At 33.9% G+C, this 140,325-nt stretch overlaps 2 protein-coding genes across 2 annotated transcripts; both read left to right on the top strand.

The window, feature by feature from the left end:
- The first annotated feature begins 32,793 nt into the window (after positions 1–32,793).
- LOC124368019 (xanthine dehydrogenase-like) lies at positions 32,794–105,705 on the top strand. Its single transcript, XM_046825291.1, is given in 26 exon segments — positions 32,794–32,814; positions 37,275–37,330; positions 59,697–59,866; positions 61,398–61,558; positions 67,398–67,557; positions 67,691–67,928; positions 69,827–70,056; positions 72,095–72,197; positions 72,431–72,561; positions 75,387–75,515; positions 76,194–76,373; positions 76,462–76,576; positions 76,716–76,897; positions 77,644–77,809; positions 78,673–78,788; positions 78,983–79,084; positions 81,625–81,835; positions 85,781–85,961; positions 86,548–86,731; positions 92,683–92,883; positions 92,885–93,032; positions 97,850–98,040; positions 100,886–101,044; positions 102,918–103,046; positions 104,222–104,352; positions 105,582–105,705. Coding segments are annotated over 26 exon segments (3,885 nt in total). The 5' UTR covers positions 32,794–32,812; the 3' UTR covers positions 105,691–105,705.
- A 1,623-nt stretch (positions 105,706–107,328) lies between these two features.
- Positions 107,329–131,198, top strand: LOC124367302 (FACT complex subunit spt16-like). Its single transcript, XM_046824025.1, is given in 17 exon segments — positions 107,329–107,382; positions 107,384–107,509; positions 108,500–108,667; positions 109,658–109,856; positions 111,976–112,174; positions 113,215–113,453; positions 113,903–114,045; positions 114,254–114,436; positions 115,221–115,352; positions 116,660–116,797; positions 116,799–116,830; positions 117,072–117,252; positions 118,579–118,660; positions 119,835–120,006; positions 122,238–122,327; positions 123,212–123,493; positions 129,896–131,198. Coding segments are annotated over 17 exon segments (2,427 nt in total). The 3' UTR covers positions 129,903–131,198.
- Positions 131,199–140,325: the final 9,127 nt, after the last annotated feature.

The raw sequence follows: 140,325 nt of genomic DNA, 5'->3' as shown, positions 1-140,325 counted from the left end.
TATTTTTAAAGTCCTATTTCAAACGTTTTGGTACACCCTGTACATACGGTTTAAAGATAATTAACTTTTGTTTGCGCCAAAATGTTCGGTGTAATGAGACCTTTAAATTGATGTATCACAGGACCCATGTTTATATTTGAAAATTCCCCAAAAAAGTACCCCTACCCCCCAAATTGGGCCCTTTAGGGGCATTTTTCAAAATTGAAAAATAATTTTAACGGATTTCGGAGAGGCCAAAATTATGGAGAAAAGAGATAGAAAAAGTGTGGAAGTCAGTTATTAAGACAGCTGTAAATACTGCACGGGTGGTCAGACTCACCCTGTATATATATTGTATATCGTCAGGTGTATTTACGTCAATTGAGCATCTGTTGTCATTAAATAAATAGGAAACATTTAGTATGTAATGGATTTTTATTTTGACTTATTAATATGTGATCTATACAAGTGCTAAGTAAACAATAAAAAACAAAAATTTGAAATTTTTACTAAAAATGGTCAATACACAGATTTTAAATAAAGGTAATTGATTTAATTGATTTTTATATTATCATCCTAAATTTCCTAAAAAGATGTATAATAGTAAGGTCCTAATTGAAAAATAAATAGTATATCAAATCAAATCGGCAAGTTCGCACAGGGTAGTAAAAATTGATCAGCACTTGGAAAATATAAATCAACACTTGAGGGTTAAGGGCTCATTTAAATCAATCAAAAAATATTTTGAAACTGCACCTAAGTCTTCCTTATTGGTGCTTGTATGATATCAGTGTTTAGTTCTGTTGTATTATACAAATACGTACATTGCTGTTATTTTGTTACTGTACGGCTTAAGTTATTACATAATATTATATAATGTTTATGAATTAGTGAAGTTGATGAAAAGTGCATTTATAATCGTTATCGTTCATATATTTAACTAGTTTTGTCCTTTCTATGTATTTTTTTTTTTCAGATGCATAAAATAGTGAGGAAAAATGTTAGCTGTATAAAACCAATTTGTTATTAACACAACACATTGTTTTATAAAAGACTGACGTCATTGTATTTTTTAGATAACGTTACAGTGTTACACGTACTAATGCCAATGTCAGAATTATTATAAAGTGTGTGTTCAACTACAGTTTTGTTAATAAAAATAAAACAATTAATATTTTGTTAAATGTTGTTTCTGATTATTAATTAAGATCCCAGTATTTGATAATAATTATTACGATCGTTTCAACAGATTTCATCAAATTAATTTTGCCACAGCATTTTCTTTTTTTTTTTTGTGGCGTGAGTTGTGGGGTTAGCAATGCCTTAAGGCAATCAGCTGACTCAGTGCTTTGAGGCAAGTTGCATATGTCTGTGGCAGTAATAAAGTTAAACGAGGATTTTTTAAAGGAAAAACTCTCATATTATCATTGCCCGAGTTATACAAGGAAAAAGAAAGAAAGAAATTTATCTCTTAAAGACAGTAATACATGTGTGTAATATATATGAGATTATTGTAATAAGTAATACATTTTTTTTTCTTAAAACAATCCTGTGTTTAGGTTATGTGGCTCTCTAAATTTGATTTGTAGGGTAACTCCCATCTCCTCCATTCAGATTGGTCTCATGTGGATGACTTACCTGCCTGCCGTCAGAGGTAGATTTCACTTTCTTGAGCCCCTAAGTCTGGACAAATTTGCATTCCTCCCCCCCCCCCCCAAATTGGGATTTTTGTGAAAATCTTTCTGAAAAGTAACAAAAAAACTCTAATTCTTATGCATTTTATTAAATTTTAAGCCACTTTTATTTATTTATTTTTTTTTTAAAGGAAAGGCTGGAATAATGAAATTACGCACGCAGGTGGCCAGCCTGTAGTGTGGGACTCCCCTAAAAACGGGTTTACCCACTAAAAAGCCTCCTCTACTCTTTAGGATTCTAACCTGGGATTGTTTATCACATTACTTCAGGCTAGGCCTAAATTTGGCTTAAGCCCGTGGGGCTCGCTCCTTATCCAGCCGCTCGGTCAAGGGATCTGGGCCACTTCACGGTCCAGATCGGGTTTCTTTTCCAGGAGGATGCCCCGGACGAACTGTGACAAACAATCTCAGTGTTCCCCTCATCCTCCATCATCTTTTCGCAGACTGTATCCACCGAAAAAACCTCGAGTTTTCTTGTGGCCTCCAGGCGGGGCCTTTCCCAACGCAGACAGCGGAAGAAGGTATATTTGCCACTGCTACCAATTGGTGCACAGTTAATACTTGAAGAGAAATTCATTCATTCTTAACTGACTCATCAGTCTTCAAATTTAAGTTTATTACTACTTTTCTTTGTAAAAATTAGAAGGTTGTTACAGTTTTGTTACGTTTTGTAATGTTGCGGTAGGGGTGCATCTGTAAACATAAATACCATATGCAATATGTGATTCTACATGAGCATAAAATTTGAATTTTAAAACTGAATTGGTACATGTCTTTGTAGAGAATAGACAATATTTTTTCTTACAATTTCATAAAAAATGTTATGTTGTCAAATTTGTTACATTGATATCAAAAATACGTAATGAATTAGAAATAAGACCTTCATTGTTCAGTATGGTCTCTCCAGGAGAAGAATTCACTTAGGTGAGAAATTCGCAAACTGAAATCTCCGCAACATCTTCTTCATCAGCAAAGGGTCACCAGCTTTCAAGTGGTCCACCAGCTTGATAAGCATCTTTACTCATGCATTACAATGGTTTTATTTCATACATGGCTGTTCCGTGACCTGCATGTCTGGTATTATACTCATGCACAACACTGTTTAGGGACATCTTCTGTCACTCATTACAGTACCGTATTCAAGATGTAGATTGAAGTAACCGTCAGAATGTTCAGATTTTTGCAGACATCTCTACAGCTCTGTCTTGAGCTTAAGCCTGCTATTATTCTAGGTAAATAAGGCATTATGTTAAAGAACTCAAAATTAACTGTGTTAATCACATGGTCTAATCTGGTAATTCAGCTTAGTAATTGATAGCTTAGAACTGGGTTTGATTTGTAAAATTTCTTCGATGTAATTACTAAATTTAAAAAGGGTATATGATTTTGGACATTGATTTTGTGACACTATTGTTTCTATGTTACACAAATAGGACACTGTTTCAAGGATTGAAATCCACCCCCTTCCTCAAGTGTCAAAGTGCCTTAGGACATAAGGCATAATACAAACTTAAAACTAAAATGTGTGGCATAAACTAACTATTGGTACAGCAACTTCATAAAGTCCAGACTGGTAATAATGAACCCAAACGATGCCAATGCACAGAACTAAGCAAGACCACTACACAACACTTGTCACACACACCAGGGAAGATGGAAGATTGGGGAGAAAATCAATCTTAGGACATCCTGGGGGTTATTATGACCCCTTATCTGAAACAAGGACAACAAAGCTCGAAAGGGGAAGGATAAAGGAAAGATGCTTCTGCCTTATGTTTGGTTCTGGAACTCAATGTCATATTGTCTGTACAAATTTTATTGGCTAAAGTTTATTTGATTGTTACAGCTTTCCTAAAGTTAATTCTTTTTTTAACGTTGGAGCTGCTGGAAGGTACCATTGACTCTGTCCTTTCAAAAATGCCATCAATACTGTATGGTAACGAGTCACGTTTTTGTTATTTATACAAACTTAAGTTGGAATTTTTATGTGAAATTTTGTAGTAATTCTCAGACACATACTTTACAGTCTATTAGTATTCAAGGTTTTATTCCACTGTTTATGATATTAGTTTGTGTTTATAAGTTCCATATTTGATGAGCTTTGACGCCATGTAGCCTGAGACGTGCTTTGAGGTATTAAGTGCTGAAATAAGCCAAATATTATTTACAATGTCCCCTACCCTACAATATACAAACAGACAATCAGTTTATAGTTATAGATAACAAATTTCTATAAGTTAAAAATTGACTGTAAACTTTTGTAATTATTAATATTTAACAAAATGTGTCAAATACTTTATAGTTATAGATAATAAATTTATATAACTATGAGTTGGGAAGATCTCTTAAAATAAAACATTTATATAACAGCCATTCAGCTTGTTTGAAATACGTAGTTAAATTTTAAAATTTATTTCACACCTTCCGTGCTGTGTACTCTTCAATCATATTAATATCCATCCCCCCTCTGCAAAGCCAAGTTCTAGATACGCTGCTGCCTGTTGTAGTAGTAAATAACTTTCTGTCTCCTATATCTCCTGATTTCCTTCAATGCATCTGCTAAAATTCCTAGCACAGTTTTGCTCGTTTTTGAGATTTCAGTAAAAATATTATTTTGATACTATTTCTCAAACACTGCTCAAAGAAACGCTTGGAGGCCAGTTTGAATTTGTGCTCGATTCAAATCAAAATCTTTCTTATTGCCATGATTTCTGTTTTAAAAGACTACCTAACAACTTTAAATAGAATTAATTCTGGCAAGTAAAAATTCAGGTTCCAAAGTAATAGATTTCAATAAAACTGATATTCATTGGGTAGAATTTTATGATCTCAGAATTTTGGTCAATAAGATTTAGAGTTAATAGGTTTTGTGCAGAATAATTATTCCAGTAAATAAAAATGGTTGTCTTTACCATATGGTCATATTTTTAACATGATTAGAGATTATAATATATTTCTAAAGAAATTATGGAGTGACTATTTTATGTTTTGGTCAGTCTGTTACTTACTGCCGTGGCTCCCTGGTACCCAAGGTGGTACTTTGCCTCGCCAACACACTGCCTCCAGATCTCTCTATCCATTGCCTCTTCTTCCCTTCTTCCCAGTTTTCTTATGTCTCTTCTGATCTGGTCTCGCCATCTCAACTTGGGCCTTCCTGGTGGTCTTCTGCCCTCCGGATTGTTTACAAGGACGTTCTTGACTAAGGAGTTGTCCTCCTTCCTTGGTCAGTCTGTTAAGATTTATTAATTCCAAACTCATGCTTTTGTGTTGGATGAGTGATCATGCTGTGGGGTTTTAATATTTCAGAGTTTTGAACATTATATTTCATGAAATCAAAAACATACTGATTTATGACAGTTTGAACTTTTTAAAATGTTAAAAAGTGTATCACAATGTTCTAAACTACATAAATTTGTAATTATTCGTATGTCCTTTTTTGGAGAACAAGTATATTATAATTTTTGGATGAGTTGATACAGTAAATTGGGTAAGAGAATTTCCAAGGAGGTTTTACTATGATGAAATAATTAAAGCTCTCAATCCGATGAAAAAATGTATTTCAATATTGGGAAAATATGTATAAAAATAATATATATTTATAATTTAAGCAAATAAAAAAAACAGTACTGTTTGTATTTTATATACTTGTATATACTTTTTGTAACATATTTCAAAATTAAAACTATTAACTCCTAGAAACTAATGTAATTTATTGTAATTAAACATATGATATCTTAAAACATGCATATTATAAAATGAATCACTCACGGGTAATATTTTATTTTAAAATGTAATATTGCGTGCTTTGTTGGAAATAATTAATCTGAGTAAGATGATACAATTATTTTGGGTGGGAAATTTTTTTACTTTTAAATTCATAGCCCTTAACATACTAACCCTAAAGATAGAAAAGATGGAATTTTTTATCACTCCACTAGAAATTACAGATAATAAATTTGGAAATGTATGCAATTTTGTAATGAGACCCAAGTAAAACAGCAGAAGATAAAAATGTGAAATTTTTACAGAATATATGTGAGTTATAGCTATTACAAAAATATATTATGGAAATAATTAATTTTTTAATTATATGATAATTGGAGGGATCGAGTATCTTTAATGTACATACTGAACAAAATAATATCCGTATCTTGTACTGTTTTTCCTTAGGGTTCATAACAAGTGTCCCAAAATCCTGCTTTAAATCCGTACCACCTGTAATAATAAAAAAAAAAGTTTTGAAAACAGCATTTTAAAGTCCTATGTAAGGTATTCCTCTAATCTTGTCCTGATCTAACTTTCCATTCTCACTAATTGTGGAAAGACATCTAACTTTAGTCCTTCCTAGAACACTCTCAAGGAACCTATTATTTTCATCATGGACTTCCCATAGTAATTAAACATCTTTGACTTTGAACTCTCAAGTTTTGCATACTTTTCTTCTCACTTAAATTAACCTCAATTGAATGGTCCTTACAAAGCATTGTAAAATTATTGGAATTTACCAACCTTTTCTACTTCAAGGCAATCTTATTATCAACCAGCCAAATTGATGAGTTTTGTCTATGACCAATAACTGTAGATTGGTTGTAGTGGTATAGATACAACCAAAGAGTCTACCACAGGATGCTGGATGATGGAAAGTTATAGAATCTACTAGGATTACTTGTAAGTGTGTGGGTGCGCTTACTTGGGCATGATAACCCAACCGAAACGGTTTGATGTGATTTAGGAGTGCAAAATTTAGGATATCAATCATCTTCAAATTATGTAAGCTCAATTAGTAGTAATTCAAAAACTAAGTATTGGATTGAATTGAAAATCTCTTCATTCATTGAATATACATTTTGTGTACATTGAATAGTCTTACAAAAATTACTTAACTTGTAAACTAAGAGGATATAATGTGACAGAATACCCTAATATTATAGTCAATCTAATCACAAATTCCCCAATAATAGCAGCTTTAGCCATAATAAAGATAAAATTAAACGATATTATAAATAATTAAAAAGAAACATGTTTAAACTATGGAACGATAACAATAGTAATTATATATTTCAGTAATAAACAATACATTAGCAACATTAATTGAAATAAATACACAAAACAATCGAAATAAATACATAAACACAAATTGATTTGTTGCAGTTATTTAAAAATCTCAGCTCAACCTAGAATTATAAAACTTGCCAAATGTATGTAAAGAAAGAAATTAAGTATGACTTCAATTTTTTTCTTAAATATTGTACTATTTTTCTCTGCAGTTATTGTTAGCGGTATTTTAGTTAAAACTTTTTTAGTGTTTTCCTTCATAAAACTACAGTCTATATATGTCCAGTATGATACAACATCTTGTACTGTACTTTTAACATTGAAGGCTTGTTATTTTTTTACATATTTTATACTTTTATATATGTATAATCCATATACTGTAAAAATCTCGAGCTCTTTAAGAAGTCTTTAACACTATAATTCGTTTTTAATTTTTTCATTATTCTAATACTCATTTTTTGGAGTTTGAGAACAATATCCAAGTTTTCCCTGGTGGTTATCATTCATATTAGTTTGTTCAAATTAGTTCATAATTGTACTATCTTTTGCTTAAAATTATGTGATTAGCAATTCTCTGCAGATTCTTATTTTCTTCAAATCAAGGTAAACAGCTTAGAATTCAATATATAGTTAGCTAAATATTAATAGATTATTAAAATGTGATATATCAATTAATTAATGATTTTAAATAATGATTAGTCTAACTAAAATTATTCAAAGACTGCTTTGTCAAAGAAGTTCTCCAATTAAACACTAGTTTTGAATGTTGTCAAATTAAATAGTATTTTTTGTCGTCTTAATAACGGTGAGATGAATTTTTTGTAAGCATTAATTCAGTAAGCAACATTTTTATATACTGTTAAAATATTATACACATTATAATTATTGTGGCTTTTCTTATTATTGCTTTTTATTAAACCGTACAGTAGAGTCCCGTTAATCCGACCTAATTGGGACCGAGCCCTATTCGGATTATGTGATTGTTCGGATTTAGCCAGAATTACAAAAAAAATACGGTTTTAAACTTGAGATGGGTTATTTTGTTATAGAATTATCAACATTGTTTATTAAAAACACGTTTTTCTGACTGTTTGCATTGCATTTCTTGACAAATAAACGTGTTTGCGAATACTAAGCACCTTTACCGTATTTAGTGTGAGAGTTCTATTGTTAAGCAATGTGAGCGTACTGGATATTGTACGGATCCACGCGTTCAATAGTTGCACGAAACTACGCGTCATCCAATAGACTCTTCAATGCGACAGAAGACAATAACTGAATTTATGTCTTTTAACAATTAATATTGTACTCAATAATAATATCAGTACTGTACGTCCAATTTTTGTTTGATTTCACTTCTTAATACAGTAATTTAACGCAAACTTAACCTATAATTTTCAATTTGGTACTGTATTTAACTTCATTATTTATGTACTGTACCGTACACAATTTGTCTTAATAAAATACTGTATGTCTATTTAATTAAAGTTTTCTTTATTTATGTACGAAATGATGCACCCATTTTCATTTTTTATGTAATTAGTTCCTATAACTGTTCATTATCGTTATAAATAATTAATTCCTCCTGGACCTGTTCGGATTAACCGACGTTCGGATTACACGTGTTCGGATTAGCGGGACTCCACTGTATTTACAAGTTGTTCATTTTGTAAAAAGGCCAGAAATAAATTGTATTCAAATTATCTGAAGATTAATTCAGTAATAGTGTTGCAATTAAACTTAAGTAAAAGAAAATTGTTTATTAGTAGAGAATAATATTACAAACCGCTTACAATTATGGCCAAACATTTCTTTAAAAATATTAAAACCGTTATTACTACCAATTGCACCACCTTCAAAGATTGTTCAAAAGGAAAATAAATGAGGAAGCGACTTGTCAATAAACATGACTCGGCAGATATATCTTCACAGCTATAAGAAAGGCGGGGGGAGGGGGGAGTGAAGTAGTGTATAAAAGGCACTGAAGGTCAATTAGACAGCTGATTGTGAACTGCTACACAGTTCACTTACTTGACTTGACACCTTGGGCATATCTATTACAAGTTTCTTGGATATTGTCATAACATAAAGGTGAGTAAGATTGACTAATACAAGTTGTCTTGAGTAATAAACTGAAATCCTTTATCTACTGGTTCTTAAAATGAGGAAATATTCTATTTTTAAATCAGTACTCTGTCTTAATTCTTGTTTTTATTTCCTTTGGATAGAAATTTAAATATTAAAATTTAACTTATGAAATTGTTGTTTTATTTAGAGCTGATGTTATTTGAGAAATAATGAAAGCAAACTATCTTATACTGCAAACAGTATGTTGTGTTTATTTGCAGATAATACAAATCTAAAGGTTTCTGGAATTTCTAAAGAAGAAGTTGAATTCATCTCAGCAATCGAATTGGCTAATCTGCAACAATTTTTTAACAGTAAAAAACTTAATTTAAATTATGACTTTGATATTCTTATAGACGATTCAGAGCTTGAAAATGCATCAAAAATTAAATTTCTCGGATTGATCATTGATTGTCACTTGAGCTGGGATGAGCACATTAAATTTGTGCTTGGTAAAATTAGTTCTGGCTTATATGCAATTAGGAAAATATCTTGATTATGTACTACTGAAGTGCTAAAACAGATTTATTATGCTCATATACATTCACTTATTGCTTATGGCATAGCCATATTTGGTGCCACAACTAAGAAAAACCTAAACTGACATTTTAAAGGTGCAAAAACAATCCATTACAAGTATACTTAAGCTTAAATTCTCAGAATCTGGTAGAAATTGCTTTAAGGAATTAAAAATAATAACAGTTTTTGGACTTTATATATATGAAACCATTCTATATTTTAAAAACAACAATGGCCAACAAATTTAATTTAGAAGATTTGCACAAATATAACACACGCCATAAGAATGAAATCATCAGTGATCATCATAGACTTGAAATATACACAAAAAACTAAGTATATCGGTAAAATATTTCTCAAAAATATTCCTTAAAGCATAAAGATGGAAAATAATATTACCAAATTTAAAATAAAACTAAAAAACTAATTGACTGATTTAGTTTTGTATTCAATAGAGGAACTTGAATATGTTTAGTAATTTCATGTACCTCATTGTACAACTAATGAATAAAGGAATTATTGATTGATTGAGAAGAACTTAAGCATTTACAACTGATGTTGCTGAATTATTCATATGGTTGTTATGGTATTACAACACCATACATATGAATACATACAATGTATATGGTGAATTTAGCAAATGTACATAGAATATCCACAGTAGAGATAGAGGATATACATGGTGGATATACACGGGAAATTCAGAATCAGGACATTTGTATATCCTGTGGATACCACTGTACATCCATTGTATATCGTGGATATCCATGGTAGACATACAGTGTATAACACTGGATAGGTTTGTGCTGTATGGAATCATTTGTTTTTTAAATAATCAATCTGATTTGCTCTGATTAAAAAATGTCAAGGAAAGAAAGTTTTATATTGATTAATCTCATTTTCAATATAGAATAGTATTAATATGTATTAAAAATTAACTTAGAATGTTAATTTTACTTTCCCTGTACACAAAAGTGCTTGCTCTGCCACTTCCAATATAATGGCAAAAATAAATTCAATGTGAAGCAAGCACATACAGTGGGCCCATAATAGAGTAACCCAGAACTGGTTGTGTCATACTTAAATTATTAAGGATCTGAAAGTTCGGTGTTGTTGTTTATCTACCCATCAGAGTAAAAAACTATTGATAGAAAAATCCTAGGGACTTGAAACGTGGTACATAGGTTTTCTTGGTCCAAAGAAGAACTCTATTTCTTTTTAAAAGTCTAAAGTGCAGCCTACCCATCTGTCTGTGCGATAACTTTCAATTTTATCTGTTGGATCCTTTGACGCTCCATTTTATTGTTTCTATTATTTTCTGGAAACTAAAACCAAAAGCCAAGAAAATAAGAAACTACACTTATTCCCAGATTTGATATAATTTTCACATACAAAATAAAACGCAACTTTGATTATTACAAGTTTTTGTTATTTTTTACTTTATCTCCACATACTGTTTCATATATCTCTTGTAAATACTATAAAAGTGAGAGGCTAATTAGGCTTAGTCGGCTATCACAATAAAATAAATTATAAAATATAATAAAATCTTTCTACATTGGATTTTAATAATAAAGTACGTTTGTTAGCTCGATATTACTTCTATTCTGTTGAGCATGACTCAAACATTTTTAGCAATAAAACTCAATAGAAAACTATATTTTAAAAATGGAAGCTTAGGAAACAGAATTTATGGACTGATTTATAATGAAAACCAATGTTCCAGCCTTGTTTTACAATTAGTAACAACTGGGGGAATCTGATCAACTAATAGCTCCCACACTTACTTCAAACTTAGTGCTAATTTAATGCATGATATATTTGTATTTTGATTTTGTAGAAAATCAGTGTTTAATGTTGTGGATAAACATATAATGTTAAATCATTCTGAAGTTATTTAGAACCGTGACAGATCCAGGGGGGCCAAGAGAATTAAGATTTAAGATTTTGAAAAAGGACATTTCTATGAGCAACCCTAATTACTCTTGTAATGTAACCATAAAAATAAAAATTAACCTAACTTTATGAACTAATTTTTTATTATGAGTCAATTTCTTTCCAAACATTTAATTTTGTTGTTGTAACGAAATTCAAAATTGCCTGTTAAAGCAATGATAATGATATACTTAAACTCAGGTGGCCCCCTCCTTGGTTTAGGAGGTCTAGTTGACACTTGCCTGTGGCTGTTGTTGAAGTTCAACTAAATAATTAATATTAATTAATTAATAAATATGATAGTCCTGGGTTGAAAGCTATGTATCATTGATTAATTGTTGTAAATAAAAGAATTTGGGCAGTGTTTCAAGTAATGGACTATTTAATTTGACATTATAAGAAACTTATGACTCAATAAATTATCAACATATTACCAAATTCCAGTTTGATTTTAATAAATGATAAATTAAATTGTGTATAATTTCAAATTAATAACTTTTTTGCTGTATAACTTTTTTATGTCTGTTAAAATTCTATAATTAACTATTCTTTGGTCACAATAAATAAAATTCTTCGAAGTTTAAACGGTTCTTGAATTTACTCCTGATGACGGCATCTTTGATGTTGCAAGGTCATGAAAAATAAATTTAAAGGTATTTGATAATTGTGTTATTTGTCTAGTAATACAGTTATTCCCAATATCAAAGAGCTCATGCTCTAATAAAACTAATTATTGAGTAAGTTTAAACTCAAAGTTCCACTAGTGTCAGTCTACCATATTGATGGTTAGCAGAATTGAATGCTATATTACTCCTGTTCTTGAAGGACACAAATTCTAATTTCCTGATACAACTAATACAACTCTTAACATAATGTAGCTATGGTGGGAAGAGTTGAATCAATGTGAATTTTGAGTGTTAGCTTCAGGTCAAGACGTGTACCTCTATAAATAATCATAACCATAATCCTTCAAGGTTTACAGCTCTTCAATAAAGCATGATAGTAGATAATAACATTGTAGAAATAGCTGTATTGTGTATTACGTGACTTAAATTTTACAAAACTGTCTGTCAAATTATAACTTTCAATTAATCGGGCATATACAGGGTGTTCACAAAAGAGTGTCACAAACTTTTGTGGCTGATAGTACTCATGTTTCCAAACAGAAAATGTTCAATAAACATAGGCTGAGAATGTGTTGCTTACCCACTAGCCGTCATTTTATAGTAAAAAGATTATTATTTCTAGAACTAGTACAGCTAGAGTTACCAACTTCGCAAATAGGTTATGAAAAAATAAGAGGAAAACTCAACAAAAAAATTGTGATTTGCTTTAATATTAACGAAATGGCGTCTGTTTTTTAAGTCAAATAACAAAATATCCAGTAAAGTTATACAAAATTTACAAGATACCAACTATTTTTTATCAAAATTCCAACAATACTTTTCACAACTAAATCCGTCAACGCATAATGGAGCACCGCTACAACTCAAGAGCAACAAATTTGTCATAACTTACGTTTGAGAAGCAACAGCTGTTTGTTTATCCTGGCTTGTGCCGTCGCGTCGGTCAGCAAGAGTGGAGGGTTAACTACACGTTTAATTGTTACTCAATAATATCCTTCACTATAAGAATAATTAATAATCAAGTATTCCTACTATTGTAAAATAAAACTTCAAATCTGCTTTAGCTGACCTAAATATAGTTCAGTAATTATAACAAGTGTTGTACCCAACTTATAACATGTTATTCGGCCCATCTGGACGTTTATTTCATATGTGGGCCGAAATATATTTGTTTGTAAATATTAAAAGTTAATGTACCCAAATAGGCCATAGTCCCCATGGGCCTAATATTCTTACTACGTTATGCATGCACTTTTATTTTATAACGTCAAGTAAAGTCAGACTTTAGACTTCTATTTTATGTTATTTACGATTGAGTAGAGACAGGGAGGCGTTGCGTTGGTTTGTTTTATCAATTATCATTCAAACAGCTGTTGACATTGACAGTGAACTTGAGTTTATTAGCTTCCGCACAGTGGTAGCAATTTCTCGAAATATCGATATATTATAAAACATGAAATCGACACATCACACCAAATTTATCGATTCTCCAAAAATACCGATGTTTCAAAATTGAGTAGAATATAACTATATGTATGCATATATATCCTTATTTTACAAATATAACAAAATACACCATCAAACGAATACAGAATCACAATTAAATTATGAAAATAAATGTGTGGACATAAATTAAGGTTACATTTAATTATATTGCTTTTAATTCTAATATATGAAAAATCATTAATTGTGTTGGATTGAAAGGAGACAAATAAACACAATTCAATGATTGTCAATAATTTTCAGTATAATCATTACTATAACTTTTGAAACTAAATGAATTAATTTTTTAACAGTGGTTTCAATGATTGGAGACGAGTCTCTCGAACGGAGCTGATGTGGTTATTGACACTTTAAATGACGGGTCAATTTTGTACAATATTCCGAGTGCTGAGTAGGCAAGTCCAGTAGCTACAGTGTTGGGGGGAGGTCGGGTGGTTCTTGAGAGTTGATATGGGGAGGTTTGAGAAGGAGAATAGGGTTGAGAGAATTTATAACCATTGTAATTTGTACTTTATGCCCTAATAATAATAATAATACATTTATTTAGTTTAAAAGAAAAAAAATTAAGAGCTCTCGATCTGAATTTCGTTTAGTTAAACGGGTACACAGCACAAGTAATAGGTTATAATTTTAGTAGTTATGGTAAAGTCAATAGTAAGAAATAATTATCTGATAGTACAATTCAATGTTTTTGAACAAATTATTAAAAAATATCGCAACTCAAACCCCGATGTAAAAACATCGATGTTTGAAAAGAGAAGGTCGAATTTTAGGAAGATTCGATTATTACTTCCATTTATTTATACACCATCATTCACATTCGATTTTCGAGGTGAGACTGATCTTTTTCAAATTCATTTTTTAAACAATTCACTAATGATAGAACTGTGGTGGTGATACGTTGTTTCGGTTAGTTGAAGCAGAGAACAGCATTTATATGTAGATAAATTCTTTTATTACTTTATTATTTAGATATATAATACTGGAAGCACAAATTTAAATTATGATTTAGTGTGAATAAAAAGGAATTTGACTAATAGGGAAAGATAAAAATACTTCAGGCCAAGCCTACAAGTTTTATATACGTATTTCCTTTTTAAAATTGATGGGTTCTACAGTTTTATGCTGAATACGAGTAAAATTAACACAAAAAACTATAGATTTCTTTAAAATTGTGGGTGATCCCTAGCTGTGGGTTTCTATTCCTATAAGTGATTGTTTAAAATATCATCATAAGCTGGTTTATAGTATAGTTAATGCCATATAAAGTAGACCTATCCCCCCAATAAATTCCTTTGTGGGAGGGGAGGGACAGCTGTATAGTAAGTGCCCACCACCTCAATTGAATAAGCATATTAATTATCGGTTAGAAATTCCTAATATCTAATACAAAAAACAGTGTAATTATGGTTTATTTACAATAATTATCGCCAGCACTTTAATGTGTTGAATAACAATATTGTTAAAAATTCATTTAAACAAATTGAAATTATTTATATGAGATTTGAGTAATTGCAACAAGTTCAATTTGGCTATGTACAGTACTTGTGTTATTTGTGTCAATATAGTAAAATGTAAGTAAATATTACATGGTTTTGTTTCTTACATTTTTATAAATTCATATAGCCTAGATAGTTTTTATTCATCGTTAAATTATAATGTTTCATTTCAGTCAAGAAAAATTGAAGTGCAATTGAAAATGTATAAATATGTGTGTACATTTATGTACCTCCACCTTATAAAATCAGTGGACCCTAGAAAGGAGTTTTTAAGGACCCTAGAAGGAAACTATAAGTGCCCTAGAAGGGAATTATAAGGACCCCAGTAGGGAATTATAAGGACTCTAGAAGGGAATTATACAGGCCCTAGAAGAGAGTTATAAGGGCCCTAGAAGGGATTTATAAGGACCCTAGAAGGGAGTTTTAAAAGTAACCCTGCTGATTTTTCTATCCATTAGTGATAATCATTGGCTTTCAAACCCAATTAATTGTTTGTTAAATTATTATTGCCATAATGTAAACAATGCCATAACTTACAAAATTAATTTAATTTTTAAATAATTACAATTTAACTTAAAATAAATGCAAAAATAGTAGGAGGAAATTTAAAATAACTCATAGTCTTGGAGTGTAAACAGCTGTCGTCATATTTTCTCTGAGTCACTACCACAACTTTTTTGAAAAATTAAATGGCAAACCATTTTGAAAACGGTACAATAAATTCACTTGAGCATTATTGATCATGATGTTGCAGTATTAAACTATAATCTATTGTGTTCTTAGTTGAAAAAAAGTAATTAAACTTCTATGTAATCACTTTCACTTGATTGATCTGTTTGAATATTGATTTCAAACTCAATAGTATTCTATTAAAGTACCTACGTGCTGCTGTATGTACATACATATACATGTGTACAATATTTTTTATGCCCGAGATTTTTTTATCACATAGATATAGATGCATGTTGCATTCTTTACTCTACATGTAATTCTAAAATAGCGTTAGAAAATCATAGTCGTTTGTGCCTTATAAATAACGTATTGTCTATAACAAATCAAAGGTAATATTAAGATACAATGAAGTAAAGTAGTAGTTTTTATCATAAAAATTGTATTGTTTTATTGTCTGTGTATTTTTTTCTCTTTGGTTTTTTTATAGCGCAGTATGCTGTTGCAGTAGTCTTATATAGTTAAAGTGGCTATAAAATATAAATACAATTTGTTTCCACAAGTTATTATTATATAAAAGTATGGAAGTCTGGTTCCAATCTCGACTTGTCTTGTAATTGACAAAAATCTTTTCGGTGCATTCAGTAATAATTGAAAAATGTTTTAAAGAATTATTTTAAAGGTCAGATTTTTTCATGTAACATTTAATAAAATTGCTAATTTTTTTATCTCAGAAATGGTTACAACAAAACATTTGTTTTTTTTACGGTTTTGAGTTCCAAAATACGAGGGTCGTTCGGAAAGTAAGTTGTCAAGTCATCTGATCACCAAACAGGTGGAGGTGCTTCATACACTGCGCAGCTGTCAGTGTCATTGTCAAGGTCACAACGCTATTCTACACACTCTAAAGTATTGTTCAATATGGCCCCCGCAACCAACTCTTGCGCCGACTGTGAAATACATAGCCTCATTTGATTTCTTTCAGTAAAGAAATGCAATCTGTGGAAATTCATCTGTATTTTTCCGGACATTTACCAATGTTCAGTGATACAAAAAATCAGTAACGCTACATTTCGAGATCTGCAATCTGATCTATTCTTCAACTAAATAACTAACCCAACGCAAAATTACAATCTAGGTTAAAATTAACAAATCATACCAAAGCGTTGTGACACACATAAATCAGGAATCACAACCACCACGTTGTGTGTGTCAACTTCACTAACTCTAAAACATGAACTTAAAAAAAAACACAACACTAAATATTAAAACTGAACTACAGAATATAGGTCACAATAGGTCTGCATTTACCAACCAACCATCCACGACTATTTACTTAGTTGGTAATTAGGTGTTAGGTTATTTATTTACCTGAAGAAGAGATTAGATTGCAGATCTCAAAATGTAGTGTTAATGATTTTTTTATAGCAAACATCTGGAAAAATCCTGTTTCCTTCAGAATCCTTCCATCGTCAAAAACAGACTTCCTACAATATAAAAAAAAGGAGAAAGTCAAACAAAGTCAAAGTCATTGTGGAGAAAAAAGAAGAATGAACATTTTATAGCCATTTTTATGATAGTTTACACCTGCTGTTTTTCATTCAAGGTGTTTGAAAGTGTACAATTTTTTATTGTACAGTTTCCCAACAACGTTAGTTTCTTCCATAGAAAAATATAATGTTCCTGTTGAAATGTTAATACTAATAGATTATAATATATTATCATAATGTAGATACTTGTGTTTCAATTTGTTGTTACTGTGTGTCCTTAATGAAAATATTTTTACAGTTTTTCATGGCACTCCTGTTATATAGTATCCCGTGTAAATTCATTGAAGACACAAACATTGTGATTGTGGCTATCATTGTTTTTATTTCATTATTTGTACGTTGGTTGATCGTTTTAAAATATTTTTGTATATAGTTTATGCAGAATTCTTCTTATTCATATTACATATTCTTTGCAATGAGCACACAACAATATATAACAGTTTGTTGATGCTTAACATTAAATAATAAACTAAAGCAAAAGATTTAAACAAATTAAAATCCTGTAATTGCTTAGTAAATATTAGGTTTTAAAAGTACCCAGTGTATCATGAATGAGTTTTTACCAAAGGCAGTGTTGAATTTTCTTTTTGAGTGTGTTTGTACTTGAAACGCATTGAGTTTTATAGTACGTTCTAAAAGGTTATTCTTGTAAAATTAAATAAAAGGGAACAAAGAATTGTTAATCATGTAATACAGTGTATGGTTTCACTTTTGAAGAGATTAAAAGCAAAAGTAAAAGTAAAAAATTGCTTTATAACGAGATTAACATAGAAATATAACCACAGAAAACTATGATCCAATTACAACACACAACATTGTAATATGAAAAAAGCACAAGATTGTAAACAGTTCTAATTTTGTCCATTTTAAAAAATCTCCCCATAAATAAGCCTCTTGAAGTCTTATAAACCCTAAAGTCATCTTTCTAGTTACATGCTAGCAAATTTTGACCCAAGGCCAAAAAACACCAATAAGTGCAATGTTCTGTTTTTTTTCTGAATTGGCCACATCATCCAGTGTAAGAGAGTAGATGGGTTATTTAGTTTTCAATGTTTCATGACTAATAAAAAAACAACAGTAAAAATGTCAATATATAAAATAATAGTGAATTGAAAAGAGTTGCAATAAAAAATAAAGCTTCCTGTGGTCTATGATAAGTACAAAGTGAAATTGTAATAAGCTGAACTCTAAAAATGGTTTAGATAATATTTCGATGCCGAAATGTTAAATTTCTAATGAGTGTTTATTACATATATTTTAGAATAGTCATATAAAGTGTCTAACCTAAAATGCGTACATGGAATCTAAAGGGCATGTGCTAACTTGATTGTTACGTTCAAGTACGTTCATTTTAGTTCTTACAAATTAAAGTATCTGGGCTTAGTTATAAGGTTTAATTTTTTTTTTAATGCTTAAGGATGATTCTTCATGTTTTATTTTAAAATTAAAAGATTAACCCTCCAATTAATTGTCCGATTGGGATGGTTCAAACATCAACTAATTGTCATTTTGTTAATTCTTGTCATATCAAGATATATTTTATGTAGTATTGCTCAGAAATTGATTCTCTATTAATATGACACAATCAATATATATATATATATATATATATATATATATATATATATATATATATATATATTGTATATCGTCAGGTGTATTTACGTCAATTGAGCATCTGTTGTCATTAAATAAATAGGAAACATTTAGTATATAATGGATTTTTATTTTGTCTTATTAATATGTGATCCTATACAAGTGCTAAGTAAACAATAAAAAACGAAAATTTGAAATTTTTACTAAAAATGGTCAATACACAGATTTTAAATAAAGGTAATTGATTTAATTTATTTTTATATTATCATCCTAAATTTCCTAAAAAGATGTATAATAGTAAGGTCCTAATTGAAAAATAAATAGTATATCAAATCAAATCGGCAAGTTCGCACAGGGTAGTAAAAATTGATCAGCACTTGGAAAATATAAATCAACACTTGAGGGTTAAGGGCTCATTTAAATCAATCAAAAAATATTTTGAAACTGCACCTAAGTCTTCCTTATTGGTGCTTGTATGATATCAGTGTTTAGTTTTGTTGTATTATACAAATGCGTACATTGCTGTTATTTTGTTATTGTACGGCTTAAGTTATTACATATATTATATAATGTTTATGAATTAGTGAAGTTGATGAAAAGTGCATTTATAATCGTTATCGTTCATATATTTAACTAGTTTTGTCCTTTCTATGTATTTTTTTTTTTCAGATGCATAAAATAGTGAGGAAAAAATGTTAGCTGTATAAAACCAATTTGTTATTAACACAACACATTGTTTTATAAAAGACTGACGTCATTGTATTTTTTAGATAACGTTACAGTGTTACACGTACTAATGCCAATGTCAGAATTATTATAAAGTGTGTGTTCAACTACAGTTTTGTTAATAAAAATAAAACAATTAATATTTTGTTAAATGTAGTTTCTGATTTTTAATTAAGATCCCAGTATTTGATAATAATTATTACGATCGTTTACAGATTTCATCAAATTAATTTTGCCACAGCATTTTCTTTTTTTGTGGCGTGAGTTGTGGGGTTAGCAACCTTAAGGCAATCAGCTGACTCAGTGCTTTGAGGCAAGTTGCATATGTCTGTGGCAGTAATAAAGTTAAACGAGGATTTTTTAAAGGAAAAAACTCTCATATTATCATTGCCCGAGTTATACAAGGAAAAAGAAAGAAAGAAATTTATCTCTTAAAGACAGTAATACATGTGTGTAATATATATGAGATTATTGTAATAAGTAATACATTTTTTTTTTCTTAAAACAATCCTGTGTTTAGGTTATGTGGCTCTCTAAATTTGATTTGTAGGGTAACTCCCATCTCCTCCATTCAGATTGGTCTCATGTGGATGACTTACCTGCCTGCCGTCAGAGGTAGATTTCACTTTCTTGAGCCCCTAAGTCTGGACAAATTTGCATTCCTCCCCCCCCCCCCCAAATTGGGATTTTTGTGAAAATCTTTCTGAAAAGTAACAAAAAAACTCTAATTCTTATGCATTTTATTAAATTTTAAGCCACTTTTATTTATTTATTTTTTTTTTAAAGGAAAGGCTGGAATAATGAAATTACGCACGCAGGTGGCCAGCCTGTAGTGTGGGACTCCCCTAAAAACGGGTTTACCCACTAAAAAGCCTCCTCTACTCTTTAGGATTCTAACCTGGGATTGTTTTATCACATTACTTCAGGCTAGGCCTAAATTTGGCTTAAGCCCGTGGGGCTCGCTCCTTATCCAGCCGCTCGGTCAAGGGATCTGGGCCACTTCACGGTCCAGATCGGGTTTCTTTTCCAGGAGGATGCCCCGGACGAACTGTGACAAACAATCTCAGTGTTCCCCTCATCCTCCATCATCTTTTCGCAGACTGTATCCACCGAAAAAACCTCGAGTTTTCTTGTGGCCTCCAGGCGGGGCCTTTCCCAACGCAGACAGCGGAAGAAGGTATATTTGCCACTGCTACCAATTGGTGCACAGTTAATACTTGAAGAGAAATTCATTCATTCTTAACTGACTCATCAGTCTTCAAATTTAAGTTTATTACTACTTTTCTTTGTAAAAATTAGAAGGTTGTTACAGTTTTGTTACGTTTTGTAATGTTGCGGTAGGGGTGCATCTGTAAACATAAATACCATATGCAATATGTGATTCTACATGAGCATAAAATTTGAATTTTAAAAACTGAATTGGTACATGTCTTTGTAGAGAATAGACAATATTTTTTCTTACAATTTCATAAAAAATGTTATGTTGTCAAATTTGTTACATTGATATCAAAAATACGTAATGAATTAGAAATAAGACCTTCATTGTTCAGTATGGTCTCTCCAGGAGAAGAATTCACTTAGGTGAGAAATTCGCAAACTGAAATCTCCGCAACATCTTCTTCATCAGCAAAGGGTCACCAGCTTTCAAGTGGTCCACCAGCTTGATAAGCATCTTTACTCATACAATGGTTTTATTTCATACATGGCTGTTCCGTGACCTGCATGTCTGGTATTATACTCATGCACAACACTGTTTAGGGACATCTTCTGTCACTCATTACAGTACCGTATTCAAGATGTAGATTGAAGTAACCGTCAGAATGTTCAGATTTTTGCAGACATCTCTACAGCTCTGTCTTGAGCTTAAGCCTGCTATTATTCTAGGTAAATAAGGCATTATGTTAAAGAACTCAAAATTAACTGTGTTAATCACATGGTCTAATCTGGTAATTCAGCTTAGTAATTGGGAATTGGGTTTGATTTGTAAAATTTCTTCGATGTAATTACTAAATTTAAAAAGGGTATATGATTTTGGACATTGATTTTGTGACACTATTGTTTCTATGTTACACAAATAGGACACTGTTTCAAGGATTGAAATCCACCCCCTTCCTCAAGTGTCAAAGTGCCTTAGGACATAAGGCATAATACAAACTTAAAACTAAAATGTGTGGCATAAACTAACTATTGGTACAGCAACTTCATAAAGTCCAGACTGGTAATAATGAACCCAAACGATGCCAATGCACAGAACTAAGCAAGACCACTACACAACACTTGTCACACACACACCAGGGAAGATGGAAGATTGGGGAGAAAATCAATCTTAGGACATCCTGGGGGTTATTATGACCCCTTATCTGAAACAAGGACAACAAAGCTCGAAAGGGGAAGGATAAAGGAAAGATGCTTCTGCCTTATGTTTGGTTCTGGAACTCAATGTCATATTGTCTGTACAAATTTTATTGGCTAAAGTTTATTTGATTGTTACAGCTTTCCTAAAGTTAATTCTTTTTTTAACGTTGGAGCTGCTGGAAGGTACCATTGACTCTGTCCTTTCAAAAATGCCATCAATACTGTATGGTAACGAGTCACGTTTTTGTTATTTATACAAACTTAAGTTGGAATTTTTATGTGAAATTTTGTAGTAATTCTCAGACACATACTTTACAGTCTATTAGTATTCAAGGTTTTATTCCACTGTTTATGATATTAGTTTGTGTTTATAAGTTCCATATTTGATGAGCTTTGACGCCATGTAGCCTGAGACGTGCTTTGAGGTATTAAGTGCTGAAATAAGCCAAATATTATTTACAATGTCCCTACCCTACAATATACAAACAGACAATCAGTTTATAGTTATAGATAACAAATTTCTATAAGTTAAAAATTGACTGTAAACTTTTGTAATTATTAATATTTAACAAAATGTGTCAAATACTTTATAGTTATAGATAATAAATTTATATAACTATGAGTTGGGAAGATCTCTTAAAATAAAACATTTATATAACAGCCATTCAGCTTGTTTGAAATACGTAGTTAAATTTTAAAATTTATTTCACACCTTCCGTGCTGTGTACTCTTCAATCATATTAATATCCATCCCCCCTCTGCAAAGCCAAGTTCTAGATACGCTGCTGCCTGTTGTAGTAGTAAATAACTTTCTGTCTCCTATATCTCCTGATTTCCTTCAATGCATCTGCTAAAATTCCTAGCACAGTTTTGCTCGTTTTTGAGATTTCAGTAAAAATATTATTTTGATACTATTTCTCAAACACTGCTCAAAGAAACGCTTGGAGGCCAGTTTGAATTTGTGCTCGATTCAAATCAAAATCTTTCTTATTGCCATGATTTCTGTTTTAAAAAGACTACCTAACAACTTTAAATAGAATTAATTCTGGCAAGTAAAAATTCAGGTTCCAAAGTAATAGATTTCAATAAAACTGATATTCATTGGGTAGAATTTTATGATCTCAGAATTTTGGTCAATAAGATTTAGAGTTAATAGGTTTTGTGCAGAATAATTATTCCAGTAAATAAAAATGGTTGTCTTTACCATATGGTCATATTTTTTAACATGATTAGAGATTATAATATATTTCTAAAGAAATTATGGAGTGACTATTTTATGTTTTGGTCAGTCTGTTACTTACTGCCGTGGCTCCCTGGTACCCAAGGTGGTACTTTGCCTCGCCAACACACTGCCTCCAGATCTCTCTATCCATTGCCTCTTCTTCCCTTCTTCCCAGTTTTCTTATGTCTCTTCTGATCTGGTCTCGCCATCTCAACTTGGGCCTTCCTGGTGGTCTTCTGCCCTCCGGATTGTTTACAAGGACGTTCTTGACTAAGGAGTTGTCCTCCTTCCTTGGTCAGTCCTGTTAAGATTTATTAATTCCAAACTCATGCTTTTGTGTTGGATGAGTGATCATGCTGTGGGGTTTTAATATTTCAGAGTTTTGAACATTATATTTCATGAAATCAAAAACATACTGATTTATGACAGTTTGAACTTTTAAAATGTTAAAAAGTGTATCACAATGTTCTAAACTACATAAATTTGTAATTATTCGTATGTCCTTTTTTGGAGAACAAGTATATTATAATTTTTGGATGAGTTGATACAGTAAATTGGGTAAGAGAATTTCCAAGGAGGTTTTACTATGATGAAATAATTAAAGCTCTCAATCCGATGAAAAAATGTATTTCAATATTGGGAAAATATGTATAAAAATAATATATATTTATAATTTAAGCAAATAAAAAAAACAGTACTGTTTGTATTTTATATATACTTTTTGTAACATATTTCAAAATTAAAACTATTAACTCCTAGAAACTAATGTAATTTATTGTAATTAAACATATGATATCTTAAAACATGCATATTATAAAATGAATCACTCACGGGTAATATTTTATTTTAAAATGTAATATTGCGTGCTTTGTTGGAAATAATTAATCTGAGTAAGATGATACAATTATTTTGGGTGGGAAATTTTTTTACTTTTAAATTCATAGCCCTTAACATACTAACCCTAAAGATAGAAAAGATGGAATTTTTTATCACTCCACTAGAAATTACAGATAATAAATTTGGAAATGTATGCAATTTTGTAATGAGACCCAAGTAAAACAGCAGAAGATAAAAATGTGAAATTTTTACAGAATATATGTGAGTTATAGCTATTACAAAAATATATTATGGAAATAATTAATTTTTAATTATATGATAATTGGAGGGATCGAGTATCTTTAATGTACATACTGAACAAAATAATATCCGTATCTTGTACTGTTTTTCCTTAGGGTTCATAACAAGTGTCCCAAAATCCTGCTTTAATCCGTACCACCTGTAATAATAAAAAAAAAAAACGTTTTGAAAACAGCATTTTAAAGTCCTATGTAAGGTATTCCTCTAATCTTGTCCTAACTTTCCATTCTCACTAATTGTGGAAAGACATCTAACTTTAGTCCTTCCTAGAACACTCTCAAGGAACCTATTATTTTCATCATGGACTTCCCATAGTAATTAAACATCTTTGACTTTGAACTCTCAAGTTTTGCATACTTTTCTTCTCACTTAAATTAACCTCAATTGAATGGTCCTTACAAAGCATTGTAAAATTATTGGAATTTACCAACCTTTTCTACTTCAAGGCAATCTTATTATCAACCAGCCAAATTGATGAGTTTTGTCTATGACCAATAACTGTAGATTGGTTGTAGTGGTATAGATACAACCAAAGAGTCTACCACAGGATGCTGGATGATGGAAAGTTATAGAATCTACTAGGATTACTTGTAAGTGTTGTGGGTGCGCTTACTTGGGCATGATAACCCAACCGAAACGGTTTGATGTGATTTAGGAGTGCAAAATTTAGGATATCAATCATCTTCAAATTATGTAAGCTCAATTAGTAGTAATTCAAAACTAAGTATTGGATTGAATTGAAAATCTCTTCATTCATTGAATATACATTTTGTGTACATTGAATAGTCTTACAAAAATTACTTAACTTGTAAACTAAGAGGATATAATGTGACAGAATACCCTAATATTATAGTCAATCTAATCACAAATTCCCCAATAATAGCAGCTTTAGCCATAATAAAGATAAAATTAAACGATATTATATAAATAATTAAAAAGAAACATGTTTAAAACTATGGAACGATAACAATAGTAATTATATATTTCAGTAATAAACAATACATTAGCAACATTAATTGAAATAAATACACAAAACAATCGAAATAAATACATAAACACAAATTGATTTGTTGCAGTTATTTAAAAATCTCAGCTCAACCTAGAATTATAAAACTTGCCAAATGTATGTAAAGAAAGAAATTAAGTATGACTTCAATTTTTTTCTTAAATATTGTACTATTTTTCTCTGCAGTTATTGTTAGCGGTATTTTAGTTAAAACTTTTTTAGTGTTTTCCTCATAAAACTACAGTCTATATATGTCCAGTATGATACAACATCTTGTACTGTACTTTTAACATTGAAGGCTTGTTATTTTTTTACATATTTTATACTTTTATATATGTATAATCCATATACTGTAAAAATCTCGAGCTCTTTAAGAAGTCTTTAACACTATAATTCGTTTTTAATTTTTTCATTATTCTAATACTCATTTTTTGGAGTTTGAGAACAATATCCAAGTTTTCCCTGGTTGGTTATCATTCATATTAGTTTGTTCAAATTAGTTCATAATTGTACTATCTTTTGCTTAAAATTATGTGATTAGCAATTCTCTGCAGATTCTTATTTTCTTCAAATCAAGGTAAACAGCTTAGAATTCAATATATAGTTTAGCTAAATATTAATAGATTATTAAAATGTGATATATCAATTAATTAATGATTTAAATAATGATTAGTCTAACTAAAATTATTCAAAGACTGCTTTGTCAAAGAAGTTCTCCAATTAAACACTAGTTTTGAATGTTGTCAAATTAAATAGTATTTTTTGTCGTCTTAATAACGGTGAGATGAATTTTTTGTAAGCATTAATTCAGTAAGCAACATTTTTATATACTGTTAAAATATTATACACATTATAATTATTGTGGCTTTTCTTATTATTGCTTTTTATTAAACCGTACAGTAGAGTCCCGTTAATCCGACCTAATTGGGACCCGACTGAGCCCTATTCGGATTATGTGATTGTTCGGATTAGCCAGAATTACAAAAAAATACGGTTTTAAACTTGAGATGGGTTATTTTGTTATAGAATTATCAACATTGTTTATTAAAACACGTTTTTCTGACTGTTGCATTGCATTTCTTGACAAATAAACGTGTTTGCGAATACTAAGCACCTTTACCGTATTTAGTGTGAGAGTTCTATTGTTAAGCAATGTGAGCGTACTGGATATTGTACGGATCCACGCGTTCAATAGTTGCACGAAACTACGCGTCATCCAATAGACTCTTCAATGCGACAGAAGACAATAACTGAATTTATGTCTTTTAACAATTAATATTGTACTCAATAATAATATCAGTACTGTACGTCCAATTTTTGTTTGATTTCACTTCTTAATACAGTAATTTAACGCAAACTTAACCTATAATTTTCAATTTGGTACTGTATTTAACTTCATTATTTATGTACTGTACCGTACACAATTTGTCTTAATAAAATACTGTATGTCTATTTAATTAAAGTTTTCTTTATTTATGTACGAAATGATGCACCCATTTTCATTTTTTATGTAATTAGTTCCTATAACTGTTCATTATCGTTATAAATAATTAATTCCTCCTGGACCTGTTCGGATTAACCGACGTTCGGATTACACGTGTTCGGATTAGCGGGACTCCACTGTATTTACAAGTTGTTCATTTTGTAAAAAGGCCAGAAATAAATTGTATTCAAATTATCTGAAGATTAATTCAGTAATAGTGTTGCAATTAAACTTAAGTAAAAGAAAATTGTTTATTAGTAGAGAATAATATTACAAACCGCTTACAATTATGGCCAAACATTTCTTTAAAAATATTAAAACCGTTATTACTACCAATTGCACCACCTTCAAAGATTGTTCAAAAGGAAAATAAATGAGGAAGCGACTTGTCAATAAACATGACTCGGCAGATATATCTTCACAGCTATAAGAAAGGCGGGGGGAGGGGGAGTGAAGTAGTGTATAAAAGGCACTGAAGGTCAATTAGACAGCTGATTGTGAACTGCTACAGTTCACTTACTTGACTTGACACCTTGGGGCATATCTATTACAAGTTTCTTGGATATTGTCATAACATAAAGGTGAGTAAGATTGACTATACAAGTTGTCTTGAGTAATAACTGAAATCCTTTATCTACTGGTTCTTAAAATGAGGAAATATTCTATTTTTAAATCAGTACTCCTGTCTTAATTCTTGTTTTATTTCCTTTGGATAGAAATTTAAATATTAAAATTTAACTTATGAAATTGTTGTTTTATTTAGAGCTGATGTTATTTGAGAAATAATGAAAGCAAACTATCTTATACTGCAAACAGTATGTTGTGTTTATTTGCAGATAATACAAATCTAAAGGTTTTCTGGAATTTCTAAAGAAGAAGTTGAATTCATCTCAGCAATCGAATTGGCTAATCTGCAACAATTTTTTAACAGTAAAAAACTTAATTTAAATTATGACTTTGATATTCTTATAGACGATTCAGAGCTTGAAAATGCATCAAAAATTAAATTTCTCGGATTGATCATTGATTGTCACTTGAGCTGGGATGAGCACATTAAATTTGTGCTTGGTAAAATTAGTTCTGGCTTATATGCAATTAGGAAAATATCTTGATTATGTACTACTGAAGTGCTAAAACAGATTTATTATGCTCATATACATTCACTTATTGCTTATGGCATAGCCATATTTGGTGCCACAACTAAGAAAAACCTAACTGACATTTTAAAGGTGCAAAAACAATCCATTACAAGTATACTTAAGCTTAAATTCTCAGAATCTGGTAGAAATTGCTTTAAGGAATTAAAAATAATAACAGTTTTTTGGACTTTATATATATGAAACCATTCTATATTTTAAAAACAACAATGGCCAACAAATTAATTTAGAAGATTTGCACAAATATAACACACGCCATAAGAATGAAGAAATCATCAGTGATCATCATAGACTTGAAATATACACAAAAAACTAAGTATATCGGTAAAATATTTCTCAAAAATATTCCTTAAAGCATAAAGATGGAAAATAATATTACCAAATTTAAAATAAAACTAAAAAACTAATTGACTGATTTAGTTTTGTATTCAATAGAGGAACTTGAATATGTTTAGTAATTTCATGTACCTCATTGTACAACTAATGAATAAAGAATTATTGATTGATTGAGAAGAACTTAAGCATTTACAACTGATGTTGCTGAATTATTCATATGTTGTTATGGTATTACAACACCATACATATGAATACATACAATGTATATGGTGAATTTAGCAAATGTACATAGAATATCCACAGTAGAGATAGAGGATATACATGGTGGATATACACGGGAAATTCAGAATCAGGACATTTGTATATCCTGTGGATACCACTGTACATCCATTGTATATCGTGGATATCCATGGTAGACATACAGTGTATAACACTGGATAGGTTTTGTGCTGTATGGAATCATTTGTTTTTTAAATAATCAATCTGATTTGCTCTGATTAAAAAATGTCAAGGAAAGAAAGTTTTATATTTGATTAATCTCATTTTCAATATAGAATAGTATTAATATGTATTAAAAATTAACTTAGAATGTTAATTTTACTTTCCCTGTACACAAAAGTGCTTGCTCTGCCACTTCCAATATAATGGCAAAAATAAATTCAATGTGAAGCAAGCACATACAGTGGGCCCATAATAGAGTAACCCAGAACTGGTTGTGTCATACTTAAATTATTAAGGATCTGAAAGTTCGGTGTTGTTGTTTATCTACCCATCAGAGTAAAAACTATTGATAGAAAAATCCTAGGGACTTGAAACGTGGTACATAGGTTTTCTTGGTCCAAAGAAGAACTCTATTTCTTTTTAAAAGTCTAAAGTGCAGCCTACCCATCTGTCTGTGCGATAACTTTCAATTTATCTGTTGGATCCTTTGACGCTCCCATTTTATTGTTTCTATTATTTTCTGGAAACTAAAACCAAAAGCCAAGAAAATAAGAAACTACACTTATTCCCAGATTTGATATAATTTTCACATACAAAATAAAACGCAACTTTGATTATTACAAGTTTTTGTTATTTTTTACTTTATCTCCACATACTGTTTCATATATCTCTTGTAAATACTATAAAAGTGAGAGGCTAATTAGGCTTAGTCGGCTATCACAATAAAATAAATTATAAAATATAATAAAATCTTTCTACATTGGATTTTAATAATAAAGTACGTTTGTTAGCTCGATATTACTTCTATTCTGTTGAGCATGACTCAAACATTTTTTAGCATAAAACTCAATAGAAAACTATAATTTTAAAAATGGAAGCTTAGGAAACAGAATTTATGGACTGATTTATAATGAAAACCAATGTTCCAGCCTTGTTTTACAATTAGTAACAACTGGGGAATCTGATCAACTAATAGCTCCCACACTTACTTCAAACTTAGTGCTAATTTAATGCATGATATATTTGTATTTTGATTTTGTAGAAAATCAGTGTTTAATGTTGTGGATAAACATATAATGTTAAATCATTCTGAAGTTATTTAGAACCGTGACAGATCCAGGGGGGCCAAGAGAATTAAGATTTAAGATTTTGAAAAAGGACATTTCTATGAGCAACCCTAATTACTCTTGTAATGTAACCATAAAAATAAAATTAACCTAACTTTATGAACTAATTTTTTATTATGAGTCAATTTCTTTCCAAACATTTAATTTTGTGTTGTAACGAAATTCAAAATTGCCTGTTAAAGCAATGATAATGATATACTTAAACTCAGGTGGCCCCCTCCTTGGTTTAGGAGGTCTAGTTGACACTTGCCTGTGGCTGTTGTTGAAGTTCAACTAAATAATTAATATTAATTAATTAATAAATATGATAGTCCTGGGTTGAAAGCTATGTATCATTGATTAATTGTTGTAATAAAAGAATTTGGGCAGTGTTTCAAGTAATGGACTATTTAATTTGACATTATAAGAAACTTATGACTCAATAAATTATCAACATATTACCAAATTCCAGTTTGATTTTAATAAATGATAAATTAAATTGTGTATAATTTCAATTAATAACTTTTTTTGCTGTATAACTTTTTTATGTCTGTTAAAATTCTATAATTAACTATTCTTTGGTCACAATAAATAAAATTCTTCGAAGTTTAAACGGTTCTTGAATTTACTCCTGATGACGGCATCTTTGATGTTGCAAGGTCATGAAAAATAAATTTAAAGGTATTTGATAATTGTGTTATTTGTCTAGTAATACAGTTATTCCCAATATCAAAGAGCTCATGCTCTAATAAAACTAATTATTGAGTAAGTTTAAACTCAAAGTTCCACTAGTGTCAGTCTACCATATTGATGGTTAGCAGAATTGAATGCTATATTACTCCTGTTCTTGAAGGACACAAATTCTAATTTCCTGATACAACTAATACAACTCTTAACATAATGTAGCTATGGTGGGAAGAGTTGAATCAATGTGAATTTTGAGTGTAGCTTCAGGTCAAGACGTGTACCTCTATAAATAATCATAACCATAATCCTTCAAGGTTTACAGCTCTTCAATAAAGCATGATAGTAGATAATAACATTGTAGAAATAGCTGTATTGTGTATTACGTGACTTAAATTTTACAAAACTGTCTGTCAAATTATAACTTTCAATTAATCGGGCATATACAGGGTGTTCACAAAAGAGTGTCACAAACTTTTGTGGCTGATAGTACTCATGTTTCCAAACAGAAAATGTTCAATAAACATAGGCTGAGAATGTGTTGCTTACCCACTAGCCGTCATTTTATAGTAAAAAAGATTATTATTTCTAGAACTAGTACAGCTAGAGTTACCAACTTCGCAAATAGGTTATGAAAAATAAGAGGAAAACTCAACAAAAAAATTGTGATTTGCTTTAATATTAACGAAATGGCGTCTGTTTTTTAAGTCAAATAACAAAATATCCAGTAAAGTTATACAAAATTTACAAGATACCAACTATTTTTATCAAAATTCCAACAATACTTTTCACAACTAAATCCGTCAACGCATAATGGAGCACCGCTACAACTCAAGAGCAACAAATTTGTCATAACTTACGTTTGAGAAGCAACAGCTGTTTGTTTATCCTGGCTTGTGCCGTCGCGTCGGTCAGCAAGAGTGGAGGGTTAACTACACGTTTAATTGTTACTCAATAATATCCTTCACTATAAGAATAATTAATAATCAAGTATTCCTACTATTGTAAAATAAAACTTCAAATCTGCTTTAGCTGACCTAAATATAGTTCAGTAATTATAACAAGTGTGTACCCAACTTATAACATGTTATTCGGCCCATCTGGACGTTTATTTCATATGTGGGCCGAAATATATTTGTTTGTAAATATTAAAAGTTAATGTACCCAAATAGGCCATAGTCCCCATGGGCCTAATATTCTTACTACGTTATGCATGCACTTTTATTTTATAACGTCAAGTAAAGTCAGACTTTAGACTTCTATTTTATGTTATTTACGATTGAGTAGAGACAGGGAGGCGTTTGCGTTGGTTTGTTTTATCAATTATCATTCAAACAGCTGTTGACATTGACAGTGAACTTGAGTTTATTAGCTTCCGCACAGTGGTAGCAATTTCTCGAAATATCGATATATTATAAAACATGAAATCGACACATCACACCAAATTTATCGATTCTCCAAAAATACCGATGTTTCAAAATTGAGTAGAATATAACTATATGTATGCATATATATCCTTATTTTACAAATATAACAAAATACACCATCAAACGAATACAGAATCACAATTAAATTATGAAAATAAATGTGTGGACATAAATTAAGGTTACATTTAATTATATTGCTTTTAATTCTAATATATGAAAAATCATTAATTGTGTTGGATTGAAAGGAGACAAATAAACACAATTCAATGATTGTCAATAATTTTTCAGTATAATCATTACTATAACTTTTGAACTAAATGAATTAATTTTTTAACAGTGGTTCAATGATTGGAGACGAGTCTCTCGAACGGAGCTGATGTGGTTATTGACACTTTAAATGACGGGTCAATTTTGTACAATATTCCGAGTGCTGAGTAGGCAAGTCCAGTAGCTACAGTGTTGGGGGGAGGTCGGGTGGTTCTTGAGAGTTGATATGGGGAGGTTTGAGAAGGAGAATAGGGTTGAGAGAATTTATAACCATTGTAATTTGTACTTTATGCCCTAATAATAATAATAATACATTTATTTAGTTTAAAAGAAAAAAAATTAAGAGCTCTCGATCTGAATTTCGTTTAGTTAAACGGGTACACAGCACAAGTAATAGGTTATAATTTTAGTAGTTATGGTAAAGTCAATAGTAAGAAATAATTATCTGATAGTACAATTCAATGTTTTTGAACAAATTATTAAAAAATATCGCAACTCAAACCCCGATGTAAAAACATCGATGTTTGAAAAGAGAAGGTCGAATTTTAGGAAGATTCGATTATTACTTCCATTTATTTATACACCATCATTCACATTCGATTTTCGAGGTGAGACTGATCTTTTTCAAATTCATTTTTTAAACAATTCACTAATGATAGAACTGTGGTGGTGATACGTTGTTTCGGTTAGTTGAAGCAGAGAACAGCATTTATATGTAGATAAATTCTTTTATTACTTTATTATTTAGATATATAATACTGGAAGCACAAATTTAAATTATGATTTAGTGTGAATAAAAAGGAATTTGACTAATAGGGAAAGATAAAAATACTTCAGGCCAAGCCTACAAGTTTTATATACGTATTTCCTTTTTAAAATTGATGGGTTCTACAGTTTTATGCTGAATACGAGTAAAATTAACACAAAAAACTATAGATTTCTTTAAAATTGTGGGTGATCCCTAGCTGTGGGTTTCTATTCCTATAAGTGATTGTTTAAAATATCATCATAAGCTGGTTTATAGTATAGTTAATGCCATATAAAGTAGACCTATCCCCCCAATAAATTCCTTTGTGGGAGGGAAGGGACAGCTGTATAGTAAGTGCCCACCACCTCAATTGAATAAGCATATTAATTATCGGTTAGAAATTCCTAATATCTAATACAAAAAACAGTGTAATTATGGTTTATTTACAATAATTATCGCCAGCACTTTAATGTGTTGAATAACAATATTGTTTAAAAATTCATTTAAACAAATTGAAATTATTTATATGAGATTTGAGTAATTGCAACAAGTTCAATTTGGCTATGTACAGTACTTGTGTTATTTGTGTCAATATAGTAAAATGTAAGTAAATATTACATGGTTTTGTTTCTTACATTTTATAAATTCATATAGCCTAGATAGTTTTTATTCATCGTTAAATTATAATGTTTTAGATATAAAAACAGTAGTAATTTGACATTTTTACAACGTAATTCAGTTCGAGATTTTGGTTTCGTAAGTTTAGATAATCATGAATATTGATGATTCATATTCACAAACGTTTATTATACTGTGCTCTCGGAAAGTCATTGTGCACCATTTGACATGACGGAATATTTTCACCGTTAGGTTGGTAGCTCTGTTGTTGCCGAATACTGCAAGACCTGTCAGTCGTTGAGTTGAGGTTGTACCTGTTTCATTTATTGAAGTTCTATTGCACATTTTTTGTTGCTGGACTCGATGATTCTTTCAGTAGAGGAATGCATTTTCCTCATTGAATACATATTTCGTGAAGGTGACAATTGCAGTGATTTAGTAAAGCCTAAATTTTCTGCAAAATGTTTCAGATTTAATTATTACTCAGCGTAATGCAGTATGAACACTGATTGAAGAATTTTGGGCAACTGGTTCCGTTGAAGGCGCTGAACGTAGTGGTAGGCCCCTAAGCTAGACGAACAAAAGCTGCTGGATATTTCTGATTCTATGGCAAAAAGTCCAACAAAATCAATGCGTAAGTTAGCACAACAGCATGATATCGGACTTGCTGCCGCACATCAAGCTGTCAGATAAGAACTTAACCCATTCCCATACAAAGTAAGGTATGTTCAAGAGCTGAAACCTTCAGATAATGACAAGAGACTAAATTATTGTCATTGGTTTCAACGTTTCATTGACCAAAATTCCGAAAACATCCTTGACATAACGTTTTATACAGATGAAGCGTCGTTTCACTTGGTAGATTATGTAAATTCACATAATAATCGACTTTGGTCGGCAACTAAACCCTCACGCTTTACACAAGCAGTCCTTACACTAAGCAAAAGTTGGAGTCTGGGTTGCCGTGAGTAGAGCACGCATTGTGGGACCAATTTTTTTCAAACACAGTTAATAGTGATCATTATTCTTCTGATATTTTAGAGAACTTCATAATCAATTAACACAAGTGGAAATGAATAATGGTTGGTTGCAACAAGACGGGGCAACAGCACATACATTAAACATCTCAATGGCTTTCATGCGCAACGAGTTTGTTGAACAAGATCATTTCCAAATATTTGTGGCCTGCAATATCTCCTGATCTTACTCCCCCAATTTTTTTTTATGGGGTGAGTTGTAACAAACAGTGTAACAAAACATACCACACACGATTGACGAACTTAAAGCCGCGATAACGGCTTACATTCGAGGAATCAATCACTGATCTTCAGTTGGGTAAGGTGTTTGCAAATAAAATAAAACAAATGCACTACTGTATTGATGCCAAAGGAGGCCATTTCAAACACATTTTATCAACAATGTAATTATGTATTAAGGTATGGTTTAACAATGTAATTAGGGTATTAAATTAAATTTTTCTTCAAAATACTTAGTCATTCCTTCATACATTAAATGCGTAGTCAAAATTCTTGCACAGCAATTTTCCGAACGCACTGTACTACAGCCAGTCGGCCTACCCCCCACAATAAATTCCTTTGTGGGAGAGAAGGTGCTATAAATAAACTCTTTTTCTGAAAGTTGTCCAATTTTGAATAAAGCTTCATAACAGGTATTCAAATTGTAATATTCATGTTATTATATATTAGGCTTAATTACAAAGACATAAACCTGTGTTTATTCTCTTCCTACTCCCGGTTATTCTGTACAAAACTGTATAAAAATAAAATTTTGTTTATTATTGAAATATATTTTTAAATGGACTGTGTTAATTATATATGATATGATCACAGACGTGTCAAAAAGACGAAATAATGTAAAGTTGGTAAATGAAAAGTATCAAATGATGCAAACAATATAATCCTGTATCCTTGTGTACTATTTTACTATGCAATAACAACTTCTATTGTTTTACTATTGAAATCTATTACGAGATGAACGTTCTTAATAGTATTCGAGACAGTTAAAGATGTCGGAAACTGAAAAGAACTTAAAATAATAGTTAAAATATTGAATGAAATTAACTTGTAATTGCTCCCGTCCACTATTTTTTATTGTGCAATATAATAAGTTTATTTAGATAGTTACAAATAGAATAGAATAGAAAAAGTTAAATTTAACCATCATGAGCACTTAAGTTACGTGGTCTGAGCTTGAATTTAGTTACTATCGTAGGGGATGTTTTTTCTTTTTCTACTGAAGAGTGGGGTAGCCCTGGAGAGGCCTCTAGCAGCACTGATGGATCAGTAAATTCCAGACCTCATATCATGTTGGACAACCTGGCATATTTTGTAGCCTATAGGCTTGTAACTGATGCTATCATAATATTGAGGTACATATTGTATTATTAAACGCCTTCACGGTTTTTGATGTAATATTACGTTCTTAGCGATTGCATAAAAGTGTGTTACTGATGTATTATTGCATATCGTTAAATAGTTCCTGTTTTATTCTGTTGTCTGCTGTATAATTGTACAAGAAGCGTTCCTACGACAACCGTGTTTCGCACAAGTAGTTCGGACAATGTATAATATTTGCATGAAAGTTCTTGAAAGTCTTGAATTGTGGCACATAAACTTATGACCATCATAAGTCTTTTATATTTGATGTATTTGTTTATACTATTAAAAATTAATAAACTTGATTTGGTGTTAATGTTTTATATACCAACAATTTGTATACTATTTTTTTAGATTAAACGAAGCAAGTAAATTGTTTTACTCTAGGCATTTACCTTAAAAGGCAAGTGTTTTTCTCTCGAGTCTCTTTTAAGTGATCTACCTGGCATCCTCAAGACAACTGCAGCGTCACATGGACACTCACACCTACCAAACCAGGAATTCCACAGACTTTGCTCTGCCGATTCACCATAGTGGTTGCTTTCAATTAAAGCCTTCATATGCTGGAGCCAAGTTTTTAACATCCTTCCTGACACAATCATGAGAGCTGACCCAATTATCTTAAAGAAAAAACTTCAAGCTTGGTTGCTCCAACGACCGTTCTATACCATAAGTGAATTTCTGGACTTGCCAAATTTTACTATGTAAAGCAAGTTCGGACTGAAATTAGTATTACAAACGTATTGTATTAAGTGACACCATTTTCAATCTTAAAGATTATAAAATAAAGATATTCTCTCTCTCTCTTATTAAAAATTCATTTTACTTTGTATTGTTGTGGTTTAAAAAAATGTCATATCTGATTACATAATTTAGATAAGAAAATAATTAGTACGCTTTTCATCACTGTCATTATTAATATTTATCTTATTTGTAGTTTCATATTAGTATGTGTTATTTTGTCTAATATTTGACTTTTTTTCACGTATGTGCTTAAGAGCAATAAAGAGATTCCTAAGAAGTAGGAAGTTACATAGAGAGATATTCTCTAGCTATTATTGCCTCACAATTTATCCAATGTTGTGTAAGCACTTAAGGAAAGGTAATCTTTAGGTAAGCAGATAGTGCTGTCAGTGATAGAGATAATAGAATAGTAGAAGTTATTGCGCCACTTGTGGTGTGTACCATGAACAAGACATTGCTGATACACTGATACTGAATTGTGCCAGACACTCTATTGTATCGGGTCTGTACCACTTCTCTGCTTTATCTTTATTTTCATTAATAACATAAATAGTTAACATTTGTTTTCTTACTGATGCTATGTTATAATGTTTGGAAAAGAGATTTGATATATAAGAAATAAAGGGAATTGTTTGGTTTAAATTTTATTTCGTCATTGTTGGATTTCAGGATGGAGGAATTCAAGAAAGCCACTTCGATTCTCATCAATGGCAAAAGATATCCAGGTAACACTAGTTGAATTAGATTTTAAAATCACGTTATTTGCATGTGTAATTTTATTTTATTTTAATTTTCATTTTATTACAGCGTAGAACTATCTTGATTTCTACGTATAGGCTCAACAGTTATAATTGACGAAAATGACAATGATAACGGTGAGAAACAATAGATAAAACTAAAATAGGCCTAAATGAAATATACCACAATAAAATAAAACGATAGTAATGAACAACAGTAACAGGAAATGTAAGAAATTATAATAGACTAATTGGTGAGACAGAGAGGTTAATGATTATTTTAAAATAAAAGGCTATTAGTGAAGACATTGACTTCAGATGAAACTCAATTGCAAAGACGAAGGAACCAAGCTAGGGACCGGAAACCATTACGGGAGATATTAGTTGATCTTGTTCCAATAGATATTCTGAACTCGACTTCCATATGTACCTCAGAGCAAACAGGGTAGCTATTGTTAGACCTGTATTAACCCTCTCCCGGTTGAACGGCCGTAATACGTTTCTGGCACTACTTGGCTGAATCGATAGAGCCGCTCCATCGCGGAAGAACATGCTCACGTTTTTATTATTTCATCAATTCTCTTTGAACAAAACTGGTATATATTTATAAATCATTTTAAATATTATTAAATTATTTATAACATAGTTGTATTTGAAAAATTATTTAATATACCTATAAGGTAAACTAAATTCAAATAGTTTTTTAAAATTATGTTTGTAATTAATTATGTATTAGGTTAGTTATTTACCTGAAGAAGAAATCAAATTGCAGATCTTGAAACTTAATGTTGCTGATTTTTTGTTGTATCACTGAACGATGGCAAATGTCCAAAAGAATCTTGTTTTCTTCACAATCCTTCCATAGTCAAAAACAAACTTCAAACAAAGGATTGATTTTGGGTTCAAAAGATCAAAGGGGTCTGTCCATCCGATAAATCTTTTCTTTTTGTTGCGTTCTGTCAGTACTTTAATACTCCATGGTATCAGTTTATTGATTTCTCTGGCTGATCAAGTAATGAAGCCCAGTAGTCTATTAGCAGATGTGGTTTATATCCCCCAATTCAGATCTATGAAGTTCTGGAAATATTGTCACTTAAAAAAAAAACATTGAAGTAACAAAGGCACAAAAGAATGGTGTAAGATCATACCAGCATATTTGTTGAGTTGGATTTGCACATTGTTTGGATGATTTAACTCATTAAAGTCAACTGCAACTGAGCAGATTCTAAAACAGACACAATCTCTATCAAAATCTTGAATTCATCTGTAAACACCAGAGGAATATACAATAGAAAACTTTGTGTTTTTTAAAACATTAAGTTTAGAATTTTCATCATTACAATTCATACTGAATGGTCATGATATAATTATAGATGTCTTATCAATTCGTGGCACACTTATTCTCAATTCTATGACTTCCTTAGTAGTGTAGTAGCCAGTGGCTCTGGTTGGAGAACCAAGTTTTTGAGAGATTTCTTTCGAGGTATTTTTCTGAAGTTTTCTTAAGAAAATCTGAGAGGGCATTTATCTACAATGTTTCCTTGAACAATTGTAATAAAATAAAACCGCTAAGTAAATTTCCCTAAAGATAGGTTTTAATAAACTTTGGACTCGGATAGATTTCAGAAAACATAAACAATATTAGGTTACAGGTGAGAGCATTATTAACTGTTTAACATGTATTAACTATTACATCAACAATGTTTTCTTTTCAATATTGTCAATGTTTTGAAAGATAGAGAGAACACTCAGTTCCCTAAAGGTTTAACTGCAACTGTTTCGTGCCTTTAATATTATTTTTTTTTATTCATAACGTAACTATGGTGGGAAGGGTTGATTTGATGCAAATGTTGAGTTTAGTTTCATTTTACCTTTCACATAGTACATCATCTGAAATCTGGCACAGTCACAGACTTGATTCCTGGAAGCTGGAGTACACGTCCGTCTGAAGAGTTCCAAAAAATAATTGGTGATAAGACTCTGCATCGTTCAACATCAGATTCACCTGGACTTCAAAAGAGGTCTGTCTGGTTTTCCAGCAACCATTCAACGTAATGCAGATGAAGAGGTGTTTTCATTGTCTCGTCAGGTGTACAATTGAGTGTTCTACAATGTTTTTAGACTTAACCCTACAACTGGCAGTCGCCTGATTATCAGTCGATATTAATGTTTCTGTAGTGGCAGTCGCCTGAAAATCAGTCGATTTGACACGTGCCCCGTTTGACATCTGTTATAATCAATACACAAACTAAACTGCAATGATTCATATACCACTGGAATCAGAAATAGTTGCTGATTTGATCGATGTATTTTGTTTTGTATGCCATGATTTAAGTATGACATATTGAAAACGAGAGTTGTTTGTAAACAGTCGGCCATTGTTGTTGTATTGTTACCCGGTCGCGTTATTCTTGTCCATCTAAAACGTAAGTTTATTACATGAAATAAGTGTTTTTATGTAATAAGTGTGTTTATTTATGCGTATAAATTCTCGTATATTGTGTTTTATCAGTTTATTTTGTCATGTTATGAAGAAATATATGTGAAAAAATATATTAGTGAGATTTTGTGTTCTAGGCTATGTGCAGTGTTGTGATAGTTTTAGTTAGCTTTAGGATCAATTTCATATGCGATGATCATGATATAAAGCTTCTTTATTTATTTTTTATAGGCTTATTTTTAATGTATTTTATGAATTTTTTGAGTAATAATTAAGGTTTTGATGAATTTTTGTAACACAGTCGTATCTATAGCAACAAATTTAGCCGTATTGTACTTTCTTCAGATTAGAGTATTTCATAATTGTTTTAATCAAAAAAAGTGTAGTAAAACTATACATTTTCTAAAACTATAAAAAATTTTCAACATTTTGGGTATTTTGGAAATATTTTTTTTCACACAATATGTCTTTTATAGGTGCACCCCCACCACTTTTACATACCTCTTTTATTTTTTGAAAACAAACTTAGTAAAAAAAAGTGTTAAATTTCTTATATTTTTGGGTTTTTATTTCCATGAATAAAAAGTAAATTTTCTTGTGAAAACAATGATATAGAATACATATAGGTTTATAATCAAATTATATTTAAAAAAAATAAAAACCAATACTACTTCAAAACACCTCAAAATGGCCTGCCACTTGAGGAAATTTCAACTGCCAGCTCGAGGGTTAATCCCTAAGCACAGCGGATTCTAGGCGTCAAGTCTTTGACAGTTTCAGTGTTTTTAGACGCTACACTAACGGAAATGGAGAGCTAAACTGAACATTTGCATCTCTTCTATTCTTAGTACCTTCTGTAGGTTTGCTCTGCAATTGATTCATATCCAAGACAAGACTCAAAGCGGGAGTAAAAGGCTGTTTTGCAAAGTCTCTATTATTAATGAGTTTGGTTCATTGTACAACATAATGGCAAGAGTTAAGTTTTTGGGAGAGTTTATCCACACGTGGCTCCCAGGAAAGTGAGTCACATAAAATTGTACTCAAGGTTGAATTGTTTATCTCCAGTATAGAACACTGTTTTACATTAACCTCATGCAGTGCTTATCTAATCTTTCCAAGGCTAGCTAATGCTTTGACCACAAGGCTGCTAATCTTTTGTAACAATGATCTAATAATAAGACATGTTGATTGTAATGAAACAAACCGCAGGAAGAGTGTGATATCTATTTCCAAATACAGTTCAATCATTAAACTCTCCCACAGAAGTTTGTGACGCCCTTTTGTGAACACCCTGTCCAAATTTTTTTAAAGTAAATTTAAATGAATGTTGTTAGATCAGTTTTCAAAAGTTCAGTTAATGGTAAATATGTATGACTTTCTATTGGTCTTCAAAGTAATGTGTTTTAGTACCAAAGTAGGATCACATATTGAAAGAATTTATCCACCGCACTTCTTCCTTAAAATTACTTGTCTTACCTGATGTCTTCAATCACAGCGGGAGTTTTCAAGGCTTGAAATGGATTGAAATCTTAAGTTGTTGAAAAACTTCTTTAAATGAGATGAAAGCTCGGGAGGATAGTACTCTATGAATAAATAAACACACTGTATTCCTCCACTACTGGACTGAGAGTGCCTTCTTCAGTATGCAACAGCGAATGATTCCCAATTAATTAACTTCCAGCACTGATGAAACAGGAAGTGGGCATTTACTAGCCATCACTGGTAGTTTAAACACGCTATATGTTGTTAAAGGAGGGGAGTTCATTTAGAATAGTGTTTTAATATTAATTAGTATTCTAATATTGCTAAATCTAATTACAAAACATTTTGAGATCTACGTCATAAAAATGGGTTATAAATAATGTAGATATAATCTTTTAATGATTATAATGCATAGCTAATGATGCTGTTAAAAAAATAATGTAGATATAATCTTTTAACAATTGTAATGCACAGCTAATGATGCTGTTTACAAAATAATGAAGATATAATCTTTTAACGATTGTAGTTCACAACTAATGATGCCTTTAACATGTCAACAATGACAATTTTGCCATAGATTATAACAGTTAAAGCTTATATCCAGATTATTTTTGTCAGATTTTTATGTTTTTTGTGTCAAAATGTTTGTAACAACATGCAGGAAATTTTGTTATTCTTTAAAAAGTTTTTTATTATTAGTTCCTACGGTATTAAGCTTTATAAACAGTCTGACATCTTGAAAAGTGATATAATATTTTCTATTATTTTACAAAAGAAAACTCACAATTCTCCAATAATTTGTGTATTTTACCACGAGGCAACAATGAAGAAGAATAAAATGAATCAACACCTGATGATGGCAACTTTGATGTCGAAAGGCCTCGTGGTAAAATACATAAATTATTGGATAATTGTGAGTTTTCTTTTGTAAAATAATAGAAAATTGATATTCCAATAAGAAGAGCTCCTCCTCCTTCATTGTGATATAATATAGTAATAATCATTTTTTCTTGGTTTGAGACTGCAAAAAAAATAAGTGGACCAAATTAGTGTTTTTTTTTTTATTTCCACTGGTTTCTGAAATAAAATAAAAACACATATAGACAGACAGACATTAAATGAAAAGAGATGGACTATAGGTTGCATTCAGATTTTGGCTTTTTTTTGGTTCATGTAACAATATCCTTAAGTTTGTGTAGAGAGTTTTGTTACACCGTGTACATAATAATAATTTATTTGCTGAGCATAAGCGAAGTCTAGAACAATGTGTCCTATAGACTTGAAATTTTGCACGAAGCTTTATTTCTATATAAGCAACATCGAGTTCAATGATGGTCGCTCTATGAGATTTGGCTATGCATTAGTGAAATTTTAAAAATTGGTCGTATAAGGCACTAAGAAAATCGTTACATAAATAAATGTGTGGATAAACTGAGTACAATAAAATGACACTTTTTTAATATGTGACTTAGTAACGCATGTAGCTATAGATTTGAAATTATACATACAGCCTCATTAAAGTTTGTTACGCAATATTTGGAATGAAGCACTCCTACCTTGTCTGTATATATAATTATTTATATTATACAGGAAAAAAGTTTTCCAAAATACCGTGGGTAGAGATACTTAAATTAAAATACAGTTGACTAATTTTGAAGTATAAATGTCACATTACGTCTTGTTAAAAAATTAATACACACACACATCACATATATAAAATTATTTTCCACTACATATACTACTGTTTTTATTGCAATATATAGTTACTGAAGCTAAATTTTATTAGTGATTTAATTTTTTACAATAAATACACTAAGAACATGACGATCCGAAGTAGACAGGAACAAAATCTATTTTAAATCGGAATTTTGGATAAGATAGACAGACAGCTGGATTTAAAGCTTGCTTCTAGTTGGTATCTGTAGACAGAATCTGGCATTGATAAGCTCAAACAGATGAGGCTCCAGCGAGGTTTGGTTTAGCACTCGTTATTTATAACCTGAGAATGTAATCAGTTCCTATCGGAAAGCAAATTAATGGCACAATAGTGTATGGAAAGCTTAAAAGATAATACACATTTAACTGGTTAAACCAAAACGTAATAATTTTTAATTTGTTATCATACTATCAACAAATTAAGTTTAAATAATTAATTTTTATTCAAAACATTGTTTTATAACGATATGTAGTAATGGAATGTAAGAAATTCATCAAAATTAGTTATAAAAATTTGAATCTAGGAAAAAAGTTAATATTATGAACTAGATAACATGGTCAGGAAACGTTGCTACGGTCAATAACGCAATCTACCTTCTATAAGCAGTCGCTTATGTCATAGTCATAGTCATAGTCATAAATCTTTATTACATATTCATTGAGAACAGTAATGAGTCAATCTTAACCTAATCACTTTTGTTTGTCATTAAGTGAAATTCTACATTAAAAAGAACAATAATTAAAGAATTCAACAAATTAGGTCAATTTAAACTAATCAAGTTCATTGCTGCCAGATTCAAACTCCTCCAGACTGTTGAAGGGGCGTTTCAGCAGCCACTTGTAGACGCTCTTCCTTAGTTGATGATTAGTGTGTGCCTTGACTTCATCTGGGAGAATGTTCCAGTATTTTGCACCTATGTAGGATGGTTGTTTCTCATAGATGTTTAGCCGATGGACAGGCAAAGCATAATTGTTGGCTCTTCTTGTTGCAAAGTTGTGGGTGTCAGCTCCTCTTGCCAGCTTTTGATTACTTGCATAGGTAACTGCCTCCATGATAAAGAGTCCGACTACCGTAAGGATGTTAAGATTTCTAAATGAGTTCCTGCAGGAATCCTGTGGTCCAAGATTGCAGAGAATACGTATAGCCTTCTTCTGGAGTACCAAAACTCTGTTAAGATTTCCTTTGGAGGAGCTTCCCCAAACAGCCAGACCATATCGCAGATGGCTCTCAAACAGAGCATAGTATGCTGTTTTAGCCGTGTTGGCATGGGTCACCTGCTTAAGTCTTCTCAAGACATATATTGAAGAGCTTAATTTTATGCAAAGTTGGTCGACATGAGAGTTCCATGACAGTTTATCATCTATGATCACTCCAAGGTATTTAGCCTGTTGCACTCTGTTTAGCTCTGGTATTTCAGCTACCTCATTTCTTTTTTCTTCCAAGGAAGATCTGCTGACTCTTACTCTCATTGAGGACCAGATCATTAGCATAGCAGTACTCTTGGGCCATGCTGATTGCGATGTAAGATTCTATCTCCAGGGTTTCAGGTGTTTGGTTCTGGAGGAGGAGTACTGTATCATCTGCATACATAAGTGACCCGCAGTAACCACAAAGGTAGCTAGGCAGATCACTAACATATATAATGAAGAGTATCGGTCCTAGGATAGATCCTTGTGGGACTCCTCATGACATGGCCTTCTTGTTAGATGTGATGTTTAGAATTCTGCAGTTTGTGGTAGTTGTTATTTCCACGGCTTGGGTCCGGTTGAATAGATAGCTCTTAAACCATTTTAATGCATTTGCTCTAATGCCAATATTTTCCATCTTATGTAACAATATATCATGGTTTAAGCTGTCAAAAGCCTTACTGTAATCCAAAAAGATGGCAGAAGCTGTATCTCCTCGTTCTAAGGTTTTTATGAGGGATTCAGTGATGCTTGTGATAGCAGTTAATGTGGAGCGTCCTGCTATAAATCCATGCTGTTCTTCTGGCAATAGATTGTTGGTAATCAAGTAATGCATCAATCTTGCAAGCGCTATTTTTTCAACAAGTTTAGAGAAGGTAGTTAGAACTGATATAGGCCTATAATTTTTCTTGTTTGTTCGTTTCCCCTCCTTTGAACTTTGGGTAGACTTTAGCGCTTTTCAGCATGCTTGGGAAAATTCCTTGAGCAAAGGATTTGTTGATTATGTTGGCTAAAGGATGGGCTAGCTCATTCCTACATGCTTTTATTATCTTTGAGGATATTTCATCAAAGCTGGCTGACGATTTTGTTTTTAAGGACTTTATGGAGTTAAGTACTTCTTCTTGGTTGGTAGGCCAGAGCACAAAGTTTTTGATCGAAGTCGTGAGGGGTTTCAGGCGTTCTTGAAGTTCCCAGAGCTGTGTTAGAAAAGGATGGATCAGCAGCGTTTACAAAGTATGTGTTGAGTTGTTCAGCAATTTTAGAAGGATCAGTTGTGTCTGTGCCATTGATGCATAGTTTTTGTTGTCCTTTGAGATGTTGTTTAGGCCTTCTTTCACCATTTATCAGACTCCAAGCTGCCTTACTTTTATTGTCTGACTCTTGTATGAAGTTTGAGTTTTGCTGCTTTCGTAAGGCTTTAATGTGGAGGTCATATTCTTTTTTCTTTAGAGCAGCATAAGCTTTGCTCTCCGCATTTCCTGTCAGTTGATGTGCATTAAAGGCCTGTTTAAAGATTTCTTTCTTTTGAATGGTTTCTTGATCATTAGGCCTGATGTTGCATTTTTTATTTTTATTGCGCATTTTCCTTTTAGGACACACTACATCCAGATGGTAGGATATTATAGAAGAGAACACACAATATGCCTCCTCAGCACTGGCAATGTCGTAAACCTCATTCCAGGACTTCTTTCCAAGCTGGAGTCTCAAAATCCCCAGAGATTGGTCGCAAATATGTCTTCGTTCAGTTGTTTGCAGGAGTAGCAATATTGGAAGATGTAGAGAAAGTGCATATCTGTCCAGTATGGTCTGAGATGTGATTGTTTACTATTGCTACTGAAAGTTCATTTGGACCAAAGTTAGTAGCAACAAGGTCAATTGAAGTCCTGCTATTGGGAGTTATCCTAGTTGGTGGTAGGTTAAAGCGTGAAAGGTTGTAGCTAAGGAGGAGTTCCTGGAGTTCTTGATCCCGTTTTTCATTTTTCCTGGTGCTGGGTTTGAGACAGTCCACATTAATATCTCCCATTATGACAACAGGGTCATTCCATGTCGGTATGGTTTCCAGGAAGTTAGAAATAGCTTCTAAAGCAACTTGAAAGTTGCGGTCAGGTCTATAGACTCCTAGGATGTAAAACTCTTCTTTCTTCAGGATGAGTTTGATTGCTGCTAACTCACACACAAGTTCTATTCCATGCCGGGATGCGTTTAGATTAGCTATTTCAGCATTTAGGTTTTCATTACAATAAATAGCAACACCCCCCTTTAAGTGTTCTTTTCTAGAGAAGTCAGCAACAAGTCTGTAACCTTTAATAATTGTATTTTCTAGATTTGTTTGGTTAAGGCCATGTTCACTTAAAATGACTACATCAGGATTTATGTCTTGAAGGTGGTTGACAACCAGATCAATCTTGTTTGACAGACGATCCATATTTTGGTGAAAAATCTTTAACTGGTTAACTTTCCTTGGTTTTTATTTTATCCTTGACCGAGTTGCGTTGAAAAAGTGCCTGGTTTTGTATTTTGTATTGATCATCTTGGTATGAGCTAAAAAAGATTCCCGATGATTTTTCTTGGGCACTCAGACCATTTCTGTAGATTCTGGGTTGTGTTGGTTTGGGATTTTTTTCATTACCGGTTGTCCTGTCAGAGTTAGCATATGTAGTGTTTTTGATATTTTTCTTAAGCTGCCTTGAGTAATCCAGTTTACTGGCTTTGATAGTGTCAATGTGTTTGTTTAAAAAGTCCTCAAGTGTCTCATTTATACTGAGTAACTTCGCTGTAACTGGAGGTTGCTTTAAAATTTGCCGGGCTGTGTCTGCGTTTCCATTTTGTTTGTCAATGGAATTTTCAATTTTCACTCTATCTAAATGGGTTTTAGTGGTTTTGGAATTATTCAGAGTCGGTAAAGATCCATCTTCATATCGATGAATAAGAGGAGCAGTGGACTAGTTTAGTAGGTTTGTCTTCATCAGATGATTCTAATGTGTCATCAAACTTCCTATTTATGTTTAGCGCCTGTAGCTTTAGATTTGCTTCTTGACTCTTTACCACTTGGAGAGATACACTAAATGCATTTCGTTTTTTATTTTCTTCTTTTAGTCTTAATGGTGAGCTCATTTTCTTGTAGACTAGTATAAGAAGAAGGGTTGGCCTTATTACTGCATTTAGTTGTGAATGGTGTAGTAGGACTAGCAGGTATTATACTTTCAAGCTCCTTGCAACTTTTATGTTGAATGTTTTCTGACAGTGTTTTGACCAACTGTTCCAATTTTTCTTGCCTACTTTTTAGTAGCACGAGCTCCGTATGAGTTGATAGGGGTTTTGGTGTAGCTGGAAGTGTGCTTTCTTCAGAGGTTTGAGTGGCAGGATTTTTAATTGTTTCTAGTTTATTTAAACTTTCCATTTTATTCCTCTGAAGTTTATCAACAGTCAATTCCAGATTTTTTATTTTGTTCAAGTTTAGGTCTATAGTATGTTGTGACTTTTTATCTTGTTCTTCAAAAATATTTTGCATTTCAATTTGAAATTCTTTTTCTTTACGCAGTTGGGATTGGCAGTGTATCAGCTCTTCAGTAAGGGTTTCAATCCTGCTTAGATGTTTTAGTTCACTATTCTCAAATTTCTCTATTTTCTCCTCCATACTTAATATTGTAGCTGCTAGTCTAAGATTTTCTTCTTCTAGGTGCTTATTTTTTTCTAAGAGAGTTGAACCTATCTTAGCAGCTATTTCTAGTTTTTCATCGTTATTAGTAGTTTCTAAGAGATTATTTTCTACCAGGCTATTTTCTATTTCAACTAGTGAGTCATTTAAGATTTTTGTTCTACTATTTGAAAAAGAGGAGTTTAAGAGTTCATTCCCACGGGTGCTGTTGACTTCCTGTGGGGAAGTGATAGAAATTTGAAGGACCTCTTGTATATTTTTAGTCTTTATTTCTGAGGTGTTACAGGCAGCATGTTCTAGTTCAGTTTTAGACTGGACACATGAGCTGAGACAGTTAGTGCATTGCCATTTTCCAATTTCAACTTTTGCTCATTTTTTAAAGTTCCTTTCCAGAATGTTTTGGCATCCTACATGGTACCATTTTTTACAAAGTCCTGTGCACAAAATCCCTGAGAATTTCACTCCAATGTCACAGTTGCCACAGGGAAATTTTGAGGGCATGTTTGTAGATGTTCAGCTTTTTTTAGTACTAGGCTTGTCTAACCCCTAGTGGTCTTATTTTGGGGTCAATATTTAAGATTGTTAGTCTAGACTGTTCAGTTTTTTTTTTTTTTTTTTAACTAGGCTTGTCCAACCCCTTGTCTAACCCCTGATAAGGTCTGATAAGCAGTACATATATAAACAAACCAGGACAGTCTCACAATAGTCAGATTGCCCAATGTCAAAGAATGTGTGCAGGTGTTCAAACACTGGTGCTCCAGCTTATCTTATCTGCTGGTCAGAGGTCAGCTCTCGGCAACAATGTATCCTTATCTGAGAGCCTTTCCTATCAAACTGGTTAGAAACACTCACTTATATTCAAATTTGACAAATAAATTGAATTTTATCTCTTATTGTAAGTCAAACCTGTTTGTTATTGTTCTTAAAATCTTCACAACAAAAAACTGCTAATTTAGGTACCAATTATTAGAATAAAAACACACTAAAAAAATGACTTCTTTACCACAGTTACTAACACTCATAAAAGACATTTTATGGTCTGGCTGTATGGTTTTTATGCTGTAGTAATTCAGAAAACGAATCATAAACATTTTTAGTTGAGTATTTTACTACCTTTAAATGAGTTTATATGATTAGTAATAATTGATAGAAAGTTAGATTATGACACAAAATTTAATTCTTACATTTTACTTTCCATAACTGGATAACACCATTCCGGTTATGCATCCCTACTGTAATTTGATATGTTGCTAATCTATAAATAGGCATATTGTCACTGTAAATGTAAGAGCAATTGGTCTGGAAAGTTGGGAAATCCTACTGTAAGAAAGTTAGATGTAAAATTTAAATTTAATACGAATAATGACTCTGGCTCAATTTTGATATGACAAGGTCCTGTAGCAAGTGATAAAACACCATGGAGTCGTAATGTTATGTATAAGTAGTACTATACATTATTTCTGAAACAACTGACTAGGCTTTGTTACTGGGTGACCCTTTGGCTGAGCGTTAGCAAAGCTTATCACTCGTGGGCCTGGGAAAAATTTAATTTCTGTCCGTGTGCAAGATATCTCAAAAACTAACTGACCCAAAGGCTTGAAATTTTCCATGAAGCTTCATTTCTATATTAGTAGCACTGAGTTTGATGATGATGCATGTCACTCTGATGTAATTGGTCTTGTGGGTAACCGTGATGGCAACGAGAAAATTGCAGAATAAATCAATTTGTGAACAAACCATATGAGATTTTAATGCGACTTATAAACAATTGTACATTATTTTTAGAGTAAAAAGGAAAAAAAAGAGTGAAAGTGAATTTAAAAAGTCGGTGACAAGATCACACTTTAGCCCACTCTTGCGTTGTGGTACCCTGCCGACCTCACCGGAACTTTCATTTTTTGAACACTGCTATGAAACCTGACTTAATGAACAAAAATTTGAATGTATATATATCATGTGGCAAGATATCTCGAGAAAGGTTTCCATCTGTAGATTTTAAATTTTGTATGAAACATAATTTCTTTATAGACAAGAACAATTCTGTGATTGTTCATGTCCAACCATGGATTTAGCTAAAATGGTCATTAAAGCCTCACAGAGTATGCTGACATAATTTCCTTTTTAGTCTGCCGGGGAATGTTAAAATTTCTTTTCTGTTTGATGTATGTATGTCTGTCTATCTGACCGCGGGACATTTCAAGAATGAAATTAATTTTGCATGCGACCTTGGTGAAGCATGTTATGCAACCCACAGTGTGGTATATTCCTAGCTTATTTGAGAATAGACATAATTGCCTCTTTATCAGACTTACTACTAGGAATATATGTGCTGTAACCGTTGTACATGATGTCCCGTAAATGGAATATAAAATGTTGAGCAGTGGTCTGGGTGGTAATTTCTAATGTGAGAACTCTATGTAGTAATCTGATTGTATGTGGTTTCCAAGTAATTGTTATTTTTGACAATTACACAACATTTACTTCTTACTTTATAAATACTTTTTGTTAATAGTTAATACACTAAACCTTTTTCAAGAATAAAATAGTGTTTAACGTAGCAGATGCCATAGTGCTTGTTAATTAACACGTAATCAATACAGAGCCACAGGCGAGGATTTCAGAAAGAAATTGTACATGTGAACCTTGAGTTTTATTTGAAATGTGTTTTATCATTGTTATAAAATAAAAACTGTATTATTGAATACAGAGTAATGTTTCAAAATAAAATCTAGAATTTAAAACTAGGAGAACATTTTAATTTTAATTTAACACACATCATATACAGGGTGTAACCAAAGTCCCACACAGGCTTGACAATTCCCGAACGATTACAGGCAAAGCAATAAAACTTGGTACATCATTACTGAACCTATAAATCTACTTTTTGAAGTAACTACCATATTTTTGTCATGTCACGGGAATGTACCGCATGGAGTCTGAAGGAAATCTTAAATGAGGCATAGGTTGGGTAATACATCAAATTAAAGGTCTTTATTAGTAGAGTACAGTGCCATAAATCCGACATCAATGGGTTCACTCTTTAAAAAATTATGCTGGTTTAAAGTTTAAAACATTTACAATGTAGGTCCTGTTCTGGTTTAATATTAATGTCTCGGCTCAAGTTGTAAAAGTTAAACTTAGTAAATTAATACTGGACTTATGAAATAGTTTTTAAGGTAGTTAGTGAGTTTTCACATCCAATGAAGGATGGTCTAGAAGGAGTTCAGTTCAGCAAAAATGTAATGCAAACATAGCTCAAGACATACATTGTTTTAAAATGTAATGTTAATAATGTTTTAAAGATGTACGTCAAGTGAAGTTCAGAGCCCAACCTAAAAATAAGATTGTTTTATTATAATAACTGATACCAGGTTTTTCACTCTAGCATTCATCTCTATTGAACAATCCCTTTATAATGATGTACATCTTGAGCTAAGCTTACGGTTAAAAACTCTTGTAGAACATTCTCCACTGGATGTCTACTAGCTTAAAAACTATTACAAAATCAAGCCCAATCATACTTCAGTTAAAAATATTACAAGAGCTCTATCTTGAATACAGAGGTTTTTTTTGTTCAGAGATAGTAGTTTGACTTGTAGTTGTTGAAATCACAAGCTATAAATGTTGTAGAAGTGACACACTCCAACTGATTAACGTTTATCTAAACAATTTACTCAACCCCACATATCAGTACTTATGCAATCTGTTTAAACAATTTAAGAAATTTAGTTAAAAAAGTGTTATCTTTGTTTTGAATAAAATTAGTAGTTTTTGACTTGTAATTTCCATTTTTAAACCCTTTCAGTGCTTGCAATATTCATTATCTTGTGTTCATTATGGAATAATATTTCCTTTACATCCTGTGTTTTAACTATATATTGACCAAACAATTGAGGAATAATAACAAAGTTGTGAAATATTGTAGTTAAACTTGTTGCAATTAATGAAGTCTAATAAGTTTATTTATCAAAATAGATCAGCAAAATGTTGGGATCAGCAGAATCTCTTTATTCATCATTTTAAACAATAAACAATGAATAAGAATGCTATCACTAGGTTGTACAATCCAACTAAGACAAAAACAATGTAACACACAAAAATAACATAAAATAATTAACAGTATAATGTAATACAAAAAATATACCACACAAACACTTATACATAGCTATTGCTCAAATATATTACCTAGTAGAAAATTCCTCCTCAAATTCTATTATTGAGTAAGATTCTAAACTGATGTAAATTGTTTAAATAACTTTTGAATTTGTTTTCATTGGCCCTATAGATTTCACTGAGGTGGAAGCAGTCTATAGAACTTCAGACCAATGTAACTTGCCTTTTCAAAAAAATAATAAGTTATGATGCCCAGTTTGTACCTCTTCTTGACTCTTGTATTATGACATGAGAGAGAGAGAGAGAGAGAGAGAGAGAGAGAAACTTTATTACATAAGCTTTGAGCTTAGAAATGGTGTCACAAGATACATTATTTTAAAATTCTCAAGTCACATCTTTAAACAGTTTTTGAGTTTGATGTCTTCAGCTTGTTGGCCTTCTATCACAGCGGGCTACAAACTCCTCAATGCTATACACAGGGTCCTCAAGCATCCACTTCTGAAGTCTTCTCTTGAGTGTCTTCGGGTTCCCGCATTTTAAGTCCACTGGAAGGAGGTTAAAAAGTCTGGATCCAGCATATGACGGCTTCTTAGAAAATCTGGAGGTTCGGTGTACAGGGAGATTGAAATTCTCACGGTTTCGGGTGTTGTGTTGATGCACATTTGAATTTCTTGGTAAGTTGAGGGTAGTCGAAAAGGCAACAACCTCGCAGATGTAAATGGCAGCCAATGGAAGGATTTGGAGAGTTCTGAAGACATCCCTGCAACTATCTTCCCTCTGAAGGCCCCCAAGAACTCTAACAGCACGCTTTTGAAGAACAAAAACTCGCTGGGTGTTTTCCTTTGAACAATTTCCCCAGAAAATTATCCCGTACCTCAGTAGGGATTCAACAAGTGCATGATATGCTGCCCGTGTTGCATCAACTGTTCCAACACTGTTGATTCTTCTCAGGGCAAAGATGGAAGAGCTGAGCCTTTGGCAGAGGTAGTCGATGTGGGCGTCCCAACATAGTTCTTGATCCAGGATTATTCCGAGGTGTTTGGTTGACTCAGTAACCTGAATGTCTGGAGGACAGGTGATGTCATTTTTAAATTTGCCAAAGAATACCTGTTGAGTTTTGTTTTCATTGAAAACCAGGTCATTGTTGGCGCAGTATTCCATGGCTTTACTGATAGAGATAAAGTTGCTGATCTCCAGAGGCTCCAGTTCTCTGTTGCTGGTCAAGAGCACCGAGTCATCTGCAAACATGACGGTGTGGCTGTAGGTGTCCATGTATTTGGGGAGGTCTGCTGAAAAAAGTGCAAATAGGACAGGGCCCAACACAGACCCCTGGGGCACTCCTCTAGATACACCCAACAACTCCGATCTCACTACACTAGTGGTTCCCTTAACAGTATGTTTGATCTCAACTAGCTGCTGCCTGTCAGAGAGGTAGGATCCAAACCAGGCGAGTGCTGATTCAACTATACCAAAAGTTCAAAGTTTTTCTAAGATAAGCTGATGGTCAAGGCAATCAAATGCCTTGCTGAGATCCAGGAAGGCTGCGCAGACCGTGTTCCCCGCTTCTAAGCTGTCAAGGATGTGCTCTACTATATCTGCAACTGCGGTGATGGTGGATCTACCAGGTATAAAGCCGTGTTGTCCCCTTGGCAGAAGGTTGTTCTGGTGTAGATACTTCAGGAGGCGAGCCAAAATCACTTTTTCTAGTACCTTGGAAAAAGTGGGCACCAATGATATTGGTCTATAAGAGAATAATGAGAATAATGATTTATTCCAGCATTTAAAATGCACAAAAACAAACTAAATGAAAATTTCCCTGGAAAACATTGACCACTCTTACAAGTATTGTGGTCAGTGATTGTACTAAATAAAAACTAATAAAATTCTTGAGTCCATAAAATATTTCGTTGCTACCAGTTGAGCCGCACTTTGTGGCGTCTGTCAGACACAGCTGACTTTTACCTTGTTAATTATAATTAACAAACTACAATACATAATCATTTAGACTAAAGACAAAATATACTTGAAAAGCTGTAGTACTTCATCCAACAATATTTTACTGTATGCTTATACCAAACAAACAAAATAATACTCACAGTGTTTAAAAGAAAACTTTTAATTAAAAGTGACAATTAAACAGAAAAATAAACAACTCGCCCCATATTAACAGAATAAACTTAAACATGTTGTAACAAATAAAATATTTCAGCTAAACAGCTTCCCTGATACAATTATTAATCCTTAAAATGAGAAACATCTGGTTGCGAAAACAACCAGTTTTTAATTTGAACACAAAAATTATTTATGTTTTGCACTTTCTTTATTTCCTCTGGTAATAAATTGAATAATTTTGGACCGCTATACTGAAAAGAATGTTTAAATAAAGACTTGGATACTTTCATTCAACGTTCTGAACATTCTACGATCAATGCTTCTGGTTAAATATAAAAGATCTGTTGTCCCAGTGTTTCCGCTACGCAAATAAAATAATCTCAAAACTTTAAAAACATATAGATGCTGGATAGGTAAAACCTTCATATCAACAAATAGAGGAAAAGAGCTTTCCCTTTTTTGTTTGCTTAGAATTAATCTTATAAAGTGGTTTTGTATTACTCTTAATCTTTCAATTATGTACTTGTGGGTCCCTCCCCAACAAATCACACCATATTGCAATCTAGATTCTATTAATGAAAAATAAATACTCCTTAAGAGTTGTGTACTACAAATATTTTTTAAAAAGTAAAATTTTCTAAGTGATGATTTTAATTTAGTTTGAACTGTTTTTACGTGTGCTTCCCAGTTTAAATGTTGATCAAGAACCACCCCTAAATATGTAAAACTTGACTCCTTCGCAATGCATTCGCAACTGCAATTTTCGTTTATGCAATCTAAACTATGGTACTTTAATACTGTACTTAATTCAAAACCCTTAAAATCAAAATTTACATACTTCGTCTTTTTCACATTTATGTACATTTCATTTGCAGAACACCAATATCTCAGTGTATTAAGATCATCTGTTATTCGGTTTGTCAAAATGTCAATATTTTTGCTTGTGTAAAATAGCGCCACGTCATCCGCAAACGCACTAGGTTTTCCAAAGAAATTTATTTTAAGCATGTCGTTTATAAAGACAAGAAAAAGGGATGCAGAAATGACAGATCCCTGAGGAACTCCGCGCTCAATCCTTAAAGGTCCACTAAGGCAGTTTCCTATGCGGACTCGCTGCTGACGGCCTGTGAGGAAAGTACGGAACCAGCTGAGTGCTACTCCTCTTACCCCTGCTGCCTCCAACTTCACAAGCAATATTCTATGATTTACCAAATCAAAAGCCTTCTTAAAGTCAATAAATAAGCCCGTGGCCTTATTTCCACTGTTTAAACTGCTATAAATCAGATCCATTACATTTATTAAAGCATCCTCTGTATTTTTGCCTTTTCTAAAACCATATTGATCTTCACTAAAAAAAGATATACTGTTTAAATAGTTAATAAGCCTAACTTTCATTAATTTTTCAAAAATTTTAGAAAAAAACAGATAACAAACTAATAGGACGTAGATTGTCTAATTTTATTGAAATTCCTGTTTTGAAAATAGGGACTACTACACTTGTTTTTAGTCTGTCAGGAAATACCCCAGTGTGAAAACTCAAATTAATTATATGTGATAAGACCGGTGATATAACGTCTGCTACTAGCTTAATCAAATTAGTATTTATATTATCAAAACCGCTAGACTTCTTGTTTTTCAAACCTCTTATTACTTCCAACACTTCATTATTTGTGGTTGGTAATACATAAAAAGAAGATATATTATGGTTGAGGTGGAGAGGTCCGACTTCACCAACATTTTCTTGAAGTGACTGTACCTTGATAAAATAGTTGTTTACTTCATGGGCGATTATGTCCGGCTCTGTTATCAGTTCTCCGTTATCTAGCTCCACTCGATCAATAATTTTACTTTTATTTACTCCTGTTAAACTATTTATTATTTTCCATTGTTCTGCTGAATCATTTCTACAAGACAAAAGTTTTTTTTGCAAAGTAAGCCTGTTTTGTTTCATTTATTTCTTGTTTCAAATTCTCACTAAAACGATTAAAATAATTTATATAGTTCCGATCATACAACCTTTGTTTTAGTATTTTATATAAATGTTTTTTTCTATTCAGTTTTGACAGAATTGTCACATTAATCCATGGACTAAATTTTTTAGCCCTATAATTCCCCATCACATCAGTTTTTTCCTTTTTTATGAAGAGGATAAACCTTAGCGATCTTCATGCTGCCAGGGAAGATTGCCTGAGCCAAGGATTTGTTAATAATATCAGCTAATGGTGGACAGAGTTCCCCTTCACAAAACTTCAGGAGCCTGGAGGATATGTCATCCACGCCAGTTGATGGAGTTGGCTTTAAACTTCTTATAATGCATCGAACCTCATCAGTAGTTGTTGGATGAAACGAGACCAATCCATAATCCGTAGCTGGTTGGAGGAGCTGAATAGGTAGGGTAGTTCTCTGTGAAGTGTTTGCTTTAAACCCTCTCCCGCTTGCATTGTTTCCAGGCGCTCACGGTGTTTGTAACCTCAATTAATTCGCTCTGCCGGTCGTGCTCAGTCAAAATACGCGGTGCCTCATCTTACATACGTTCTGTCATTGTAATTAACTATAATTATATATATTAATTATTTTACTATATATTGGTTCAATGAAGTTGATTGTACGAGATTGTTGCGCAGTTACTTGGTGAAGGTCATTGTCTGGCTCGCCGTCACTGCCCCTGCCACTGTGATCTCTCCGAACTACATCCTCAATGCCACCAACCACTTCACAAAGCTCTGGTAAATCACTATACTCACTTGAATCGTCGCAATCACTACTGATAACGAGATCGATTTCACTGTCACGAAGTGTACGAATACAACCCGCCATTGTTTCCGCACAACTAATATAAATAGCAAAATAATGGAATAAATCTACTGTAAAAGTAAATTAAATGGTCTCCTGAAAGCAAACAACCTGTAGTAGTACAAACTATTGCTACTCGAGAGCAGCACTTATCGGCTCTAGTAGATAAAGCAGTGCGTGCCGATCTGTGCCGTTTAGGCTGCAATGGCTATGTCGTGGCCGTGCCGATTCATGCCTTGCGAGCGGGAGAGGGTTAAGCGTTTCTCCAGCTATTGACGTGAAATATTCATTGAAACAGTCCGCAACCATTTTGGGGTCTTCAACGACTCTATTCGAAACATTCAGCTTCCAGGTGATTTCTCTCGGTTCAGCACATGCTCTTCTTTCAGAATTTACAATGCTCCAGATAGCCTTGGTTTTATTGGAAGATTCTGAGATCACCTTTTCACTTGCAGCTCTCCTAGAGGATTTAAGTTTTAAATCGTAGGATTTCTTCCTCCGATTAGCTTCCAGCTTGTCACACTCTCTTCCAGTAAGCAGAAATCTGTTCTGGGCTTGGAGGAAACTGGCCTTTAGTACATCCACATCTGGATCATACTGAAATGACCTTAGTCTTGGGCGTTTGGATCGTGATTTTTTGTAGGGACATGATGCGTCTAGTGCCAATGTGAGAGTTCGGACAAGGTTTGAAAGAGATTCACTGACATCAGCTGTCTGGTAGACATTAACCCAGGATTCCTCAGCTAGAAGTGCCTTTAATTGTGACAGGTTTTTGGTCACTTACTTGTCTGCGAGTGAGGATTGGTTCAGTTTTAGTTTTAGCAGGTATGTCGAGAGTGCATAGCTGGCCACTGTGGTCGGATATGTGCTCATGAATAACCTTGATACTGAAGTTTCTTGGATTTAAATTGCTGCAGACGACATCAATGGATGATTCAGAGGTACTGGTGACTCTTGTGGGTGGCAGGTTGGCTCTATGCATGTCGAAGGAGGCAAGAATGTTATTAAGGGCTCGATTTTCCTTTGGACGTGTTGAGACTGTCAACATTCAGATCGCCAACCATGCATGTAGGGGTGTTGTTGCTCGGGAACATTTCCAAGGCAGTTGAGATTCGAGTCAAGGCTTCTTCCAGAATACTTCCAGGAGGTCTATAGATGCCAAGCAGGTAAAGATGTTTCCCTCCATTAAGAGCTATTTTTATACTGGCCATCTCACAAACGAGTTCCAAGCAATGCCTCTTCATTTCAATCTCCTCAACTTTATTGCCAAAGGATTTGTGTATGTAAATAGCGACCCCCCCCCCCCTTTTTGGACATTGTTCATTTACCTCAGTGTTAATTTTCCACTGAGGTACCAGGCTGGTGTTATTTAATATATATATTATAGTTTGAAATACATAAGGACCATACACAGTCATAATACTGAAATCTATATTTTTCTTTACACAATCTCCATAATGTAAGCCAAGAATTATTCTAATAGCTTTTTTATGTAGTAAAAATTGTATTTAAATTCAAACTAGATGTAGCTCCATATAGGGAGATACCATGTAATATATTTAAATGTACGAGGACAAAATAAATTTGCTACATTGTGATTTAAACACACAAGAAAGTCATTTTTAAAGCGTATAGACCTTAATTTATTTTAAATAATAATTTATCTATATGAAAGTAAATTTTTGTCTGTTAGCTCTTTTGTTTCTATTACTTCATTAAGTCATTTAGTGTCTATAACTATATTAAGGTGTACAGTGGTTTATGATTACCTAATTGCGATTATATAACATTTGTTTTTGAAGCATTTAATATGAGGTTATAAGAATTTAAAATTTTTTCGGTATTGTATAACTTGACCATTCCTAATAATTCAATTTCTTCCTTGGAATCGCCTGATATTTTTTTGTTTGCGTTATCTGCATACAAACAAGCATTATTTTGGGGAATGACACTTATTTTTCATTTCATTTGTTAATTAAGTATAGTTAGTTTATTTTGCATAGTAATATAATTTTAATATGTCTTAGTGTAGGTTCGTGTCAGTCATCATTTTATTGTTAAAAGAAGACTTGGTGCATTAATGAATATTACTGGCAAAATCTTTAATGAAGATCCCTAAAATAAATCCCTAATGTTCATGACAGAGTCACCTAAAGGTGTTGTGTTTGTTCCCAGAGGGTGGGAAGTAAAGCAGACAGAGCTTCCACCCCCTCAGACAAGAACAGAAAGTAGGCTGGTGTCATAATAAACCAAGAGATGTCGCCCCTTCACCTTGTTTATGGTAGGGTCCCTTTGGGGGTGTGAAGGGCTGGAAGGGCCCAGAGCCACTCTCCCGGAGGCAATCCAGTTTGGAACTCACTATGGTAGAGAACAACTGCCCTCTACATTACATATAGGTGTAGCATGAGCCAGCTGTATTGCATTACAATACAGTCCACCTAATATCATTGTAGTGTGTGTCATTATCACATAAAATAGTTTCAAAGTTTTAACCAAAGTGTTTTATTTATAGACAATAATTAATTCCAGTACTCAAAGCGTACCGTGCGCCACAACAAATCCATCTCTCCCAAAGCCAATTCTTATTTACGTCACCGCTTCAAAGTAGTTCAATGATTACAAACATCAATATTGAAGTTGTCATAATAAGAATATGTTCATTCTATAAACAGTGTTTCTTTCATTAATACAGCATTTCAAATTGGGTATACGTTGAACTGTTTAAGCAAACTGTGCTTTTAAATTGATTGAACTCTAAGATTTTATAAGAATTTAAATAAGTGAATGTATTTGGTCAGATGTTCTCAGGATTTTGAATTTGTGTAAATTTTGAAATCTTTTTTTTTTCCCAGTGCCAGATAACCTGCCAGCTAACACCAGCCTGAACGAGTTCATCAGAACACACGCCCACTTGAAGGGCACCAAAAACACTTGCCAGGAAGGAGGCTGTGGAGCCTGCATCGTAGCAGTGAAGTCTGTTCATCCTACCACCAGAGAACAGCTCGAGTATGGAGTCAATTCTGTGAGTCCTCTTGTCGTTTTTTGAATTATTATTTTGTCAGTTTGTTGCCATTTAAAATTTTAACCCTTCAACTGCCGGTTTTCGGATGTCCTCTAACCACCCTTTACCGGTTTTTTGCCAAATTTAAACATTAGTTGCTAGTTTCCTAATAAGCAAAGAACTTACAATCCACACATGGTACAACAAACAAGCAGTGTGTCAACTTGTAAGGAAGAGCTACGTAAAGAGCGAGACTGAAATTTAGATACAATTCTGTGTGTGTTTGATAAACCATTAACTTAAGGACGATGTTCGTATTTTTTAACTCATTCACATCAAAGATGGTAAGTTTTCATATCAATAGTTTATTTAGTTTATTGTCTCAACACAAACAAGCACAAAGGAATGACCAATCATATTTCCACCATGATATAAAGCTATAGCTTTTACATGTTGAGAAGACAACAACACATCTCTGTGTTTTCTTCTCGTGAACATCTCTGTTGAGTACTTCTCGTGCACATCTCTCTTGAGTACATCTCGTGCACATCTGTTGTGTATATCTCATGCACATCTCTGTTGTTTACTTCTCGTACTCATCTCTGATATGTACTTCTCGTGCACATCTCTGTTGTGTACTTCTAGTGCACATCTCTCTTAAGTACATCTCGTGCACATCTGTTGTGTACATCTCATGCACATCTCTGTTGTTTACTTCTCGTGCTCATCTCTGATGTGTACTTCTCGTGCACATCTCTGTTGTGTACATCTCATGCACATCTCTGTTGTTTACTTCTTGTACTCATCTCTGATGTGTACTTCTCGTGCACATGTCTGTTGTGTACTTCTAGTGCACATCTCTCTTAAGTACATCTCGTGCACATCTGTTGTGTACATCTCATGCACATCTCTGTTGTTTACTTCTCGTGCTCATCTCTGATGTGTACTTCTCGGCACATCTCTGTTGTGTACTTCTCGTGCATATCTCTGTTTTTTGCTAAATGTGATTTACTAACTTGCTTGTATGTTCAACCTTATGATTTATGTCTTGTCATTCGATGAAGGGAGCAGATGTTAATCCCCAAAATTTCGTTTTATTTATTTTTGTCTTAGTTAACAATGACTCCTATCCATTACTTTTAAACTATTAATTGCCAATTAATAATAAAGTTTAATATAGTAATGTTTATAATTTTTCATAAAGTTGAAGCAAATATTTAGGCACAGTATTAAATAATTGACAGTATTTTAGTACAGATTTGTTGAGTGTTTTACCCTTAGATTCTTGATATAACTTTTTTTCAACAATTAATCCTGCCAGGAACAGTCTGCTTTACATACATGGCATTCACTTCGCAAAAATTAATCTTAAGTTCTTGTAAATCATAAAATACACAATTTTGAATATCGGAAACAACAAAACTGTCTAAGTTAGAAATTGCTATTTCAAAGCAAATTTAATAGTGGTAGTAAAGAAAGTATCTTTCGTAATTTTTTTTCTTAGGGTGAAATCCTCAAGTGAAATAAAAAAGAGCGCTCTGTTATGTTCCAGTGCCTGCTCCCAGTGTTTGCTTGTGCCGATTGGGAGATCATCACTGTGGAAGGTGTAGGCAACCGCACAACTGGCTACCATGACGTTCAGGCCCGTCTGGCCAAGGGGAACGGCACACAGTGTGGGTACTGCAGCGTAGGGATGGTCATGAATATGTACAGGTTAGACCATTTTTGGCCATATTTTAGAGGATATTCTCAAGGCAAGAATATGCCATATAACGTTACATTGCAAAATGTAGTATTCTAAGTAAATAAAACATCCTATACTTTAAAATTTTTATGATAGCAGATTTATGTATGAATATTTTTGTATTGTTTATTTAAATTATTATGTGTTTGACTGTTGGTTTAGGTGCATCAAAATAAGAAAATTATAGACTAAGAAAAAAATTGCTGTTTTGTACTTATTTTTTGACCTCCACCAAAATGAGCGAGATCGTTGAGTGATGTTTTTCTATTAATAACAAGAAAAACCATGTTTTTTACTTATACAGTGTAAATTGGCCCTTAGCTCTTGAAATATTACATCCCGTGTATAAAAAATCAAAGCATACACAAGTTTTACTTACAGTTTTATGCCATTTTCAGAAATATATAATTTAGGTGTTAAAAATTATGTTTATTCATGTTTCTAAGAATGTTTGTGGAAATGTATGTATGAAGTTTTCTGTTTCTAAAGAGATAAGTAAAAACTAATTAAAGTAATGATAACTGAAGTTAATCCAGAAATAACTATAATTCTTATCCTTCTGAGGTTAGAAGCTATTCCATTCCCATCTTATAAATTTTGCGAAGCTACGAAACATTGCTGAAAAATATTGCGACACTTCAACCTTGCTGTAGAGAACAATCTCCAAGTCATGAGATATTAAACAGAAATAATCAATTCAAACAAATCTTATCAATTTATTGTCAACAGTGATAGCTGTAGACAATAATATATTAGCTACTGCAATAGCTACCACTGATTGCAGTAGTAACATCTAATAAGCTACTTTCGTCCACCAGAATCAACAAAAGATTCAATACATATTTAAAAAAAACTTAATTTGAATGAAAAATTTGATTCTTACTCTCTATAACCTTTCACATTTTATTACAGTTGGATAATACAGGGTGTTTATAAATGAATATTGGAGTTTTAACGTTTAGTAGTATTTATTAGATAAAACTTAAAATTATAACTAAAAAATGAAATTAAAGAGCAACTCAAATAGTTATAACTATAAGCTTACAAGTATTCAATGCGAGCTCCATTCGTCACACGGTGCACATCACGTCAATATCCTAGTTCTTCCCAAACTTTGATCAATGTGTCTGGAGTGATTGTTGCAACTGCTGCTTCAATCTTGTTCCTTAAGTCGGGTAGGTCAGCTGGTAGCGGAGGCACATACACACAATCCTTGATGAATCCCCATAGATAGAAATCACAGTGCAAGTTAGGTGAATGTGGAGGCCATGCGAAACAAGCTCTGTCATTAGGTCCCTTGTAGCCAATTTTATTTAGCGGTCGGGTACAGTGTCGTTCTGAATCACGTACTGAATTATGCCAGTGAGGCAGTTCACCATCGTGCTGCCAAATGAATTTCTGTGGTTCATCTTCCAATTGAGAAAATAGCCATAGTTCTATAGCATTAAGATAAGAAATACACCAGTAAAAAAAAAAACAAATTATAGTTCCTTCTCCAAAAGAGAAAGGACCATATACTTTCCGTCAACATCCAATTTAGGAGAGTTTCACTGCAATTGTGCCATCTCGTGAGGGTTTTTCTGAGCCTCAGATACATACATTGTGAGTGTTCACATGTCCACTGAGGTGAAATAATAATAATAATAATAATAATTTTATTTGTCATGAAAATGTATTACATCATTGACAAAGTCATAGTATATTGCTTATTGTTAACCAAGTCAATACAATAGTCAATAAAGTCTTACAAGTAAATTAAATAAAATAAATAAAAAATCACAAAAATGACAGTACAAATTGTCAGTAACAGTAACAAACACATTAAAAATCAATACTTTTGGTGTTGAAGAATTCATCTAGACTGTAAAACGGATTCTCCAACAACCAGGAATATAACTTATTCTTAAAGATATCAAAGGGATATGAGCAATATTTTTTCTCCAGAAAGTTATAAATTTTCAAAGATACTACAACATGACTGGTGAGGGTTTTGCTTAATCGAAAATGTCCAATTTCAGCATTGTTTCGATTACGCGTGTTGTGGTCATGAATTTTATGTTTAAAAATTTAACAAATTTGGATTTTTATGGATGTAAACCACCGAGTCATATATATACAAATTTAGAACCGTCTGAAAACGAAAATTTATGAAATGGGGTTTGCAATGCTCTCTGGTATCACACTTTTTTAGAGCCCTAATTGCCTTTTTTTGTAATACTAGTATTTCGGAAATTCTGGTGCAATTACCATATAGGACTAATCCATATCTAAAAACAGATTGGAAAAAGGCAAAGTATGCGGCTCTTATAGAATTTAGTGGTACAATATCATTCAGTCTACTCAGAAGATAAATGACTCGTGAGAGTCTTTTATTTAGATAATCAATATGTGTTGCCCATGTCAAATTTCTATCAAGGTTGATACCCAAGAATTTAACTGAGTCTGAATAGCTTTCGTCCAATGACCCAGCAATATGCCTAAGAGTAAACAACATTTTTGTTGTTTTGTCTTTATTTAGCAAAAACCCATTAGCATGAAACCAGTTTGATGCATTTTTTAATGTATCATTTGCCAACAGCTCCAGATCATGTACACTTTGACTGACATTAAAAAGTGTAGTATCATCTGCATATAATATGGTTTTCGAGTTAAGAGATAATGGTAAATCATTTATATAGATTAAAAAGAGTGGGGGACCTAGGACGGAGCCCTGTGGAACTCCCCACTCCACGAGGGCTTCTTTAGACCACTTACCATTATTAAAGACCAGTTGCTTGCGATTGTTAATATATGATTCAAAAAAATTTAGATTAGGCCCAGAAAATCCGTAATGTTTTAGTTTAGATATAAGAATTTTACTATCAACACAATCAAAGGCCCTGCTCAAGTCACAAAAAGTAGCCCGAGCAAAGCCCTTGCTCTCGAAAGCTGAGTGAATTTGTCTAACTAATTGATCTAGAGCATTAAAAGTTGATTTATCCTTTCTAAACCCAAATTGTGAAGGTTCCAGAAGGTTATTACTTTCCCAGAAAGTAGTAATTTGCTTACAAACCAATGATTCAATTAGCTTACCCAATACAGGAATTACAGAAATTGGGCGGTAGCTTTGAGGTTGGTCCTTAGGACCCCTTTTAAAAATTGGACATACTCGTGAAATCTTGAGTTGCTCAGGGAAAATACTGTCATGAAGCAGATGATTAATAGACACTGCCAGAGGTTCAGCCACACTACCAATAATACTTTTTAAACAAATTGTTAGACATACTATATATGTCTTGACTATCAGAATTGCTCATTCCCCTGACAGCATCCAAAACATCATTTGAAGTAACAATTTTCCATTTAAAATGTACTAAGCTATCATTAGAGATTGATTCCATAAGTTCAACAAATGTAAAACTGGAATTAACAACCTTATTTTTAATTTCTTTTACAGATTCGAGAAAAAAATCATTAAACACATCAGGCTCAATATTACAAATATTTTGTTTGCTGTTTGCTGTATTATATTTAATTACATCCCAGGCAGCTTTACATTTATTTTTACTATTTTGAATGTACTCTCAACATTTTTAGCATGTTTTGCCTCATTTATAGAACACCTGTATTTACACTTCAACTCATAAAACCCCATATTTAGATGTATATTATCCCTGTTACATTTTCTTAATCTGTCCAAGAACAGTAGCCTTTCCTTCATGATAGCTAATTCAGTTGTATACCAATCCTGTTTGTATTTGTTTTTATGCTCTGTTCTTTTTCTATTTACCCTTTTAACAACTTTGTAATGATTAATACTATTCAGTATAACATCAAAAATTTTAGTAAATAGTGTTGCAGAACTTTGCTTAGTATATTCACTTAACAAGGACGGCCAATCATAAGACTCCAGAAGTAAAGAGAGAGGTTTAATATTCTTTTTAGGTAGTACCATGCTTTGAATACTATTTATATGTTGAGAGGTACCCCTTGAGTCAACAAATCCGTCTTTTTGACATGCATTAACAAGTATCCCATCATGATCTGAGTAAGGAAACGATAAGGTAGTTACAGAGGAGACATATAAATTGTGATTAAAGATAAAAACATTATCTAGGCAATTTTTACCCCTGGTTGCATTTTTATTCAAGGGGAAAAAAGTTGAACTGTCTTAAAATGTTTAAAAATTCATTTGCAGTTTTGGTATGTTTTGTAATATCAAACTTACTATTAAAATCACCCCCAATTATAATAGTGTAAAATTTCCAATTCATAATAAAATTTAAAAATTTCTCCATTACTAGCAAAAATTCCTGTGGATTGCCATTGGGAGAGTGATATACTGAAACTACAACAGTTTTACAATCATCTAGTATTGCAGCTGCTGCCTCAAAATTTAGTTCGTCACAAAACCTTGTTACATCACATTCCCTAGGCTTTAGTCTATCACTAACAAATATACAGGTTCCTCCTCTTATTTGTTTTGATCTACAAAAATCTGCAGCACAAGAAAACCCAATGGGATAAGAACTAATAATTTCATCTTTTGACATCCAGTGTTCTGTTAAGCAAACCACTGAAATATTTAAATCAAGCAAGAAACTCTCCAAAACAGAAACCTTATTCTTTAAACCTTGAATATTTAAGAAGATTATATTAAGGCTGATTGATTTTTGTATTGTGCATGGCAGTGCTGTACATACAGGTAGGCTAAATACATTGTCCTGATCTATCAGGTGACAGAGATAAAAATGTTGATTCATCACTGAAAACAACATGATCCAGATAATATTCATTGTCGTGCAACAACATTTTGTTTGTAAAATAGGCATTTAAGCTATAGTCTGCAGGCTTTAAAGCCTGTAACAACTACAAACACTTTCCAAACAGTTGTCATTGGAATTACTAATTCACGGCTAGCCTTCCGAACTGATTTCTATGGAAGTCTTTCTCACTCGCTCAACACTCTCTTCAATAACCATTGGTCATCCCAAACTAGCAGCCAGTATCTTCAAACTATGGATGTTATTACCACTTGGAGGATCACAACCAAACTTTTTATGAATGCAGTTTTTTTTTTTTCCTTGGGGCGGCCTACTGCCATGCACTTAAGCCTCAAAGGCTTTTTGCGCACCCCGGAAACACACCATGAGGCCCACCACTCTACAACTTCAGCAGTTCAACAAACCGCCGAAAACAACCTATCAAGTCCTCCTGGGAAAATTCACCACCCCTGTCCAAACTACCAAAGATGGCATACCGCTCTCTTGCTATTGCAGGGCAATCAAAGAGCAGGTGCTCAGCAGTCTCCTCCTGCTCATTACACCTTCCACAGAGCGGATCCTCCTGAAGGATTCCAACTCTGTGAAGATGCTTCCTCAGGTGACCATGCCCCGTAATGAGACCAATGACCTTAGAAGACATTGATCTGTTTAATGAGAGAAGGTCTGAAGCCACCCTGGAGGAAGGTGACTGTAATACCATTCTACTCACTCTCAAACCCGGATGCAACCTCCACCTTCTCTCATGCTACGCACGAATCCATTTCGAGACAAGTTACTACAGATTCGGTCTTACACAAATTATTATTATTATGTAGTGTGTTGTTTTTGTGCACTATTTTTAGCACATCCTAAAATAAACTTTAAAAAATTGAGATCATCAAAGGGTAATTGAGCTTTGTGAACACCATTGCTTATAGTGTTTACTCAGTTTATTCTGTTCCAAACATTTATTGAAGCCATCTTTACTATCGATAAGTTGGAAGATAAGTTCTTAGTACATATTTACGTTTGGCATTTACTAATGAATTCAATAAATTTCGTTTAGTTTACTGAAGAGTAAACCCGAACTCACAATGGAGGAGATTGAGAACTCTTTTGGGGGCAACCTTTGTCGCTGCACAGGATACAGGCCCATCCTCGACTCCTTCAAGTCATTCGCCAAAGATGCTCCTAAGAGTTTACTTGACAAATGTGCAGATATAGAGGTAATAACTTACAATATAACATCATGTAGGTGACAGAGTTGTCTGTGAGAGTTTTAGAGATTCCTTGACTGGAAACAATATTGAGAAACTGAAGGTTTTCGAGTGGGACTAAGTGTACGGAGGAATTTTCCAGGATTTGATTACGATCTGCCCGGTGAAGAAGAAGCTGTGTGTGAGGAATGGGGCATGCAACACGGAGAACTGTGATGGAAAAGAGGAAGCGGCCGATGTGGGAAGAAAGGGGCCGAGGTTTATCCCCTTGCAGGACGGCAGTTGCTGGTACCACCCTGGAGAGAAGAAGGAGGTCTTTGCAATCCTGCAGAATTGCTCTGATACCAACTACATGTTCGTGGGAGGCAACACTGCTCATGGTATAAATCAGTAGTATTATTTTGTTTTTAATATTATACTCAGTTAGATGGAGCTACCAATAGAAATCAAAGCTTTCAGTTCTGTTGATGTCACTCTGAGCAATACAAATACTGTAGTTCCTCAATTAATTATAGCTCCCTGCAGATCAAAATCGTGTATGTCATTCAGCACATCATCCTACAAAAGGTCTCTGTAAGCGACAGGTTTTGCGTAGGCACATAATCATGCTGTTTAGGGTTGAAAACAAATCATATAACTGAGTTCTATAGCCTTTGATTCCTTTCTGTCCCCTTTTCATGTGCTATTACCGTAAGTATAATAGCAGTAATAAAATTATGGAAGAGCCGATACCAAAATAGTTTAATTCTGAATCCAAAATTGCAGTTTAGAGTGTAAATTCTCAATTTTGTCACCACTGGAGCAAATCAGGTCGGTGTGACCAGCTGAATCACTCAAACTTTATGAGAAAATATTTTAAGATATAAAAACATACATATATTTTTTAGAGGTCATATTTATACAACTACAAAAATTATGAGATAAACTAAGCTAACATACGTTTGTTTATTTACCGCTAAGTCTATCGTGGACGTCTTTTCATAGACGGAGCAGAGGCAGGCAATGCGCAAGTATAGATAGGATAAGAATTTGGAATTGCAAGCTAAATATTATTTACAAAAGTATGATAACTCTTTAATTTGGTTATCCATTTTTGTGTTTTCTTCACAAGTAAAGTACCTTTTAGCAATCAGTAATTTGCGTACAGCGTATCAGCCGTTGTCCGCGAATAGATGCAGCAGACTCGTGGTGATGCATGATGATAAATAGACGGAGGCCCAAAAATAAATTACACATATTAACATCAATTTTTATTCACAAAATTTTAACTATTTATAAATGTACAGATAAAAAAACTCAAACAGTCTTAGTGGTATTCAATGAGTCTCAATATGGCTGCTGTTTATGGCTCTACAGGTATCAAATCGAAATTCAATCTTCCACCAAACATTTCTCAGCATTTCTTGAGTAAAGCTTGCATTAGCATCCCTTATCCGCTCTCATAGGTGGTTCATGTTTCTTATCTTCTCTGAATACACAATTTTCTTGACATAGAACCAGAAAAAATGTATTGGAGTTCAGTCTGGATCCCTTAGTGACCATTGTGTCAATGCTTCCCTCCCAATACATCAGTCTTGAAACTTGTCATCCAGTACATGCCGAAAATAGTTATGGAAATGTGGTGGAGCTCCATCCTGCTGGTAGTAATTTGGGCCTTGCATAGTTTCAATTTCATCTATTTGGGGAAATGCAAAAAGTTCAAGCACATCACAATAAATTGTACCGGTTACAGAAATCTCAGCAAAGATAAATGGCTCCAAACATCTATCGTCCATGAAAGCACACCAAACGTTGCGTTCATGCTTAACAAACTCATGTGATGGTTCTGACCCCAAATTCTAAAGTTATCCTCATGCAAGAAAGGTGTGCAATATGCTAAATTTTGAGTTCACACCTGCAAAGCCATAAAGAATGGCCTTACTCAGTACCACTAAAAACGGTTTGAGATTTTTATCTGTACTCATATAAATATTACCATATAGTTTGAAATTTATAAATATAAATGTATTTTAAAATGTGTTTTTTTCTTACCTCCCCACATTTAATATTCGCAACAGGAGGCAGTCCCTATCACTAACCTTACCAATCCGAAAAAAACTACTACTTTGGACTTAGGCGCAAAGTCGCTTGTAAGACTAAGCGCAACCACAAATAATATTTTACTACTCGAGGTTTGTATTTTATATATTTGATTGCAGTGTCCATCACATAATGAAAAATTGTGTTGATGTCAGAGCTATGCTAAGAATTAATAGACTAAAACAGAAACTTGTTTCAGGTGTGTATCGCGTCACCTCAAAAATAAAACATTACATCAACTTGAATGGCGTGACAGAGTTGCACTCAATTGAGAATTCAGGAGGTACCATTACACTAGGAGCTTCCACCAGTCTCACAGCTGCTATGGAGCATTTCTACAAAACGAGTGAGCTGCAGCCCCAGAAGTTTGGATACCTGAAGGAGTTGGCCGACCACATTGATCTCATTGCTAACGTTCCAGTCCGAAACGTAAGTTAGTTTGTTTTTAGTGGGTAAGATATTTTTCTTTTGCTTTTGTAGGTAACTCAGTAAAATCAGCATACCATGCCTTTTGTCAATCTATTATCAGGTATGGTCTAGTCATATGGGGCAATTGCGCTAAAATTAATAACATCCTCATTCTACAAAAGGAGGCCATCAGGGTAGTAAAGGGAACACAGCTACTGGACCTTTGTAAACCACGTTTTATTCAACTACAGTTACAAACTGTCATTAATTTATATGTTTTTGATTCAACATCGTACATCCTGAAAAACATCCCATCTCGCATTTTTAGCACTAATGTACATGGCTATGATATTAGAAAAAAAATAATACTGCAATAGAGCATTGTAGGCTTAGCAAAACATAACTTAGTCATGTGTTAACTTCTCAAAACATATACAAAAATTAAAAATTGTAATTCAGAAGTGTCCAACAAAACTTTATACAACTAAACTGTATGACTGGTTGCTAAAAAATCCTTTTTGTGGTCTTTCAGAATTTTTAAGTATTCAAAATATTACTCTTTCTGGATTGTTTGGTCTTGTCATTGATATTTATTGTTTTAAATCTTCATTTTTGTAAAACAGTACTTTTTACATTGGAGTGTGTTTTAATATTTTAATATTACAAAGTATATTACAGAACATTGTGTTGACTATGTTTTAGATGAAAAGATGGGTAATTTTAACTTATAGATTAATTTTAAATGTAAAAGTTAGAAATTAAATTAAGTAACAAGTTTAACATTTTAATTACATTTATTTATTGTTATCTTGTTCTCAAATTATGAATCTTGTTTTTATTTCTTGTTATTTAATTTTTATTATACTGTATGCTAAAAATATAGAACCTGTTAAATTTTATGTTGAGCTATATAATATTTAATTTCTTATGTCAAATTTTTACACAACTTACAAAATATTCAAAATTCCAAAATACGTTTGTACCAAGGATGTTCATATTTGTTCAGCCGTGAGATTGCTCATTTCGCTGCTCCTATAAGATTTGATCTAGCTCCAGGACCGATCATTACTCAAAACTAGCAGTGTTTGATCATATTTTTTAACAAAAAAGAATTGAGTTAAACTTTTTTGAAATTTGTGACAACAACATTACCAAAGGTGAACTGTGTTCTGTGTATTGTTGAATTTGGGTGTAATAATGCTCAGATTATTTTTCAATCAAACAGTAATAAGTTGTTGACCAGAAGAGCTTTTATTACCGACCTCAAGCAAACAATTAATAACCATATTTATTGAAAAGAACAAACACTGACAGTCTATTAATCCCTTTGAAACAGAAAATAAAAGGCATCGACGGAGTTGAACCAACTGTACTTTAAGCAAGACCTGCCAATGAAAAGGTTTGCTGTAATTACTTAAACGCTGCACTAATTGGAAGGTGAAATGGAGATAAACACAACATTTGCAAACTAGAAGGTTAAACCTTTCTTCGTAATGTATTAAAACATTTTCATTAGCTGCCCTAATTAAAACTCTACATACTTTAAGTCGTTCAATCACCAGAAGTTACCGCCTTCTGTTTCTCTGGAGTGATCTCCAAGTAGACATAAAACAGGCTAAGCAATATCCTTGAGGAAATTTAAGTAATGTGGAAACAAATTTACATTGTTCTCAAACGGAAGCACTAAGTAGGTGGATAAACAAAGTTCCACGCTGGGTGTTACTTTGTGTTGTTACTGGGTGTTACAAGGATATGGCATCTGCAAAAAACCTGCAAATGTCCTACGGATAAATGTTGTGGCTTAACCTTTATTCTTTGTCATAGGTACCCTTTTGGTGTAAATTACAATGAGTTCTGGAACTTTTTAATCAGCCCTGAATTATTATTTCCTTGTTGAAATGAAACTTGAGTATTTTAAAATCGTAAATAAAAAACTAAATAAATACGAAAAAAAAGTTTAATAATAATTCTAAACTAACACTAATTTAATTTTTGAGACATGTGATATAACAAAAATTGCATATTTATTAAAAGTAACTAAGAAGGAGTGATTTTTCAGACTGGAACTCTGGCAGGAAATCTGGCCATCAAGAATCAGCACAAAGAATTTCCTTCAGACTTGTTTTTGATCCTGGAGACTGTGGGAGCTCAAATTGTGGTTGGTAAGTTAAAAAAATTAATTGCAGGTTACCTTCGGCTCTGTTGTATAGGTACAAATTTTTACAAACGATATTTAGATCAAGGGAAACAAGATTATTTTTTTTTCTTAGGATAACACAATTGTTGGAAAGGATCCATGTCACACTTAAGTGTAAAATTTGTTGTTTTTGTAGCCTAACGGAATGGACCACCAACTAAATCAATCCAAATAATTAACTTTTTGTCACGTTTTCAGAGGATGTGTCTCACAAAGAGACAATCTTGTCTCCGTCTGACTTCGTGAACTTTGATATGACCAAGAAATTAATGACGAAAATCATAATGCCTCAAATTGACAGTGAGCAGTATGTTTGCAAAACCTTCAAGGTGAGTTTTCAATAAATTTTGTAATTTTTTTGGTCATAGCTAAGTGTAAATGTTTGATCAAAGTACATTTTTGTTACACTGATGTGGACTGCACGAGAGTAGTAAATACATATTCATAACACCATAAATCATTCATTTATCATCTGTTCAAGGTTGAATGAAAGAGAGGGCTTTATGTCTTTATACAAGCTATCTTTTATGCTAGTGTGTCTTGACAATTTTCTCTTCTAGTGGATTTTCATCAGATTATGCTGTATAATTTTTAAAGGCCCATCTCTTTTTGGAATTTGACAACAAATTTTTTTAGGGGGGGGGGGAAATAACATCCTAATATAACTTATAAACGTGCAAAATTATAATGGCGTAACTTAAACTGTTTCTGAGTTATGAGTTTAAAAAATTAAAAACACAGACAGGCACAAAATAAAGCTAAGAATACCATGTTAGAGTAATTTTTTTAAATTGTCATCCATTAAACCGTATCCCAAAATATTTCCCACATTTTTTAAGCAACCTGTATATATTTTAAGTTATCAATTGTTATTTTTATTTATAAATAATTTTCATTTCAGTCTGAGTAAAATTACATATAACACATTTTATGTACATATATATGTATAATTTATATATATATATAAAAATTTAACAAACTTGCACACAAAGTTCAGGAAAGGTCTTCCGCTATAGGAAAAATGGCCTCCACTATGAAGGTTAAACAATGAGGACCTCCGTTACATGAAAATGTTCAATGTTTGGCTCAACAATAATGTGTGAGAATGAAACCTTTGTAGTCTGATTCACTTGGCCATTTTTATTCTTGGAAATTGCTGGACATTACTATAGTAACAGATGAATCCAGTACTCCGGTAAAGAGGATTAGAGGAGCAGTGGCGTATATAGAACTTTATTTCGGGGGGCTAACACACAGGTGGTTTAGAAGGTATCCCTCCAAAAATAGGGGCTCAGGATTCTTCTCCCGGGAAATTGTTTGAGCTTTAAAACCATATAATTGCCTTCTGGCCTAAAAAACTACAGAGTGTAATTTTAATGTTTGTCTTTCAAAGGTTTTTATGGGGGGGGGAGGGGCTCGAGCTCCCTGAGCCCGCTCTTTACAGTAGGTTTCTACATCGCTCTTAATTTTGTCAAGAGTGTTGCTCACAACTTAGTCTGAAGAAAATGGATACATACACAAAAATGCCCTGTTTGAATTAAGAATACTTCTTGTTTTAACATATTTTTATTTTGACAGAAGATCACACGTTTTTTTAATATGTTTCTCACCATTTTTCAGGCAATTGTCATAGTGAGTGAACAGCTTTTTTCCTCAAGGAAAAATTACACCAATACAAAAATTGTTTGTGTTGTCGTCACATTCAAAGCACTTCCAATACAATTAGTTTCTCAAACTTGTAATAATTCATTTGAAAGCAACTTGATTACGAATTGTCTGTTTCTTGTCTTTAATTTTCTTGTCAACAAGACAATGGAAGACCGTCCACTCCATATTTCAGCGTGAACATTCTGTCCGTTCTTCACTGAACTGCCTAAATTTATTTCATATTGTTTCACGTATCATTGCACTGTCACGTATATCTCTTTAGTCTGTACATGGAGTTCTAATACCTTAAAGTTTCTTGCTTTCGAAAACCGAAAAACAGAGCAAACCTCACAGTTGGTTGGACTATTTACTTTTTTAAAAACATTACCATAGTAAACCTAATTGCCAGTAATGACTTTGGTATGCAGGTGACAAAATAAAGGAGGGTGAGCAAGTCTGGTTTACCAACAATTTCGGAACCAAATGGTACTTACTTACTATCATCATATACAACTGAACAAGATGACAAAGACATTACATTAGACAGACCAAATCGACCATGTGATTTTGGAGTGAAATAAAATAAATAACTCTGAATTTGATCGAGCAAGATATGTTTGTTAGTTTTATGTAAAAAATATATATGTACGAGGTGTGTTAAAAAAAGTATCACGAATTTTGAATTTTCGCATGTTACATATATTCGAATTTCGATTTTTTTGTGGCGTTATGTTGGTACGTATGTCTCTCACTTATGTTGACAATTTCGGCCATTTTGAATGTTCAATTAATTGTTGACCGCTGCTTTGCTTGCACGTGTTTTGGTTCGTCTCCGATTTTTACCTATTCAAAAAAATATGTATCAAATTTACCTGTATGAAATTTTGTGTGAAAAACGAAATTAAGTGCGCGGATGCTTTCCGAATGTTGACTGTGGCATACGGAGAATCACGTGGTGCATCATGAGTTCTTACCACAAGGTAGAACGGTGAATAAAGAATATTACCTGCAAGTTATGCACAATTTGCGCGAAGCAATCTGCCAGAAACGCCCGAATTTGTGGAAAAACAAAAATTGGCTTTTGCACCACGATAACGCCCCTGCTCACACATCGCTGCTTGTACGCGACTTCTTGGCCAAAACAACACACTAATGACACCGCAGCCACCGTATTCCCCAGATCTAGCTCCCTGTGACTTTTTCTTGTTCCCGAAACTGAAGAGGCCCATGAAAGGACGACGCTACGCCATGATTGACGAGATAGAGACGGCATCGAAGGAGGAGCTGAACAAGATACAAAAAAATGATTTTTTAAAGTGTTTTGAAAATTGGAAAAAACGTTGGCACAAGTGTATAATATCCCAGGGGGATTACTTTGAAGGGGACAAAATAGATATTCACGAATAAATAAATAATTTTTGAAAATACACAAAATTCGCGATACTTTTTGAACACACCTTGTACTTCACATGTATGAAATTTGTTGTCAATAATGTTATTTTTCCAGATAATGCCCAGAGCACAGAACGCTCACGCTTACGTCAATGCTGGTTTTCTATTCAAAGTGGACAAAAAAGATAATTTCAAGGTCCTGGAGAAACCAAACATTGTGTTTGGTGGTATCACTCCAGAATTTGTAAGTTGATGTTTTAGTAACGCTATCTATCTAGCTGTTGAATAATTGTGATTATATTAATTTTTGTTGTAATAACATATTTTAATCCTAGGGAGCCAAAGATGTGGGTAAATGTCAAGCAGAAATGATTAGGGTTGTTTCAAATTAAAGAGAAACTGATTGCAGTAGGCAGATTTATAATCTTAATTTTAGACATGGGACTGATTGTAGTAGGCAGATTTATAATCTTACTTTTAGATATAGGTTTGATTGAAGTAGACTAATTTATAATCTTCAATCTAGATATGAGTCATTGCAATAAGCAGATTTATAATCTTAATTTTATGAAATAAATTGAATGCGATATGCAATTTATTACTTTTAAGAATATACACAATATATATTGCACTAGGTATATTTTTAGAAAAATACCTAAAACATATCTTACATCCTCCTCTTTCCTCAAATTAGCTTTCTTATTTTATTATTCAATCCTAGTTGGTACAAATAGTAACAATCACTTACACTCCTTTACTGAAATGAAGTGTTAGTTGTATGTTTCCAGGTCCATGCCTCCGCAGCAGAGTTCGAGGGGGTCAGAAATCACTTGTAGAGCCCTGACACTCCCAAGAACATCCTAGGGAAGTTGAAGTCAGAACTGAGAGCTGACCAAGTGAAATGTCAGTTGTATGTTTCCAGGTCCATGCTTCCGCTGCTGAATCCGAAACAGTCGGAAAGCATCTGTTGAATCCTGCCACTCTCGAGAACATCCTGGGGAAGTTGAAGTCAGAACTGAGAGCTGACCAAGTGAAATGTCAGTTGTATGTTTCCAGGTCCATGCTTCCGCTGCTGAATCCGAAACAGTCGGAAAGCATCTGTTGAATCCTGCCACTCTCGAGAACATCCTGGGGAAGTTGAAGTCAGAACTGAGAGCTGACCAAGTGAAATGTCAGTTGTATATTTCTAGGTCCATGCTTCCGCTGCTGAATCCGAAACAGTCGGAAAGCATCTGTTGAATCCTGCCACTCTCGAGAACATCCTGGGGAAGTTGAAGTCAGAACTGAGAGCTGACCAAGTGAAATGTCAGTTGTATGTTTCTAGGTCCATGCTTCCGCTGCTGAATCCGAAACAGTCGGAAAGCATCTGTTGAATCCTGCCACTCTCGAGAACATCCTGGGGAAGTTGAAGTCAGAACTGAGAGCTGACCAAGTGAAATGTCAGTTGTATGTTTCCAGGTCCATGCTTCCGCTGCTGAATCCGAAACAGTCGGAAAGCATCTGTTGAATCCTGCCACTCTCGAGAACATCCTGGGGAAGTTGAAGTCAGAACTGAGAGCTGACCAAATGAAGCCGGATGCTACTGCCAAGTACCGTGAGGGTCTCGCTCATTCGCTCTTCTATAAGGTGTGTTATCACCTCTTTACTAGTTGATTCTCTCGTCTTGCATATTATACTACTGTTTGTTGTGGGTCATTTACTCTTATTCCCATAATTGTCTGCATCTTAGAAATCTGCTCCAATCACTAGAGTAGTCTTGTGATTGTAAATTAGCAGATTCTAACAAAGAACAAATTTTATTCGGATTAACTTAAACTTGCATTATGAGTTTTATGTAATTTACGACATTACAGTAATTATATTTGGAAATGAATTGATTATATAGTATACCTACATTCTTGAGTTGAAAGGTGTCGAAATTAATTTGATATGCGTTAGTACAGTTTGGAAATTAATTTTGTTTAAAATTTAAGTCAATAATATGTGTCATTCTTAAACATTAATACATTCTCAAAATTATTTTCATGTCATTTAAGAGTTTTTATATTGTGCATTTGATTTGTTTGTTTCCTAAGTGAATTAATTTTACTAGAGTAAATCAAAAACTTAAAATTGAGTACTTTGTTTCTACAGAGTACTTTTTCAAATGAATTCCATTGTGTAACAATAACATTACAATATTGAAATTGGCTGGAAACTTTCTTTAACTCACAGTTTTAAGTTGTGTTACTTTTGTATGAAAGCTTTTGTTGAAAGCTTTACTATAATTTTTTGTAGTGTCAGTGCTTTGAAAGAATTTGTATAAAACTGTTATAAAATTTCCAGATAAAAAATCTATTGTTGGTTTGTTGAGACAGTGTGTGTTTGCATAGTTTGTGTTGGGGCTGTCGCCCGAAACTGTGAAGGAGGAACTGCGCAGCGGTGGAGAGATCCTCAAACGACCAGTGTCGTCCGGTCACCAGGAGATCACTACAGACAAGTCCTTATGGCCTGTGAGCAAGCCCATACCCAAGATAGAAGCCCTGGCTCAGTGCTCAGGTACTGTATGTCGTTCAGTACAACCTCATTCATCCGGACCTCAATTATCCGGACCTCAATTATCCGGACCTCGTTCATCCGAACCTCATTCATCCGGACCTTAATTATCCAGATCGGTTTTACAGAGTGGGGAGGACTCCAATAGTTTGAATAATAAACCATTTTTGAATTTAACTTGAATTCAACTACGCGCAGTATCTGAAATCTGATGCAGTTTCAGACTTGACTCCTGAAATCTGGTGTCATGGGGAAGGTCTATGGATCATCCCATCCAAAACAAATATGATAACCTTTACCAGGAAAAGACTTTTTGGATTTAAATGGGGATTGAAACCCAGAATGATATATTGGATTTACGAAACTATTATAAAACCAATGGTCACATATGCTGCCTTAGTGTGGTGGCCGAAAGTAGAACAAACAACAGCTGCTAAAAGGCTACAGAGTCTTCAAAGGCTAGCTTTCTTAAGCATCACAGGAGCATTGAGCTCCTGCCCAACACTAGCAATTGAAGCGGTCCTGGGATACACTCCTCTGGGGCAGGAGGTGGTGAGAACAGCCGCTCTTTACAGCCAGATTTAAGTGACACATCGGTTTTTGCTGTACCCAGTGTGGGTTCAACTGGAAGGTATAAACAGCCAGAAGTGATCCCTGCTGAATACTTATACTGTCATAGCTATAAGAAATTAATTCCTTATTATCCGTAATCTATTAAGATTTATACTATAATCACAGATTATCCTGATTTATCCAGATCCTACAGTCACAGTTAATCCGGATGAACAAGGCTGTACTGGTTTACTACTCCAGAATCAAGTTGTTGTGTACATGTCAGTGTTTAAAATTGTGATACGTGTTTGTAGGAGAGGCGGAGTACACAAATGACATTGAGAACCTACCGAACCAGGTTTATGGTGCATTCATTGTCGCAACACAGGGTCCTGCCGAGTCCTTTACGCTGGATGCCTCCGAGGCTTTGGTGAGTGTACGAAACAACTGGAAGGTTTTCTTTATCACTGTTTCAACATTTGATTTACGGCACCTGCAGCTGGTTAAATTGTTTTTTAATTTTTCACAAGATTGAATTTCCATACAGATTTACTTGTATGTGCTTTCCATACAGTCAACATTAAACAATGTGGCCCTAGAAAATTAAACAATCAATTTTTTCAGAAACTTCCAGGAGTGGTAGCTCTTCACACTGCTAAGGACATACCAGGAAAGAACTCCTACCTTTTCCCCTCGCCTGCAGTAGGAGGTGTTGTGGATGAACCTGTAAGTGATATGTTATTATCAGTTTTTTTTTTTATATAGTATACTCTTAACCTTGGATTCAAGGCACTTGAAATTGAGGTAGCCCTGATAAACAAAAAATTGGAATAATATGAAGTTTCGTAGTTTTTGTAATTAAACAAATTATACTCTTAACGGTCCGTAATCTTTATATGTATGTATATCTATTTCTTGTGTGTGTGTGTATGTCACTGAACTCCTCCTAAACGGCCAGACCGATTTTAATGAACTTTGTTGTGTGTCTTTTTATTTGGATTCGAGAATAGTTTAGATTTACAATTCGATCCAATTTAAAATGTTTTTGTTGTCAATTTTTATTTATAAACTGTTGTTGATTTTGTAGTGTTTTATATTGGATCTGACAGACTGCGCTACAACACATAATACAAAGTGAACTGATACTTAACAGCTGTTAAAACTTTCAGCTGAAGTCCATTAAAGAGGCAGAAAAACTTGTTTACATTAAAATTTAGAAAATATTTTATTATTTTAAACTGCTTGATCATGAGTGTATTGCTGATTGCAAAGATGAAGTTATTATCTAATTTTAAATTTTGATTACGCCAATGATCAATAAACCATCTAATGCCATGAAAATGCTATTTATATACTGTTAAAAAACTACCTGATTGTACAAAGCTGTGAATGTTTGCACATAAGGTAATCAAATGTGGTTAGCTCCTTTTACATTATGAATGGCATTTTTACTGAAGTTGAAGAAAAGCAAATGGGGATAACACACTCTTGCCCTTATACTAGAAGCATATACATACATATTTATTAATCAGTGAAAATATCAAAATCACTTAAGCACCAAAACTTTATCTCAGCTGGATTCCGAAACCGACATATGAGATTATTTTTTTGGTTAGTGCAATAGCATAATTCAATTGTGGAACCGTAAATAGATTAGACCGGGAGTGAATTTAGACGACCAGAACATATATGAATATGAATTCATATTGACCGCAGCAACTTTTTAGTTGTACGATACACTTTTGTCATTGAGACAAAGAGGCAAACTTTTATTGTTATTGAAATCGTCAGAGAACTTCAATAAATTATTATGGCCAGTTGGAGGGAAATACGAATCTTATAAAAACTGTTTCACTTTACGACTTCAGGATCCCAAAACACTGTTCTTTAAACTTAAATCTAAAATGGATCAGGAGATTGGAATAATGCGTTCAGTCAATAACGCAGTCAATAATGCGTTATGGGCTCATACTCTGTGGAAATTGTAGCAGAATAGGAGAAATATTAATACTCCAAAAAAGAGCCTTAAGGGCTTTAACAAATTCACAAGAATATGAACATTGTCAACCCTTATTTATTAAAATGAAAATACAAACAGTAATTAATCTCTATATTTATGACTTAACCCTATATGCAATTAAAAATAAAAGTAGTTATAAATATAACTATGATATTCATAACTATAATACAAGGAATAAGGATAGAGCCCTCATAGCGTTTTCTAGACTGAGTAAATGCCAAAGTAGCCATACCATTATATCTATGAAAATTTACAATAAATTAAAGGTACTTATGGATAAATATCCAATCCTGCAATTTAAAAACAAGTTTTATAACTGGCTATTAGAACATCCCCTTTATAAACTAGATGACTTTTTTGTCATTGATCCAATAGACTTTTAGAACTTTGCACGAGGCCTGTTACAAATCATCATTTTTGTTAATCATGTTTTGCTGGTCTTTGCTTGAAGGATGTATACTTAGCTGATGCGGAGAGAGGCTGTTGTTGACGGAGTATTTGATGGGTACTGTTTGGTTAAAATCATTATGTTGATTTATGCAGGGAATTTTATGACTAGGATTTTCACAAGGTGTAATCTTACATTGTATTAGTTATGTAAATATTTTTAGGTTGTAGTTAACATATAATATTTGTAATTTGTAATCCTTTTTAATATTGTGTTTGATTGATTATAAAATACTGATTGACCATGTTTGAATATGTGATGGACTCATGACTAAGCTTACTTAGCAGCTAAATGACATTGTCAATGATCTTTTGTGATTCTTATGGCAAATAAATATTATTATTATTATTATTATTATTATTATAGCTTTGAGTGACTATCGGTTATCTCAGGAGTGTTTATTATGTCATAGAAAAGGAATACATGAATATATTGACCGGTTTTTCAACAGGAAATTGCGTGCGAAGCCATGGGTAATTGCTAGTTTTTTTATAAATACAATAAGAATTTAAACTACTTTGCAAATGTCTATTTTATCTTTAGAGTTATTTATTTTCCTTCCTTGTATTTTGTGGCATTGATCTTGTTAGCCAGTGCCATGATGATCAAAATTATAGATTCTGATGCAATATACTAGATTAACAACTAAAAATTGTAACAAGTTGATATGTAGTATTGGTTTTATTATTGTATAACAGCTGAGCTATAATAATTGCCTGTCTGAGCAAGTAAGTGCTTGTTCATACTTGACTTGTTGCTTCGTTGCAGACAGTTAAATGTGGAAGAGTGTTTTTGCAGCTTTACGCAGACAAGGAGATATCGTGCGCAGGCACCCCGCTGGGCGCCATATTCGCTGAGACGCACGCATTGGCACACCACGCAGCATCCCTGGTCAAGGTCACATACCACGGAGTTAAAGAAGCACAGACAGACGTAAGGAAAATCGTCGAGTCTGGCGATCAGTCGAGGTTTCACCTGGCAGCCGAGAAGAAGGCGGATGCAACTAATAGTGAGTGAATGCCTAATTTTTCCGGGTTTACAAATGGCATAATAATGTGTGTTAGTTCCAAAAACAGGGCTCAGTAAAACCAAGGGGAAATGTATGTCATTATGCCCGTAAAATATGCACGTAAATGAACCATTATCTAAAAAAAGGTACAAAAATACAGTATTGAATTTGTTATAAAACTTATATGGTACATGGAAGACACTCTAGGAATTTTATTTTATTTCATTAATGTATTAGAAGATTTTAATTATTTGCACTTTTATCTTTGACTTTTATTTAAGTAATTTTTATTATTTTTTTTTAGCTAGAAGCGTAAATACTAAAAATTTGAATTAATTTCACCAACCACTTTCTGTGACAGCGGGACATTTGTGTTTAGAAAGTAGATTTATGGGAAATCATAAAAAATACAAGAAAAAGAAGGCAACTTACGTTTTAAACATTCCAGATTAGTAATTCTGTTCTTTTTTTCTTAGCACGCAAGAGCTTCTTGACCATCCTGGTTCCTTTCCTTACAAGCTTTTTCTTCTCTTCACATACTCTATCTGATTTTATAGTCCATTCTCGGTCAGTTCCGCTTAAGAAACTTTGCACAATCTTTGGTTTCCAGAAGAATCCAAGCTTTGGTCATCACCATATGTAGGTATAGGCCTATTTCCTTCATTTGCTACAGAACTATTTACTTTAACATGCGTATGTCTCAAAAGCTTCTTTTTCCATAACTTTTTAGATTTTGTCATTCTACAATGTAAAACACAAGTCACTTTTGCTCTTACGAAATATAACCTTTATAATTACACGTGCAAACAATAACACAAGCGCCAAAGGAGAGAAAAGCAAACAGGGAACCAGGTTAGCCAACTTAACATAACAAAATGTACAATGGGTTTATAATAACACAGGAGCTTGTATATTAAATACATAGTGATTGGTCGCTGAGTGACTGTATAATTTTTTTAACATTATTTTCACATTATTAAACCTGAATATGCATTTATTATATACTAGCTGTTACCCGCGGCTTCGCACACAATCTTTAGAATCGAAGTCCTTATATTACTTAGTAAAAGCACTTATGATGTAATATGATGGAGTTCTATGAAAATTTTAAAACGTAAGTAGGCATACATCAAGTGGATATTATTTAAGTTCATGGTAAATAGTATCAGAGTTTAATTTAATTAATATATCATTTTTTGCACGTGGAAGAGCATTACTGGTTCAAATTAATTATATTTCCAACGTCACACAGCTGAGCCTGTATTGTTACCCCGATCAAGAAAATACAATACACAGGTCTTGAAAACTTACTTCAGTCAAAAAGTGTCTATTTCTAGCCTTTATCACATATCTCAGGTCTAAGATATTTCCATATTAGAGTTTGCCTTGTCCTGTCGAAGAAAAAAAGTATACTTACGTATAGGGCCAAGACCCCTACTTCGATTAAAAAGTACCTACTGCAGACCATTTAAATTCACTTACTATGTCACAATTTAGCATGCCGTATTGCCTCGATCAAAATACTATATAGTTTGATTATGCAGTTCTTGGAAATCTACTTTGGTCAAAATCATCTACTATGGGCTTCTGTAATATACTTTCCGTCTCAAATATTTCCAGGGACATAGTTGGGTTTGCCTTTTGGTCCTGATGAAGAAAATATACACATAAGTAGGACTGAGAAGCCTATTACGGCCTATGGAGAAGTCCTACCCATTTCCTATGTACTTTCGGTATAAGGGAGAAATCCTTATTAAGGTTTTTTTGATACGTTGAGGCATGTTAGTATTAATTTCTCTGTTTTCCCATAAGCCACTGTTAAAATGCCATATCGCAATGTCAAGGAAGCCCCCCAGTTTAAAGTAACGTATGTGAAAACATTCATAACTTTGTTAATTTAGATTGGTTTTATAACAGTGCTTAAATAATATATAAAATGCATTAGATGATTTTAATTCATCACTGGCGTGATCTGGGGTAAAATTTTGATATTAACTTTTTATTTATAATCTGCATTACACTGTTTACTTAATATTTGATCAAATTTAAATGTAAACAGATGTTTCATTTGTCGACATAAAACTGAAGGTGTGAACAGCTGTTTAGTGCCTGTTTAATTTGGTTTATGAAATTTTTCAATTTGAATTTGACTTTATTTGGTGAAATGAATGTGTTATGGGTGGTTAAAAGCACTCTAAATGTTAATTCAGACCAAAAGCTATACCTGTTCCAAATTTCAGCACAATCCGTATAGCAGTTTCAGCGTGATTCGAGGACAAACCTCCAAACATCTAAACATCAAAATATCCAAACATTCCAACTCTCGCATTTATAATATTAGTGGGATCATTGCAAAGACCTAAACTACTAAAGTAGTAAAGTCCTAGCACTGCACTGTGATATTTTTTTCAATATTTGTGTTATTTGTAAAGTAAAGTGTACGAAAAGTTTCTCGGTGCATTGGTGGAACTGACGGTACTAATTTGGAAGATTAAGAGAAATACAAGTCAGCTGAATCAGCCAAAGCACTGTACATCAGCTGGCTGCTCAAAAAGCTTTGGTTTAACATTTATTTTATTCAGAATAAAATTTAAATAATTTTTATGTTTTTCAGTTTCAATTACTACATTAAAAAAAATTATATCTCATTGATTGAGACAATGTATTTTATTCTGCCAGTCAAGAAGACCATTTTTTGTTACTTTTCACCTTGTAGCGCATATTTTTTTCTGAAACACATTTTTTTTAAACGCATTTTTAAAATACAAAAATAATTTAAAAAATAACCCTATCATACACTTGAAAATGGGCGAGCACTTTAAAGTGATATAGATAGTACTTGACGAGTTAAAGTAATTGTAAACATGAAGAAGTGAGTAATAAAAGCCAGAGTTGGAAGTTTCTAATGATCTATTAACCATTTCTGTAACATATTTAGCATAAGATATCACTGTTAATGTTTCTAATTTGTATTAGTTTTCTATTATAATTAACACTCAATTAAACATTTTATAAGAGTCTAGATTTGTCATTCCAAGTTCCAAGTTTTATTTAAATTCTTTTATGTAAGTGATATATGGTATTTTATAAAAAGTAAAAGCGTTAAACATTAAAGGTTTAATGTTAATTCTAATTTTGCTATTCAGTTAATAGATTAGAATTATAAAAATAACATTAAACTATTATTCCAGTTTAAAATTTGTTAAAGTTCACGTTGAGATTATTCCAGCATATACATATGTCCTTAAATTACTCTGGTATCACTTAATGATTTGTCAGGTTGGATAAATAAGAAATGTTATATATGGTAAGGGTAAATATGAAAGTCCCAGTCACTTATTCCCTACACAAGGACTTACACGAGGACTTAGAAGAGGAGGTTTATATTCAATTAAACAAAGATATGAGATGGTTTTGAACAGAAAATAGTAAAGAAGTAAAATTGAAGATATCACTGACAAATCAGAGAACTGTAAATGACATCTGACTATTAAGTTGTAATAATGACTTCTTTAACCTATGTTGTTATTTCTATGAAAGGAAAAAGTAGAGTATTAGAATGTTTTCACCAGAAGTTGCTTTCTTGCTGCCAACAGCAGAAAGAGAAATTTCCCCTTCAGCAACCCTGCTTGACTATATATAAAAATTCCCATACATTTCGAATCTTTTTATATCATTTTTTGGAAGTTAAACATACACAGGCTCTTGAACAGGAGAGGTAAAATTAAATATAGCCACTGGCAAATCGTAGACTGCAAATAACATGTCGCGATGGTAATTTTGAGTTGGGTTCTCAAATTGTGTCATTATTTTTACTTTAACTTGTTAACATTAATCTATCCCCGTTGTTCATTTTAGTATTAGAATGATTTCTTAACCCTATGAGTTTCATAGTATAAAAATATAGTTGGATAATATTTAGTTTGTGGGTGTCCCATGCGATAGCGAACGTGAAGCACACCATCGAGGGCTCTCATTGGTTCCCCTCTCAGTATCACTTCACCATGGAGACGCAGACATGTTACAGCGTGCCCTCGGAGGACGGGTTGGACGTCTACCCTGCGTCCCAGGCTCCCAGCAACATCCAAGACGCCATAGCGTACGCCTTGGACATTCCCCACAACAGGTATTTGTCAGGTCGTGTAACTTGACTGTATCCGTCCAAAATTACATTTACTGGAATTTATTGAATTTTAACGAAGTGAAAAATAAATTTATTTAAACTGTGGGACATGAGTCAGTTGGGTTGAATGGGTCAGTTCAAATATTTGTTGGTTGGGTTTTAATAAAAATATATTAAGTAGATTTTGTTTCAAAATTGTTAAATATTTTTTAGATTCAGCAAAGTAAATCATTCATCTCAATTAATTTAATTTTTGCAGTGCTATCATACGATAATTGCTAAAAACTGTTGAGACTGGAAATAAGCACGCATATTTAATTTAACTAATAAAATTACGTAGAGTAATAGAACTTTTCATTTATACAAAAACAGCTGGAATAAGTATAATGGTTCATATATATAGAGATATAACAAACACAAATTCTGATGATTCATACAAATAATTAATAAGCAAAATAAAATCTAGATATAAAAAATAGAATTGGTTTTAGAGACTCCATGAATTGAGTTTTCAAATTGTGTCTCAAGAATAATTAGTGAGAAACATAATATGTTTTTTTTAACTTCATTATTAAATGTGCTTTTGCAGCATCAACGTGTCAGTGCGGCGTATTGGCGGTGGCTACGGCGGAAAGCTGCTCAAGTCTGGGATCACAGCCGTGTCAAGTGCGGTGGCAGCACATCTTCTGCAGCGGCCTGTCCGTGTCATCATGACACTTGAGGAGAATATGGAGATCGTGGGCAAGCGTGCTGGTGTCCTCTTTAAGTACAAGGTGCGCACCCTCCCTCTGTGGTCTCGGTGAAACTAGATTTCTAGCGGAGGCCTGGCTAGTATAAATTTAATTAACATTGACTTAATTAATATACCTGTTCGTTTGATTCGAAAGCGGTCTGGGAATGCAGGAATGCTCTAGCAGAGCTGGCAACGAATAACAGAGTAACACTTGGTTGGGTACCGGGTCTAAGGTATTCATGGGAATGAAAAAGCGGACATCCTCGCCAAAAAGGGAGCAGAATCCACATTGGTGGGGCCTGAGTCAGGTTGTGGGATAGCCTTCTCCAACATTAAAGCTCTGGTCAAAGATTGGGAAAAGAGGACAAGACACAAGAATTGGAGTAGAGCCTCAGGTTTAAGACTATCCAAATTGTTTATCTCTCCTTAAGCTAAAGGGTGGACAGCTCTCCTAGACCAGAATAAGGAGGATATAAGACTGATATTAGGAATGTTGACAGGACATGGCCCTCTGAGGAAGCACCTTATGAAGGTAGGCCTTAGTCAGAGTAGCGAATGTAGACTCTGTGGAGAGGAGGAGGAGTCAGCGGAGCACATTTGGTTGGATTGTCCTGCCATCGTAGAGACTCGGAAAAGATACTTGGGAGCATATCTCCTCAGCCCCAAGGACATTAGAGAACAGGAGCCCTTAAATCTGATTGGTTTTTGCAAAAGCCTCGGTCTTTGAGGGCACAAAATTAAAGTAAGGGAGGCACAAAGGTCCTTTTTAGGACTAAGTGCGGGGACAAACTGTCCTCTTCCCTCAGGAAAGGAAAAAAAAAAATTAACATTGACTACTTGTCAATATAGAAATTGCAAGAGAAAATCTGCCTTCCCTCTCTATTTTGTTCCCCGCTTCTTGTCATGATGAAGGTTAAAGCAGATGAAGGTAACAGGATTTTTCCCAACATTTTCCATCGTTCAGTGATACAAAAAATCAGTAACACTACATTTCGAGATCTGCAATCTGATCTCTTCTTCAGGTAAATAACTAACCTAACACATAATTATATAGATTTTATGGTTTAATTTAACCCATTGGGCTAGACTCACAACCGTTACTCGTTCAGTGCACCGAACCTGAACTTACGATCTCAGTGTGAACACGGTGTTGAGATGTACTAATTCAGCAGGGTTCTTGTTTCTAACGATATATTGTGTACCAGTACACTTTCTGCAGACCATTTGATATTTTTTCATGTACAGGCCTATCAACTATGAGCAAAATATTTTGTATTTTTAATTAATTGCAATTCAATGACAGGGTTTGTTTTCTGATGCTATTTGCACTGTTTTTGGCCTAAAATCACTGCAGATGTAGCTTACAATAAAATTGCCAATTTCTCAAACTAGTTTTATGAATACTGTTTTATTATTTATTTGTGACTGTCATTACTATTTTGTTCTGTCATAAAACTAAGGGCCAGCTTGCAAAATGAAACAAACTGAATGTATTTCTTTGTGAAACGACAAGTTTTTGTTTCCTGAATAATTATCTTAAAGTTTTGTCATCAATTTTGTAATTTATATTATTTACTAATACACAGAATCTCAAATTATAAATTAAACCACAGGTCTAGTTTCTTTGAAACATAGTTGTAAAACAACTTGCTAAGAATGTAGCCTAATTATTTTCATTGTGAAAAAGCTAAATTTGTGTCCTGTATAAAGTAATAAAACAACTAAGCTTGGCAACTGCAAAATAGGTTTAAGATGTCATGCAGGACTAAGCTGGCAACCCGTGCACGATAATATGAAACCAAAAAATAAATAATTCATTTAAATTGTAATATATATTGAACCTAACAGAAATATGATAGACACGCTGATTCCCAAGTACGTTGTAATGAGTCCTTACATATTATTTAAATTAGAAAATTAATTGTTCCCCAAAAATTTTCTGGCACCTTCCTCTCCCCTATTTATTAATGTATTTCATATTAAATAACCTATCGCCACAACAAATATATGTCGATCTAACTAAATGCTACAAGTGGCCACAAGATCAAGTACTCCAATAGACTGAGCCCTAGTTGTTCACACTGTGGCGAAGAACTTACTTACTGCCGTGGCTCTTGGTACCCAAGGTGGTACTTTGCCTCGCCAACACACTGTCTCCAGATCTCTCTATCCATTGTCTCTTCTTCCCAGTTTTCTTATGTCTCTTCTGATCTGGTCTCGCCATCTCAACTTGGGCCTTCCTGGTGGTCTTCTGCCCTCCGGATTGTTTACAAGGACGTTCTTGACTAAGGAGTAGTCCTCCTTCCTTAGTAAATGGCCAGCCCATCTCATTCTCCTACTTCTCACCTCGGCCACTATGTCTGGGTCCATATATAGTTGCCTCAACTCTACATTATGTTTTATCCTCCACTCTCCATCTTCAAGGGTAGATTTTTCTCAATAATTTGTTCTCAAATACTATCAAACGTTTTTCTGTTTTTTTACTTAACACCCAGTTTTCTGAGCCATATAACAGAACTGGTCTTATAATGGTTTTATATATACGGAGTTTGGTTTTGTGTGATAGTAGTCGAGAGCTTAATAGCTTGTGGCATGCTGATAAACTTCTGTGTGCTGCATTTATCCTTTGTTGTATTTCCATGTCTTCTTCATTATTATTCGTCAGCATTACTCCCAAATAAGTGAAGTTGTTTACTTTTTCAAATTTGTGCCCTTCTATTTCTATATTATTTTCATTGTTTATTTGGGTTGTTCTCCCATACTCCATTATTTTGGTTTTCTCTTCATTTATGCTTAAACCAACTTTTTGTGTTTGTTTTAGGAGTTTTGCGACCAGCACTTTCAGCTCTTCTTTACTCTTCGTTATAATTGCAACATCATCCGCAAATGCAAGAACATTTATTTTGGTCCCTATTGTAATTCCAGCTTCTGTTTGTCTTACTTCTTGTAATGCTTCCTCTAAAGCTAAATTAAATAGCAATGGGGACAATCCATCCCCCTGTCTTACGCCTGTGCTTACATCAAACTTTTCCGAGATTTCCCCATTTATCTTAACCTTGCATCTAGATCCTGATATGCATGATTTTGACAAGTTTATTAATTTGTTGGGTATTCCATACTTTTCTATAATCTTCCAGAGTCTTCTTCTACTAATCGAGTCATATGCTTTGGAGAAATCAATAAAAAGGCATAGAAAGGATTTATTGAATTCATGGTATTTGGCAATTGCCTCCTTCAGTATGAATATTTGATCGGTAGTTGATCTACCTCTAGTAAAGCCTGCTTGGTGGTCACCTATTATATTGGATGTATACTCCTCTAATCTTTTTTGTAAAATCTTTGATAGCACTTTGTAGGTACAGTTTAGGAGAGAAATTCCTCTGTAGTTGGTGCACTCTTTTTTGTCACCTTTCTTATGGACAGGGATGACTATCGCTTCCTTCCATTCATTTGGAATCACTTCTTTTTCCCAAATATTCAGAATCAATTTGTGAATCTCCTTCGCTAGTCTTGCCCCTCCTGCTTTAATCAATTCTGATGATACTGAATCCTCTCCTGGAGCTTTATTGTTTTTTAATTCCTTGATTGCATTTTCTACTTCTTGTAGTGTTGGATCTGGGACCATTGGTTCCACATTTTGATATACTTCCTCGGTTTCCTCTTCCTCTTCCTCCAATGCTTCTACATTCAAGAGATCTTTAAAATACTCTTGCCATACTTGTATCCCTTCTTTGCTCTGTATCCCTTCCTGAAAAATCTCACCGATCGATAAAAGTCTCTGCTATTGTTTGCCGTCCTATCCTGTTCCGCTTTCTCTAGGATTTTGTTCACCCATTCCCTCTTTTTTCTCCTGAGTGTTTTTTACCGTTTCTCTTGAGCGTTTTTTATATGGAAGAACTAGACTGATTAAATATTCAGTGCCACAGGGATCTGTACTTGGGCCATTTTTATTTCTTTGTTATATAGTTAAATTACCACAATGCCTTGCAGAACTCAAAATTAGTAATGAATCTTGTCTGTTTGCTGATGTCACTGTCTCTGACAAAAATATTGACAGCATTTTTCCTGGAATAGAATCAGCAATAAACACAGTAAAAAACAAAACACGTTAAATCTATTGCTTACTGAAAATAAATACACTTTTGTCAAATTCTCTTGTCAGAATTCCAATATCTTGAGTAAAAATCAGCAAATTCCAGTCAATTTTCATGATAATATAACATTTTTAGGATTAGTAGTAGATAACAAGCTCAATTGGTCCTTTCACATTGATAAACTATGTTCTAAATCAAGTTCTGGTATTTTTGCAACTAAAGGTTATCCCTATCTTGTAATTTAATAACGATTAAATCTATTTGTTTTGTTTTGATCCACACACACATCTCATATGGAGTGGAAGTGTATGGGTCAACATCTCTATGTAATATGAACAGAATTTTATCCCTTCAAAAAAAAGCCATAAGAATTATGTTAGATCTTAATCACGATGCAAATTGTAAAAATCACTTCACTAAAATGGGAAAAATGACGGTTTACAGTCTCTATATACATAAAATCGTTTTGTATGTGAAAAATATTATTGGCACATTACCTAAAACTTTTGACAAACATAGCTATAACACAAGACATAACACACTACAAACAGTTCACAAATAATTAAACATAATAAAGAAATGTTTTAAAGAAGCCAACTTATATAGAAATACAGTTTTTAATGTCCCACCCAACATCGATAAAAAATGAAATAAATTTTACGAAGTTCAAAAAATCTTTAAAAGCAGTTCTTTTTGAGGATGCGTTGTACAATTTTAATGAATACTGGTCAAAAACAAACTCATAATTTTGTACTTTCTTTTTCTTTTTGTAAAAATGTACAAAATAACAGCGTATTAGAAGAATGAAATGGAAAGAATCCTCGCCGATTACATTTCTGACTTGTGGTAGTGCGCAAGGGCTTCAGATTAATATTTCCTGTTTTCCATCCATTTTTTTACCTGTATAATGAGATTTTTTTTGTACACTCTGAATGGATAGAGCTAGTCTCCCCATTCTCTCTTAACCCTTTGACCGCTGTGAGCCACTATAGTGGCTCGCTGTATGCGGTACCTTGAGCGCCCCAGGCCACTATAGTGGCTCTGTGAACTTTACGTCTTTGTCCTTATAGTTTAAACATAATATATATAAAATATATTTAAATATATTTATATCAACTTTGAATTGTATTGCTCTGCTTCATTTCAACTATAAAATATTGATATTTACTTGTTTCTATAGTAACAAGTGTATCTTCATCCTACAGCGGAATTTTTGAAATGTTTTGAATTTTACTTAAATTACATTATTTTATGCAATTTCTGTGGAATATATTTGTAACTTTTAGTACCTATATGCTCAAAAAAATACGTACTTTTAGGTTAAAAAAACGTTATTTGAGCCCAAGTTACTTATTCAGTGTGTTTTTTGAACCCCAAACTTAAGTTTTTTAATTTTGTATTTTTTTTAATTTCGACAGGCATACATACTACTAAACAAATGTAAAAAAAAATAATAAAACTGTAATTTATTACATCAACTGAAAGTACATCTCTTCCCCTCAAAAACAAAACCAAAACTAAAAGGCTAGCTCAAAATTTACGAAAGTTGTGTAATTTAATATGTGACCATGCAAAAACGGGTGATTTTGCCGTGGCGGTATTGGATTCGTGCGGTGCCCATACGCCTGGCGGTCTAGCGAACAACGGCACACGGGAGCGGCGGCGCTCAAAGGGTTAAAAGGAAAGTTGAAGGAGCTGAACATCAATGTTCAACGATTGGTTACAAGCATTTTTCACAACTAATGAATTTTTCACAACTACCCTTACGAATATATTTGAAATTCCAAGCAAGTCATCAAAATCTGTCTAAGATACTTAATAAAATGCTTAATTTTGTATCTGTTGGAATAAAGAATTAATAAGTGTTAATGGTAAACATGAAAGATGTGGTTTTTAGGCTGGGGTGGATGAAAACGGGGTGATTCAGAATCTGCACGTGGACTACTACCAAGACGATGGAGTGTCGCAGAATGACAGCGTTGCTCCTTATACCCAGTACTTCATGACAAGCGGCATCTACGACCCTGCCACTTGGAGTATCAACTGCTACGGTGTCAAGACAGACATTCCCAGTCACACTTGGTGTAGAGCCCCAGGTGAGCATCCCCAGTAGTAATGTAGACCAAACTATTGCTCCTTATACCCAGTACTTCATGACAAGCGGCATCTACGACCCTGCCACTTGGAGTATCAACTGCTACAGTGTCAAGACAGACATTCCCAGTCACACCTGGTGTAGAGCCCCTGGTGAGCACCCCCAGTAGTAATGTAGGCCAAACTATTGCTCCTTGTAGTCAGCAACCTTGTACTTCAGAAACGCTGCAGAGAGGCGTGGAGGTCCACCTCAGCAGTCGAGAGAAGAGAGACAGCCATAGTAGAGACAGACTGCGTCAGTGGCGTCAGGGAGCCGTCCCCATCAGCACGAAACCAAAACAGGTGCCCAGGGCGTGAGGTAAATTGAGACCAAGAGAGTAGGTCTCGTGAGTAAGAATATGTGAAAATAGCGCTCCACCAATAAGCACGTCAATGCCACCAGGGAGGTGGAAGGTTGGATCAGCCAGTATAATGTTTTTAACCTTATTCATGACCTCCTGAGATATTTGCACTCGTGGGAGGTCTACAGTGATTTGTGGCAATATGTGGAACGAGTGCGGGGCGGCAACTGGGTGGCCAGCAAGAGTTTCCACGCCCAGAGTTCAAAATCCGCGTGTGTGAGCAGAGGTTTGAGAAAGGCCGGTGACATTAATAGTGGCCGGACGGCGCTGTGTACCCAACAGTTGGGAGGCTTTCTCGCTAATAAAATTTAGCATGCTTCCTGAATCAATTAAGGCATGAAAGACATAAGCTAATCCGTTAGAGGCGGTGAGCTTGACAAGAGAAGTACCCAGAAGAACCGTGGTACTAGGGGCGAGGTCTCGATGCAGTGTGCCATGAGCGTGTAGTGTGGTGTGTTCGGCCGGGCTAGGAGGTGAGCGCTGTGGTCGCAGGCGTGGGGCGGACAGCAGGTGTAGGTGTTGCACTGCTCTGGGCAGGCCGGCCGCTGTCACGGCCGTTCTCCACAACGGGACGAATGTACTAACACTGGACCGCGTTGGCCGATCAGTGAAGTGTAGCAAGGTATGATGACGACCACGACATGTTCGACACGTGAATTTAGACTGACATTCACTTAATCTGTGCGTCCCCAAACAAGAAGAACAGCGGTTTTTGCTGTTTAAATAATCCCGTGCCGTTCTTGAGGTGTCTTTTGGCCGAAGCTGGGACAGCCATAAATTTTATGACCGCTCTGATGGCAATAAAAACATGATGGGCCTTGTTTATAAGCCGAGGAGGGTGGAGAGGAAGCCGCTAACAAGCTCACGTTTTTAAGAGATGATTTGGGCTTATCAAATCTGGGTTTTGACCCAAAATAAGAACTTGAAGCGTTCTTGGGGTCCACAATATTGTCATGTAGACTACTGTTCTCAATGTGGCTGCATTCCTGGTTGAGAAACTCAATTATTTGTTCAACCGAGGGCAAAGTATGAAGCTCTTCCTTTTTTCGAAACTGTTCTAGGCGGGTCACCATCCGATTATCAATCTTGCGTAATAACAAGGGTCACCATCCGATTATCAATCTTGCGTAATATCAAGGCTGAGAGAAGTGGGTTGTTACTAGTGATGTCATTGTTTAATGCTTTAAGTGATTGCGTATGTTCGTGAAAAAGATTAAGGAAAGTACGGATATTCTTCACAGATGTGCTGGAGATGACAGGAAGGTCTAGTATTTGATTTAAATGTAGTGTGAGTAGACGCCTAGTATTATGATAGCGATCCTTCAGCAGCTGATAAGCGATTGCATAATTTTGCTCAGTTATATTTGGCGACTTTATCAGAGAGAGTGGTTCGCCTGAAAGCACGCTCAAGAGATATTGAAATTTCATTACATCGCTTAAGTGCGCATTGTTGTGTACGGCATGTTCATAAACGCTGATGAACGTACAGAAGTCCAAGGCAGCTCCATCAAAAGTTTTTAATTCCAATTTCGGTAGCCGGACGTTGACTTGAGGGGAGGCAGGCGGAATAGTTTCGCTTTTATTAGCTTTAGCTTGTCTCTTGGTCTCAATCATAAGCACGTTAGCAGAAACGTAATCAACTAACTCGTCCACGCTCGCTAATGCGGAATAGTTAGGTGTATAGTCGGTATCTACTTTTAATTCCAACTCGTGGCACAAGTCTAATATTGCTGAAAATTCCTGTCTAAGTCTCTGAGTAGATTTAGCTCTGACAAGCAACTGCTGAAGTATATTTGGATCGGAAGTCTTCTTAGTTAAATCATAGATACTTTGTATCTGAGAAAAGAGGTGTTCTCGCTTTGCATTGGCCACTTTAAGAGACATCGCCATGTTGAAAGTGTTTGTAGAAAATTAATCAATTTGAGTAAAACTTCAAAGGTGAAAAGTAAACAAAATATTGTCCTCTTGAATTGAGACAGTGATAAAAATAGAAACTAAATTATTTTCCTCTGAAGTATTTTCCCCAAGAAATAAGAAGTATCTAAACAATATAATACAATGAAAAATATTTAAAAAATATTGTTTAGTTTTTTGAGGTAAAAACCCAATAATAATGCAATAAGTAGAGTAGGCTCGTATAGGCCTATAGTATAGTTTTGTTTTGAGAAAATAAAATAAACTGTTATTATGGCAAAACGTAAACAAAACAAGTTGTTATTAAATAATAAACAACAATTAAGGTTACTGTTGAGCTAAATTCAGCTATGATGTAGCAAAGGCTCTGGAAACAGTATGCGCACGTACTACATGTAAACTGTCAGTGGTAGTGTTGTGACAGTAACCATAAACCATGCATACATATGCGTGAGCAATGTTCAAATAGAAATTATAATAAACAATTTGTGAGCAGTAAGTAGCTTTTTTTTCTTTTTAAGCTGAGACTAGAATATAGTGTTGACAAAATAAACATTTAATTTTGCAATAAGGGTGCTCGTAAGTATAGAGTCCTGCTCAAGGTAAAGTGTCAATAACCAAGATTGTTTATATTTAAGTTCGCGTAACCTGCTTAGAATAATGCGTATTACAAGTAGGGCTGATAACCAACAATATTGAGAAGCGGTAACCATTAAACAGTAATCAGTTCACCTGTGCTGTGACAGTCTGAAAGCTTGTTTGTCAACAAAACAATGCAGTCGACAGAGCGGAGCACCACAGCTGATATGATCACGACGTCACAGCTGATATGATTACGACGTCACAGCTGATATGATCACGACGTCACAGCTGATATGATCACGACCTCACAGCTGATATGATCACGACCTCACAGCTGATATGATCACGACCTCACAGCTGATATGATCACGACGTCACAGCTGATATGAGTAGAGAGGGGACCGGAACCCAGGTTTACCAACTGCCGAGCACATTGCTCTGCAGCTGCATGGACTTTGCAATCGTGAAAGAACCTGAAACCACGCTTTGAAATATGCACTGTATAGAGCTTATGAGTTGAGATTGCACTGATATTCACCAATGGACTAAAGTTCTTATTATCCGGCTCGCTAAGGACCATGAAAAGAATGGATTTTGGTTATGAGAACCGTGAAATAAGATTTTAGAGGCTCGATTAAGAAGGACCACTTCACACTAGGCAGTGAAGACGCCGAACACACTGATATTTTAACAAGAGTTCACCAGGTTACACATAATGAGTTTATGAACAGTGCATATTCAAATAAATTGCAGAAAATAAACAGTTACCTTTGTTTTCATGAGGGGTAACCGTAGTCTGCTGTTGTTGAGGGCCAGGTTGTGATCAGGAAGTGTGGAAATAGGCTGCTGCTGTCTTGTAGGCAGGCGTGAAGATGGAAGATGTCCTTCACGGATTCACTCACGCACAATACGACCGCAAACGAATAGTTCATAACACTGTGGCCAGTCCTGTAGAGCACGGTAGACGCGGGTGTCCGGGAACAGAGACGTTCTGGTAGAGATTGCCAATCCAGAGCACTGACTTTAATGTTAATGTAAACGTGCAACAAATAGAGATAAACTAATATTTAAGTGAGAGAGTAACACATGGGGCATAAAGTCACGTGTTGAGTAAGTATGGTCAGCAGTGGCTAGAGTGCTATATAAGTGCCCCAGGCGGGACTGAGCGTACACTGAGCAAGCGTGCAGTCGCTTGCAAGGTGGGCAATTGATAAGTCAACCGTTGTGATTGGTTGGTGAGTGTACAGTAAAACAGCTGATTCGTGAAACAATGGTTCATTGGTCTGTCACTGTACGTGAATATTTTAATCCAGTAAGGAATGGTATTGTAGGCACTAGGCCGCAGAAAGAGATATAGAATTAATGCAGTATATACAGTTTAGTAAAATAAAGGCAAATATAGAGTATAAATTGCCCAAAAAATATATACATAATTATTGTTCAATAAAAGTAGCCTTTTTCATTTTAGGCAATAAAAAACAAGTTATTTAACGCAATAATACTTAACACTTGTCTTCACTTAATGTTGCTCTGCTCAGGTTCCACTGAGGGGTTCTCCATCATTGAGACCATCATGGAACACAATGTAAATTCCCAACTTGTCTTTACTTAATGTTGCTCTTGCTAGGTTCAACTGAGGAGATCTCCATCATTGAGACCATCATGGAAACACATTGCAAATTCCCAACTTGTCTTCACTTAATGTTGTTCTTGCTAGGTTCAACTGAGGAGATCTCCATCATTGAGACCATCATGGAACACATTGCAAATTCCCAACTTGTCTTCACTTAATGTTGTTCTTGCTAGGTTCAACTGAGGAGATCTCCATCATTGAGACCATCATGGAACACATTGCAAATTCCCAACTTGTCTTCACTTAATGTTGCTCTTGCTAGGTTCAACTGAGGAGATCTCCATCATTGAGACCATCATGGAACACATTGCAAATTCCCAACTTGTCTTCACTTAATGTTGTTCTTGCTAGGTTCAACTGAGGGGGTCTCCATCATTGAGACCATTATGGAACACATTGCAAATTCCCAACTTGTCTTCACTTAATGTTGTTCTTGCTAGGTTCAACTGAGGGGATCTCCATCATTGAGACCATCATGGAACACATTGCTCGTGTCGTGAAGAAAGATCCAATTGAAGTCAAGATGGCCAACAGGCGACAAGAGGACTCTCCGATACCTTCCATGATTGAAGACTTCAAGAAAACCAGTGATTTTGACAAGAGAGTCAAGGCTATTGAAAAGTTCAACAAAGTAAGTAATAATCTTGAGCTTGAGTTTTTCAAATATTTAGCATTTAGTGAAACCAACATTCAACAGAGCACATTCACCAATGTTTTTAAAAGAATGAATGATGAATTTGCAGAACATATGTAGCTTATTATATTAATATTCCACAATTATAATGATTGTTTAAAAATTGGTTAGTACAAATTTTTGGAAATTATCCCATGGACCAAGACGAGCCAAAAACTGAATGCAAACAATGGTATGTCTCTTTTTTTAGAATAGAATAGAATAGAATAATGCTTTATTTCTGAACATCAAGTACAGAGAATGGTGTCAAGTATGTTGAGGTTAGACAATTCAATATTGGATGAATATACAATGTTATCATGTTCTTAAGTTAAGTCCACTGTCTTTGGTCTTGTCAAGAAACTCTTCGATTGAGTAGACTGGATTATCTGTCAACCAGGAGCTCAATCTGTGTTTCAGCGCTTCGCCTGTCAGTAGCTTAAAGTCAGCAGGGAGATGGTTGTAGAGTTTAGCCCCGATGAATGATGGTTTTCTTTCATAAAGAGCTGTCCTATGTCTCGCAACGGGGATTCTTGATGAATGTCTAGTGTCATGAAAATGTAATCTTGTTTCTTTTGGAGTCCTAATTTATCAACATGGAGTATGACTGCCTGTATGTAAATTGAGATTACTGTTTTAATTTTGAGGTTTTTAAATTCTTCTCGGCAACTGTCTCTCGTGCTTTTAGGTCTGCTATGGATCTTACAGCTGACTTCTGGATGGTGAGTATACGATTTAACGATTTATTTAAATTTTGTTTCTATTTATTTAAAAAATCATTTTTTAAACTAATCAGACAATTCTAACCAAACATTAGCAAAACTTTATGTTGACAGTATCTATCAATATAAAACATTGGTTGCATTTTCAAATACAATTTCAAAAATGGCGGCCATTTAAAGAGTATTTTTTTTGAATCTTTTAAAAGTACTAATTTTACAAGAAATTTACAAAACTAACATTTGGTAAAAAATTTATGAAAGAAATAACAGGTAACAAATTATATAGGGTTTTAATATATTTAAACTCTTTCATTGTTGAACTGTAATCTTATTGTGTAGATGCTCGAGATTGAAAACATGCATATCCTGAATAAACTTGCAATGAATCAGTTATTTTGTACCGTTTTATTGGCACATGAGGGGTTAGCTTTGAAATTTAAACTTATGTGAAGGTTCAAAAAATAAAAGAAAATCTTCTGAAATCAATAAAGTTCAAACTAAAATAAAACTTCTTCTTAAAAATAATTACTGGATTTAAAATTAAAATAAAAACTTCTTGATGACTTTTAAATTCAAACTTGTAATATATTCGTCACTCCAAAAACGTACAAAGTTCTTACAGCTTGTTTTTTATTCAATTTTCAAAATTCAAAACTTTCACACTCTAATCTGATCTGGCAATTCTTCACTTTAATTTATCTTCAAAGTTCAATTATATTTGTTACTAATTTTCTTTACTTTACTTTAAATATTACTTCTTTTCAGTGTTAGAAATTTTTATTATAAAAATTCTTCAGTGTTAGAGAATTAAAAATTATTGCTGAACGCATAACAATCACAAAACTCTTTTAGTATTTTTACATAAAATTTTATATACATGTACTCACTGCACCAACAAGTTTTATATTGCACAGATCAAAAGGACAAGTTCCTAAATTCCCATTAAATTTAATTTTTACAATATTTCTTTCCCCAAAATTATTCAAAATAACTAAGAATGAATATTGACTGGACTCCATTTAAAAGGTTCACCTTACCCGCAGGTTCGATTACGATTAGCAAAAAGATTAACTCTAAGCACTATCAAAGTCTACTCGCTACTATAACTTCCGATCAACTGAGACGGGAGGTACGGCACGTCTACCTCACCCTACCTCTCAATTTTGTTATCAAACACTGCCATTTGCGATGCGCGCCTCGCTGATAGCAGCCTCTTTGTACTGTCCAGTCCTTATCATTCTTCTGGGCCTACTCCTTCCACCGGTAATCCAGTTAACCCAGAATTATTATTTAATACAAACGGTACAATTTGATATTAGATTTCAATACTTTTTGTCATTTGATTTCTTAATAAACTTTATACAACAATTTATGTTTGTAAAATTAGCAATTTTGAGATATTTTAGTTTAAATACTTTAAGTGGCTATCATTTTTAATTTAACTTGCAAATTCAACCAAACATTTTTTATTGGTAGATCCTGTCAACATAAAAGAGTTTACTAAAGTTAGGTTGAAGTTGATCAATTTGTTTAAATAATACAGTGTTTAAAGAAAGAAACACATACAGATGGTTGACGAAAAGAGATAGACCATTGCTTACATTTTGTTTTCAGCATTTCTCAGTAGATGGGGTGGCAGAACAGTTTTAAGACGTCGGACTTTGCATCTGAGCTAGAGATAGCTCACGTTCAAATCCTGTATGTTTCATAGCACTTTTTATCAGTACCATCGAGCTTGTACTGTATCGAATCTCCTTCTTATTCTGTTTGATAAGATCCTCGCACAGGCCAGTGGCCCATGAGGACGGACAGAATAAGACTTAAAGGGGGATCAGTCCCTTCTTTTAAGAAAATCAGTAATAAAAAAAACATAGTCTTAAAGTTTTCCAGTGAGAGTTTTTTAAAAACATCGTGTATAAACTGCAATTTTTATTTACTCACAAAGATAAAAATATATTAATGTTCTCGGAGAGGCTAAATTGAATGTAACATGAGAAATCTCTGTGATGTCTTTTCGTTAGCTAGAAAATAAGAGAGCCCTGTGACACTTGCAGTGACTGAGACTGCCGACTGTGTTGTAGACAAACCGGTGGAGGAAACGGGGAATCTCTCTGGTGCCCATGGCGTACCCCTTCTCCTACTTCGGCAACTACCACTCCATGGTGTCCGTGTTCGGTGACGATGGCTCGGTGGCAGTGAGTCACGGTTGTGTCGAGATGGGCCAAGGCCTCAATACAAAGGTGAGTCTTGGGGTGTCGAGTTGGGCCAAGACCTCAATACTAAAGTGAGTCGGGTGTGTCAAGTTGGACCAAGGCCTCAATACAAAGGTGAGTCTTGGGGTGTCTTCAAATGGGCCAAATCCTCGATAGTAATAAGGCTAGTCTTGGGTAGCTTAAAACAACTCTTTATAACCTCAATAACAGTGTTCAAAAAATATCACTGTTTTGATACAAAATATAATAGTGTATTTACGGAAGAAAAGAATCAATCTTCCTGTAACATCCTAGGAATAAAAGAGTTTGCTTACTGGCATAATGGCGAAACCTGTTATAATCAATATAATAAAACGTTTAAAATAGACTAGGAGCACTTGTTAAGCATATAATCTGGTTTTTTCTTGAAAGTAATAGTGTAGGTTCTTTTAAGAAATCAATCTTCAGTCATGTCGGTTTTGGTGGAGGAGGCTGAAATAGGAATGTAATCAAAAGTTTTTGAAAATATCAAACAATAACTTTTTTTTCAGATTATGTCTTTTAGCTTGACACACTTAAAACTGACCGTCAGACACATAGAATACAGTTACATTATCACTACACAATTATTATTAAAGAGATTAGTTTAAAATTTGTCACTTTCAGCCAAACAGTCAGTCTGTTTAAGGTTGGCTGATGTTAATTTAGCATTTATTTACATCTCTGATGGTTTGTTTAGTTGTAGCGAGCTAAAACATTTTATCTGAGACAACAATTATCGTGTAACATTTTAACATTTTTTTAACACTTCCATTATGACCTCCACCCAAACTAGCGCAGGAGTCATTTCATTTCTCTCTTAGACATTGACAATGTACGTTTGTGCAATGTATGTTAAAGTTCTATATAATGCATTTTGGATGCAATATATAACGTTTTTGGTTCATTATAGATTAATGTTTTAACATAATTTTCTCTCTGTTTATTCGAAAATTCCATTCCTAGATTTTGGACAATGAACAAACTGGCTCACCCACATTCATAATAGAAAAAGATTTTGTGATGTGCTTTAAACTGTGTGCATTTAATCATTGGTATCAAGTGTCTGCCAATGATATTCAACCGCTGTGTTCGGTTTCTGAGCCTTCTTCCCTCGGCTTCAACGTGGAATGAAACAAGATGAAGGAGACTGCTGATTGGTTGTCCTGAATCCTGTGTATTACCAAAACATTTTAAGCACCAGAGGATATTGGTTACTTATATTGTTTAGTACAGTGGACAAACATTTGTAAGGAGGAAGAGAATTTTCATCGAATAACGTTAATTACAAGGCGATCCTTGTAAATTTGTCCGTTATTCCAAATGAAAATCTTAGCTACCCTAATCCTCCAAATAATGGTGTAATATACTGGAGCGTCTTTATGTGTACGCTTCTTTGTTTTTAAATAACTTAACTCAGAAGTGCAACAGAATTAGTCGTGTTTGGTACCAAAATGTAGTTAAAATTCTAAACTGTATTTTTATATGCTTTACATATTTGCTGGCTTATTTTTACCAAATGCTGCATGTTATTATCTATGATTTTGTAACTACTATGATCGTGTAGTATTTTTTCTGTACATATAGCCAATGAAAGTTATGTGTTTTTACATTCAGAACGGAAAAAAGTGACTATCACACAATGGTTTTTTTATTGAGTTTTATAATTTTTGTGCATTGTAATACAATTTATTGCTTCAATGTTAGTTTCTGGGAACAGGTTATCAACTCGCAAAAGTTGATTTGATCGGAATACCATATCCATCAGTATCATCTTCCATCGATTTTCCACAATTTCTTAGTTTACCACAGAAAGTTAATAGTTTTAAACATCGTTGGTCAGGATGATGTAGTATACAGGAGCGATGCTCTGCTGTTACAGGTAGCCCAAGTATGTGCTCACGTGCTGGGTGTCGACGTGCAGAGTGTCAGTATCAAGCCCTACTACTCCCTCATATCCCCCAACGTCTGTCCTACTGGGGGCAGTGGTGGAAGTGAATCCGCTGTTTATGTGAGTTCAAACTTCATATACGTAAAACTTTACATATTACGTAATGGAGAGTACTTCTTCCCTACTAATACGATGCAAAGATGATAGTTCGTAATAAATATATTTTTTGTTGCATACTTAAAAGTAGTGAATATCTTTTTTACACTGCCAACAATATGAAAAAGGGAATAATAATAGAAAAGGGTTGATAGGAAGTGTGCCACCGCATAAAATGACCCAAACTCCCGACACATGGAGTTGCCAACTAGGTGATCCCTACAAAGTTCCTGGAGTGAGATCAACATTCAAGGTGTAAATACGCCTGGATATATTCTAAACGGATTGAGATATTGATGTAAAATCTTCACCATACCTATTAAAATACTTTTTTGGACTACTTAGAGGGTAAAATATTCCCCTAAAAGGGGGTAAAGGGTGGTCGTTTATAATTTTTAAATTGCAACCCCTTGTGACATGTCATTTGAAAGGTAAATGCAAAAGAAACACAGTGACAATAAAACATCTCTACAATCACCCTAGTAAAGTTAAGGGCAAATAATACCCTTTTTCTTGTTCTTTATTGCTCACTTTTTTTAACTCTTCAGGCGAACATGACTCCATATTTCAGGAGTCAAGTCTGTAACAGTACCAAATTCCAGTCACATTGAATCAGCCCTTCCTACCATTGCTAAACCATTACATTGTCGGAAGCTGGCTGACGTACGACTGAAACAGCAAAATTATGATTTACAGACGACATCCAACGTACAAGTTCTAAAGGTTAAAGTTGAATATGAAGGTCGACACTGTGTGGACAATAATGTTGGAGAAGTATTGAATAACTGCGTGTGTCAATAATGCCTGAGGTTTACACAGTAGATCTGCTCTCCCTTGGAGCAACTCCACTTTTGTTGCTACTCAACATTTTTACACTTAAAACTAATTTATTTATTCACTCAATGGACCTGCAACCTGTCATACCCTATAGAACTGTGATTATTTGTTGGTGGTTCTTCTAGGTTAGCCAAATTGTATCTCAGAAACAAAGTAATCTCTGTGTTATCAATTGGCTACTTGTTGATAGCCATATAACTTACACATGTTAAATTTAACTCACTAACTGCAACCTGATTAAAAGTTAATAGGAATTGAAAAAATTATGTGGTTTAAGATTTGTTACAAATTTCATTGTTCAGGCTACGAAAATTGCATGTGAAGAAATCATGAGAAGACTGGCCCCTCTGAAGAAGGAAAATCCAAAAGCCTCATGGAAAGAACTTATTACCTTAGCTAAAGCTCAGAAGATCAACTTGAATTCTTCTTACATGTAAGTATCTTATCAGTAATCATTTAATAATTTTGCAAAATGGTAACAACCTTAGTTTTAACCTCTATCTGCTGTTTTTTATTTTTAATCTAAATATAACTTATCACTCAAAGTTAGAGGTTACCAAAGTGTAAAACATGGCTGTCTTGTAAAAAGCGAGAAATACGAGGGCTATCCAGAGAGTAGATTACGTTTTGACCTGAACAAAAAACAAAATATAGGAAAAAATTGTATTATATACATTTGTAAGTTACATTAAAAATACTATTTTTCAACATAGTCACCCTAAAAATGTAGGCACTTATCATAGCGGTAAACTAGTTTTGAGAAACCAGCGTTATAAAATTCTGCCACCTGAGACTTCAACCAGGTAGTCACACCCTCCCGCAGTTCTACGTCCTCATCAAAGCGTTTCGTCGCAAACCAGGTCTTCATTGCTAGAAACAGGTGATAGTCACTGGGTGCAAGATCCGGATTGTAAAGCGGATGTGGAATCACCTTTAGCATATTTATTGATAAAAATAAATAAAGAACTATTTACAAAACTGTTTATTTTTCAAATAAACTTTAATTTAATTTTAATATGTAACTAAACTGAAAAGTTCAATTACATTTTACTATAAAACAAGATAAATATTTCAAACTAATCACAACACTACCACTCAATGAAGAATAACAATGAGATACGTAGTAGACACGCGCATTCGTGACAACTGAGAAAGCAGTAATACACACCACGGATATGTTTGGTTATGGCTCTGTAGGAGACGCAGAACTGACGAGCAGGTGGTCGGAATTAGACAAAGGTTACACCAAGGAGTTACTTGATTGTCGATAAGGATGTTGGATATGTTTATATTCTCTCCTTTCTTCTCACTAAAATTTTCCTTGACCATCGTGGAAGGATTTACTATTGGGTCATTACGTCTGGAATATCTGAAGGTTGCTTATAAGCTGTTTCATGCTCTTGTAAGAAGACCATTACTGTGTTGCCATTAGTGGGTAGTATTGTGTTATCAGCATACATAAAACTGGTAGTATTGGCTTTGGATATCTGAAGAAGAGAACTGATATTTGTTCTCGAAATGTCGTCTATAAGTTTTTGTAACGTACAACGATAGTAAGTGTCTGTAATCCTGTCATCTATTAATCGTGTATTTAAGTGGTGTGTTTTAGTCATGATTAAAATAAAATGGTAGTAATCTTCATGTCAACGATTTTTTATTCAGGTTTACACCCAGTTATGACGGAAAGAGCTATACAATCTACGGGGTTACCGCTGTTGAGGTGGAGGTGGATATTTTGACTGGTCAGCATTTGGTAAGCTTAAGTACATAATATTATTAGTGTTGCCTCGCAGTAAAATATTAAACCTCGTCTTACCATTAGTTATTTGTTGGTGGCTCTTCTAGGTTAGCCAAATTGTATCTCAGAAACAAAGTAATCTCTGTGTTATCAATTGGCTACTTGAAGTACCGTGTATCAAATGAAAGACTTCTACTAATGTGTGAGCTGTCACCTATTTTTAGTTAGTAATTTACATTTAAAGTTATGGATGTATGCGAACTGATATTTAATACTCGTGCCCCCATGCCTATCAGTTGTTGCAATAGTACCTGAAGGTTTTGAGGACTGTAGCAAAAAAAATTGCAGTTGTGTAAGGGAAAATAAAGGAAGAGTGTGATGAACGAGGGAAATTAACTTTTTTTTTTTGTATTTTGATAGTTATCCAAGGTGTAACAAATATTTACCCATTGTATTGGGGGGGGGGTGGGGGGGGGGGGGGGTGGGGGGGGGGGGGGGTGGGGGGGGGGGGGGGTGGGGGGGGGGGGGGGTGGGGGGGGGGGGGGGTGGGGGGGGGAAACATTCACTTTCCACTCAAGTTTATTTTCCTTTTTTACTCAGTTTGCTTTCAAATTTATATATTCTGCTACTTTTTACGTTGCCATCACGGGTAACCCATAAGAAAATGTAAAAGTATTCAGTAACACTCAGCCAAAACCCATGGAGTGACAAGCACCATCTTCGAACTCTGTGTTCCTCATATATAAATGAAGCTTCATGCAAAATTTCAAGTCTATAGTTCACTTAGTTTTTGAGATATCATGTGGACAGACAGACAGATAGATACACAGAGACAAATAAAAATTTTCCAGCCTCTCATAGTCTTCACTAAAGCTCATCCCTATAAATTAAAGACTAATTGTAGCAATTAGCTGTTTTAAATTACTTATTTAATTTTAACTTAAACTCTCTGAACTTGGACATGTTATCTTTCACCTTGATCAGTTTTGTGAATTTTTATTCAGGCAAACTACAATTTCCTGGTTGATTTGGAGGAGGAGCTGATTAAAACCTCTGCAGTGCCGGCAAGAAGCTCTGTGACGTTTACGAACATGGCGTCAGCTAACACGAAGAAAGAGAAGCCAACTCTGGTGGACAAACCTCGTCATCAAAATTTTGGCGTTCGTTTTTCAGTTTTACTGTTTTTTGAGTGTACCTGATGACAAATTTTTTAATTTAGATTTTGAATGCTTGTAGTTTTTGTTTAGGCTGAAGATGAAATAAAATAAATAATTCTCAGTTTAATATATTAAACATACATATATATATATATATAAATATTATATATATATATATATTTATATATATATATATATATATTGGCATTGACTGAATATTTCTAATATCTGCTGTTATGCCATACAAGGCATTTTTTGACTAGGAGTTCTTAAACAATAAAGCTCTAAATTTAGTTTAGGCTAGCATTCGGTCCACAAGAAGTGTATAGAATAATGTATGTGATTTTAAAAACCATGTGAGGTTTTCTATTACAATCACTTTGGCAACAGTATTTTTCCTTATTTAGGCTAAATATTTTGTATTTTTATCATTAAAATATGCATTATAACTGCTATAATGTGTTTTAATATAAAATTCTGGAGTTATAAAACTACTTTAATTTACAGTTTTGTAATGGGAATTGAGTTCCGAGAGAGTTCACTGACTATTGGGCCCAAGACTCTTGCGGGTAGCACGAAAAGGGCAAGTTTATAACCTCAATGTTGGACTGTCAAACTTGGTCAACAAGGAGGCATCTGATAAGGAGGGCAAGGTCTACGCCCTTTTCATCGGTGACACAGTCCTCGTCAACGAAGTGAGTCAACATTTCAAACCTTGTGTTATTAACTTAAGTATTATTTCAGAATTATTGATGTAACACACTAGTTCTATTACGTCGAACTTGTGACTCCAACAATGTTATCTCCCTTCCCAATACGTAGGTATTTTGTTTAGAAATGCTGTATAGATATAGGAATAGCCCTTACACATACAGTAATATCAATGTTGCAAAATCCTAAATCTCAAACCCTTTTTCTTTGCTCTGTATTATCAGCAAAATCTACTGTGCAGAACAATGTAGAGCAGTTCTTTAACTTCTCTTCTTCTGTCCCCAATCCCAGGAAACTCCAAAGTTTGGAATCAGCCCATCTCAGAGTACAAGTCCTCTGACAATACTGTTCCATCTTTCCCACAGTTTGAATATTTCAGTTATAACTTCATTCCCAAATTAAACAATTTGTAGATTTTGACATATTTAATTAAACTGAGTTTTTGTATACGTAAGTGTAGCAGTTTGTAGTAGTGAACTAAACTTACTTGTATGTGGACTTCCTCTCTTTGCTTTAGGAAAGATGCTGTTTGCTGGTAAAATATTAGTATTTTCTAATTGGAATTTTAATTTTTGTTTTCTCCTAAATTTCTTTTAACAAAAAAAAATAATTTTTTGTCTTTAACGTGTGATAGGTTGCACCTCCTTCTTGAATGTGAGAGGTAATTTACTCACGCTTACTCTTTTATTATTTTTATTTTTCCTTCAATAGGAAACCTTTAAAAAAAAAAACCCATGTGATTAGTTTGACTAACCGACTAAGAATATACTGCTTTAAATATCTGCAAATGAAACTGTTAATAAAAAAAAAAAACCCATTACAAATTCTGTACAATTTGCTGTAAAACTTAGACAACACGTGAGACAATACTACAGAATTTAGGAAATTGCGGCAAACTGCTGCGGATGCGACATCTCGCTTGTCAAAGCATTTGCTAAAATGTAATTCTGTGTCTAAACATGGTTGTGACGCAGGGCCAACCCGCAACGCTGATGACTCAGAGCAAGAAGAAGCTGAAGAACGTCGCCATGTTCGTGAAGCAGGATAACGACGAGGAAGAGGATGAGAAGGAGAACGAACCAAAGCCCGAGCCCTTGACAGGACGGGGTCGCCGGACGGCTGTGCTGGAGTCCAAACTTAGGGTGAGTTTATCAGTAGTTGTAGGCGTGAAGCAACAGTCTGAGAGTACGATGGCACTAGCGCTGATGTCGCGGCCACTAATGTTGGTGGAGGTAGCGGAAATAACATTAGAACCTTACTTTGGCCTTGATCCTTAACGGATAGAAAGATTTTTGACATTTAAATGCCATAAATAATATTGATTGTAACTTGAATGAATTTTTAATCTGTGTTACATCTACTAATCTCTGCTGTTCTCTATAACTATTCTCTATAACAAACTAAATGTATCTTCTACAAGTCAAACCAAAATAGTTTTAATAGTTCACTGAAATTTCAAGTTCAATGAACATCTGCAGCGCATAACCTCAATATATTGTAAATAAAATGTTTGTATGATTTCACTTCACACCACAATTTGAATTATGATTGCTGCACACTAAGTATCATTATTTATAGCCTTATAAAAATGTGTTAGAAAAATTAAACTAAAATTCTATTGATTTTACAAAATACTAAGGTGTTATTTTTTTATGAAATGAATTCAACTTTCATTTTCCAGACCAAAAAGCGGAAACTATTTTAGTTTTGAAAACATTTTTAATATTCCGATCTTGGAATACTATTCTAAAAGCAATAATCAGTCACAATTCTAACAGCTCTTGTAAGTAATATTATATGATGGATTAGAAAATATTTCTACTTATTATAAAAATGTCAGTGCACCTGCTTAGTTACTAAACTGTTGTGGCCTAAAGTGTGGGAGTCTGTATGGCATTTATTGTCATTTAAATCTTGTATGGTAATTCTGTATCAATGAGTTTGTGGAGTTATTATTTACGATGGTTAAATATTAACTCAGATGCTCTCACATGTGATAGTGCTTGGGATTGTTAAAATTTTCTATAAATTATCGTTTACTGTAATATTTAAAATATGGACTAGTGAATAAAAACAGTGCTGAATTCACCAAATGTTAAGAGTGTATGTGTACAATTGCTGGATTGTGGTAGACGGATTCATCGTCAGAAGAGAAGCGGAAGCAGCACCAGAAGGAGTTGGCTGCGCAGCTGAACGAGATTGCGCGACAGAGGTTGGCTGCTCAGTCCGGCGGTGGGAAGGAGGCGAAGGTGCGCCGCTCTAATGTCAGCTACAAGAGTCGCAATCAGATGCCCAACGAACCCGAAGTCAAGCAGCTAAAGATATTTGTTGGTGAGTCTCAAATGCTGTTGGAGATGAATTATGTTACTTACTTATTGTTAGTTTTGGGAAAAAAATAGTTACATATTTAGATTATGCTGATTGTAATTTTATTGGACCGGAATCATTAAGATTACTTTTGTATCCGTCAATGTTTCGAGAAATACAACATGGTATGTTTGATGAGCACATTTTCAATTGAAATTTTAATTAATTGGTGCTGCATAAATGAATTTGTTCCTGATGAGGTAACCCAAAGTGTGTGGGAATCCAATGTATATTGAGCGGAAGCCATATCATTGCTAAACAAACTGTGACAGCATACAGAATTACAGTTAATTTACCAATGCCAGTGAAAATTAATATTTTAAATCAAATCCTCAGATTAGAATATTTTTGCTAGACCCTCAGGTTTAATTGTAGCCTATAATTTGTAATAAATGTAAATGGTATGTTCTTAAAATTAACCCCTTAACGGCTTTTGCGTAGGTAATTCGTCCCTAACCTATGGCTAAAAAAGGGCCCCTGAAATCGTGCAATAATGGCCCATATTGATCCGTGACTTATATTTTGATCTGTGACAGATGGTAATTCAACTAGTGGGAAAACTGCAGTAAAGTAAATAACAGTTCGTAGTTCACTATTTTGCTGCTAGATGGTGTGGGCATGCTGATTGGCTGAGATGTGTAATTTTGCTCGAAGCATAACATGCGCAGAATATAGCGTTACCAGTGCAGTGATTGCAATGTAGAATTTTGCGTGGCTCCTTGCTTCAAGGTTTTCTACACTGTACAAAATGACTAAAACCGGAATTCACAAATCAATATGAGTAAATATGTATAAATAAATAATGTATATAAGGCCTGACACAGTTTTGTACTTTGTTATTCATTAATTTTAAAGACCAACAGAAAGGGACAAAAGGTGTTTTTATAAGCACTTTTTTGTTAACTTTGTTTTTTTAATGAGCCATTAAGGGGTTGACAATTAATTAACAATTAGTAAAACATAATTTTTTGTGATATTTATGTTGTAATTGCGTTGGTTTTATAAAAATTTACCTTTATAAAAAAATTGGTTTTATAAATTTTGTAACAAAGTTTGTTGTGTTCTGCATCAAAAGTAAGAGCATTTAAAACTCAGTAAAAGACCACTCCCATATGTAAGCTAATTAGGAGAAAAGATATGTTGGGTGAGGTTTTTTGCTGGATTTTGAGAAACTTTTTATAATTATTGCTGTGAAACCGTTTGAGATATTTTGATTTGGAAAAAAATTAGGGAATTTTCCTAATCTACGAGGGCTATCCAGAAAGTAGATTACATTGTAATACAAACAAAGCACAAGGAAAAGATGTACTATATACGTTTAAAAGTGGTACCAAAGTACTATTTTTCAACATAGTGGCCATACAAATTTAGGCACATCATAACAGTGGACTAGTTTTGAAATTTCAAAGTTATAAAATATTGCCGCCTGAGACTTCAATCAGGTAGTCACACCTTCTCACAGTTTTACATTGACATTAAGCGCTGTGTCGCAAACCAGGTCTTCATTACTGGAAACAGGTGGTAGTCGCTGGGTGCAAGGTCCGGACTTCTCGAATATCGATGCCATGGGTGGTCCCATTTAAAAGCATACTTGCAAATATCAATGTTTATGGTAATCTAGCTTCTGTGTAACAAACTTTCCTTGAAATTTGAGAAAATAAGTGTGAGTTCTGTTATTATGAATCCCAGTTTTCTTTAATCTTCTCATCAACTTTAGAGACAATTTCAGTACTCACAGTAACCTCTCACACTAGCACGGCTGGATAGCCATTGAACGAAAAAACACTTTTATAAAAATGGCCACAATAGTCCTGCCTGTGGTGGCAACACAGTGAAACGTAATCTACTTTCTTGATAGCCCTTGTAGATGACGCCAACCTTCATACCAAATTTAATCAGATTGATCACCAGGTGGTCAAGTAATCTTTTTTATTTTAGTGTGTTAATTTCATACAGAATAGCCCTCTATTAATCACAGATGTACCACAATGTGTTCATAAGGACAATTGTGCTATTATTATCTGGTATGAGATGCCTAATTTTACCTGGTGCGTGATAACTGTAGATGGAAATCTGTTTGCAGACAAAAAGTACGAGACCGTTATACTACCTGTGTTCGGGATTCCGGTTCCATTCCACATCTCTACAATCAAGAACATCTCCCAGAGTGTAGAGGGAGACTACACCTATCTGCGTATCAACTTCTTCCACCCCGGAGCCACCATGGCGAGGAACGAGGGCTCTGTCTTCGCCACCCCTGACGCTACCTTCGTTAAGGAAGTGTAAGTTCACAGTTCAAATCATCTTTATTTCAAAAATACAAAGTACAGTACAGTACAAAAGTGCTGTAAAGCACGTGTGGCAAAAAATATTGTTGGAACAATTCTTAATAGCTTAAAATGTCTCTGGTCTGTCTTGTGTGGAGGCTACGCTATACTATATTTGAATAACATTTGCAAATCAAACATGAAACAAACAATTATAAATAATTTAACAAAACTGGAACAACAATAACAGATCAAAACAACAGCAACAAGATAAATGCAACAACGACCAGATTAATACAATGCTTAAATAAAAATTAATATATAAAGGTAACAATAATAATAACAATATTTTACTTTCGGTTACTACCTATCCTAAAAATGATCGACAACAAAAATGTTTTGCTTTAATTTTAAACTTTGGTTTACCCTCAAACAGCAATGTACTACCATACTCTAAAAGAAACCTATTGAACAATTTAACACCAGAATAACAAAATTGCCTTCTAGAAATTTCCTTCCTGTATTTGAAAATACACATTACAAGAGTGATCACAGTAAGGTTTTGAAATGATTTTTGGTTTTGGAGTTTTAGATAAATGGAATTCTTCTTCTGAATTTAATTTTACGGTTCTATTCACCTTTGGCATTCCTTATTGTATAAAAATTGTAAGGCATCCAATAGTACCATTAAAAAATTATCAATCCCAGTTTTAACCAAAATGGAATCACAAAATCCAGAATTGAGAATCCATCAATTTTGTTTTCATTAACAATTCATTTATTAAAATAATGAACAGTAGTCCAGAATTGGACATAACTTTTCAATTCATTGCATCTTTAGTGAGTTATGACCAGTTTATGTGCTTTGCATTTATTCAAGAGTAATAGTGAAAGTTAATGTGTGAAAATTTCCATCTCATTATTAATTTAAGGGTTCAGGAGTAACTACTCCTGTTGGTTAGCATTTTTTTTAAAGTGAGAATTCCAATTTTGGTTTAAGAAGGTAGCTTGATAACCAGGAAACATGGAGGTTAACAGTGTTTTGGTGTGCTCAGCACATATCGCAGTTCCAACACCAAGGAACCCGGCGAGGTGACTGCTCCCTCCTCCAATCTCAACATGGCATTCCGGCTGATCAAAGAGGTCCAGAAGAAGTTCAAGTCGAGGGAGGCCGAGGAGAAGGAGAAAGAGGATCTCGTGCAGCAGGATACCCTCATCATGTCCAACAACAAGAGCAATCCCAAGCTGAAGGACCTCTACCTGCGCCCGAACATCGTCGCCAAGCGGATGACAGGTCAGCTACTTCCTGTGTGGTGTTGGTTATCAATTCAGCAATAGATCAGCAATTGCAGGTTTTTAATTGGTATACTGTGTATTATTTTTATAATATTTTATTTATTTATTTGTTTAGGAATTTCAGTAAGTTCTGTAATAAATTTCTGAGAAGTGTGAGATTAAAATTTACAGTTTTAAAATCTAATATTTGTAAATGAAATTTTTTTGTTAAAATGTAGGTAGAGTGATAGTCATTCAAAATCCTACGCTCATAACTGCCTCAATGACCTCTAAATGGTATGTCGAGATATTTGCTAAAATAGTGGCTTAGGACGACTTGAGTTTTTGTTATTGGCAGTCCATAAATCTGTATCATTCATTCTAATGTCCTTTAGTATATTTGAATCTTCATATGTATATGCAAGTATTATGTTGGTAAGTCTTGGAATTGTAATGTTCCACTCGTAGGTACACTGGAGGCTCACAGCAACGGGTTCCGTTACACCTCGGTGCGCGGGGACAAGGTGGACATACTGTACAACAACATCAAGAACGCCTTCTTCCAGCCGTGCGACTCCGAGATGATCATCCTTCTCCATTTCCATCTCAAGGTAAACTAACCCAATATTCTCTCAACAGTGGAAACTATTATATATAATAGTGTTAAATAAGAACAATCTCAGCAGAAGAACATTCTTTCAAATCAAAACAAACAAAAAATAAATCAATTTACGCTCTCAAAATAGTATTAGTTAAACAAAAAAAAGAAAGCAGAAATTCTACATTGATAATCTTTAAGATTACAAACTTTGTTACCAGCACGCGATAATGTTCGGCAAGAAGAAGCATGTAGACGTGCAGTTCTACACAGAGGTGGGAGAGATCACAACGGACTTGGGGAAGCACCAGCACATGCACGACCGAGACGATCTGGCCGCGGAGCAGAGCGAACGTGAGCTGCGAAACAAGCTCAAGCAGGCCTTCAAGAGCTTCACAGAGAAGGTAAGCTACTGATATAGATAGTGAGGAACTAGCAATTGAAGCAGATGTCACGCAGATTATTGAGATGTAATAGACGGCCTTCAATAATACCCTTTTGCCCCTCTTTTCTAATTATTTTTTTGAGAGTGCCAAAAAGTCCCTGAAGGAATAAGTGTAATTTCTCAGCTTATCCTAAGACAACAAAAGAAACTTGGTTTCTGGATGCAGGTGGAACAATAAAACATCGTCTTTTCCTCTTGATGTTTCTGTTGCTGCACACTTGACAGTCTTTTTTTATAATTATTTTCAAACCTTCTCAGAAAGTGCTGCTTGCTGTCAGACATAAAAGGCCTTGAATTATCCATTTTATTATGAGCTCAAAAAAATAATCATAAAAATTCATTGTTTATTGAAACACTGAACACTTTGTTTATTTCCTATTGAAATAACATTAATTTTTACTGAAGGCTAGTAGTTGAAAACTTACAAATAATTGTACACTTGTGTACAAACTCCATATTTTACAAAAAAAGACACATTGCCAAAAAAATTACTACTTATAACCACACAATATTTACTGACCAAATTTTAAAGAACGTTAGTTTAACCTCAATAAGACTCACGATTAAATACAATGAGAAATAAACGTGTTACGTGACCAACAATTGTCAGCATGTGTGTTGTTTGTGTTTATTCAGACACTCAGGTATAGATGGAAACAAAGAAGATATATACCTGCATCTATCAAACAGTGTGACTACTGACCACTAGAGTGCAGCAGTTTACTATATATGTGTCCGCACAGGTGGAAACGATGACGAAGCAAGAGATCGAGTTCGACACGCCCTTCAGAGACCTCGGGTTCCAAGGTGCGCCCTTCCGTAGTACAGTGCTGCTCCAGCCCACCAGTGGCTGCCTCGTCAACCTGACGGAATGGGTGAGTTCTCACATCGGCTATAGTAAATGTAAGGTGGTTTGCTCAGCATGCAATAACCAGTTTTTAGGGGTTTGTGAAATCTAGGTAAGATTAAACTGTTTTTTATACACATACAAGGGTATTGTGAGAAGTAAGTTCTGAGACCTCTGATTGCCAAACAGGTGAAGATAATGGTGCTATGTAGCTAAGTTCACATTGAATGTTTCTGTGCCATTGCAAATAAAGTTTTATTCAGTTGTTATTGGATGAAAAGCTTGTTCTTGTATAATAAAAAAAACTGTAAAAAAGGTACATGTAATTACCTTTAATTTGGCAAAGAAACTTACTTTGTTAATCCTGGGTGGGGTGCGGGGTGTAAAAATGACTGCATAATTTACGAAGTTTGTTACTACTTTGATGCTAACAGTTCATATCTCTCCTCCATTTCACACATCCAATCCCCATCATGTACAAGTGCACACCGTCTGCTATTAAGTTCGAATCATGTGTTTGTCCAGTGCAATTTTTACGCCTCAATACTTCTCAGTTTTTGTCGTTATTTTTATGCCATGTGCATTGGTGTGTTAGATTAGTTATTATCATGTTCATGCTAAGTAATGAAACATTTGATTTATTAAAGTTTATTTTCACAGTTACCATTAACTTTGTTGCGTAGTAAAAGAAAAATCTATTAAACAATTAAACGAAAATAATGAAAGGAAGTGTATACGGTTAGAAAACTTGTTGAGTAGTGTCGAGAAAGAGCTGCAGATGAAAAAAGAAATTATCTATAGAGACTTTTATTTTCTGGTGGTGGCAATGCTCAAGAGTGAGTTGATCAAGGCAAGGAGAGTTGCTATAAAAGAGAAGGTTTGATTCATTCAGAGGGTGAGGAGTTAAATTATATGATAATGACATCAAGTCTGAAGTATCTTGAAGATATAGAAGAGAGAACAGAAGTTAAAAAAGGTAAACAATATAAAAAATTAGGGCTTATTAATAATTAAATAATGTGTATTAATTTATACATATATAAATTAAAAGGTATCTGTTTAGTGCTATATTGTTACATATTAATATTGTAATATTTTACTTTTATGAAAAATACCACCACAACCCAACCCCCAAAACATATAAATCACTAAAATATTTAAAAAAAGTATGATTAAAATCCACATTGAAGGGTTAATGTTCTGTTTAGTAAAAAGATTCTGGTGTTAACTTCAGGCTCTAAGAGGTTTATAAGTTCCATAAAAGTTAATCTAACCCAAAGCTGGTATTCATCCTGTCCGATGTATGTTTGTTTAATGGAAGCGAATGTGTTTCAGCCCCCTTTTGTTATCACACTGGAAGACATTGAGTTGGTCCACTTTGAGCGAGTCCAGTTTCACCTCAAGAACTTCGACATGATTTTTGTATTCAAGGACTACCACAGGAAAGTGGCCATGGTCAACGCCATCCCCATGAAACATGCTGGATCACGTCAAGGAATGGCTCAAGTAAGTTTCATTTGTTCATGTGAAACGGTGAACTTTTGTTACATACCTTGGAGTATAGTTGTACCACTCACTAGTGACTATAGTACTAACTCCTATAAAGAGAAACAATGAGACAGTAAATTACATGTATTTTGTTTTTAAAGCGAGTTTTCAAGATTGTAGACAAAATTTTCTTGTATAAATTATAATGTGATATGTTTAGATTAGGAAATGGAACATGAAAATGTATGTTTGCTTGTAGCTCCTGCGACATCCGCTACTCCGAGGGTATTCAATCACTGAACTGGACAAAGATTATGAAGACCATCACAGACGACCCCGAAGGCTTCTTCGAGAGTGGTGGCTGGACCTTCCTTGACCCTGAGAGTGATGATGAGGAGAATCAGGAGGATGAGGAGGAGGAGGAAGACGAGGCATACGAGGTAAGTTCTCGTGAACCATTGTTCAAAACTTGAGAACTGTTGTTCATAAATCTAGAAACTATTGTTCATAATTCTTGAACCACTGTTCATAATTCGTGAACTGTTGTTCATAACTCTTGAATTATTGTTCATAACTCTTGAAACATTGTTCATAACTCGTGAACCATTGTTCATAACTCGTGAACTGTTGTTCATAAATCTAGAACTATTGTTCATAATTCTTGAACCACTGTTCATAACTCGTGAACTGTTGTTCATAACTCTTGAATTATTGTTCATAACTCTTGAAACATTGTTCATAACTCGTGAACCATTGTTCATAACTCTGGAACTGTTGTTCATAAATCTAGAACTATTGTTCATAATTCTTGAACCACTGTTCATAACTCGTGAACTGTTGTTCATAACTCTTGAATTATTGTTCATAACTCTTGAAACATTGTTCATAACTCGTGAACCATTGTTCATAACTCTGGAACTGTTGTTCATAAATCTAGAACTATTGTTCATAATTCTTGAACCACTGTTCATAACTCGTGAACTATTGTAATGCTCTAGTCGTAACAATGTGACTATGATTTCAACTCAAATAATCTTTATTGCATTTTAGTATAAACCAGTACAGAAATGGCATCTTAAAAACTAAAACTGAAGACTAGTTTAAGTACATACATTTTGGATAAGCCAAATCTTAGTGAGGTGAAAAAGTTTTTTTTTTACTGTTCCATAATTATTTGCATTAAATTCCTCATTGTTAGTAAAAGGGTGGGTTAATTTAATTTTTTTTTTTTTGCAGATTAAAACCTCACTAGAGATCAAAACATAATTTTCTTATATATGTTTCTTACCTGGCCAGTGAACAATAAGCCATGTATTAAATCACTTACCTACAACTGTTGTTGTTTTATTTTTGTTAGTTAAAAAATGTTTTTTCCATAAATTCATAGTATAGTTTATTTATCTCTGAGGACCTTAGAAGACAAACCACTTGTGTTGTAATTTTTACATTGTTTTAATAATTTAGTGTGAATATTTTCTATGAAAAGTCTTGTCTGGCAATTTCTTAAATTACATGTTTAATCCTAAGTTACCTCCTAAATACTACTTAAAAATCATTGTTAATTTCTGAAAATTTGTGAATCAGTTACAAAATACAACTTGTATGATGTTCTTTTGAAAAATTATATATAGTCCTTAATATGTCATAAATATTCTTAACATTTTTATTTATTTCAACCTGAAGAAACAGTAATAGTAAAATCCCTGTGTCTTTAAGATTGGGTAAGAATGATACAAAATTCTCAAAAGCTTTGTGTAATATTTCAGCCAACCGATATTGAATCTGAAGAAGAATCGGATGATGACTCGGAGTACTCTGAAGCTTCAGAAGACAGCGGGGACACAGAAGGTAAGGTGACACCATTGTGAATGTGTTTGGTTTATCAACACAGAACTCATGGAATGTTACATACAACAAGTACTTTGTTTTTTTTTATTGTATTCAATTATTTAGAACATATATGTTTCAATTCAATTTTATGTTAGATATAAAACGAACAACATGTTAAGTCTTGATATGAGTGTGGGAATTTAAAAAAAAGTAGAACTGACATACTCATAAAAAGTGTCAAAGTAAAATAAAGCAACCAAAACCATCAAAGGTGTTCAAATATCAGAACATGAAAAACCATTAACGGTTCAAACTAGTTGGCAAGAACCTATCCAGGACAAAACATTGACATTGTTTCAACAGCAAACTACTTTAAACCATGACTGGCTTACATCTGTAATCCTCATACTGTCAATGTATAATACCAAGAAACATTTGATTAATATTGATTGAGGCAGTTAAAGAAATCAAAGCATACAATTCTTATTACTTGCTATCATTGTTAACCTTACAATCTCACTCTCTGACTCTGTAATGCCGTTTACTGTCTCAGCTGTTGTGAGACAATGACAGCCTTATCACTCACTACTGAAACAACTTTTAGGCATTCACTGTGCCAGAATGTTAACCATTCTGCATCACAGACAAAATACTGGTTACTGTCTCAGATATTGTGAGACAATGTGTGTATTATCACTACTGGACACTTCTGAGACACAATAAGGTATTCTTTGTGCCAGAAATCACACCATTCTCTCTCAGAGACAAAATACTGGTTACTGTCTCAGATATTGTGAGACAATGTGTGTATTATCACTACTGGACATTTCTAAGACACAAGCAGGTATTCTCTGTGGCAGAAACTACACCATTCTCTTTCAGAGACAAAACACTGGTTACTGTCTCAGCTGTTGTGAGACAATCTGTGTATTATTATCACTACTGGACACTTCTGAGGCACAATCAGGTATTCTCTGTGCCAGAAACCACACCATTCCCTCTCAGAGACAAAATTATGGTTACTGTCTCAGCTGTTGTAAAGACAATCTATATATTATCACTATTGGACACTTCTGAAACACCGTCAGATATTCTTTGTGCCAGAAACTACAACACATGGCATAATGTAAACAATAATGGCATGTAAAATAGATGTTCTATATTACGTAACGTTGACACTGTTGTGACGTAGACGTGGGCAGTTCGGACGAGTCCGGCAAGGATTGGTCGGATCTGGAGAGGGAAGCAGAGGAAGAGGACAGAGAGAGACAGGACAACTTCCAAGATGAGTACACCAGCAGCAAGGGTAAAAAGAGAGGACACGGCAAGGACCATTCTCCCGACAAGAAACACAAGTCAGACAGGTCAGTTATTGTAAACTCGATTTGCTATTTATTCATGACTAGAATTTTCTTACTATATTTAGGTTTGTACAATATTTTTCAATGCAACATCAATAAAACAAAGAAACCTTTTTTACTTAAGGTATATGTATGTAATTGATTAATATTGCAGCTAACTTTTTTTTAATTTGTTTTGTAACTTACCATTATGTTTATTTTGCTTATATTGGGTGTACATTAAGATGCGATTATATTTTAATTAGATATTTTTTTTTGAACTGATGTTTTGTTGAGTAACAAAGGGATTGGGGAAAATGTAGTAGTTGACAAATAAACTGCCAGCAAGTGTTCCTTGACTCATGGTGAACCTGGCTTTAATGAAAGCCGAGTGGGTGAAAGACATGAGTATGTCTTTACGAGAGATTACTTAAAAAAAAATGATTTTTCTAAATGTATGTATTTAAATTTTCTTTAACCTTCCAACTGATGATCAACAGCACAGACCTTCATCAATACCGCTTATAAACTGATAAAGACGGCACAGCCATCGGTCAAATTTCCGCTATTATTACGCAAAAACCGTTTTAAGTTATAAAGACATAACTTGCACCAGTTGAATCCTATACTCATAAATATCAATTCATGTCATATTGTTTATATTCGTTATATTACTCGTCAGCTGATATCGATCCAAATTCCGCACGGCACACAGTCGGTGACGTTCCTTGCTACTGTTGCTATGTTAGTATGAAGGTTAGTTGTTTATTATTATGCTGTGAAATGGGCGATCATCCTTGTTCAAATAATATATGTGAACTATAGGATGATGAAAATATTGGTTCTGATGATGAAAGTGACATATCGGCAAATGAAGTGCATGATGGTATTTCTTTGTCAGATTTGTTGTCAGGTAGTCTGGATGATTATAAACTGGTGGAATGTGAGTTGGGTTTTGAAAATTGATAGTGACAGTGAAAACAATTCATCATTATCTGATATTCCTCTTGCCCTAGGAATTCATCAAACACCAATATATATATGGTCACGCATAATGCCAAAAAAAGTAGATTTTTATCAAAAAACTATTGTGTGGTAAATAAGTGTATAATATATATGTTATAATCTCTTTGTTCACTACAAAAATGTGTATATTTTTTACATTTACAGTATCTTACTATCTCAAGTCATGTGAAAGTTACATGGAGTGAAACTTAGAAAACAAAAAATTTACAATACACATTTTAAAATTTATGTACAAATAAAAAACAATACTCTAGTAAATTCATATTTGTATTATTTTAGATTGTTCTCTGGTTTCTAACAAAAATCTTGATATATAACTCTTATTACTTAGCATTTATCAAAATATTGTTTTTAAATATCCGAAAAAATATACTGTGCAAAGGCAAAAACCAATTTATCATTCTTGAAGTTTCTTATTATCAGTCGGAGGGTTAGAATTAACCCTCTTCACAACCCCTTCAAAGTATTCATCATTACGTGTGATACATCTGTCCTACCAGTGATTGCACTGTCAAATCTGACCCCATAACTCTTGTACTCTTTTACTTTGTAAAAATAAGAAAAAATAACTTTCTTTACCGTAGCATAATCTTTGTAAACTGTTTTCAACTTTAAAACTGTTTTAGTTGCATTTTTAAAGAGTAATAAGCACATTTTTGCATCTGTATGTTGTTTAATTAAACTTGCCATCACACTGCTCAAGTCCCACTCGAGCAAAGATATTTCGATTTTGTTTTAAATATTACCCCCTTGTATGCATGGAAATATATTAATATTATTATTCTTACAAAATCACATTTGTTGAATAAATACTTCAATTTAATACTAACGAATTTGAAGAAGATGAAATAGGAACTGTCTGCTCATTTATTTATAGGCTTCAGAAACTAAAAAAAAATGTATTGCCTAGAATTCATGAGTCGTTTTTCATTACTATGCGTATTCATAGTAATTTTGTCTTGGTTTAAAAAAACTATCCTTTTAAATGTGTAAAACTAGAAATCTGTTCTTCCTTTCCGATATATTTTATTTAAAACCAATTTTAGCCTAATTCGTGCAACAAATTTGTAGATAACGTTTTCCAGTAAGACAGTTTAAAATTTCTTATGGGTTTGATTTTTTGTGTGTAATCCACAAATGTACAAATTCTCAGCAGATTAGGCAAATAATTGTAGCTTCCTTCAATGCATACCCGAATGTGGTATAATCTTGTTAATTAATTTTTGCAGGCACCATTCCTCATCTTCATCATCTAAACACAAAAGTAGTTCCTCCGGCCACAAAGATTCACACAAAAGCAAATCTTCACACCACAGCAGGTGAGAGTGTATACCCTACTACTCTGTTTCTCTGTTACTACTATCTGTGGACATTTCACCTTAACACTTATGAGCGTGGATCGCATAGTTTTTACTTGATTGATATTTCTGACTGAAGTATATTGTGTAATTTGTTTTTTACAGATTATGTCTACTCTGTATTGCTATCGGGATATTTGACTAAATCACAATTAATCAATTAAGCTGACTGACAAAACAGAAGCTGTTTGTTTATTTTCCAAAAGCCCACTATTTAAAAAATGTTTTTTAAGGTGTGCTAAAAAAAACAAAACAAAAACTACTAAGTATAGCATATTTGTATATGATCATCAATGGACTGTCGCTATTTTCAGATAAGACATTGTAAAATGTATTCAGTTAAAATTGTTTGCAAAAATTGTGTAAACTACTTTTCTTTCTCTTAAAACATGTGCTAACATTTTTTTATAATTTAATTTTCAACAAAATTGAACAATTTGTATATCAAAAGAAAGAGGAAAAGGAAAATTCAGGAATGTAAGCATTTTTATGTATGTATAATTATATTTTACATATAACATTTTGGAAATCACTAAAGCTCACTATTCCATAAATATGATGTGATTTACTAGTGTTAATTAAAAATAGCCTAAAACCTGTAATCAGTATAATCTGTTTAAAAGTGTAGTTACCACAGTAAATGACTCTTCAAACTTGGAAGTCATTATTTCAAGGGATTGTAGTCAAACAATAATTATATGTAGAAGACAGGGTTTAGTTTGACCACTAGTATGTTTTAGAAGCTTTCCCTTAAGTTAAAATATGATTTCTTTTTTTTGTGTTAAGAAAAACATTTTATTAATTTGATCAATTTGAAAAGTAAACACGGATGTTTTTTGCTGCAGTTCATCGAGCAAGGACAGGCACCACGACAGGCACAAGTCCTCGTCCTCGTCGAAGAGCCCGAGTAAACACAGTTCTTCAGGAGATAAACACAAGAGCTCCAGCTCTCACGGCAAGAGTTCCAGCTCTCACAACAAGAGCTCCAGCTCTCACAGCAAGAGCTCTAGCTCACACAAGAGCTCAAGTTCACACAAGACGCCTGACAAGCACAAAAGCTCCAGTTCCAGTGACAAGAAACGTTCCAGGGAGGACTCGAGTCCTGACAAGAGCCACAAGAAGTCCAAGTAAGTATGGATGATAGTAATAGCTCTACCTCACACAAGAGCTCAAGTTCACACAAGTCGCCTGACAAGCACAAAAGTTCCAGTTCCAGTGATAAGAAACGTTCCAGGGAGGACTCGAGTCCTGACAAGAGCCACAAGAAGTCCAAATAAGTATGGATGATAGTAATAGCTCTACCTCACACAAGAGCTCAAGTTCACACAAGTCACCTGAAAAGCACAAAAGCTCCAGTTCCAGTGATAAGAAACGTTCCAGGGAGGACTCAAGTCCTGACAAGAACCACAAGAAGTCCAAGTAAGTATGGATGATATTAAGAGTTCTACCTCACACAAGAGTTCAAGTTCACACAAGTCACCTGAAAAGCACAAGAGCTCCAGTTCCAGTGATAAGAAACGTTCCAGGGAGAACTCAAGTCCTGACAAGAGCCACAAGAAGTCCAAGTAAGTATGGATGATAGTAATAGCTCTACCTCACACAAGAGCTCAAGTTTCACACAAGTCACCTGAAAAGCACAAACGCTCAAATCAAATCAAATCAAATTCTTTATTGCCTTTATACAAGTTTCACAAGCATGGCAATCGTCAAATTAGAACAGGAACAAGAATAAAAATTCAACTTAATACTAAAAATATTAAGAACATTTCACAAATATAATATCGACTGTAGGGCATGAGTTATTATATTAAAAAATTTAAAAAATTTAGTTTAAGATTAAAGACTACATAAAAGACAACTTAAAACATTTAGATTCATACATTTTGAGATAGGCTGCAAAATTCAATAAATTCCTTAATGTCATATACACTTAGCTCTATCAACAGTAATTTTAACTTAAATTTAAATTTTTTATCATCAAGACATTTTATTTCATATGGTAACATATTATAAATTTTCTTACCTAATTCAAATGTCGATTTAATTGTTGTGTGATAATTACATTGCCTAACTCTAAGAAAGTTACTCTGTCTAGTAAAATAATCATGAAACTGAGCTGTTAGTAGGAATTAGATCTAAGTTAGCCCTAATATACATTAACAAATTCAAAAGATACAACGAAGGGACAGTAAGAAACACCCAGACTTTTAAATAGAGGCTTACAATGAGTTTCTACAGCTAACACCACATATAATTCTTAAAACTCTCTTTTGCAAAATTAAAAGCTTTTTTACATTATTATCACAGCCCCAAACAATTATTCCATATGACAAATGGCTTTGAATGTATGCATAATAAACAGACATCAATATATCTAAATTTACAGATAATTTAAGTCTTCTAATAATAAAAGTACATTTAGAAATCTTTTTACAAACATTTACAATGTGTGAGTCCCATTTAAGATTTGATTGCAACAGAACTCCCAAAAATGTAACTTTACTATAACTGACAAAAGTTGCTTAAACTAAACTTAATGCTTTGAGTTTTATCCATATTAAGGCAGAGAGCATTAGCTGCAGTCCAGTCCTCAGCTACTGAGTTAAAATGAGACAACAACTGATTAGCCAAATTAAATTTGAACAGCTTATTTGTACTGCTAAATCATCTGCATACATAGAGGATGAGACACAGACATTGCTAAGAGCCGATGGCATGTCATTAATATATACAATAAAACATAGTCGGTCCTAGAATTGAACCTTGCGGGTACACCAGTATGCACTTGTAAATATTGAGTAAAGCAACCATTATGAAACACAGATTGAAACCTTTCAGACAAATATGATTGCATAAGATTAACAGACCTAACATCAAATCCATAAAATTTTTAGTTTCTTTAAAAGAATAAGATGATTGATAGTGTCGAAAGCTTTCGACATTATCATAAAAGTTACCAACCACACATTTTTTTGCATCTACATTTAATGTACAATCTTTCATAAAATTAATTACAGCCATACTAGTACTCTTACCAGGTCTAAAACCATATTGACTATTAGAAAACAAAAAATTATTCTCAAAAAATTTCATAACTTGATTATTAAGCAAAATCTCAAGAACCTTGGACACAACAGGTACAATCGACACTGGCCCGGGTAATTAGCAAAGTCACTCTTTTAAACCCTTTTTATGCAAAGGAATTACCTTAACTAACTTAAGACACTGTGGGACAATACAACACTCAATTACAGAGATTAAACAAATAAGACATTATTTCAGCTATAAAAGGTGATGCTAATTTCAAAAATATGAGAATTAATATTATAAACATCAAAACATGAACTGCTACTCAATGATAACACTGCACTATGAACCTCTTCAACAGTTACACGACAAAACGAAAAGACTTCCTTTACATTATTATGTTTATTTACACCAGAAAGTTTTAGTTTATTTAAAATAGTATGACATATCATGTTTTGCCTGAGGCACATCCTGGGCAATAGACTTAACACTACTAAGAAAAAAATTATTAAAACCAGAACTAGACAAAGTTGAGTCTAACTTATTATCAGAGGGGCATTCATTACCACCTAAACTGTCTTTGACAATAGACCAGATTGCTTTAGGTTTGTTAATAGCGTTCTTAACTTTACTACCATTGAAAGCTAGTTTTAGCTTGCCTTACCTCATATTTATATCTACACCTAAGTGCTCTATATGAATCTCTATGAAAATCCAAACCAGTACTTCTAAAAATAGTATAAGTATGCAAGCATTGCTCTTTAAGTAACCTCAGTTGTTCATTGTACCATTTTGGCTTTTTAGGCCTACTTTTACAAGCCCTATTGTATTTAATTGGAAAGGCTATATCAACAATATCTAAAAACATACTAAAAAAAAGATCAAACTTATCTTCTATTGAGGATAAAGTGTACAACATTAGCCAATTAACTTTACTTAATAGTAATCTAAAATATATGCACTATTTACATCATCAATTGCTCTGGATATTTTACAATGACTTTCAGACCTACTGTAGTCTTTAGAGCAAGAACCACAACTATTAAACTGAATCAAGTTTACCCTTGAATATCACGCTATGGTGATCAGACAGTACCATCAGTTCCACAAAGGCAGAAAATAATCCTATCCGGGTGCATAGATACAGCTATGTTATCAATACAGGTACCAACACTATTACCATATAGGCCAGGTCTAGTTACATCATACACAGAATTCCTCAAATTGAAACTAACAAACAAGTTTCTTCCTAAAACCCTTTTCTGCAAGCTATTACTTAAAAAATCAACATTAAAAATCATTACAAACAATAATAGAGGCATTAGTTTTATTTTTACTCACTAAAACATTCAGTACATTATTCAGAGCTTCGGTGTTAAAACTATCGAAATTGTCATGCTCTGGCACTCTATATATTTCTAAACAAATAACATTAACTTCCTCAATGTACACTGCAGCAACTTCACATATTGAGGGTATGGATAGATTCACAAGGTGGGTTAACTCTTTAAACTTCAGAACAGACTTTAGGAAAATTGCCGTGCCTCCCCGTTTTGCTAAAGGACGGTGATAGGCACTTGCCAATATATAACCAGGAATACCTAGGGATGTAAGGTTATCTCTGTGTTCCCAGTGTTCACATATACAAATCACATGAGTATCAAATTTGTTAGAAAGAAGAATAATTTCGTCCATTTTTTGGAGAATCCCCTGAACATTCCAATGGACCACTGTAAAGTCTACACATTGAAGTTGAGTTGGTTCCACAATAGGAACATTTAGGTAGCTCGAAGTGACTGGGAATTGTTGTCCAAAAAAGAATCACTGATATTCACAGTAGGCTTAGGCCCTATTTCTCGAAGCACGGTATTTTCCAATAATGCTAACCTTCGAACCATAGATTGGGATGCATAAGTTCTTCTCCCAAGGCATAAGGAACTCCAATCTTGAAAGAACTATATGTATTATACCTTGTTTCAAGTCGTTCACACACAAAAGTTTCAGATTCCTTAAGTGACTTTAGGTAAGTTATTATATCCTCTGAGCTAACAGAAGGGTCTAGCCCTGATAGGAACAACCAAAACAGCTTCTTGGCGGTTTTAATAACATGTTTTCACTAACCTGTCTTGTACCGTGCACCACATTGCTTTTTACAGTTTTTACTGCATCACTGTAACTAAACCTGGTTGAGTTAGGCTGAAGAACAGATTCTTTAGACTTAGTCTCCGAGGCTGAAAATTGTTTCACCTTTGTTATAGGTTTAACCATGTAAGGCTACTTTTGTAGTTATTTCCACTACGTCGACCTCTGTAACTTGCAGTTTTCCACTCTCTGTTAGAATTAGTAAATATCCGCTCAGAATTTTGCTGGGATATTACCATTAACATTAGAACTAGTCTCTGTCCTAGTGGAAAAACTGTTTTCTTCATTCTCACACGTTAAATTTGACTGAAGGCCCAAGGTAGTTTGAGACTGTACTACTTTGTTAGAATTTAAGTTATGCAAAGGATCACTTTCCATTTGAGGTTGTTTGCTAAACCGTAAACCTAACCTGGTTTGTTACCTGTAGACCTATTATTATTACCCTTAGGCCTATCTGTATTACTCAAGATTATTGAAGACCGAGTGTCATCGGTATTAGAGTAATTATTTAGGGACGGTTGTAGAAGAGTTAAACTGAGACCCAGAGCACACCTCCATGAGTTTCTCATTTAACTTTGAGTATTGTTCAGTTAATATGTCCATCCTGTTGCATAAATTTAAATTATTATCGTTCTGGATATCTAATTGATCCAATACAACATTTAGAATGGAAGGCCACTCACATGAGACTGAATCATCCATAAGTCTTGATTTTTTAAACAGCATATCTAATTTATTTTGACACTTCGAGCAGAACCACTTAACATAAGCATCAAGATCGTTAATTGCTGAAAAACACATCATCATCTATCTCAGCACAAGCGGCATGGAAATGTCGATGACAGAAACCGTCACATACCATTGAAAAGGTTAACATAAACACGACCATTACATTTTCCACAAGTTGCCGTTTGATTGTCATCGTCAAATGAAGGTTGTTCAGTTTTCAAGGTTAGTTAACCTTGGTTCAGTTTCACTGATCCTCTTCTTTACTCCATCCAATTCTAAACCGCCTCCACTACGGGTTCTCATTTCCCGTGATATCTCGTGATTCCTCACTCTAAGCGAGATTACAACAACAAACTGAACTGAACCAAAAACTGAAACACTTTGACAAAGAGTCCACATAACCTCAAATCGCTTGAGTAGTTTTACCAAACTCAATTCAATGACTTTTAGAAGTGCACGAACAAAGTTTAATGGCTCAAAATGTAAGAGAATGCATCCAAAATCTATTTAAATAGTTGACAACTGCCAAAAATATGATAATAAGTACCAGTGATAAGAAACGTTCCAGGGAGGACTCAAGTCGTGACAAGAACCACAAGAGGTCCAAGTAAGCGCTAAATGTATATCTGTCTAAACATTCCTTGTGTAAACCTCTAGACAGCCAAGCCCCACAGGTCTACACTCATAACCTGTCCTTAATCCACTGTCGATACATCTCGTCATGCAGCCTTGTGGCACGGTGACTAGCTCAAGCTATCTGCGTCTAATGTTACCTCCTAATAGTTGTAACTACATCTTATACACTTCTTAAGAGTCATTTCTAGTCTTCTGTTTGAATCACGTTTGTAAGTTCAAGATTCAGCTGGATTTACCCTCTCCGCTGTGTAACGCTTCTGATCTGTTGTCTTCCTCAGCTGGTATTACAAAAGCAACTAATTTTGCATTTTACTTATGTGCTGTTAAAAATGGAAAAAAAAATGTCCATTCATCCGGATTGGATTGATATTTATTAGAGAGCATAATATTAAATATAACAATTTTAATTTCATGAACCTAAAAGAATAACAGAATTTCGGACATTTGCCATCGTTATAGGTTATAAAAGGTATAACACCAACATTTCGAGGATTGAAATCTAACCTCTTCGTCAGGTGGGGAGGTATTAATACATACAAAAATAAAGAACAGAAACAAGAAAAGAAGGGAAGTAAAACAGTTCAAACATACCCAACAGCTGCTTGGAGTCCAGTCCAGGCCTCACTGCACAACGATGTGTGATTGTGATTGTGATCCTCGGACTTGTGATTTGTGCTCGGGACATGGATCCTGTAAGCACTGGACACCAAGCAGCTTTTGTGTATGTTTGAACAATTTTATTTCCTTTCTTTACCTTCTTCTGTTCTTTATTTGTGTATGTATTAATAACTCCCCCACCCGACAAAGAGGATAACATACAATGATGGGAAATGTCTCAAATCCTGTTATTCTTTCAAACCTTCCATCATCAATAACAAACTTTAAGAAAAAATAAAATGTGTATTGAATTATATGTTTCCACTCCATTGCACAGCTGTTTCTATGTAGCAAGTCCATCAGTGAACTAATGTGTGCAATATTGTTTGTTGTTGCAGGAAGTAAGTAAACGCCACGAAGAACATTCTCCCAGTGTTGTGATGAAATTGAACAATGTTTCTCGAGAAGGCACTGCTTATGTACATTTCACTACTGAAGCCTGACTAGGACCCTAAGTTATTTTGTATTCTCTAGCATATTCATTTCCAATCTCTCAGAGCGATCGTTACAACTCCGGTGCAGTGAAAGTATAGTGTACAAGAATTTGTGAAATTCCAGTGTATAAGTGTACAGTGTTGTGTTTTTGTTTACCCTCGGACGATAAACTATCTGTTTCTTTGTTGTGGTTACATAGAGAACGTAAATCACGTCTGAGAGCGACTTTTATTGTTTGTTCTCGACAGAAATGTCTGGAACAGTTGATCTGTTCTGCTACAAGTATTGGCTATATTGTTGTGGGTTCTCAAATAAAACTCAACTTCTACCCGTGTTTAGACCTCTTTAGTGTTTTAATGTTGAAACATTCCTCTGCTAATTGTCTACAGTACTCTGCCACCTGTACTGGAGGAAGTACATGATCTACTAAAGTATAGTCTAATTGTTTTAAAGAGTTTACAATGAACGATGTATATACACTGTACTGTGTTGGCAATGGTGCAATGTACGGCCAAACATTTGTAAATTTAATTACTGTATTAAAATTGAAAAATGATTTATAATTGCACAATTTGTTTTAAATTTTGAAATTGCACATTTCTAACCTACTCAGCTCTACGATAAATGATAATGTTTTGAAAGTGACCTTAATTCCACTGTAAAAATACAAGAAAGACCTTTTATATATCTGAAAAGTGTTATACATATGCATAGTGTTAACAGTCTTGATGGGTTCAACACTGAAGTTTTTATTTTATAAACAATAGTTTCAACTTTTAGTTAGTTATTAATTTAATAGCAAATAAACTGAGAGCGATATTAATTATACTGATTTACTATAAAAAAAATATTGTATACTATTTTTAACAGTAGCCAGGGTAGAACTACTATATACTGTATATACACAATGAGTTTATAAAGTATCCTATAGCAATTTCTAATACTAAAGTATACATGGATACTGTTAATAGGTCACTGATGTATCCTGAAAATAAAAACGCCATTTTAAAACTGATCCAGACTTGAATTTGCTTGAGGCTCAGTTGGCAACAGTTGGATTTACCAGATCTTGTTCACTGTACACCTTGTGCATGTAACCATTTATGTGTACATTATGCTCTCAGTTCACTTACTGTAAGGATACCTCTGTCTGTTATAAGTTAACCGATGATTAGTTGTATCGTAATACACAGTTTTTTTTACAGACTTGTTTGTTTTAATTAGTAACCCATTTCTACCTTTCCTCTCAATCTTGTCAACAACAGGTAAGGTATTCCGTGCGCAGTGCTTGGATTTCTACCTTTCCTCTCAATCTTGTCAATAACAGGTCTAGTATTCCGTGCGCAGTGCTTGGATTTCTACCTTTCCTCTCAATCTTGTCAATAACAGGTCTAGTATTCCGTGCGCAGTGCTTGGATTTCTACATTTCTTCTCAATCTCGCCAATAACAGGTCTAGTACAGTATCTGTGCACAGTGCTTGGATTTCTACCTTTCTTCTAAATTTTGTCAATAACAGGTCTAATATCCGTGTGCAGTGCTTGGATTTCAACCTTTCCTCTCAATCTTGTCAATAACAGGTAAGGTATTCCGTGCGCAGTGCTTGGATTTCTACCTTTCCTCTCAATCTTGTCAACAACAGGTAAGGTATTCCGTGCGCAGTGCTTGGATTTCTACCTTTCCTCTCAATCTTGTCAATAACAGGTCTAGTATTCCGTGCGCAGTGCTTGGATTTCTACCTCTCCTCTCAATCTTGTCAATAACAGGTCTAGTATTCCGTGCGCAGTGCTTGGATTTCTACATTTCTTCTCAATCTCGCCAATAACAGGTCTAGTACAGTATCTGTGCACAGTGCTTGGATTTCTACCTTTCTTCTAAATTTTGTCAATAACAGGTCTAGTATCCGTGTGCAGTGCTTGGATTTCTACCTTTCCTCTCAATCTTGTCAACAACAGGTCTAGTATCCGTGCGCAGTGCTTGGATTTCTACCTTTCCTCTCAATCTTGTCAACAACAGGTCTGGTATTCCGTGTGCAGTACTTGGATTTCTACCTTTCCTCTCAATCTTGTCAACAACAGGTCTGGTATTCTGTGCGCAGTGCTTGGATTTCTACCTTTCCTCTCAATCTTGTCAACAACAGGTCTGGTATTCTGTGCGCAGTGCTTGGATTTCTACCTTTCCTCTCAATCTTGTCAACAACAGGTCTGGTATTCCGTGTGCAGTGCTTGGATTGAGTGCAAGTCTTCTCTGCCAGTAACTCACGTTGAATTCAGATTGCCCAGAGATTTTGTTTTAGCTCAGTTAAAATATGTAGGCCTATCCATTTATATAAATGTGAGCAAGATGTAACAGTTTATTTTTGAATATTGTCTCACGAAATATCTGCCATAATATTACATAAAGAATGAATAAAAACTTAAGTGAAAACTTCCAATATGTGTATTAGAGGTCACAGCAAGACTTTTTTTAAAAAAAGCTAACTGTTAACCTGCGACATCTTACGGTTTTGAGCCGCAATACTAGACATAGCAGTTTTGTTTTTAACTCCTTAACTGCCACGCCCAAGTTGATAAAGGCGATATTACTTTGCGTTGATCTGCCATTCCTGTGTTAACTCGTGCCAAACCGCTGCTTCGCTATAAAAAGCAGCGGTAAGATGTACACATTGGCCTCTAGTAGTGTTTATTTGAACTACTACAAATCCACAGAAGTGCTGTTTAATTACTACTATACTTCGATGGTCGACTAAGGAACTACCACTAAAGCACAGGGTGAGGTTTTACCTGGACGTTAGAATGTTATTGTTTTCTAGTTTTTTTTTCAACTGCATTTTGAAGTTGCCATTATCAATTTTTTTATTTTGATTGTGGTTTAGTCGATATGGCAGGAATTATTTGTAATAATTTTAAGGATCTCGTGTAATTTTAAGATTTATTCAGATGCATTGGTGTGAGTTATGCAACAATTTGTAAATTTTATGAGAATGACGGCGATCAGAATGTGGACTCAATATACCACGATGAGATGTGATGAATTAGGAGATTCTGGTGGGAGTTTGGTAGAAAAAAGATGTTGCTGACTTTCATCATGGTGGACTAGAGCACGCTGCATGTATGCTGAATGAATGAATGAATGAATGAATTGATTTTTTATTTCCCAAAAATATGTACAATATTATAATACAATTTGTACAATTAATTTCTAGATTGTTACAATACCGAACAATTTTGAAATGTGAAGAAAGAATAAGACATAATCATCATAGAATAAACAACATAAATTAAACATCATAAAAATAGCATCATGTATAAAAACATTGTCCTCGGGAAATGAGCCTGCATGGGCTATGATGCCTGTGCGCAGTCTCGAGTTGTTCACGCCTGAAGAAATAACGGACTGGATTAATAAAAAAAAAATGAATTATAAATATAGTACAAAATAATACACCACTACACACCACACACATACATACACACACACATACATACACACACACTACACAATATACATATATATATATACTATATTATATATTTTATATATATATAGTATATATATATATATATATATATATGCATGCATGCACATACACATGCGAATATGCAATGAATATATTAAAAGGAAAAAACCGCGTAATTTTGCTTTGTACCTGTTTTAAAGCATTAAATATTATTAATTTCAAAACATATACATATTAGCAAACAATAGTAATTAAGCAGGGTCACCGCAGATTATAATATTTTATTGATAATGAATGATGATGGGATAGGAGTGGTGGCTGTTTACATGTCAAACTGTCCGTCTGTAGTTCGTAGGACAGCACTGCCTCGGCCTCCTCAATAGACAATGATAATAACCACTGGTTAACCTTCCTTTTAAAAATAATTGTAGAAATTTCACTGAAAAAACTAAAATTTGGAAACTGTTTACTCATATTTATAAAAAAGCACGTGAGCAAGATAGTATGAGTTGGTGTTAGAATAAGATTTAGTTAATTGCAGTGGTAGAATTCCTGTTGATCTAGAATAAACGTGTGTTATGGGTGTGTTGAGTTTCTTACAAATAAATCATCTAAATTTTTATACATGTGTATTAAAAGAGATTTTATAAAAAGTTGTCTTATTGTAAACATTTTAGTTTCTTGAAAATAAAATGGATGTTGAAAACCTATGACATTTTTTAAAAGCTACTTTCAAAATTGTTTTCTGAAACCGTAAAAAGAGGATCAAGATTTGATTTATAAGCTGCCCCCCAAGAAATTATCCCAAATGCAAAAAGAGATTGCACGTATGCATAATATACCATTTTTCATTTTCTTGAACAGCAAGAATATCCCTAAGGTTCTTAAAGGCAAAGATATACTTTCGGGTCTTTTGTTTGAGATATTCAATATGGTCTGACCATTTCAAACGGAAAATCTAAAATAACGCCAAGATATTTATACGAGTTTATTTTTTCGATTGCTTCACAAATACAGGTACTGTTACTGTGATTTCCACAATTATGTATGATCAGATTTCCTAAGACATTAATCCGACTGAGGATTCAAAGAAATTGGCATAAATTTTGTTTTAGTTATATTTAGGGAAAGGACATTCTGATCAAACCACTTTTTCAATAACATTAAATCACTTAATGCTTCTCGTCTCACATCCGCCCATGTATTTCCTTTCAGAAAAATAAGTGTGTCGTCGGCAAATAATGTTATTTTTCCGTTTAAATTTAGCTTGGCAATATTATTTATATATAATAAGAACAGAATTGGCCCAAGTGTACTCCTTGAAACTACACCGTAGTCTACATTAATTGCATCGCTACTACTAATTACAAATTGAGACATATTGTTTTCTATTGGTAAAATAACTTTGAAACCAGGTAAGGGCATTGCCCCTAACACCTAATTGTTCTAATTTATTCATTAACTTATTTCTATCAACAGAGTCAAAGGCTTTTTTGAGGTCTAAAAAGATTAGCATTGATTTTTTGTTTTCTGAGATTGCACTATTTTAATTCTTTATTTAAATCAAACAATGCATCCGAAATTACTCCTGTCGTCCCCTAAACCCATACTGACACTGAGAAAGTACATTATTTACCTGGAGAAAATGTACGAGCTGTTCCTTAACTACCTTCTCCAGTACCTTAGCAAAGACACTCAAGAGGGATATCGGACGGAAGTTGTTTTTGTCAGTAAAGCTGTTTGACTTGTGCAAAGGGTACACTTTAGCCAACTTAAAATTGTCAGGGAATATTCCCTGGGTTATACTTAAATTGATCAAGTATAGCAGTGGTTTCATAAAAGTGCTTAAATTGTCCTTGAGGACCCGTGCAGAAAACGCCATCATGACCCGGGGCAGAGCCTCCACGTAAATTTGTCACGTGCCGTATTATGTCCAGTTCTGTCACCGTACGTAACGTAAATGTCGCATCCAGTCTATAGTCGCTATCGCTCACCACTGGGTCCCCTACCGGGTTTAATTGTATCGGCTAACGTTTTCCCAACAGCTAGCTGTGGAGCAGCTCTGTGCTCGGCAAATAAACCCTTCAGTACCGGGTGACAGCACCGTTGTAAACTTGTCACAAACTGGTTGGTTATTGGTGTTCGTGTTTAAATGAACGACCATCAGAAGATATATGTACTGAAGTTTTTTTTTTGACTTTAATTTATTTACAATCTGTTTATATACAACAAACAATAAGTAAATTTGATGATAAATCTTAAGGACATGGTTAATCAAAGTTCATTAACCTTAATTAACATAGACATTTAAGAGATTGTTCATCTTTAAAATCGATCAGCTAAGTTTAAGAAATCATGTCTTTTTAGCCGAAATTGATGGTCACTGTTGTCCAGCAGATTAATAGCCAAGTAGTTAGGATGAGAGTTTAATTTGTTTTGATACTTGATGCAGAACTTTGGAATTTCTTCAGTAACAAAAGGGATATTCGTGTCTCTGTGAATGACTTCATTACGAACATACCATGGGGCCTGTAATATCTTTCGGAGAACTTTAGATTGGAAACGCTGTATAATTTCAATATTTGATGTAGAAGCAACTCCCCACAGTTGTATTCCGTACGTCCAGATGGGCTTTAGAACAGTCTTGTACAACAACAGTTTGCTTTCTATTGATAAATGGGATTTGTTCCCAAAAAGCCAATTTAGTTTTGAAAATTTTGAATTTAATTGGAGCCTTTTGTTCCATATGTGTGGTTTCCAAGTCAGCTTCCTATCGAGATGTACACCCAGATACTTAGCTTCATTTCTTTGAGGAATTTGAATGTTGTTTAAAAACACTGGTGGACAGGTGTCATGTTTCAACGTAAATGTGACGTGAACAGATTTAGTTTCATTCACTTTAATTCTCCAAGTTTTAAGCCAAACTGTGATAGAATTTAAGTTAGTTTGTAGAATTTGTGATGCTACAACATGGTTGGAGTGGGATGCCAGTACGGCAGTGTCATCGGCGAATGTTGCTGTCAAAGAATTTTGATTAGTTGGAATGTCTGCAGTGAAAATTAAGTACAGCACTGGTCCTAGTACACTTCCCTGAGGTACACCAGAGTTTATTTCATTCAGATCTGAAAGACAATCATCAAACTTGATTTGAAAATACCTTCGTTCTAAATAAGATTTTATAATGTTGTAAACAGTGTGAGGTAGATGACTTTTTATTTTAAATAGAAGCCCTTCATGCCACACTTTGTCAAAGGCTTGACTCACATCGAGAAATGCTGCAGAACAAAATTTTCTTGATTCCAAATCTTGCCTTATTATATTAGCTACTCTATGGACTTGTTCGATAGTGGAGTGGTGCACTCTGAAACCAAACTGATGATTGGGAATTAAATTGCATTCAGTTATAAAAACCTGAAGTCGTTTTAAAAATAACTTTTCGAATAATTTAGAAGGTATAGGTAGTAGACTGATTGGCCTGTAGGACATTACTTCGTTTTGAGGTTTTCCTGGCTTAGGAACAACAATAACTTGAGCCACCTTCCATTGTGATGGGAAGTATTCAAGCCTCAAAATAGCATTAAATACGAAGGTAAGAAAGAGTATGGCTTTCCTAGGAAGCTCTTGTAGTATCTTACCTGTTATTAACTCATAACCAGGGGCCTTTTTGGGATTAAGATTTTTAATCTCATCATATATTTCAGATGGTTTAAAGGAGCCAATAGGTAGTGAGAGTTGGTTAGGTGAATCAAGAAACTCCTTTACAACATGTCTATTATCAAAGTTGTTATCTACAGGGTATGGTTTGAAAACATTACTAAAATATGCAGCAAACAAATCAGTTTTCTCTCTGTTACTTTTCGCCCAAGAACCATCTGGTTTAGATATTGGAGGAATGGGCACTTGCGGTTTCTTTGTGCTTTTTGTTACTTTCCATAAAGAATAGTCTGTTGCTTCAGTTGGGGAGAGATTTGAAGTGAATTCTTGAAACCATATGTTTTTTAAGTTTTTAAGCAAAATCTTTAACTGTCTTGATGCTCTGTTAAACATTGTTTTATCTCTTACATTTCTAGAATTTTGCCATATTCTTCGTAAGCGACGTTTTTGAGCAATGTGCTGCTTAATATATATTGGGTAATTGATATTGCCACACGTTGTATTATTAAGTTCAGGCGTTGCACTCCAAGCAGATTTCTGAACAGTATAATTAAAAATTTCCACAGCGTTGTCTATTTCCTCTCTTGTTTTAAGTGATATATTAAGACTTAAACTGTCATTTAACGTTTCACGAAACTTCACCCAGTTTGTGCCTTTATTCGATAAGGACGCTGCCTTTTCTTTCAATACAAATGATGAACTTATTGATAGGATGACCGGAGAGTGATCGGACGACAAATCAAGAGATGAAACAGCCTCCATATAGTTAGGAGAAATACCTCCCGTAACAAAGAAATCAAGAAGATCTGGAGGTACTTTGGGATTATACCGACCACACCAGTATGAAGAACACAAAAATAGAAATTTATAGAAACAAACATGATAGAACGAAAAAAACAACTCTTCAATTACAAAATTACAAACTTACAAGCATTTCCAGGTATTGTGATCGGTATTGTTGTCGCTTTTATCTTATCTTTCTCGAGAATCCTGATTACGGCAGGCCGCGCGGCATCACGTGATTTGCACGGTACATCATTGCCTTTCCATTACAATTCAATTTATATTTCTGATTAGCCCCTCTAGAATTTGATATTTTACTGATAGGTACTATCTCGAGGGATGTTTTTCTTTCGTCGACATCAGCGCGGGGCAGCACCGAAGGTGCTGTCGAAGCCCGCGCTGATGGCCGGAGGCACTCGCATTTTGGGTGGCGGAATGTGATCAAGAATAAAAACAAGTTTTGAGTGTTTTTTTAATAAAGAGTTTAGTTTGGTAAATGTTTGTTTTTGTTAAATTTTTGTGTTTGGAGAAATATAGAGGTAAAACACGAAAGTACAACAAAGCGATGCACCAGCTGAACGGGCGGCGAGGCTTTGCAATCACGTTATCTACTAGACGCTCGACTTTGACCTCTGTCTGAGGATGGGGAGGGGTTTGCGATAAGACAATTCCTGTTTTATACTGACGAAATAGTCTTCTACGCTAATCTAGTAATCAGTAGAAGCAAAATGTTAAATAACGATTCATGTCTGGGTGTGGTCGGTATAATCCCAAAGTACCGATCTGGAATTTTGTTGGGATCTGAAGGCCAATAGGTTGGTTCCCCTGTAGATACGTAACTCAAGTGATTGTCATTCATGCAATTTAACAAATTTCTACCTCTAGGGTTAATCAACCTTGAACCCCACATGACATGTTTGGCATTAAAATCACCACCTGCTACAAAACGAGGCCCTAAAGTTTCGAAAAATTCGTTGAATTGAAGTTTGGTAATATTGTGCCTCGGGGGACAGTAAACACCAGAAAATGTAAGTGGTCCCATCCAGTCCTCAACCACTATGCTTGTAGCTTGAATATGATCTTCTTGAAATCTAGGTAATTCATAATGTTTTATTTGTTTTCTGATTAGCACAGCGCTACCTCCATGCGCCGTATTGTCAGGGTGGTTTGTAGAATAAAAAGTAAAATTTGGGATTTTGAAAAAATTTAAGTTTGTAAAGTGGGTCTCAGAAATTAACATAATATCTATTTTGTGTATTGAAATAAAAAGTTGAATATCTTGGCCATGTCGGGCCAAGCCATTGGCATTCCAGAGTCCAATCCTATAAAATCTATTCATTTTAGTTTTGATATGACAGTTGTCAATAGGTTAATCAATGTACCTATTTGCTGGGCTTGTTGAGACATCATCATTTCGAACTTATTTAAAAATCCATCAATTATTTGATTCAGATTGTGATTTGCTTCTACATTTGATTGACCTGATGCCACTCTAGCATAAGATAAGGTTGGTGATACTGGTTGAGACTGATTACCTGTTGAATTTTGAGTACGAACAGATATAGGTCTATCTACTTCTCGATCTTGCACTGGAGGAGGAGTGTCTTTTTTAACGCTGGTCTTAGAGGTGGAAAAGCCTTTTTCTTAATATCTTTGTAAATAGAGCAACCTTTATAGTTGGCTGGGTGCTCACCACCACATAATACACATTTGGGAGGAACATTTACAGATTTATTACAGCTGCTAGTATCATGATCTGAGCCGCATTTTACACAGCGGTTTTGGTACCAGCAGTAAGCCTTTGTGTGCCCATATCTTTGACACTTTTTGCACTGCACCACATCATTATGTTTGTAAGGGGGCTCAAGTACAATTTTGGCATTTAGTAGGAATTCAATTTTAAAAATGTCTTTGTTGTTTGATGCTGGCTCTAAGACTACAAAAAAAATTGACAGTGGATCTTTAGATTTGCTACTTCTAAGGTTCGACACATTCCTAACTTTGTGGTTATAAGCTTCTATAGCTGTTTTAATTTCCTGGGGTTCCGTAGAGAAGTGCATATTCTTAAGCACTACTCTATAAGCTCTGTCACCCTTTATTTGGTATGTATGGAAGTTTACTTTCATGTTAGTTAAATGTTTGACTAATGCGCGGTAGGCTTCAATAGTATCAGTGTTAATTTTTACTTTATCTCTAGCTATGCATTTAAATGAATATGACTCTTTTTTAATTACTTGTTCAATGTTTACCATCATTTTACTTATGTTGACAATGTTGGGGACAAATATAGGTGGAGGCCTCACCTTCGTCCTACATTTGTCGTCATTCATCGTTTCTTCTTCAGAGCCTAGGTTGGCGTTACTCAGCATTTCAAATCTGTTGTGCAATTCAATAGGTCTAGCAGTTTTTGCAACGTACTCTGTAGGTCTACAAGGTTT

Source organism: Homalodisca vitripennis, chromosome 8 (assembly GCF_021130785.1).
Source record: "Homalodisca vitripennis isolate AUS2020 chromosome 8, UT_GWSS_2.1, whole genome shotgun sequence".
Taxonomy (NCBI): Eukaryota; Metazoa; Arthropoda; class Insecta; order Hemiptera; family Cicadellidae; genus Homalodisca; species Homalodisca vitripennis.
Note: the sequence above shows the minus strand (reverse complement) of the source record. Positions and strands in the feature narration are given on the sequence as shown.